Source organism: Ochlerotatus camptorhynchus, unplaced genomic scaffold (genome assembly GCF_037179485.1).
Source record: "Ochlerotatus camptorhynchus isolate MF236.1 unplaced genomic scaffold, CSIRO-AGI_Acam_v1.1 ptg000037l, whole genome shotgun sequence".
Taxonomy (NCBI): domain Eukaryota; kingdom Metazoa; phylum Arthropoda; class Insecta; order Diptera; family Culicidae; genus Ochlerotatus; species Ochlerotatus camptorhynchus.
In genome coordinates, this window is record NW_027040528.1 from 264,890 (window position 1) to 399,168 (window position 134,279).

General features: G+C 41.7%; 8 protein-coding genes across 11 annotated transcripts; 4 read left to right on the forward strand and 4 right to left on the reverse strand.

Moving 5' to 3' along the window:
* Positions 1–6,748: 6,748 nt before the first annotated feature.
* LOC135710635 (tubulin beta chain-like) lies at positions 6,749–8,178 on the reverse strand. Its single transcript, XM_065233272.1, has 2 exons — positions 7,710–8,178; positions 6,749–7,651 (listed from the first exon to the last, which is right to left on the reverse strand). Exons 1-2 carry the CDS (start codon positions 8,143–8,145, stop codon positions 6,750–6,752), a joined length of 1,338 nt encoding a protein of 445 aa, XP_065089344.1. The 5' UTR covers positions 8,146–8,178; the 3' UTR covers position 6,749.
* Positions 8,179–11,100: 2,922 nt separating this feature from the next.
* Positions 11,101–13,122, forward strand: vls (valois). Its single transcript, XM_065233282.1, has 4 exons — positions 11,101–11,223; positions 11,292–11,703; positions 11,775–12,316; positions 12,379–13,122. The coding sequence occupies exons 2-4, from the start codon at positions 11,344–11,346 to the stop codon at positions 12,566–12,568; spliced, it is 1,092 nt and encodes a 363-aa protein (XP_065089354.1). The 5' UTR covers positions 11,101–11,223; positions 11,292–11,343; the 3' UTR covers positions 12,569–13,122.
* Positions 13,123–23,279: 10,157 nt separating this feature from the next.
* On the reverse strand, positions 23,280–25,139 carry LOC135711012 (short/branched chain specific acyl-CoA dehydrogenase, mitochondrial). The gene has a single exon (XM_065233754.1). It carries the CDS (start codon positions 25,009–25,011, stop codon positions 23,743–23,745), a length of 1,269 nt encoding a protein of 422 aa, XP_065089826.1. The 5' UTR covers positions 25,012–25,139; the 3' UTR covers positions 23,280–23,742.
* Positions 25,140–40,568: 15,429 nt separating this feature from the next.
* Positions 40,569–57,726, reverse strand: lok (ovarian-specific serine/threonine-protein kinase loki). Of its 2 annotated transcripts, none has more exons than XM_065233293.1 (5): positions 56,918–57,726; positions 56,619–56,776; positions 42,963–43,328; positions 42,716–42,896; positions 40,569–42,283 (listed from the first exon to the last, which is right to left on the reverse strand). In XM_065233293.1, exons 1-5 carry the CDS (start codon positions 57,126–57,128, stop codon positions 41,709–41,711), a joined length of 1,491 nt encoding a protein of 496 aa, XP_065089365.1. In that variant the 5' UTR covers positions 57,129–57,726; the 3' UTR covers positions 40,569–41,708. The 2 variants fall into 2 exon arrangements, with proteins under 2 accessions (XP_065089365.1, XP_065089370.1); XM_065233298.1 differs by having other exon boundaries at positions 56,969–57,725.
* A 7,018-nt stretch (positions 57,727–64,744) lies between these two features.
* Positions 64,745–66,687, forward strand: LOC135710662 (putative uncharacterized protein DDB_G0291608). Its single transcript, XM_065233306.1, has 3 exons — positions 64,745–65,056; positions 65,364–65,698; positions 65,760–66,687. The coding sequence occupies exons 1-3, from the start codon at positions 64,997–64,999 to the stop codon at positions 66,259–66,261; spliced, it is 897 nt and encodes a 298-aa protein (XP_065089378.1). The 5' UTR covers positions 64,745–64,996; the 3' UTR covers positions 66,262–66,687.
* An 11,440-nt stretch (positions 66,688–78,127) lies between these two features.
* Gart (trifunctional purine biosynthetic protein adenosine-3 Gart) lies at positions 78,128–99,002 on the forward strand. The gene is made up of 7 exons (XM_065233975.1): positions 78,128–78,567; positions 78,802–79,049; positions 94,739–95,133; positions 95,333–95,587; positions 95,652–95,874; positions 96,084–96,231; positions 96,293–99,002. Exons 1-7 carry the CDS (start codon positions 78,388–78,390, stop codon positions 98,963–98,965), a joined length of 4,122 nt encoding a protein of 1,373 aa, XP_065090047.1. The 5' UTR covers positions 78,128–78,387; the 3' UTR covers positions 98,966–99,002.
* Positions 99,003–109,953: 10,951 nt separating this feature from the next.
* On the reverse strand, positions 109,954–116,656 carry Nup214 (nuclear pore complex protein Nup214). The gene is made up of 6 exons (XM_065233767.1): positions 116,469–116,656; positions 116,248–116,383; positions 114,632–116,190; positions 113,263–114,567; positions 110,561–112,410; positions 109,954–110,501 (listed from the first exon to the last, which is right to left on the reverse strand). The coding sequence occupies exons 1-6, from the start codon at positions 116,502–116,504 to the stop codon at positions 110,126–110,128; spliced, it is 5,262 nt and encodes a 1,753-aa protein (XP_065089839.1). The 5' UTR covers positions 116,505–116,656; the 3' UTR covers positions 109,954–110,125.
* A 3,069-nt stretch (positions 116,657–119,725) lies between these two features.
* Positions 119,726–121,195, forward strand: LOC135710671 (dnaJ homolog subfamily C member 28). Of its 3 annotated transcripts, none has more exons than XM_065233331.1 (3): positions 119,726–119,811; positions 119,943–120,106; positions 120,178–121,195. In XM_065233331.1, the coding sequence occupies exons 2-3, from the start codon at positions 120,017–120,019 to the stop codon at positions 121,162–121,164; spliced, it is 1,077 nt and encodes a 358-aa protein (XP_065089403.1). In that variant the 5' UTR covers positions 119,726–119,811; positions 119,943–120,016; the 3' UTR covers positions 121,165–121,195. The 3 variants fall into 3 exon arrangements, with proteins under 3 accessions (XP_065089403.1, XP_065089397.1, XP_065089388.1); XM_065233325.1 differs by having other exon boundaries at positions 119,794–119,811; positions 119,932–120,106; XM_065233316.1 differs by lacking the exon at positions 119,726–119,811 and having other exon boundaries at positions 119,862–120,106.
* The last annotated feature ends 13,084 nt before the right edge of the window (positions 121,196–134,279 follow it).

Genomic DNA, 134,279 nt, shown 5'->3' on the forward strand with positions numbered 1-134,279 from the left:
TGTCTACTTTGGACTCCGGAGGACGCTCCGGTCGAATAAAGTTCGCCGCCGCACGAAGTTGACTATCTACAAGGCGCTGATTAGACCGGTGGTCCTCTACGGCCACGAGACCTGGACTATGCTCGTGGAGGACCAACGCGCTTGGTGTTTTCGAACGGAAGGTGTTGCGTACCATCTACGGTGGAGTGCAGATGGATGACGGAACGTGGAGGAGGCGAATGAACCACGAATTGCACCAGCTGCTGGGAGAACCATCTATCGTCCATATTGCAAAAAATGGGCGATCACGGTGAAAATGGTTCTAGAAAGCGACCCTACAGGAACAACAAGAAGAGGCGCCACCTGCGGACCCTTCGCAGACTACGAGGCTGGCAAAGTGTGGCCATGAATCGAGTAGAGTGGAGATGACTTCTTCGGACAGCAGAGGACAACAAGGCCTTAGCCTGATTGGTAAGGTAAGTAACCGTCCCAATGACGCGTTCCTAGTTGAATAAAATTAAAAAATAGCAGATTTTTAGGTATGGGCCCAATCTTAGATCCATAGGTCAACATTAGAGCCATTTCCCCTATCCAGCATTTTACGAGCGCTTATGGCCGCCACAATCTGGCTGAGTTTTTGGTAGGGAACATATGATTTGACGTTTGGGTTGTGTCGTTTGACGTGTAAACGTTCAAATTTGATCGTTTACACGTCAAACGACACAAGCCAAACTTCAAATCTTATGTTCCCTACCAGAAACTCAGCTAGATTGTGGCGGCCATAAGCGATCGTAAAATACTGGATAGAGATTTTCACGCCCGGTTGTATTGGTGCGATATGTGAAAGCGTGTTAGTGAATATCCGAGGAAAATACATAACAAATCGATGTCAAACTCATTTTGACAGATCTACTTTCATACATCTTTAAGGTTAGCCAGAGGAAAATAGTAAACAACTTTACACGGCGTTGCTCCCCCTAGTGTGCGTGCGTTAAAAGTCACTAATCTCTATTATTGAGTATATTCATTATAAATGAACGTGAATGTTTTACCCAACAGTGCAGTATGAACTGTTTACCTAATATTAAATACTTTTTTCTTACCGTGCATGAAAACTAATTCCGGTGTATACACTGAAACAAGGACCATAGTTAGGAGTACTATTTTGCAGAAAACACTTATTATCAACATAACCACGCTTATTACTGTTAAATCTACTATGAATTCAGTATAGTTGACTATGAATTTTAACAAATTTACTATGATTCTGGCAAAACTACTATACATGCTCAAAATGCATAGTGATTTTGATAGAAATAATAGTAAAATTAAATGATTTTGTTTTCTGCAAAAATCTATTGGTGAGAGTATTTAATTTAAACCAGCAATATAGCATTTTTGCCAATGGATTTGTTTCAGTGTATCATAATAACGCGTCACTTTTCAAAAGTTCCTAGATAACAAACGTAAACAAATCGAGTTAATCGATACAAACTATTGCTTTTCTTTCATTGTATGTGATACAAAAACACCCATCCAAATTCACTTTAATTTATTTAAGATAATCATAGGTTAAACATTGTCCAACGTACAGTTTGAAATGATGGGTACATGATTGTTACTTCGATCGGACTGCCTAACATGATTGGTGCTCATTTTCTAAAGGCGGGGCCAATCTTATACCCTGGACAGACTATGGCTTATATCATGTAATATAGGCTGTCTTGCAATGAGCACTCATACATCTAGTTTTCACTGGAAATCCTATGTATGAGTGCTCATTTCAAGACAGCCTATATTACATGATACAAGCCATAGAGATTAGTGACGTTTAACGCACGCACACTAGCGGGAGCAACACCGTGTAAAGTTGTTTATTATTTTCCTCTGGCCAACCTAAAAAATGTATGAAAGTAGATATGTCAAAATGAGTTTGACATCGTTATGTATTTGTTATGTATTTTCCTCGAATATTCAGTAACACACTCTCACATATCGCACCAATACAACCGGACGTGAAAATCTCTATAGTCTGTATAGGGTATTAAGTTATGTATCCTACTCTGAAATCTGTGAAAGGGAATCTAGTATCATGTAGAACAAAACGTCCAATGTAACACTCATTGATTATGTCATTGAGAAAAATCGTCCAATGTAACATGTCCGATGTACAACTCGACTTGTCAAAACGTCCTATGTGGTTTTTTCTATGTTGTAACATGAAATTCAAAGTAAAATTGTGATTTTACCGTTTCTTCTGAATTTTCAACGTTATTATACACTGACTACATTAGAAATAGTATTGCAAAATGTATTGTTTTTAAACAGTTAAAATAATAATATAATCTGATAATCTAATAATCTGTCTGTGTGTAAAAAAAATAACCATAGAGGTACAATTAAATGCATTGCAACCGTACAGTAGAATTTATTGCATGTACAATAACTAGTATTGTCCACAACGATAAAATAATCATAGAATGTATTGTTTCCAGAATAGAATCTATGGTAAATGGGGAAATCTGTACAATAGAAGGGGATTGTTATGTTTGTTAACCATACGAGAAATCACTTGTTTCCGAACAAACCTGAGCCATTTACCGTTAATTGTATTGTTGTTCTATTGTTTTTTTTATATCTTTATTAAGGAGACTTTCAGCCGAGTTCTATTGTTGAAAATTCTTACTATATGGTACGTATTTGTTTATTTGGTTCTACATCAACAGACTGGGTTTAGCCCTAATGATGGATTAAGCAATAATAGGAAATACAATACAGTCAAGAAGTAACAAGCTGTAAAGGCCGTGAAGTCCAACTTAATTCCTAATTCTTAAAAATATATCACGGAATATCTGACGCAGCGTGCCAAGTGAAAATCAAATAAGGGAGCAACACGATTGAAAACCTTTTGTAGCCCATTGATAGCACCATACGAACTATAGTTTGTGCGACGAAAAGGTATCCTCAGCATTGCGTTGTTGCGGAGTGCTCGTGGTTGAACGTCTGCTACAAACAGGGCCCTTGTCGTATCTCTTCGACTCCACAAAGGATCCAGGTGAATTAACTGGCAGCGAATTTCGTAGGATGGAAGGCGATAAGGATCCCTCCAAGGCAATCGTCGAAAGGCAAACCAGATGAATCGTCGTTGAATAGACTCTACTTTTTGTATACTGTTTAGGTAATTGGGATTCCATACAGGGCAGCAGTATTCTAACAGATCCTTAATGTGATTCACACATTGTACGTCAACGCCTTCTAGGATATAACTGAATGTAATTGGATGTTTCTTCCCCGAGAACGGCGGTTCAGTTGACACCAATTAGCAAAAGCGTTGAGTTGGAGTTGGAGAAGGTGGCAGTCAGCGATGGCTCGGATTCGGAGATAGATTTTCATGTCGTCTGCGAACGACAGTCGTTGACCATATCGAGGTCGAAATTGACGTCGTTGAAATTCACAAGAAATATCAACGGACCGAGGTGGCTACCTTGCGGAATAACCGAAGTGACAGGGAACGAAGGAGAGCGGCAGTCGTCGATTGCAACTTCCAACTGACGATCAAATAGATAAGATGCGAACCATCGTAGGAGACTGCCGTTTATACCGAGCCTATCCAGTTTGGCGATCGCTATATGATGGATCAACTTGTCGAAGGCGGCTGATAGGTCAGTATAGATGACATCTGTTTGCATATGGTCTGTCATACTCTCCGTAATGTACGAGGTTAGACATAGAAGAATGAAAGTAGTCGACCGCCCTGCCATAAAACTATGCTGGTCTTCGCTCAAGTGCTGCTTGAAGTGAGAAACTAATGGTTCCATAACGACCAACCCGAACAGTTTAGATATGGCACACAACGATGTGATGCCGCGATAGTTGTCGATCATCCCTTCTTATGCACTGGAAACATCTCAGCTGATTTCCAGCAGGAAGGAAACAATTCACTGGAGAGGGACATTTAGAACAGAAGGCATAGAGGACCCACCAGGCTATCGATGTGTTGCTTGAGAAAAACGGAAGGAACTCCGCCAGGTCCAGGTTAAAATGAAGACATTAAAGGGTGTCCACGATGAAATTGCCACACTATGAAATTGCTCTAACTTTTTAACCGTTGGGTAGAATTTAATGAAAATTTGGGTGGATTTAGTTCATAGTGCATTATTTACATCCTGCAAGTTTTAAAGTCCTGTGATCAAAACTCGCGGAAATGAAGTCGAAAGAACAGCTCGTGCGTGATAAAATCTTGCGCATTCATCACGAGAACAAGGATCTCTCGCATCGTTCCATCGCTAAAACGTTGGGAATCGCGAATTCCACGGTGTCGCGAGTGATTAAGCGGTTCGAGGAACGGTTGACCACCGATCGGAAGCCCAGAAGTGAAGGAAAAAGTATTCCGTACAACACCAAAAATCACAACCGCGTAGTTGGGGCCTTCAACCGAAATCCGAACGCCTCCGTTAGGGCAACCGGTCCGCACTCGTGTTTATTTCAGTTACCATGGAGACGTAATTTGTGATTAGCCCCGGTCCCTTTCAAATTGTATCATTCTTTATGTACGACCTCAAATTTGAAATGACGTTTCACATTCATCTAGTGATGGCCGATTTTCATTCGAATAATCGATTAATCGATTAACGAACCGAAAATTAAGATATTTGTAATCGGTTATATCATGCTAATATAAGCATTAACCTCACCAGAGGATCATCACCCATCGTTTCAAACTTATGCTGCACTCTCATTTGTGGAAAAATGACAGCACAGCGAACAAAAAATAATCGATTAGATGTTAATCGAATAATTTAAAAAATGGGACACCTCTGATTTTGGTGTGATTGTTTTGATAAAAAAGAGCGCAAAATTTCATCTCTACCGAGGGGGAAGCAAAACCACAAAATTACCTTGCATACGGGGGATATTCATTGGATGAAAGGGACCGTGAAAGAGGACACTAAAATAGAAAGTTTTTCTTCCGACTGTTTCATCTTAGTATTCATCTTTGGTTAGGGATGTGGCTAAGAAGCTGCACCTAAGCCGAAGTTTTGTCCAGAAGGCCAAAACTAAGGCTGGGCTTCGAACGTTCAAGGTACAAAAGGCTCCTAATCGCGACGAGAAGCAGAACAAGTCCGCCAAAACCCGTGCCAGGAAGTTGTACCTCAACATGCTGACGAAAGTTGAATGCTGCATCATGGACGACGAAACAAATGTGAAGGCCGACTTCAAACAGATCCCCGGCAACCTGTTTTTCACGGGCAAGGATAAGTTCAGCGTTCCGGAGCATGTCCGCACTCAGAAGATGTCCAAATTTGCGAAGAAATTCCTGGTTTGGCAAGCCATCTGCACGTGCGGGAAGCGGAGTGCACCTTTCGTGACCCAGGACACGATGAACGGACAGGTGTACATAAAAGAGTACCTCCAGAAGCGGCTGCTTCCTCTCCTGAAGGCCCACAACGTCCCAACAATCTTCTGGCCGGATTTGGCCTCATGCCACTACTCCAAGGACGTGCTGAAGTGGTATGCAGACAATAAGGTCAATTTCGTGCCGAAAATGTTCAACCCTCCCAACACTCCGGAGCTCCGCCCCATCGAGAAGTACTGGGCGATTATGAAGCAGCACCTTCTTAAACGACCTAAGGTAGTGAAGACAGTCGAGGAACTGAAGAAAGTATGGGTTTACATGCAAAAAACGGTTGATTCACAGGTTGTGCAGAATCTTATGGCCGGGGTTAAGGCCAAGGTGCGGGCATTTGCGTATGGACTGTAAATAAAATACGAGTAAAATGGTAAAATGAAGTTTAATAGTTATTTCTCAATCCCTGAAAATTTGATGGCAATCGGATGAAAACTCGAATTTTGCGAATTTTGTGTGTGGCAATTTCATCGTGGACACCCTTTACTGGCTGCTAGAGAAATGTGCTCGTCAGGAAGGTTCTCATCCGAGAATACACTCGCAAACTTGGTTGAGAATAGACGGCAAATGTCCTGAGTGGATGACGCTTCTTCGCCGTTCAATACAATAGTCGATGCACTCCTTTCGTTGCTCATTCACATAATTCCAAAAAGTTTTCGGGTGAGATCGAAGCTTCCGTTGAACATCTCGTCAATAACGCCGATAACATTGGCGACTGGTTCGTTGATACAAATGATTGATGCTTCAAATCACGTGAGAATTGATCTATCACATCACATCATATGAGCACTTTTGTCGGGATTTCAATTAATAAGAAGGCTCAGATCGCTCAGATCTCACCATATAGGGGAAATGGATGTAATGTCGGGCTAAATGCCCCTGATTTGGGCCCATACATAAATTCAGCAATCGACTAAATTTTCAATAGCGACCAAAAATATCCATTAGTACCCGTTAATCTAGATAAAATTGATAAATAGCGGATTTTTAGCGATGGGCCTAACCTTAGATACATTGGCCAACATTAGAGCCATTTCCCCTAGTTAAATCAATTCAAGTTTTTGTATGAACAATACTTTCCGAATGTAGACGAGGGCCCTTATTATGGGTGTCACGTCACGGTGATAACGAAATGAAGTGACGAGTTGTCACTCACGGTGAAGTGATTGCCGTGTAAATCAAATGGGAAACACTTCACCGTGAGTGATAAGTTGTCACTTCACCGTGAAGTGACATCGGTAATAAGGTCCGAGATGCTTGTAAATATTCTGAAGAAATTAATTTGTAAAATAACCAGATTTTATTACAATAAGAACTTGCATCAACTCACAGTATGACTAATTTCAACCGTATCGGTATGTTATTATTCATCGGCACCTTCCTCTTCTTCGTCAAACTCTCCTTCCTCGTCGGCCGTGGCTTCCTGGTACTGCTGATACTCCGACACCAGGTCGTTCATGTTGCTCTCGGCTTCGGTGAACTCCATCTCGTCCATGCCCTCACCGGTGTACCAGTGCAGGAAGGCCTTCCTCCGGAACATGGCCGTGAATTGTTCGGCGATCCGTTTGAAAATTTCCTGAATAGCTGTCGAGTTACCGATGAAGGTTGACGACATCTTCAAGCCACGTGGCGGTATATCGCACACGGCCGTCTTCACGTTACTGGGAATCCATTCCACGAAGTAGCTGCTGTTTTTGTTCTGCACGTTCAACATCTGTTCGTCGACCTCCTTCATGGACATTCGTCCTCGGAAGATGGCCGCGACCGTTAGATATCGACCATGTCGAGGATCGCAGGCAGCCATCATATTTTTAGCGTCGAACATCTGCTGTGTCAGTTCCGGGACGGACAACGCACGATACTGTTGCGATCCTCTAGACGTCAGCGGGGCAAACCCAGTCATGAAGAAGTGTAGCCGTGGGAATGGAACCATATTGACTGCTAATTTGCGGAGATCTGCATTCAACTGACCCGGAAAGCGCAAACACGTAGTAACACCAGACATCGTCGCCGAGACCAGATGATTCAAATCACCGTATGTAGGAGTGGTTAGCTTCAACGTTCGGAAGCAAATATCGTACAGGGCTTCGTTGTCAATGCAGAACGATTCATCGGTGTTTTCAACCAGCTGATGGACACTTAACGTAGCGTTGTATGGCTCTACGACGGTGTCGGACACTTTGGGCGAAGGAACGACAGAGAACGTGTTCATGATACGGTCGGGATATTCTTCGCGAATTTTCGAGATCAGCAGCGTGCCCATGCCTATAAGGAAAAACATGTTTCCTGATGAAGCTCCTAACTTAATATTTTCGAAAATTACCTGAGCCAGTTCCGCCGCCTAGCGAATGTGTGAGCTGAAATCCCTGCAGACAATCGCAGCCCTCGCATTCCTTACGGACTATATCCAGCACGGAATCGACCAGTTCGGCACCCTCGGTGTAGTGTCCTTTGGCCCAGTTGTTACCGGCACCGGATTGCCCAAAAATAAAGTTATCCGGCCGAAACAGTTGACCAAATGGGCCGGCTCGAACGGAATCCATTGTTCCCGGCTCTAGATCGACCAGAACCGCACGAGGGACGTACTTTCCTCCGGTGGCCTCGTTGTAGTACACGTTGATTCGCTCCAGCTGCAGATCGCTGTCCCCGCAGTACGCACCGGTCGCATCGATTCCGTGCTCGTCGGAAATTACCTCCCAGAACTTGGCCCCGATCTGGTTGCCACACTGCCCGGCCTGGATATGCACGATTTCACGCATTCTGCTTCTGTTCTACTGGCGGAAAAGTTTCGATTCTTGATCCGATCCGATTCTTGAAGGCGGAGAGAAATGTTTTAAACTACGTCCGCGGTTCTCGGTGGTGAAACTTGAAGTGAAAATTTTTCTTCCAGTTGCTCACTCAAGGATACGGTTGCTTTGCATGACACACTATGATAAATCCATAGAGTAGTTTTTTTTACTACCGCTCAACATGTGTGCACACGGTGCAAGGATGGGAAAGAGACCAGGGCACGTGCACCGCGAACGACCATATCGTGATTCACTCGCCACATGGGCAGAAGTGAAGAAGATCCCCAGTGAATAGTGGATGAAATGTGCCAAATTATGGAAGAAAATAATTACATATATTGTAGAACAATGGATTTTCAAACATACCGAATTGCGGAATGTAGCATCAAGGTGCTACAGATGAATTAAAATGCATGTTGCATATCGACAAATGCATTACACAAATTTTAGGTCATAGACTGACCTAGACACATGCATTGCATGTTGCATGTTGTATATTCGTCAGGCAGGAATTTAATGGCGTTGGCGCCAGGGTCATCTGATTATAGTAGTATATTATTTAACAGGTACAATAGCAGTTTGATTGAATCAAAAGATTCAGATAGGAAGCATTGATCATACGAAGGAAAGGGTTTTGGATATCTATCAACCATTTTTTTCAAAATTTATAAGTGTCCTAATGTCAATCATAAAATGGCTGGGACAAAAGTTCAACTTCAACAAAAGTACGTTTTGAGATTAAATAAATCACTATGTTTCAACAGTTGGTTCGGAAGTCTTTTACAAACAGGCTTTCAATTACGTATTCAAAAAGTTTATACTAAGATGAAAAATTCGAGCTTTTCAGCTTTTGTAAACTACAGGTACGACAAAACCAAAGATGGATGGAAGATATAATTACGTATTAGGGTGATTCAAAATATTGATTTTGCTTCATCAAGCTCAATCGATTCTTATTTTAGGTCCTGATCATTCTCCCAAAATTTGAGCTCATTTCAAGCTGAACAATGCATTAGGTCCGAAGTAACATTGACAGATTCTCTTCGTCGATTTTCTTTTTGCATCCCTACGGCTATTTTCAGCTATTTTCAACACATAGAGTTCACTATTATCTAGCATCTAATTCGGCAAATACGGCAAGAAACGGTTTTGTATCGCATATTAGCTTATTGTGTGCTCTCCAAGGAATCAAAAATATCTCCAAATGACAAAATAACAAGCGATCAACGAACCGAATAATAACGCTATGTCAGAAGTGGAAAACAATAATGATATCTCGCGTCACTTTTCAAATAGACCAATGTAACAAATGTAAACAAATCGAGTTAAGCGATACAAACTATTGCTCTTCTATCATTGTATATGATACAAAAACATCCATTCAAATTTACTTTCATTTATTTAAGATAATCATTGATCAAAAATTGTCCAATGTACAGTTTAAAATGATGGGTACATGATTGTTACTTCGGTCATTCGGACTGCCTAACATGATTGGTGCTCATTTTCCAAAGGCAGGGCCAATCTAAAGTTAGGTACTATACTCTGAAATCTGTGAAAGGGAATCTAGTATCATGTAGACAAAACGTCCAATGTAACACTCATTGATTATGTCATTGAGAAAAATCGTCCAATGTAACATGTCCGATGTACAACTCGACTTGTCAAAACGTCCTATGTGGTTTTTTCTATGTTGTAACATGAAATTCAAAGTAAAATTGTGATTTTACCGTTTCTTCTGAATTTTCAACGTTATTATACACTGACTACATTAGAAATAGTATTGCAAAATGTATTGTTTTTAAACAGTTAAAATAATAATATAATCTGATAATCTAATAATCTGTCTGTATGTAAAAAAATAACCATAGAGGTACAATTAAATGCATTGCAACCGTACAGTAGAATTTATTGTATTGTCCACAACGATAAAATAATCATAGAATGTATTGTTTCCAGAATTTTTTTTTTTTTTTTTCATTATTATAGTCACTTTAACACTCTTGGGTCATTCGCGACTTGTCCGGGGGTGAGATTTGAACTCGTGACTTTGGCGTGAGAGGTATGGATGTTAACCACTACGCCGGGGTCGCCCCCTATGTTTCCAGAATAGAATCTATGGTAAATGGGGAAATCTGTACAATAGAAGGGGATTGTTATGTTTGTTAACCATACGAGAAATCACTTGTTTCCGAACAAACCTGAGCCATTTACCGTTAATTGTATTGTTGTTCTATTGTTTTTTTTATATCTTTATTAAGGAGACTTTCAGCCGAGTTCTATTGTTGAAAAATTCACCGTATAACACTCATTGATTATGTCATGGAGAAAAATCATCCAATGTTACATGTCCGATGTACAACTTGACTAGTCAAAACGTCCTATGTGTTTTTTTTTCCTTATTGTAGCATGACATTCAAAGTAAAATTGTTGTTTTACCGTTTCTACTGAATTTTCAACGTTATTATTCACTGACTACATTAAAAATAGTATTGCAAAATGTATTGTTTCTAAACAGTTAAAATAATATTCTGTCGAACTTCAGCTTCGATTTTCTCAAAACGGTGGATATGTTACATTGGTCTATTTGAAAAGTGACGCGAGATATGTCGGTGTATTTTGCATATGGGAGTTGGATATATTTAAACGAAACTTGGTTTTAGCGAATTAATTTACATCAGTACTCAGTAGAACCAAACTTGGCTTCATGTCTCTTCCTACTGGTTAGGCAGTACTGTTCTTGCTATTTCATTCATGCCTTTGCCGATAAAGGCAACGGCGAGCTTGATGTCACACGTGCCCTTTTGGTATGCTAAAAAAACGAAAGAGACAACAAATCCGTACTGTTAGGCCTGTCCAAGTAAACTTGACTCACGTCTCACTTGTGCTTGTCATTTTCTTTCATCTGAATATCCTCCGAATCCAAATCCCGCACGCGCCTTGTATTCGATTGTGCACAATTTGCGAATAATAGCGCACGACTAGCACGTTAGATTCCTGTTCACGATTATTTTCTATAACAATCTAGTCTTTGCAAGAAAACATTATGTGCGTGGTGCAAAATATTTACCATTTACCATAGTGTTTGAATAATCAGATTTTTATTGATTGGACAGTGCCAGCGTTAAGGTTCGTTGTTGACAAAGTATTCAGTTAAAACCCACCGCAATGGACTACCAAAAGCGACTCGATATGATGCAGATGTTCCAAGAGCCTGCCGAATACAAACCTCCGAGCACGGTGGAAGAGTTGGCCTGCAGCGTCGATTATCCGAACCTGAACTCGCTGCAGTACCGTTTGACGCGCAGGCAGCCTCCGAATGTATTGCATCCTTGTCTAGAGCATGCTGCACGAAATTGCCATGGCCAGGTCATTGTGGCCGGCAACGATATTATGGGACGGCGCTGGGGATCGAGCTTCTACGGATGGGAAAGCGCCGGGGAGGTTTTGAACGATGCCACAGTTAGTTTCAAACGACAGTGCCGATACTGTGTCACGGCGTTAAAGTTTACGAAAGATCCCAATTTGGTAAGTCCATCTTCAATACTATTATGATAGGTAGGCACCAACAGCATATCTAAAATTAATGCGTTTTCCAGTTTCTCGTGGGAACCGACAAAGGTTCCGTCGAATTGTGGTCCACACGGAACGAGGCTCGCGGTGAAGGTTATTCACTGTACCTGATTGACGGACAGTCGGAGCACATTGAAGGGGTGTCCGCTATGGATGTGCTTGAAGGCGAGGGAAGTAAACTAGTCACCGGATCGAATGATGGATGCTTGAAAATATGGAATTATGCGGCCGATCTCCATTCGGTCACTACAATGACACTGGCACACACGGATGCAATAACCGGACTATCGAATAATCGAGAGGACAGTTCGGTGTTTGTCTCATCCTCTCTGGATCGCTCCGGACTGATGTGGGATTTGAGAAAAACCAGACCAGCATCGGCCTTATTTGAAGGGCATAAGTTTGCCTTTACCGCGGTCTACTGGACAACGCGGCAGGAAGCAAACCAAATTGTCGCCCTCGGAGATGAAGCAGGCAGTGTTCACTTCATCGACATTCGACAGCCGAACATTCCAACGCATTCCGTGAAGGTTTTCAACAGGAAGGTCCATAAGATCTCGTTCAACGGGTAAGTTCACCGATTACAGTTTTATGGTATTTTTGTTTGTAACGATTTTACGTTGCTTCTAGCACGCAATTTGTTGTCCTTGGTAATACGAACCAAGCCAGGTTTTACGATCAAAACCTTACGTTGGTTCACGAGTGTACACCAGCGGAGAATTATCTTCGGGATGTGCTATGGGAGACTGGCAGCTCACATGGGAAGTCAAGCTGCTGGTTGGTCGGCTGGGACTCCTTTTTCCAAACGGTGGAGTTCTGAATACGGACACTGGCAATGTAAATTGACTTAAGCATTATTGTTATCGCCTGTAAAATTTACAATTTCACAAACTTTCACTGCCCCTGATCGCATCGTCCGAAATGAAAGAAAAACTTTACACGAAGAAAATTGCCATTTATGTTTCTAGACGCGTTTCTCATGCAAATTGTTATACTAAAATAAATTGCATGTTTTGAAATACGAAATACGAGAGCTCCAAAAAGTATGTCTGATTTGATGGTCAATATTACAGAATGCGACTGATATGCTATGTATGGTTGGGTTGTGCCACATTCCCCATTTCCACTTCCCCGAATTAGACTCTGCCTTCTTTTGACTGCTGCTCGTTATTTTACATTCGGGCAATGTAATTCGGAGTGATGGCGTTCGGGGTAATGGAGCACAATCCATAATATGAAAGAAGCTGCCAGTCGTTAATGCGTAATAGGTGTTAGTATGCGATTATAGTCAGTTCAGTCTTCTCCTCTTTCTTTTGTACTATGTACCTATTTTATAATTTCTCATATACCTCATAACCAATCAACAACAACGGAACATAAAATAAAATAAATTTATGTAGAATAACTTCCTGAAAAAAGTATATTTGCTGTCAATCTTTTATTTCTATTACTCTACAACCAAGCCTTTTTTCGTTTACTAGGGGTCACATAACGTTGAGCACGTTTCTAATCTTAGAGTAACCTCTATGAGTGTTGATAGTTCCGTTAGAGTACGATGGTGTGAAAATTGTGTATAGAGAGCAGAAAGCGAGCAAAGGTCAATTTTGAGGAAGGCTCGAATCGGGTTGATCATCTCCTTTACCAAACTCCACTGATATCTCCCCCACCACCACTGGCAAAAGAGATTATCGCTGATTTGCTCACGTACCTTCGATGTACGGGAACAGTTCTATCGATTGTTTCACACTCAATCTCTTTTGTCAGTATGAAGACCAAATCGTTGGATGGTCAATACGGACAACCCTTCCAACTTTACGATAGCGGGGCAATTGCTTAAGCAGTGGAGAAAGTCAAAAGTTTCCAATATCTTGTCATCCGGATAGCATCAGATGGCGGGACCAAGAGCGACATGTGTGCACGAATCAAGAAGGCTAGAGCTGCTTTTGCGAGTTTACGAAATGCTAACTAGATAAGTCAACGTACAAATTCGAATTTTTAATTCAACTGCGACGTGATGTGTCCCAGTGGAGAACACTCCAAAGCTGCAAGTCTTCATCAACCGATGCCTGCGGTATATAATAATTTGTGCCTGGTGGCCTCACAAATGAATCTCGAATGTTGAGCTTCATCGTCGATGTCATCAGAAACCGATATCAACAGAATTTCGCGAACGTAAGTGGAGGTGGGTCGGTCACACACTACACTGTATAAAAATTTCATCATCTGATCGAATGAAACCTCAGATCATTCAAATCGAAACATCTAAATCGCTTTTTCGAATGCTATCTACAACCGGATGGCGGTTGTTTTAAAATCCGATGATGTTCGAATACAGGATGAGCATTATTAAGAGAAGTGATCGACCCTTCAGTAGCAATGCGTAATGCTCTCTGCAGAAAGATTGTCACCCTAAATTACACGGTATTGGTTCAGCCCCATAACGCAAATCATTCAAACCGATAATGTAAATAATTATGTTTTACATGCAATTTTCAATTAAAAATCATCCTTTATTTTGATGACAGCCATAAGGATGCTCATCATCTGACGACGAATTCAACCATAAGACAATCATCCGAAATTCGAATGCATATTGTTAAAGGGTTCGAGCAATGTAATAATCATTCGAAGTATCACGGATGTTTTCGTTCAGTGTACGCAGGGGTGGAAACGAAATCTGCAAGCAAGCACTAGATTGGAACCCGACAGGACATCGCAGCAGAGGCAGACCCAGGGGCTCATGGCGTCGGAGCCTCAACAAGGAAATAAAGGAAGTCGACAAGAATCTGGGCCCAGGTCAAGGCAAAAGTGAGCAGCCGAGCCGCTCAGGATGGAAACCTTTTACGTTGGCCCTATGCACCACTACACTATGGGGAAAGTGGTGGCCAAAAATCAAAAAAATTACTTGCTTTGAATGACGTATCTTGTAAACCATTTGATAGCCAGATAGTTCAAACCTAGATGCCCAAAATTTCAGCCCTCTGTGATGAAAACTCATTGCGCCACAGACATCAGACTTAGGAAAATTTTGAAAATTGTAGAAAAAATGCATTTGAAACAAATGCAATTTTCTCAGCGAATAACGGTCTAAACATTGAATTTAATACACCGTTGGAAAGCTAATTGTCTAAACTTTAAGGTCACACGGTTAATTAAAATTGGTTAAAAATGGGCAATTATTGAAAAAAAAATGTTTTTTTGCCTAAGTTGGACTATATCTAACGAGCAGGGCCGAGCAGTCTCAAGAGACCACAACTACGTTTTAGTTTAGGGTCTATACTATCTGCGGAACAAGGATCCAGCTGCGTATGAGCGTCATTTTGGCACAAAGTCGTAAAAATGATTTTTTAAATGTTTTTTTTTTGTTAATTACATATCGATTATACGAGCATTAACCAAAAAAATCGTACAAATTAAACACTGGTTGAAAAGTGGAACTGTTAAATGTCAAATTTGGTCTTAAAAATGTTACACACTTAATTATTATTGTTGTTAAAAATGGGTAAAAACAGACCGAAAATTATCATTACATATAGAAACCGTATCTACCCAACTGGACTAAAAAGTTTTCAATGTTTTCACGATAACATTTTGATATTTTCAATACATAATAACCAACGGAAAAAGAAAGACCACTACCAAAAGGAAATTACCTGTTCGAGTGCCATTTATAATTTCTACCCACTAAACTTAGGTAAAACTTTTATTGATGTTACCTACTTGCATTTAAAAGACGAGGACAATATTTTCAAATCATGAGTTTGTTTTCGGCTTTAACGCTAACAACGTGTGTGTGCTAACAACAATATTGTGCAGTAGTTTAATCGAAAATCTGAAAACAATTGTTTGTGATAATATGGATCATAGGAGCACCACCTCCACCTTTCCTATTTAATCTTATGCACAGCAACCTTATTCTAGTTTTGATTTGCATTTGAACTGTCCCTAAAATTAAAAACAAACTTTCAAGTTTATTGTTCAGGAATAAGTAGCTCATTACTGGGTTTAATACTAGTTACACCTTCCGGATGCGATGAAAATACATAAATATGACTAATTTTATGCTTAACTTACTATAATACCATCAAAAAGTGCGGAAAAACCAATAAAATATTTTTGGCCACCAATTTGTATGGAACCGCCCCATAGTGCACTAGGGGTGTGCAGTAGACTGATGCAAAATTTGAAATTTCTGCTCCACAGTGCTCAAACGGTTCCAAATTGGGCTCTGATTAGCCTCCCAAAATTTGAACTCATTTAGTGAGCAACTGACTTGGCACAAACCATTTGAAGTTTATATGGGAATTACTATGAAGAAACTATAATTTCGGTTCATATCTATCTCAAAATTCACCAGTTCACTCTAATTCAGAAAATGGTAGCTGAGCTTGTTGAAAATGTTCCCAGCTACAACTTTGTTGAAGACCACTTTTCGATCAAATGTAAGGAACAAAAATTATTAATGATTCAAGTCACTGATGTCTTCTGATTATGCTCAATCAACTGTTCAGCAGGCAACATTGGTGTTTATGGCGCGTAGAATAGAGGACAAAAATCATGGCTACTATGTCACACTGCAGAATACAGTGTTGCCCACAATTCAGTTGCTTAATCTTGTCATAAGATTATCAATCTCATAAACAATTAATAACTATTTAATTTGACGTTTTACTGAAAAACCATTTTCTGCAAAGTTGTAGCTGATAAAAATTCCCATAAGAATAACAATAGAATTTGTTAACAGTACAATATGTAAATAGGCTAGAAGACAATGAACAAAAAAAATTGTTTTCCCATAGTAATTTCCATATAAACTCCAAATAGTTTGTGTCAAGTCAGTTTCTTATCAAATGAGTTTAAACTTTCGGAGGCTTATCAGGACCTGATTTGAAACCGTTTGAACACTGTGGAGCGAAAATTTCAAATTTTGCATCAGTATAGTGTGGAGGATACATGAATGAGTGAGTGTATAAAGTGAGCGGCGACCAACGGTTTTACTTTCCCCGAATATTCACCGTGACCTTATTTACTCATTTATGAATTGGCGCTAACCAAATCTTCACTAGTTTGTGGTACAAAATCTAAGCTTTAAACAGACGAAAAATGGATTTTTGTTTCAGGGCCTAATGTATTTTGTTATTGATTCAAACATATTGTATCACTATTTCAACAAAACATGCTTTTGAATCAACAAAATGGTTTTAAGAATCCACAAACAGATTATTGAATCTACAACCGGTTTCTTGATTCAAAAATATTTTTCTTTGAATTAACCGAATATTATATTTAAAACAATATCAAAAATATATTAGGCCCTGAGTCAAAAATATATCCATTTGAACTTAAAAACCATTTCTCTGCGTGGAGTAGTTGAGAGTAATCAAAAATAGGTGACATAACTTTGCAAGGAATGCACATAGCCACATACTGTCTTCAGCAAAAGCATATAGTTTCACTTCGTTTGCATTTATCTAAAATATTATTGGCTCGAAAAATTATCATATCAAATTAATAACTAAATTTAAAAGGGGAACCATAGAAAACGGTCCATATATCCAAAACTATTGGATATAGAAAATTAAAATCTTCAACAAAGTTTCATATTGAGTAGCTCTACAATAGACTGGCCCATAAAAATAAAAGTTCTAATTTTCCACGGGCCAACCTCTAGATTTGTGCCTTTAGGTGACAAAACCATTATCTGAAAGTTTTAGCTCATTTAGTTGTAGAATGAGCTGGCGCTTTCAGTTTGAATTTTGTATGGGGATTATGGATAAAATACATGAAAAAATGACACTCCTACACTCTATCGATCATAAAAAAAGTTTCATTATTCTCGATTTGATTCAGATTTTCAAAACTTGTAGTTCAAACAATCAGTAACAACTTATGAGCATTTTGTTAATGACAATTTCAACCAAATCCCCTACATAAACATTAAATCAAAAGCACCAGTCCGTGTTACGTCAAAACAGCTGAAACATTCAGAGAGTGGTTATCTCACCCAGCGTTGCCAGATATACCGATTTACCGAATTCCAAAATAGATACCGATATACAGATAAGGTTCCTCAGAATACCGATTTTTGAGGCTTTATACCGATTTATACCGATTTTTTTAAATAATCAAAATGATTATTGCCTGCTCGCGCTCGAATTTCAGAGAAAATTATTGTGAGCGACTTGTATCTTTTTGAATATCTAAGAGATAAACTAGCCTATGGCTAAAAATCTCTCAGACAAAGAAATTTTTTTTTTTTTTTTAATATCTCAAATTGTTTGAGCCTTTAATATTCTAAAAAAATTATCTTTAAAAATGTCTTATGGATACTCTTTCGATTAATGTTTCAATGTCCTCACCGTTTTTGGCTACCCATGACTCGATAAACAGTCGATGGCTCTTTCTGGTAATTCCGGGGGAATCGGGAAATACTTTTTAAACATTATTTAACTTCCTGAATTTTCTTCCATCTTTCCCCTGGAATTTTCTTCCACCTTACATCGTAAATTATTTTTCGATTCCACTCGGAAACTTATTTCGACTTCCCTTGGAAGCTTCTTCAGCCTTCGCTCGAATGATTCTTCCATCTTCTCCCGCCAGTTTTTTAACATTCCCGGAATTTCAGGGATGCTTCCAGATTTTGATTGCGGATCCACACTAGCTGCAGGAACTGTTAAGAAGTTCTGAAACTTCAGGAAAGTCCAGACTTTTGATTAATTTTCGATAAATTAAAGAATGTTTCAATAACTTCTGTTAAAATTCTAAAACCCTGAAATTTTAGGAAAGTCCAGCGAACTCCAGTGAGCTTAAGGAAACATCATAAATATTTTGGATACTTCACAAGTCCAAAGAACTTCTGGAAAATTTAATGGTTTTCAGGACAGTTCCATTAGCTTCAGGAGAATTGAGAGAACTTTAAGAAGCTCTGAGAACATCAGGACAGATCAATAAAGTTCAAGGAAATCGCTAAAATTTTAAAGGAGTTCCGAGAAACTCAGGCATTTTCTGAAAACTTCAGCAATGTTCCGAGGAGCTCATGCAAATTTAAGAAACGTAAGGGAAGTTACACGAACATTAGCACATTGTGAGAACATTTTATGGAAAGTTCCGTGCTTATTAATGGCAGTGAAAAATCGGGAAGATCAGAGAACTTCAATGCTGATGTTACATTAAATTCAAGAAAATTGTGCGCTTAAGAAATTTCGTAATCTTCAAGAAAGTCTAGAGACCTTCAAAGTTGATTAGAGATATTTCGTTAGTCTAATTATAATCAGGGAAGTACCAAGTATTGCAGAAATGATCAGAGTGCTCCAAAACAGCCCTTTTAACTTAATGAAATTACAAGAACTTGTAAGGAATTCCGAGGAAATATGGATTATTCCTAAGTACATTTCAGGAATGAAAAACTTCAGCGGCATTGCGGGGTCTTGAGGGATGTTTTATGACCATTTGGAAAAATTTCTGGATCATTAGAACATCCCCCAAGAGCTCTTTCTTCCGGAATTATGTCCTTGTTTCTTTCGACTGTTTCGTAAGCGCTCTGGCATCCGTTTTTTTAGATTTTTTTTTTCCAATCTACCTTAGGAAGTTCTGCCAGTGTCTCCAGGAATTTTTTCCATCTTCTCCAGGAAATTCAATTAAATTTCTCCCAAAAATTTCTTTCGTCTAGTTCTGGAATTTTGTACAGTTGGGTCTTTTTTACTTCTATTGAAAGGTTTTCCAAGCTTCTTCTGGCTTCTCCTGGAAATGGCTACTTCTGGAATTTACTTCCGATTTCCAAAACTTCTCTGCCTTCCTTTGAATGTGAAATCCGATTTTTTTCTGAAAGTTTCTTTAAATTTTCGCCAACATCTTCTTTCTCTGGATGTTGACCTCCAGAATATACTCCAAACATTCCCCGGAGTTTTCTTCCGGAATTTTCCGATCATCAGTCCAAAAGTTAAAATTTTCGCTTTCAAAAACGGCAAAAATATAAAATTAATTAAAATAGGTTTAATACCGATAAATACCGATTTTTCAAAATCTTTAATACCGATAAGCTTTAAAACATTCCGGCAACGCTGATATCACCCCTACTGACACGAGTCTGGACGTTGGCCTGTGGCAAATATGAAGTTTTATTTTCTTAGTGATAATCTAGTTGATAAGTTGCATAAGCCGCCTGAATTTAGTTGCAATAAAGGGTGTCCACGATGAAATTGCCACACTATGAAATTGCTCTAACTTTTTAACCGTGGGGTAGAATTTAATGAAAATTTGGGTGGATTTAGTTCATAGTGCATTATTTACATCCTGCAAGTTTTAAAGTCCTGTGATCAAAACTCGCGGAAATGGAGTCAAAAGAACAGCTCGTGCGTGATAAAATCTTGCGCATTCATCACGAGAACAAGGATCTCTCGCATCGTTCCATCGCTAAAACGTTGGGAATCGCGAATTCCACGGTGTCGCGAGTGATTAAGCGGTTCGAGGAACGGTTGACCACCGATCGGAAGCCCAGAAGTGAAGGAAAAAGTATTCCGTACAACACCAAAAATCACAACCGCGTAGTTGGGGCCTTCAACCGAAATCCGAACGCCTCCGTTAGGGATGTGGCTAAGAAGCTGCACCTAAGCCGAAGTTTTGTCCAGAAGGCCAAAACTAAGGCTGGGCTTCGAACGTTCAAGGTACAAAAGGCCCCTAATCGCGACGAGAAGCAGAACAAGTCCGCCAAAACCCGTGCCAGGAAGTTGTACCTCAACATGCTGTATCATGGACGACGAAACATATGTGAAGGCCGACTTCAAACAGATCCCCGGCAACCTGTTTTTCACGGCCAAGGATAAGTTCAGCGTTCCGGAGCATGTCCGCACTCAGAAGATGTCCAAATTTGCGAAGAAATTCCTGGTTTGGCAAGCCATCTGCACGTGCGGGAAGCGGAGTGCACCTTTCGTGACCCAGGACACGATGAACGGACAGGTGTACATAAAAGAGTGCCTCCAGAAGCGGCTGCTTCCTCTCCTGAAGGCCCACAACGTCCCAACAATCTTCTGGCCGGATTTGGCCTCATGCCACTACACTCCAAGGACGTGCTGAAGTGGTATGCGGACAATAAGGTCAATTTCGTGCCGAAAATGTTCAACCCTCCCAACACTCCGGAGCTCCGCCCCATCGAGAAGTACTGGGCGATTATGAAGCAGCACCTTCTTAAACGACCTAAGGTAGTGAAGACAGTCGAGGAACTGAAGAAAGTATGGGTTTACATGCAAAAAACGGTTGATTCACAGGTTGTGCAGAATCTTATGGCCGGGGTTAAGGCCAAGGTGCGGGCATTTGCGTATGGACTGTAAATAAAATACGAGTAAAATGGTAAAATGAAGTTTAATAGTTATTTCTCAATCCCTGAAAATTTGATGGCAATCGGATGAAAACTCGAATTTTGCGAATCAATTTTGTGTGTGGCAATTTCATCGTGGACACCCTTTATTAGAACAAAATGGACATATAAATTCAAGAATGAATATCTCCATAATACTAACTTGAATCATGATACTGTTTTCAGCAAAATTGTTTCTTATAGAATAAGCTACATGTGCTGAAATTCTGGGCTTAAACAACTTTGCTGAACCAGTTTTATAAACGAATGAGTGAAGGAATGTTATTTCTCCATACATTTCGAAAAAAATCCCCATACAAACTTTAAGCCAAAAGCGCCAGCTCGTGTTACATCCGAATGAGCTGAAATTTTCAGAGAGTGGTTTTCTCACCTAATGGCACAAATCTAGGGGTTGGCCTGTTGAAAAAAATGATAAAAAATCTCAAATAAAAATGCGGGCCAGTCTACAACATTGCTGAAGAAAGTATCCTTCTATTTCTTTAGAGCAAAAAGTTGGGTCTTTCATTTTTTTTCATCATAGAAGGCCATGATAAATTTTTGAAATTGAAGAATTCTAGACTAACATTTGAAAGGGGCGAAAGTGCCAACATGTTAACAAACCATATTTTGCCACATATAGAGAGAACAGTTCACAAACTACTCGATAAACACGAAAAAGTAGAAGAAAATATCATTTCAAATCATCAAAAACGTTTCCTTTTACATGGCGTATTTCCAATTTTCAACTCTATGATGCATCTTGTTGTTACGCCTTGTACTAGAACTACGAATTTTATTGTTTCAATATGCCAAACGTACTGATTCTGTAGTATCTCTTCACGCACGATTCATTTGAAATACGTCCGATTGGTATTTCATGTGTAAACCAAAACCAAAAAAATCTCTGGGCGTAGTTCCACTCTCACAAAATTTGCGATCGAAAAACCGAGGCGGAACAACAAACAAAAAAAACCCAGGGCGTATCATGTTTTATTCTCAATTTCATGACAAAGATAACTTTTTTTAGTGTTTAGTGATATATTACACTGTTAACTATATGTCAAGCTTATAAAATCATCCAGAAAATGGAAAGTCGTGAAATAGGATTAAATCTTAGGTCATCAAAATTCTGAAGCGATTTTCTTGATATGGTCATTTTGGAATTACGCCCTTTTAAAATTTTCGTCTAGAATTGTGAATAATAATTTAAGTCTCGAGTTAAATGAACAATTCCTCTGAAGACACTTTTTTGATTAAGTCAATAGTTTATACACAATTCAATCATAGGGGTAACGCTTGTTGTTTGTTTGTTGTGCTATGGGACGAACTTGCCATGGGCGGCAGTATACTTCATAAGTGTTTCCCTGAATGCATTCGATTAATAATATAACAAAGTTATCAGATTCGAAATCAATTAATAATTAATAATGTGAAAGTAGTCTTCCGCAAAGTTGTAGCTGATAGCAAAAACTTTTCCGTAGATCACTGCAGCGAATGGCTGAACGTTGAGAACAAAAAGTTCACTTTTCCCATTGTAATTCTTATGTAAACTTTAAAGGATCATACTACACTGAGTTCGCACACATTTTGAGAGAATGATCAAAACCTGATTTGTAATCGATTGAGCTTGGTGGATCAAAATCAATATTTTGAACCACCCTAATATAGGTATAGATACATTGATTCGACAGCTAATGCCTTGTTCAGACTACAGAGTTATAACATGTTATAGCGCTATCTTGATGGTGGTTTCTGTGTTGCAATTATTTGACAACCGTTATAACATGTTATAACTGCTCAGTCTGGCCAGCGTTTAATAGTACGTTCAGACTACAGAGTTATAACATGTTATAACGCTATCTTGATGGTGGTTTCTGTGTTGCAATTATTTGACAACCGTTATAACATGTTATAACTATCCAGTCTGGACAGCGTTTAAGTGTGGAAAACGAAAAGCTCGCTTGTTCTAAATTTACTTTTTACTCTGCCCACGTCAGACAATCTCGAAATGCTAGTTAGCGACACGCTCCGCATAGCGCGCTTAAACCAGCTGGCCAAACAACGTCATTTATCACCGCTCAAATCCAGTTCAGGGACCAGCAAACAGGGGAAGGGATTTCTAGTATAGAACCAAACAGCAGCAACAAGAAAGGCTCAAATGAATAGCGCTTACACTTTATTATGTATAAATTTATTTCACCATTATCAAGATCGTTTAACACCTACGTGTTACGATATCATATCATACCTGGCTTGACTTTTTTTTTTTCCTGTGTCGTTATCACTAGACACAATTTCAAAGGATAGTTCTAATTACACAACTAAGATTTAACCTGCGTAGTAGAAAATAAATGCATCATTTCCGGTTTGCACTTGGTGTTTTTAAACTTGGTTTCCAAGTTATCGATACGTATACATTTAACTCGTATGGGAAAAATATGATTTTTCTTTTCTTTTATGTATGTATGTTTTATCAGTTTCCTCCTATCTATCAGTAAACGAGTTGTATGTTTGTGTGTCTATGTGTGTGTGTGTGTTTACTGAGGAGAAGGAGGCTGAGTTACGAAACACACGATTTATATTGTACTGTGTGTTACATAATCAACTGGAAGACGGTTAACATGCGGCGTTATTACGGGGCCTTATCCTTGGTATTCCTTCTTCATGACCTTGGCAATGGTGCTGAGTTGCATATTGCTCGTTCCCTCGTAGATGGCACCAATCTTACAATCGCGGTAGAATTTCTCCTGCGGGAAGTCCTTGGTGAATCCAACGCCACCCATCCAGTCGATGCACTTGATGGTAGTACGCTGAGCAACTTCCGAGGCATACAGTTTTGCCATGGCAGCCTGCTTCAGGAAGGGAACCTTAGCTTCCTGCAGACGGGCAGCATTGTAGACCAGCAAACGGGCGGCTTCGATTTCGGTGGCAATGGTAGCAATCTGGTGCTGCATGCTCTGGAACGAATAGATGTCCGAACCAAACTGCTTGCGCTCCAGTAGATACGGGATGGTGGCATCCATACAACCCTGGGCCAAACCGATCATCTGAGCACCGATACCGATGCGACCTTCGTTCAGGAAACCTGCAGCATATTGGTAGCCCTTGCCGAACTCTCCAAGAATGTTCTCCTCAGGGACACGCACGTTGTCGAAATGAAGCTGGCAAGTTCCCGAAGCACAGATACCGAGCTTATTCTCCTTCTTGCCAACAGTGAAGCCTTCCGTGTCACGATCCACGATGAAGGTGGTGATTCCACGGTAGCCAGCCGATGGGTTAGCATTGGCCATGATCAGGAACATTCCGGATATATCCGAGTTGGAGATCCACATTTTGCTTCCATTTAGAATGTAGTGGTTTCCGTCCTTCTTGGCCGTAGTTTTGAGCGAAAAGGCATCCGATCCAGCCGATGGTTCCGAAAGGGCAAAACTTCCACTGTACTCCGAACACAATTTGGGCAGGTACTTCTTCTTCTGTTCCTCAGTTCCGAGCTTGATCATCAACGAGTTCACCAGCGTGTTGTGGATGTCAACGAAAGCAGCCACGGATGCATCCACCTTGGACAATTCTTCGACGACCAGCATCATGGTCATGAAGTTGCATCCACTACCACCATATTCATCGCCCACTTCCACACCCATCAGGCCATTATCGAACATGGCCTTAACCACACTAGGGTCGAATTGATGATCATCGTCCATCTTCCTGACAAGTGGGGCGATCTGCTCCTGTGCCAACTTGGCAACAGTTTCCTTCATCATCTGCTCATCCTCGGTCAGGTAGGTCAACGGGCTAGTTTGTCCCTGGGTTGTTCCGAACGAGGTGGACGAGAATTTGGCCGCCGGTTGGACCAGATTCTTGCGGCACACAGCGGCAGTACGCAGGGTGGTCTTCAGCAGATTTTGCATCATTTTTTTTATCTTCACCGGGTCTGAGACAGAATCAAAATGGGAAAGCGAAAACGTACGTACACAGGCAGAACGTTGAAGATCTACTGCGAACCGATCGGTACCAGTCTCGTAAATCAACTAAAGTGGAGATCTGGAAGCGACACAGCAGTAAGCCGTTCTGTGTGGGTCCTAAGCATGTATTAATATATTCCGCAGAATAATGGAGGAGGTAAGTTGAACACGTTTGCGCGCCGATTTCGGGTTACTAACCGAATTGACCTATGAGATAGAAAGAGAGAGATACAGACATAAATGCGGAACGGACCGGCCTCCATCAAATGTGTAGGAGAGATAACGAGTTTAGATGGGCGGCGTGTTCAGCGGAGAATGTTTTGAATATTCTCATGAAAACTGTTGGAAATTCTTTGATCTCCGACATTTTTTTTAGTAGTGATTATGAGACCATGTGGCTTTTGAGTTCTTGGTTCAGCTAGGCACAAATTACGTCTACTCACAACAGGTGGACGAAATATGCATATCCATTAAAAAATAAGTAATTGTAAAGTTGCTTAAAGGAAATTACTTAATATTTTTTTCCAGATCCTCTTCATATGGGGGATTCAGTTAAGAAGCTTGATTTAATTACAGGAATTGACCATTAAGAAGCTTGTGTCGGTTTGTCACGAAAGATATAAAATACAAACGTTACATAACGTTCACACCTGGCTACCATCAAATGAATCAATTATATTTGAGAAAAAACACCACATAAGAACACCGTTTGAAATGATTGCGTTTTAGAGATAACGACGACGGAAAAAAATACAGTCACTACAACAATGAAAAACACTAATTCAGTCAATTTCACTGAACCCCATGGAGTGCCTACATTGAGAAAAAAAATCTAACCGAAGAATCCAAACTCCCCGAATATTATGTTTGAATGTATTATTGGAGGCCGGCCCCAGACGTCGACGTGTCGGATGATCGAGTGTTTTGCCTGTACTAGTAACCTGTAGCGTCGACCGGGACGCATTGAATAACCGGTCGGAGTGGAACACGCGTCACACAACACATAAATAAATTCCACACACTCACTGGTGTAGTCTCAAAAGCTTCCTTGTTATTTCGGCATTCGTACTCACTAAACAACAAACTGATAAGATAGGATGGATGGATGGTCGTGAAGCGAAAATTTGGCCTTCAAAAATGATACGGCTGGTGCCAAGGGCCGAGATGATGTGTGTAGTTGTTATCACAAAGTGCGATCGTTTATAATTACGCTATTTCTAAGCTTTGCAATTGATTTCAACGATTGAAGGGCAGTACACCTAACATACCTAAATCTAGCAGTTAAGCCCTTACGATTATGAACGCTAGAAATATACCACTCGTTCTTGTCGATTTAAAAAATCATTTCAATTTACTTTCATGTAGAGAGAACTGTGAGAGTTTTATGTAGACGGAAAATAAGACTCCCATAAGACATTACTGCCGCTCATGGCAAGTCCGTCCCATAGCACAAATCAGCTAGCCGAGAAAAACGGATTTTTAGTTTTCTTCGTTCCATTGCTTCTTATGTGATGGGATAACCAGTTTTTCCAAACTTTTCCAGAACAAAGTTGTTGATGTTCATGCAGTATTATAAAAATATGAGTTGCTAACTACAATTTCCATAGAAAAACTTAGTTTTGACAAAAACGTAAATGGGACCGACTTGCGATGACCGGCAGATTACTTATTATAGAAACAATTATCTGCTTCATCTTGGCTATTACGTCCAAACTGGAACCTACCCTCAAGATACGTGTCCACAGTTGTAAATTGAGTTTACCTGAGTTTTCTAGCCCTCTACTATTTTTGCATTTGTAATTGGATTCACAATTGGATGGCAAGCACAATTACATAACCCAGGAAAATCGAGAAATCATCCAACCTGAAAAAATCCTTGACCCTGCACCGTCGCATCTTTACCGACTACGCTATCGGGCGGCCCCAGCAATTATCATCAATAAAAATTAATTTAATGAAGCTTTAACGCGCTAGTTGGTTATGCATGCAATCGCGGCACATTTGTACCATCGAATGTTGTTTATGCAGCAAAGCATGGCATCGATACATAGGCGATCATATATAAACGACGCAGCATTTAGGGATGTATTGGGGTTTTTTAAACTTGTGACGGGACGTTTTTTTCTTTTAAGGTGATTCCTTGTAGAGTCCACAAATGGCCACCACGTAGGCTATAAATGCATTTCCACCTATAATTTTCAATTACACACATCTCGGAAATTAGAGTTCCATTTCACCTGAAATTGCTACTGCATGTATGCTGCAGCGCAGCAAACGTGGAGTAACAGTTTCATTATAGTACGTGTCGTGGAAGCTGATATTTGTGCACTTAAAGTTTCGAAGTGGTAGCGAGAATAAGGATCTCACAGCGAACCACCTTAACACCAGTCAAGTGTGATCCCTATAGAGAGCAGAGAACGCGACGTGACGAGGCAAAAAATAAATAAATTTGAAACGACGGCAACCAGACACTAACGTTAGATTTCAGTCAAATACCGTCTATTTGCGTTTGTGGAGATTTTGGTTTATTTTTGTTCCATTGTGCGTCAAGTGCAAGGTCAGAGAAATTGAAATAACTATAAGTTATCTACAACAATTGCACGTGTTCCGACTTCCGAGACGGTGGTATCGCATTTCCCAGAATGAACCATTTACTGGAATAGTTTTTCTTTAACTCTTCCCTACTCAGGAGCCCCATGGTTTTTTGACATTTTGAAACATATAGAACTGAAATTACAAACGATTTTCGAAAAAAAAATATTATAACATAGTTGTGGTGTATACCACCCTTAACACTATAAGCTACAGTGGTAGCGGTCGAAGAATAATAATTGTTTATACAATCTCTTCAAAAGCCCGGACTGGCGTAGGCTATTAAAAAATAAACACTGCGAGCTGGACTCGTCCTCTTTACTGCACGAGCTGCAGACCACATAAGTGTTTCGGTTTTTACTCCAGAAATCTAACTAAAAACAATACTTTGTTGGACCATTATAGACACTTTCATTTCATTTCATTTTCATTTTATGTTGTACAAGAGGGTCAGGGGCCATGTCACCGAGTGAGCAACACAGCATCTTTACCCAAGAGGGTTAAAAAAGTTCTGCGAGGTACACTTATGGTGAACCAGCTGCTCAGGGATTGTAGAAAGGAAGAGGGTTGGGTAGGTTTAAAATGCAGAATTAGATGCCGTCACGATTGAAGGCGCATGTTTAAAAAACGTTGATCCAGGTACCTATCGTATAAATTTGCATATCATCTAGTTATGGTTATTGTCAATAATACTTACATTTCGATAAAGATGATGCTACCTATTTTACCTTATATGTGCTACTTATAATCATAGAATCCAACTTTGAATCGTAGACCAGGTCCATTAACAATACACTCGTTCCGAGAAGGGGGTCATGGTACCACTCATTCTGTATAGTCATCTTCTTCTTCTTCTTCAGGTTCGCTCAGTGTGATTAGTAATATCAAATAGTGTTACATGCAAACGAAACAGCAAGGATTAGTTTTTTTTTAAGTAATAGTTTCATCTGAATACCCAACTAACCATATCTCAGTGACATTGTCTCACTCTGAACCTACATTTAAAGTTATTTTGTGATAATATGGTTACTTTGGTACTCACATGAAATGTTGTGCAAGTACCACAAGTTTAACAACGCCCAACTATGGACAGCTCAATGTTAATACCATTTACTCTTTGAATCACCGTTTCCAAGCGAAACGAGTGCCGGCAAATCATCAGGGATGCCAAGAAAAGTAGCTGGGAGGAATTTTTGGAGGGGATCAACTCCAACCAAACGGCGTCCGAGTTGTGGAGCCGGGTCAACGCCCTCAACGGAAAAAGAAAGGCCAGGGGCATGGCCCTCCGCCTCCAAAGCGGCCTCACACGAGACCCGCTCACCATCGCCAACGAATTGGCTGACTATTTCGCCTCACTCTCTGCCATTGACCGCTATGACAGGAACTTCATACAAAAAAAACCAAGCATCCACACAGAGCCTTGGCAACATTGTCATTCCGGAGGACTCTGTACCTACGCCCATCAACGCGCCCTTTCGATTCGATGAACTAACCCTTGCACTATCCCGCAGCAAAGGAAAATCCGCCGGTCCGGATGATATAGGATAACCTATGCTGCAACATCTCCCGTCCAGCACCAAAGTCGAACTGCTAGACCTAATAAATGAATGGTCCCACAGTCTGGTAGTCCCCATCCCAAAGCAGGGGCAACTGGCCTCTACTCCGGAAAACTTCCGTCCGATCTCTCTGACTTGCTGCATTAGTAAAGTCATGGAACGGATGGTCAATCGCCGTCTAATTCGCTTTCTCGAGGACAATGACCATCTCGATCACCGACAGCATGCGTTCAGATCCGGTCACGGTACCGGAACGTACTTTACTGGCCTGGGCGATGTACTTCAAGAGGCGATGGATGAAGAACTCCATGTCGACATAGCGGCCCTGGATTTAGCTAAGGCGTATAACCGCGCCTGGACCCCCCAAGTCATCAAACAGTTGGCTGACTGGGGTCTGGGTGGCCACATTCTACACTTTTTAAAAAATTTCCTCTGCGGCAGAAGCTTTCAGGTGATGATCGGGAACCACCGCTCCTCAACTCGGGCGGAAGAAACTGGAGTCCCACAAGGATCCGTCATAGCGGTCACCATCTTCTTGGTCGCCATGAATGGAGTCTTTGGGATCCTACCAAAAGGAATATACATATTTGTATATGCAGACGACATCGTCCTGCTGGCTTTAGGACGCACCCTCAAGGCTCTGCGAAGGAAATTACAAGCTGCTGTATCAGCCACCACAAGATGGGCCAGTAGGATCGGCTTTGAATTATCCGCAGTTAAAGAGCGTGGTTTCCCACCTATGCCACTTCCGTCATCGCCCGCTACCAACAGCCATCGTTGCGAACAATATTCCAATACCCAACAAGAAGACCATCCAGGTTCTCGGTGTACGCTTGGACCGGGAGCTGAGGTTCGACGCACATTTCAACGAAATCAAAGCCAACTGCCGCACGCGGCTAAACCTCCTCCGGACACTTTCCAAACCACACCGGAGCAGTAACAAAGAGATTCTACTAAAAGTGGCCAAAGCCACTGTAAACAGTAGATTATTCTACGGGATCGAACTGTTCTGCCTTTCCAACGACTCTCTTACCACACGACTAGCCCCAACGTATAACCAGGCAATCAGAATCGTCGCAGGACTTCTGCCTTCAACACCGGCAGAATCGGCATGCGTCGAACTCGGTGTACTACCGTTTCAATATCAAGTCGCCGAAACGCTGAGCTGCAGAACGACCAGCTACCTGGAAAAGACCACCGGGAACCACGAGGTCTTTCTCCTCAGGGAGGGGAACAGAGCTCTCGGAAACTTGGTCCATCAGGAGCTCCCACCCGTGTCCAGGGTACACTGGAACGGAGCCAGAGGATGGACAGAACCAACCATACGCGTTGACCTTTCAATTGCCAAGCGCTTCAAGGCAGGTAACAACTCCCGTGCCATGCAGGCCCACGTAGCGGAGCTGCTGAGAACTAAATACGCAAATTTTCAACACCGTTACACGGACGGCTCTAAGGCCGTGGGGAAGGTTGGTTTCGGAGTAGCGGATGTATCCAATAGCTACTTCTTTCGACTACCCGATCAGTGCTCCGTCTTCTCGGCGGAGGCTGCGGCCATCCACTTCGCCACCACGACACCCGCCAATAAACCCATATGTGTCCTAACAGACTCCGCCAGCGTTTTATACGCCTTGAATTCAGCAACATCCAGACACCCCTGGATACAAGGGATCCAAAAGGCCGCGCCGCCTAACACCTCATTTGTTTGGGTACCCGGCCATTGCGGTATCCGGGGCAACTGTGAAGCAGATCATCTCGCTGCCACAGGTCGCTCTGGCCGGATGGCCACCACAGTTGTACCCAGTCAGGACGTAAAAAAAATGGGTGAAAGCATCCCTCCGAGACGCCTGGGCCCGGGAGTGGTTCGCAAAAAGGGGACCGTTCCTGAGAAAAATAAAGGGCGACACCTCCAAATGGAATGACATTACGAGCCGATGGGAACAACAGGTCTTATCCCGGCTTCGATCCGGACACACCCGAGTGACCCACAACATGGGTGGTGCTGCCTCTTTTCGGAAGTTTTGCGACTCCTGCAACACAATTATGACAGTCGAACACCTGATTGTTAACTGTCCCTGCTTCCATAACATCCGGCTCCTCTATGGAATACCGAACAGCATACGTAACGCCCTCTCTAACGACCCGTCCACGGAAGCAGCCCTAATAGTTTTCCTAAAAGATGCTGGACTGTTCGATAAAATATAATCAATATATACAAAATGACTACACTTCGAACATGGACACCACTGGAGTAAGCCTGGATATCACATGACGATTACCTGACTGCCTTCGACAACGACCACCGCCATTCACACCATGATCCGCCAACCACGCTAAGAACCAAGACAGGAACTATAATGAACTCTGTTTAAAAATACTCTGTACTAAGGGGACTCCCTTTTGGAGCTCCACCAACCTCTAGGAGAACCCCTTCTGGGTTCTCCAAAATCTCAACTGTGTAATTAGGGAAGCCCCCTTCTGGGGCTCCCGGAGATGAACCAGCCTGCGGCTGAAAATCTCCTAAATAGAGATAATAATAATAATAATTGAATCACCGTACACCAACATGATAATCTACTAAGAAACACCTAAGAATGTATAGAGATAAAGCTCAAAATTACAATTTATCTGATGGTACTTTATAAACATCAAACTGTCCTATATTGGACCCTGCCAACACACGGCGCCTGCACGGTAATGTGGGCTGTGAGAATAGTTCATCTGTTGCGAAGTGAAGTGCTTCTCAAACTGAAGCGATACATTTCTCAATTTTTCAACGTTATCCTAACGTAAACTTAATATTATTACACATATGCCCGTCCACGCCCGAAACCCATCCACCACACGAAATCAAATAAAAATGTTTCTGTATGGCAAACACGTCCAGACATAAACGAGAATATGGGTGTATATCTTCAACTACAACTACGGGTAATCATCGAAAAAACTTGCTTTTTACTCAGGCACTTTTGAGCAATCTGCAATCACTCTCTCATACTCGAAATGTCCTACGACCAAATTGGCACAACGACGCCCTATAGGCTCTCTGACCAAAGCGCAGGGTACTTTGTTGGACCACTATAGACACTTAGTTCAAAATATAAAAATAGTCTGTACTAGTTTTTCTATTATCGGAAGAAAATCGAGGCCAATATCCCAACAAATAATTCACAGTCACAAATAAGCATACACATTGAATAAATGCTATATAACAGTGTACAATGCTGAATAAAACAGGATGTCGAATTATGTGCTGAAAAAAGTTCATTGAGATCGATAGATGCGCCTTTATTCCACCGTTTGCTCTGATATGATTAATTTACTTATTAAAAGCTTTATAAACGTTGACTGTCTTCCTGATTCAGAACCAGAAATTTGATCTAATAACAAACTGAATAAGTGTAATTTGCACATACATTGTCGCTTTAATTTGACTGTTTTCAATTGCTTTAATAAAATGCTTTATTAGACGTCTTATAAATTTTTTCTAGCTCCATTATTAGATTTCATTGCGTTGCTTTACAATATTGCTGTCTAAAGGTGAATACAGTCAGCAAAATAGCTCTTATACCACTATGCGTCCATGTTTTAGTTGAATGCTTTGTAAATGCTTTATAAACGACATATTGGATTCATTATTCCACAACACTGCCCAAAAAACAATTCAGAGTTACAAATAAGCATATAGATTGAATAAATGCTTTATAACAGTGTACAATGCTGAATAAAACAGGTTATTGCTCTGATATGATTAATTTACTTATTAAAAGCTTTATAAACGTTGACTATCTTCCTGATTCAACACCAGAAGTTTGATCTAATACCATACTGAATAAGTGTAATTTGCACATACATTGACGCTTTAATCCGACTGTTTCAATTGATTTAATAACATGCTTTATTAAACGTCCAATAATTGTTTTCTAGCTCCATTACTAGATTCCATTGCATTGCTTTACAATATTGTTGAATAAAGGTGAATACAGGCAGCATAATAGCTCTTATACCACTATGCGTCCATGTTTTAATTGCATGCTTTGTAAATGCTTTACAAACGGCGTATTCATTCATTATTCCACAACACTGCTCCAGGCTAACAACAAAACGAAATTGGCAGCATAGTGGTTACCGTTTCCGCTTTCCAAGTAGAAGGTCGCGAGTTCAATCCCAGCCTCAACCCTTTTTTTATTTATTTTCAACGCCTAGTTAATTTAAATCGTAATCATAAATCGTATCACTCAGGACAACCAATTCATAGATCTATCTAAAATAATAGCATCCTTTGCATCGAAATTAGAGAGATGGAGAGATAACGTTGGTCTAATGTTAAACAACTATGAATGAATTAATCATTCTCACATCTCCTTGAATTAGCTAGAGTTACGGCTGGAAGTGCTGATAGGTTTTCAGATGCAAGCTTTTATTGCTTATTTAGCTGCCCATATGATGTAATCTAGGATAGCTCAGATGGCAAGGCAAGCGGCTGGTGATCGGAAGGTCATGGTTCGAATCCCATATAACGACATGTGTGTGTATGTATGTATGTAATAGATTTTCTAGATCTTGTATGGTGGGTGCGCGTGCTTCGACCCGAAATAAATGACACAACAATCACTAACGAGAACACAACCCTGCTCTTCTGTGTCGTTCTTATTTTCGGATTAATTATTCCGTAGTTGAATAATCGTTTAATATTAAATGTATAATGGTGTCTTATTAAACATTATTTCACATGAGAATCAAGCGTCTATATACACCTTTATACCATCGCTGTTTAAGGAAGTAAATGATGTCTAATAAACGCTGAATAATCAAAAATTTGATCGAATAAGCTCTGTTACTACAACTCTTTTTAGTCGAATAAAAGCTTCTCGACATACCTTATTCAACACCAAATATTTCGATGTTGTGGTTGAATAAATTCTCCAGATTTGTGTGAACAAAGCCTGAACAGAAGTTATTATTAAAAATAGTACAATTATTATTAAGCATGAAGTGGAATAAAATCGTCAAGAAGTCGTTTCTTCAATAGGCAATTGTTTGTTGGGTATCTCAAGACACTCCAGAGATAGTGTCGGGTGGGGCGAGAGTGTACGTTCTATATATGCCATTTTTTTGAACTTTATTTTTGAGATTTTTAGCCGTAGGCTAGTTCATCTCGTCCATGAAAGGTGGGGCTCAGAAGGAGGACCCCCAACAGAGTAGTTTTTTTACAGTGTTTACTTCAACCGAAAATTGGTTCCTGGCTCGATCGTACATTTACACAACATATTAGAGACACAACATTAAAATCTGAATAAGACAGAGCTCCACACCGGGGGAACCGGGAGGGCCCCACCAGGCAGAGATGTCCCAACAGCCGAAAGGAATAAAAAAAAACTAAACTTTAAAATACAATGCAGCATCCTTTAAAAAGCGCATTACTGCTGCCTGTGTGGAGGGATCATCACCCAGCATGTCGCGTATGCTATTTGGAAGACCGTGGAATTCTCGCAGGTTCTGATACTGGGGCCATACGCATAGAATGTGCTCGATTGAGGCTGGAGTTCTACAACCGATGCAAGTCCTTTGGAACTGCGTTCCACCGAAATTGTGCAAGATCTTGGTGTGACCGGTCCTCAAACGCGACGCTATCTTCTGATCCCGATGGTTCAACTGTTCTGTCCATTTTCTCGTCGTCCCTCTGATCCGTCTGATGAAGAGGGAGCGGTTTTGGGCCCACTCTGCGTCCCAAGCTTCCCGTACTTTGCTCAGGATCCACCGCTTGACATCGTGTAACGGTACTTCGTTGGTACCATCTGCGAGGGGCAGATGGTCCTGCCCCAGCCATTATGCCAGCTTCAGAGTTGCCTGGTACTCCGCAGTGCCCCGGAACCCAGCAGAATACCGTGGTTGGTGGTGCGGAGTCGGGGCCTCAGATGACAGGGCTTGTATGACGCTGTGCGAATCCGTGAGGACCAGGATCGGTCGGTTGGAGAGCGTTGTAGCAGCGATGAAGATGGCAGCAGCTTCAGCAGAGAAGACAGAACATTGTGTGTGATGTTTCCGGCTAGACCGATACCGACCCCGGCCCGAGAGCGAGATCCATCCGTGTATCGGTGAGTGTGCGTGGGTTATTTTTTCTCCTAACATTTCAGCTACAGTCCTTTTCATGGCCACGAAATTATCTCCGGCTTTGAACCTGTCCTTAATCCGGCTTTCGATTTTCGGCAATAGTATGCGCCAGCATTTGTCTCCATGCCAGTGGACCCTGGCCACTGGGGGGAGATCTTCGTTGGCAGCCGTGCGGAGGAGTCTGTTCCCCTCGTCGAGGAGGAAGATCCCTTGATTTCCGGATTGCAGATTGAAAGCAGTGGCTTTGGTTGCGATAGCTGCGGTTATGCGGAAGCGGAAAGGCAGGATGCCTGCGTCGATGCATGCAGCGTCAGCAGGCGTGAATGGTAGCAGGCAAGAGACAATCCGGTTGGGCTACAAAATGGTGAGTTGACAACCTTGATGGAGCGGAATACCTAGCCTTGGTCCTCACAAGTCCCTACTTCACGCCTTCTCAAGTCATATGATAACAAAAGACTACCAGCGGAAACATGGACACAGCTGGGTGGCGTAGCCTGGGCAATGTTGCCAGTCCGGCAATAGCAAAGTGAAGAGGTGCGACGCAAACACTGCCGCGGTAACCATAGTACGGTGATAGAAGAAATGCTTCACCAAACCCGAGCGTCTGTTCACCATGGAGGTGCGGCTCAAAACGGCGTCTGTTCTCCATGTTAGGAGCGACTGATCACCGTCCTAGTGCCAATGTGGGACAGAGCTGTGCACGATGGTCCCCCGGCGAGACAGGGGGTTGGGACAGGCCCAACAAGCCGCCCTAGAAAAAACAAAGTTGCAAATACCGAAGAAAGAAATACGGATCGGAACAATCGGCACAGACCTACGCGACGAAATAAGGACTACGATTGGAAACTCGGAACATGGAACTGCAAATCGCTCGGCTTCCCGGGTAGCGATAGGTTAATCTATGACGAACTTCAACCACGCAACTTCGAAGTCGTAGCACTGCAGGAACTTGGCTGGACGGGACAAAAGGTATGGAAAAGCGGGCATCGAGCGGCTACTTTCTACCAGAGCTGTGGCACCACCAACGAGCTGGGAACCGGCTTTGTAGTGCTGGGTAAGATACGCCAACGCGTGATTGGTTGGCAGCCGATCAACGCGAGGATGTGCAAGTTGAGGATTAAGGGCCGTTTCTTCAACTACAGTATCATCAACGTGCACTGCCCACACGAAGGGAGACCCGACGACGAGAAAGAAGCGTTCTATGCGCAGCTGGAGCAGGTGTACGACGGCTGTTCGCAACGGGACGTCAAAATCGTCATTGGCGACATGAACGCTCAGGTAGGACGGGAGGTAATGTATAGACCGGCAATCGGGCCAAACAGCCTGCATGCCTATCGAACGACAACGGCCAACGATACGTGAACTTTGCAGCCTCTCGGGGTATGGTAGTCCGAAGTACATTTTTCCCTCGCAAGGATATCCACAAAGTCACATGGAGATCACCTGACCAACACACAGAAAACCAAATCGATCACGTTCTAATCGACGGGAAATTCTTCTCCGACATTATCAACGTCCGCACGTACCGCAGTGCGAACATAGATTCGGACCACTACCTAGTTGCAGTATGCATGCGCTCAAAACTCTTGACGGTGCATAACACACGTCGAAGTCGAACGCCGCGACCCAACATTGAGCAACTACGGGACGCCGGAGTTGCCCAGGACTATGCGCAGCAGCTGGAGGTTGCACTACCCACGGAAGAGCAGCTTGGCGCAGCTTCTCTTGAAGATGGCTGGAGGGACATCCGTTCAGCCATAGGTAGTACTACTGCAGCGGCACTAGGTGCTGCAATCCCGGACCGAAGAAATGACTGGTTTGACGGCGAATGCATACTGTTAGTAGAGGAGAAGAATGCAGCACGGGCGAGAATGCTGCAACACCACACGAGATTGAATGTGGAGCGATACAGACAAGCGCGGAACAGACAAAACTCGGTTTTCCGAAGGAAGAAGCGTCAGCAGGAAGACCGAGATCGCGAGGCGATGGAAAATCTGTACCGCGTAAACGACACACGGAAGTTCTACGAGAAGCTAAATAGTTCACGCAAAGGCTACGTGCCGCAAGCCGATATGTGCAAGGACTTGGACGGTAACCTTCTCACGAACGAGTGTGAGGTGATTGAGAGGTGGAAGCAGTATTATGACGAGCACCTCAACGGTGATGCAGCAGAAAACGAAGGTGGCACGGCAACAGACCTTGGAGCACGCGCAGAAGACGACAGGCTACCGGCCCCTGATCTTCAAGAAGTTGAGGAGGAGATCGGTCGGCTGAAGAACAACAAAGCAACTGGTGTAGATCAACTACCAAGTGAGCTATTAAAATACGGTGGTGAAGCACTGGCTAGAGCGCTGCACTGGGTAATTGCCAAGATTTGGGAGGAGGAGATATTACCGGAGGAGTGGATGGAAGGTGTCGTATGCCCAATCTACAAAAAGGGTGACAAGTTGGATTGCTGCAACTTCCGCGCGATCACACTGCCGAGCGCCGCCTACAAGGTACTCTCCCAAATTCTATGCCGCCGCCTGTCACAATTTGCAAGAGAGTTCATGTGGCAATACCAGGCGGGATTCATGGGTGCCCGCGCTACCACGGACCAAATTTTCGTGATTCGGCAGGTTCTGCAGAAATGCCGCGAATACAACGTGTCCACACATCATTTATTCATCGATTTCAAATCCGCATACGAAACAATCGATCGAGATCAGTTATGGCAGATTATGCACGAGTACGGATTTCCGGATAAACTGACGCGATAGGTCAAGGCGGCGATGGATCGATGGATCGAGTGATGTGCGTAGCAGGGCATCACAATATCAGCTTCAATCGACCAAATCGATGCGACGAAGAGACTGCTGGCTTTCTTTTTCTGTTAAAGTCGAACAGCTTCGCAGCATTCTAGAACCTCAGTCGGCGTGCACAAACAAATGTTCAATCGCTTGTCTCTCTTTCTCCCGTCGCTCCATTGGTCTTCCTTTCAAGCTTCGATGAAACGGATGAGCGAAAGAGCGCTCGACTTTGATAGTTTTCTCTTTCATGAAACACATCAACAGAGGTTTCATGACGTATACGACGGAAAATGAAATAACACATTTAAAGCATTTCTCACGTGAAAACACGTGAAGATTACACGTAATATTTTTAATTTATCTTCCATCCATATATTTATCTAAAAAAAATGATCAAAAACGGGACATAACGCATTTTAAACAAATTGAAAGATCAGTGATAGAGTGTTCGTGAAAGGGGATTGAAAGCCATAATGAGGTTCGTTTAACTAGAAAATCGACGTTAGTTACATTGAAAGCAATGAGCAAAGCAACGACGAGAAGTTCCACAGCCAGCGTTTCCTTCTAAGCGTGCTTCTTTTTCACTATCATTTCTTGCTGATAGTCTAGCTAGGCGTTATAGAAATGAAGCGTCGAACACGTATGTATGAGATAAAAAAAAACGAGTTCATTTTAGAGCTTCGAAAATGTAGAGCCCTGGTGCGTAGTTCGAGTATCGGGAACACTCTCGAGTCCCTTTGAATCTCGATGGGGGTTACGGCAAGGTGATGGACTTTCGTGTCTGCTATTCAACATCGCGTTAGAAGGTGTGATCAGAAGAGCTGGGATAGACACGTACAAGTGAGCTTGTACTTGAGACGATGGCGTAAACGTACATCAGACTGAAGGCTGAAGCTAGGCGAATTGGACTTGCCATCAACGCATTGAAGACAAAATACATGAAAGGAAGAGGTTCTAGGGAAGACAATATTAGCCTTCCATACCGAGTTTAGATTAACGGTGACGAAATCGTGGTGGTTGATGAGTTCGTGTATTTGGACTCCGCCGAAAATGATACCAGCAGATAATCTCAAAGACGCATTATGGCAGGGAATCGTGCCTACTTTGGACTCCGGAGGACGCACCGGTCGAATAAAATTCGCCGCCGCACGAAGTTGACTGTCTACAAAACGCTGATTAGACCGGTGGTCCTCTACGGCCACGAGACCTGGACTATGCTCGTGGAGGACCAACGCGCCCTTGATGTTTTCGAACGGAAGGTGTTGCGTACCATCTACGGTGGAGTGCAGATGGATGACGGAACGTGGAGGAGGCGAATGAACCACGAATTGCACCAGCTGCTGGGAGAACCATCCATCGTCCACATTGCAAAAATTGGACGACTACGGTGGGCTGGGCAGTTTGTAAGAATGCCGCACGACGACCCAGTGAAAATGGTTCTAGAAAGCGACCCAACAGGAACAAGAAGAAGAGGCGCGCAGTGGGCAAGGTGGATTGACCAAGTAGAAGGTGACCTGCGGACCCTTCGCAGACTACGAGGCTGAGGCAGAGGACAACAAGGCCTTAGTCTGATTGGTAAGGTAAGTTGTCTATAAGTTCTCCAACTAAAACAGATTGTCACAACACGTTATCTACACTACAAAAAATATGCAATTTGCGTAGTTCATTTTGTTGTTGATTTAAAAAAAAAATCTCCAATAAAGAGAATATTTTTCAGTGCATATTTTATCTTGAAAGGCGCAATATTTACCCGAAATGTCGCCGAAGACACCATCTTGATCAAATAAACCGTTCTCGAAATATGTATTTTTTAATTGATGCGTATCATTTTTACATAAGCCCATTTTAGAAGTTAGTCGCGTACAAAACTAAGGTACCAAAGGTATAAAAAATTGCATGTTGGGCAATAACAAACAGCTGTGCAAAATTACAAGTATTTCTAAAAACATCGATCCGACACTATTCGCGAGTCTGCGAGTCAACAACAATGCAATCGCCGGTTTAAAAAGTTAACGGATTGTTGTCTCTTGCCCACGAATCTGGCATTCGTGGTGATGATTTTCTGAGTCTCAACAAATTCCTGTCGTAGAAACGGCTTTCCACCCATGTTTCCACCTCGTAGGATCTCATCGGCCAGCGTAAGAAAACTCCCCAAACTATTTTATCGATAAACCGACCGATTTTCGGCAATGATACCTGTACTCATCCCGTAGCGTGTGAGTATAAGATTGGCGGGGGGGGGGAGACTGACTGACTGCTCAAATGCTTTCTGGCACTCCGGATTACAATATAGCTTCGTCTGGCCTTGAGGAACCGCCGTTTCACAATACCAAAATGTTTGAGCTATGTGTGAAAGTGTGCTCATGATTTTATTTAAAATGTAGCTTTATTAAACGAGATGCTAACGTAGTATTATATAAGAATGTAAGCAAGCTCTTTAGGTGAATGAGTTATAGGTAGTTTCGCTTTTGATTGTTTGAGTTCAATTCTATCAGGGCAGTCATCCAAATTCAGCGAACTCTTTGGAACTTCAACAAAATGATTTTGTTTAATCTATTTTTCTTGCAAAAAATGTCTGTAAAACTTTAACAACTATCTTTAGTTTCTCTTATCTAGGTATTTAATACTCAAATCACTAGACCACGCGATGGTTTACATCGAATTACTTGCACTAGAGGTACATATGGCATGGTATTACGTAGTTCGACAATGGATCGTATTTAATTAATAATAGGAATTTTGTACTTATCATAACGTGATCTGTTTCATTCCTAAGCAGACCGCCTTAAGTGGTTTCGTGATGGTAGTGAATTTAGTTTATAGGAGTTTTTTGTATTTCTTGAGTAGTTTGTATTGGTTACAAAAAAAAGTACAGTAAGGTGATTGATGAACGAGGTGTGTACAAAAGAAAAGCAGTTTACGATCAATAGAACACAGTTTTTTAACGGAAATAATCAGACCTTGTAAACATGTTTTCGCTTCTGGCTTAGAATGATTCATTCGTTGTCAGTTTTTGGAAGCAGACGGTTTCAAAAGGCAGTTAGAAGCACTTATTTACATTATTAAAATAGTGTCTACTTTTGCAAACTCAATAAAGGTTAAACATTTTTCCCAAAACATGCAGTAAAATAGTTTTCCCAACGGTGGCCGCTGGAAAATGCATTATAGGCAGCTCTTTTGCAACTCGCATCATAGTCCGAGTCGTGGAGCAAAGTTTAACTTCTACCGGCAACCCTACTCATCGAAACGAAAACATGTTTGAATGTTGTACAAATACATCTAGGTATCAAATATAAACATAGAAGAGAGCACGAACCGATTCCCTTGTAGTCAAGGGTACGCGTAAAAAAAAACTACATTATCAGCTCCATTGCAATATCAATTGAGAAAAAAATACAAGGATCACAATCGCTCAAAGTGGCTCCTTATCGTTTTTTCGCTCTCACTAATTACTTACTGATTTTCTCTCCGTTTATGTTTACCACGCCCGGTTCGCCACCTAACGAAAGCTCAGTTCCAGCTTCACTACTTTTCTAAACTGCACACGAACCGGGCCTCCTCCTCCATCGACCGATGAATCCCTTCCACCGGAACCTAGTCACTTGGTACGCTGCCGCTTCTTAGGAGGTTCGATAAAGATCTTCTCGTTGTTGTTCTCAATATCGGAAGTGGATGGCTTCTTGGTACCGGACAGCCGTACATTCATCAGCTTCTCCGCTTTGCGAATGACTTCTGCATCGCGCAACCAGGTGCTATTGAGAATGTCATCGATCGCCGGTCGGGTGTTCGGATCGACGGTCAATATTTCGAAGATAAGCTTTTTTGCCGGGGCCGAAACCGACTTCCACGAGCGATGTCGGAACGAAAATCTGCCACGCTTGATCTGCTCGGTGGCCGGACTTCCGTATTCGTCCGAGAAGGGCAGTGTTCCACTTAGCATCGTGAATAGCACCACTCCCAAGCTCCAGATGTCTACCTTGCGTGTGTAGGAACCACGCCCACCGGTCAAGAGCACCTCTGGGGCCACGTAGAGCGGAGTTCCGCACAGCGTTCGCATGACGGAGTCTTTCTGGACGAACTTGCTCAAACCAAAGTCGGAAACCTTCAGCAGGGTTTCTTCGTCGTCATTTTCCAGCAGGATATTGTCTGGTTTCAGGTCTCGGTGGGTGATGTCTGCGTGGGAAATATGGGACATGTTATTCTATTTAATTGAAAACTGAGGCTAAACAATCGCAATCATCTAAAATCTCCTTGATGTGCAATTACTAACGGAAAATTGTCTTTCATTTCCGCCAGATGGTACAAAGAATAAAAACAAGAAGAGAATCTAGTCTTAGAATCCGGATGCAAAGGAAACCTTTCGATTACTGCTGTTCGTTCATAGGAAAACAGGTTTGCAAAAACGAAACCGTAAATCATTTAACTTTACAGGTAGGAATATTCTACCTGAGCAGAGGTCTATTTACTTGTAAACAGCTACCTTTCGATGCTAAATTAAAAGCCTACAATTCTACACCATTTTCATGTTGTTGTTTTTTGCGTTTTCTTCCACATTCGTCTAGTGATACAATCAATGCCCATCGATCTAATCCAGAAAAATCTTACCTTTGGCGTGCAGATATTTAACGGCGTGGCATATCTGTAGGAAGAACAGCTTACACGTTCTCTCCGGCAGGTACTTATTCTGGATGATCCGATTGAGCAGATCCCCACCCTTCATAAACTCGAGCACCATGAACACGGAATCCGCCTTGTTCACGATGTCGTGCATTTTTATGACACAAGGCTGCAAATGAAAACAAAGAAAAAACCGTTAGAAGCGCACCTGTCTGTTCGCCAATAGTACACTTACATGTTCAAGGTTCTTCATGATGTTGACCTCGTTCATCACCCGCTGGGGATCGTTGAGAATCTTTGGCTTGCTGCACTCCGCTAGGAGATTTTTGACCACATGCTTCATGGCGTACGGTGTACACGTTTTGGTGTCATACACCAGGTGTACCACACCACAAGCACCGGAACCGAGCTTCTTGCCAAAGTAGTACGTGCTTCGGATTTCCTTCGGAAGGCCTTTGGCTTCACTGGGGGTCATATCTTTGTATACCAGTGCCTTGTAGGTCGGGTGCGACAGGGCTATTACGTCGTCATCCTTCAGGATCATTTTCTTCTCAATTCCAATCAGGTGCCCGTTGACGAATGTACCGTTACGAGATTTGTCCTATTGTCGGTAAATAGAAATGAAACGCAGTTAGAATTACCATACCAATTTCCAGAAATTTTTCAATGTAAAAGTGGCGTGGGCTTCCTAGAGCGGCAATTCAGACATTATTGGGTTTCCTTCCCATTATCATCAGTACACTGAACCAATGATAAACGTAGATTGTATCTGAAAATACAGGTGACTTCATAAAAACAAGAATCTAATAGGATTTACATGCTACACATAAAATTCAACGGCATGGTTATGAAATTTACTGGATTTACTGGTCGAGTCCGTGTGTCATGCTGGTGAAGGCTACGTGAAATTCACGTAAATGTTACATTGTCGTTTGGTGTGTAAATTTTCTTTGCGTAAGTTTGTAAGAACAAGATGGAGACAGAAGAAAGTATGAACATAGACAAACAGACATAACGCTCGCAAGTTGTTCATCGAACAAGCATTTAACGGACAATTTAAAAGTATAGAAGTTGGTAGTACCGCCACCTGTGGCGTGTATAGTCAATTCCCTTGCGTTTGACGTTTCCACACTACCGCCATCTGTTCAGCGTAGTGTCCACCACAGTGTACTCAACAGATGGCGGTAATGTTTTAGCGACGATGTTTTACAGTGAGAAATATTCAATGAGTTATGTCTGTTTGTCTGTGGTATGAGCATTCACCAATGTTGGAAAATTTGGGATGCCAAACAGCCTAGTTTTTATTTTTCATTGGAATTCAAAAAATAATCTTAATTTTTAATAATTGAAAAATGAAATAGCCGATTGCAGGATCATATTATTTGGACTACTCATAGTTTCAATTGGCGGACTATAAGCATGATGGATCATGCGGGTGAAGGCTACGTGAAATTCACGTAAATGTTACATTGTTGTATGGTGTGTAAATTTTCTTTGTGTAAGTTTGTAAGATCAAGATGGAGACAGAAGAAAGTATGAACATAGACAAACAAACATAACACGCACAAGTTGTTCATCGAACAAGCATTTAACGGTCAATTAAAAAGTATCGTAGTTGGCAGTACCGCCACCTGTGGCGCACATAATAAATTCCCTTGCATTTGACGTTTACTCACTACCGCTATCTGTTCAGCGTATTATCCACCACAGTGTACTCAACAGATGGCGGTAATGTTTCAGCGACGATGTTTTACATTGAGAAATATTCAATGTGTTATGTCTGTTTGTCTGTGCTATAAGATTACAATTTTCGGCCTTTTGTGTAACGGCCATCATAAGCACTGTATCGAAAATAAGTTGTAGACAAATTTTTCTTTTCAAATCCATAAAAAAAAACATTTCAATTGAAAAAGTGTTCTTCAATTAAATTATTCATGTCATGTCCTTTAAAAAGTAAACTTCACAAAAATAAGTAAAAATAAATCTTTTAGGTACTTTTATGATCTTAGATTTTGCTCGTCTTCTAAATTGTGGACAGTATGACAAAACAGGTTTTTCGCACTTTTTGTACCCATCGTGCAATATTTGTTTAAACTCTTTCAGGATCTTATTAGCCTTAGCATCCATTGGAATGGTTTTCTAAAAAAAACGCAACATATTAACATAATTTAACATCAATTTTGTACACCATTATGCTGAGAATTTAAATAGAAATTTACATTTTCACCAGAATCGGTACGCCTTCAATCGGATGTATCTCACAATCAGTTTGGCTACATTTTGGCTGCTTTTTTTGCAGTATCTGGCCAGTGAAATAGCATCCTCAGCCATTTTTCCACTCTTCTTCAGTTTAACATTGATAATACCTCAATACATTTCGATTTGGCGGAAATCCGGGCAGTATGGGGGGTTCTCATCCCCTTCTTAATGACGTCTACTCCATTATCGCGATACCACTGTTGCGCATTCTTACTGTAGTGGCAACTGCCGCCATTTTGAACTTGTTTGTTTTGATAGTAACGCTACAGATCGCTACAGCTGCTGATGAGATGATAATCTTTGGCGAATTCAATCTACCGGCAATTTCTTGGCGATCATCTTACGGTGGATTCCTGTATCCGGACCACGACCGTTCTACATTTCACTCTGGAGTTGTAAGCCTTTCAGATCATTACAGTATCGCCACTCTGACGCAAATCAACCACGTGGTTAATGAGAACAATCGTAGCTTAGACCTTTGCTTCGTCAACGCTCAGGATACAGCTCCGCATTTGTCTAGGGCTGTTTCTCCATTGATAAAGATTGTTCCACACCATCCTCCTTTAGTCATTGCACTTGAAGGCAACCAAATTCCTGAGGTCACTCCACCCCCTAGAGGTCTCCTACGATTTCCGAAATGCTGACCACGACAGTATCGAGGAGCTTCTTTCGAATTTGGACTGGCACAGGATACTCGTCCCTGCCGATGTTAATGCAGCTGCCCAAACGCTCTCGCATATTTTGACTTACGTCATTACGCGACACGTTCCGAAAAAAGTTCCTAAACAAGGCAATCATCATCCTTGGCAAACAGGTCAACTCCGTATGTTAAAGTCTTCCAAAAGAGCCGCGCTAAAAAAATACACCAAGCACCACAGCCTACAACTCAAGGACCATTATGCAAGGATCAGTCATGCGTATCAACGAACGAGTCGCCAATGTTATCGGCGTTATGAAAGAGATGTTCAACGGAAGCTTCGACATCACCCGAAAACTTTTTGGAATTATGTGAATGAGCAACGAAAGGAGTCTGGCCTTCCATCGACTATGGCACTGAACGGCGAAGAAGCTTCATCCCCTCAGGACATTTGCCGTCTGTTCTCAACCAAGTTTGCGAGTGTATTCTCGGATGAGAACCTACCTGACGAGAACGTTTCTCTAGCAGCCAGTAATGTTCCAATGTCTGGTGAATCTTTGGCAGCTATCAACATCGACCTCGCTATGATAACTAGGGCGGCTTCGCAACTGAAGTCTTCATTTAAGCCTTTACCTGACGGAGTTCCTTCCGTCTTTCTCAAGCAACACATCGATAGCCTGATGGCTCCTCTCTGTCTTCTGTGCGAAATGTCCCTTTCCAGTGGGGTGTTGTCTTCCTGCTGGAAATCAGCTGAGATGTTTCCAGTGCATAAGAAGGGATGCAAAAGAAACATCGACAACTATCGCGGCATCACATTGTTGTGTGCCATATCTAAACTGTTCGAGTTGGTCGCTATGGAACCATCAGTCTCTCACTTCAAGCAGCACTTGAGCGAAGACCAGCATGGTTTCATGGCAGGGCGGTCGACTACTTCCAACTTTCTGTGTCTCACCTCGTACATCGGAGAGTATGACAGACCATATGCAAACAGATGTCATCTACACTGACCTATCAGCCGCCTTCGACTAGTTGAACCATCCTATAGCGAGCGCCAAACTGGATAGGCTCGGTATAAACGGCAGTCTACTACGATGGTTCGCATCCTATCTATCTGATCTTCAGTTGGAAGTCGCAATCGACGACTGCCGATCTCCTTCGTTCCCTGCCACTTCGGATATTCCGCGGCCCGTTGATAATTCTTGTGTATTTCAATGACGTCAATTTCGTCCTCGACGGTTCACGACTGTCGTTCGCAGACGACATGAAAATTTATCTCCGAATCCGAGCCATAGCTGACTACCATCTTCTCCAACTCCAACTCAACGCTTTTGCTGATTGGTGCCAACTGAACCGCATGGTTGTAAATCCAACAAAATGTTCAGTAATCACGTTCTCACGGAAGAAACATCCAATTACATTCAGTTATATCCTAGAAAACGTTGACGTACATCGTGTGAATCACATTAAGGATCTGGGAGTCATCTTAGATTGTCAACTCACATACAGCCAGCATATCTCGTATGTGATCGACAAGGCATCCAGAACGCTCGGCTTCATTTTCAGGATAGCTAAAAGTTTCACGGACATCTACTTGAAGTCGCTTCACTGCTCCCTCGTCGGGTCGGTGTTAGAATACTGCTGCCCTGAATGGAATCCCAATTACCAAAACAGTGTACAAAGAGTACAACGATGATTCATCTGGTTTGTCCTTCGACGATTGCCTTGGAGGGATCCTCATCGCCTTTCAAGCTACGAAGTCGGTGCCAGTTAATTCACCTGGATCCTTTATGGAGTCGAAGAGATAAGACAAGAGCCCTGTTTGTGGCAGACATTCTACAGGGCAGAATCGATTGTCCTTCTATTCTACAACAAATCGACTTTAACGTTCAACCACGAGCACTCCGTAACAACGCAATGCTGAGGATACCTTTTCGTCGTACAAACTATAGTTCGTAGGGTGCTATCAATAGGCTACAAAGGGGTTTCAATCGTGTTGCTTCCTTATTTGATTTTCACTCAGAGATTCCGTGATATATTTTGAATAATTAGGAATTAAGTTGGACTTCACGGCCTTTGCAGCTTGTTACTTCTTGACTATATTGTATTTCCTAGTATTGCTTAATCCATCATTAGGACTAAACCCAGTCTGTTGATGTAGAACCAAATAAACAAAGACACTTCACTGAAGTTAGTGGAACAAGAGTCACTGGAACTAGCGATACACTCGCTGTCAATGCACCATCAAACCTGTTTTGGGTTTACCTTTCCCGGTTTCACCCCAGTGTTAAAAGGGATGTGGTTGAGAAACTTGTTCGTGATGGACTGCGAACGACTGAACCAGTTAAAGTCGTCTCCTTAGTGAAAAAAAGCACCGATCCACAATCGATGAACTTCATCTCCTACATGGTCGGCGTCCCAATGGAACTAAAAGAAAACGCTTTGAACCCTGAAACTTGGCCACAGGGGATTGTGTACAGAGAATTCGAGGATACTTAGGTGAAATACAATGTATGGCTACCTCCTGATATCCCAGCACTCCCTGCCGTTCCAGAGAATATTCCTGGTGGCTCTCGAACGGGCACACCGTTTGGGAAACCAGCGCCTCTCGATATGCCAGTCCCTTTATCAGGGTGTCTACTCAATCAAAGGAATCAAATTCCCTGAGTTTTCCAGGTTTTTCCAGGTCGGATGAAAAAAATTCCACGTGCATACAAATTATACACATTATTATTTTATCTATTTATCCATCTGGAATCCCTTTTATGTACTTATTGATTTATGTTATTTTCGATTGTTCAAACTTGGGCGTTGGTACTTATAAGTCGGCACAGCAAAAAAGTTATTGCATATTACAGCAGAACAGATGCACATAGGTTGTTTAATATATACACTGCTTGCACATGTCGAAAGAACTGTCAATTTAGATTTCAAAACAAAACTGTATCAGGAATCAAAAGTAAATACTTCCATCATGAATTACCGGAACATTGCTCTAGTTTCGGCAGACGTATTTGCTTTTATTATTTTAAATAAAATTAGAAAGAGAAGGTGAACTTTGTGGAGCAGGAAATGGTTACTCAGGAGGAACACCGGCAGGGATCTGGCTCATCTTGTCCATCAAGAGCTGCGATATGAAGATGAAAATGGATTTCAAAACTTCGCCAGGATGTCGATACCAACTTTAGACAAGCTAGTGGGAAAAGTTCTCACTAGATATACATGATTCCTTGAATTCTGAAAATTTATGTTAACAACTCAATTCTGCAAGGTCTTTCTGACGTCCCTGAAATTTTGTTTCTGTTCTCCGGTAAAACTTCTTTAAAGATCAACAATCTTTCCTGACAATCTGCAAATGTCTCGGTAGTTCTACGGATTTCTTTGAAGTTCTGTGTGTTCTTCAGAAGTTCTGCAAATTTTCCTAAAAATCTACAAAGTTCCTAAATCCCTGACGATTTAAGATCCTTGAAGATCAACAATTATCTCTGATGTTCACAAAATTTCTAATAATCTACAAACTTCTCGAAAGTTCTGTAATTTTCTCTGCAGATTTTTATGATTCAATGAATATCTGCAAATATCTCTGAACATCTATACAATTTTCTAAAGAATTAAAAGATAATCTAGAAATTTTTGAGCTTTCCGGAAGTTTTAGGAAGTATTCTGAAGATTTTCTAATTTTTCTGAAGCTGTGCAAATATCTCTAAAGATCAGCGAACTTACCTGAAGTTCTGTAAATGTCTTTCAAAATCCAAGAACCGCAGTAAAATTCTGAAAATTTATTTAAACATCTGCTAATTTTTGAGTAGATTTACGATCTACCCTCAGAACTTTTCTGAAGTTCCTAAAATTTATTTCAAATTCTGTAATGTTTTCTGAAGTACTGTATTTCTGCTCTTAAGATCTACGAACTGCCTTGAAGTTCAATAAATTTCACAGTAGATCTCCGAACTTTTCTAAAGTTTTTTAAATTTCTTTGTGGATTCTTGATCTAAAGATCGGTGAACTTTCCCGAAAATCTGTGAGTTTTGCTGAAGTTTTGCAATTTTTTTCTAAAAACGTACGAACTTTCTGACGTTCTACAGACTTCTCTTAAGGTCTACGGATTTCTCTTAAGGTCTACGGACTTCTCTGAAGTTCTTTAGATTTATCTATTTCCGACTTCCATGGAGTTCTGCAAAATATTGTACTTTTGTACTTCGCTGCGATTTGTTTTTGGAATTGAGGTGTTTTTCTGACATTTAACGAATTGTTCTGAAGATCTCACATTAGTGTGAAACTTTCTGTCAAATTCCTGCAAATATGTTTAAATTTCTGTAAAGTTGTCTTAATCTCCGTAGCTCTATTCCCAAGACCTACAAAAAAAAATTGAGACTCAATAAATTTCTCAGTACATCTGCAAACTTCTCTGATGTTTTGTAAATTCCTCTCGGGTTACCCTGAAGATTTAAAAATTTCCTTGAAGATTACCTAAAGTTGTCAAAATTTATCTGAAAATATTTAAGCTTCTTTGAAGTTTTAAATGTCTCTCTTAAGATCTACAAATTTTCCTGAAATCGTGTGAATATTTTTTTTTAAATCGCCGAACTTCCATGAAGTTCTGCAATTTTTACTGAAGATTCATTAACATTTCTGAGATTCTTGTGATTTTTTAGAAGTCCTGTAATTTTTTTCAAAGTTCTGTAGCTTTGTTCTGAAGATCTACGAACTTTTCTGATGTTGAATAATGTTTCGAGGATCTCCAAACTTCTGTGAAATACTGTATATTTCACTGTAGATTCTTGGAATTGTCTGAAGCTATGCGAATTTCCCTGAAGATTTGCAAAATTTCGCTTATAGTTTTATAAATTGATTTGAAATTATTTTTGCATGCTTGAAGTTTTGAAAATTTCTTTGAACATTTATCTGAAGATCTACGACCTCTCTTGTGATTTTGTTTTTATGAATTTCTGTTAATAACTTTTAATTTGTTTGTAATTCTGTTCTCAAGATCTACGAACTACCCTGAAGCTCAACAAATTTCTCAGTAGATCTTCGACCCTCTCTGAAGCTCAAAAAAATTCTATGTAGGCTCTCAGACCTACTGTCTGGCATGCTTCCTTTTGACGGTTGCCAGTCTCTCTTTTTCGGCTGTTTCCTTTTTACGACGATTTTGATCCTCCACATACAAATCAGCGAAGAGCGAGCGTGACAAGACTCGCTGAATGAACTTGTCTCGTTCGCACACGTTGTCTTAGCTGTCAGATGCTTGTCAAGTTCAGTGTCCTTAAGAAACGTTTCGAGAAACTGAACGAAAAACTTCTTTTGAATTACGAATGAAGTGATAATTGGAAAATTCCCTGAGTGGAACCAAAATTCCCTGAATATTCCAGGTTTTTCCAGAAAAAAATAAAATTCCCTGTAAATTCCCGGTTTTCCAGGTTTTTTCAGGTAGTAGACACCCTGCTTTATGTACATCCAGTATAACAGTCACCCCTTAATCACCTCATCTGACGAATCAACAATACCCCATAGACGCACCGTAGAAAGCCTGATGGAAGCCCCCTATCGCCCCAACACTATCCCGTCTACCACCGCCTTCGGTCAACATAGTCGTCTCGGCCCTGTAGTTGGTGTTGGAAAGGGGATCTTCCATCATGCTTGCATAGGCAAGTACCTCTGTGATTTAAGTTTATCGTTTAACGTCATCAAGACCAAATCGTTGGATATCAACACGGGCAACCCTTCCAACTTTACGGTAGCGGGGCAAGCAGTGGAGAAGGTCGAAAGTTTCCAATATCTTGGCAGCCAAATAGCGTCGGACGGCGGGACCAAGAGCGACATAGGTGCACGAATCAAGAAGGCTAGGGCTGCCTTTGCGAGTTTACGAAACGTATGGAGATCCAACCAGATAAGTCAACGCACCAAAATCCGAATTTTCAACTCGAACGTGAAATCTGTGTTGTTATACGCCAGCGAGACGTGGTGTGTATCAGCGGAGAACACTCAAAAGCTGCAGGTCTTCATCAACCGATGTCTGCGGTATATAATTCGTGCCTGGTGGCCTCACAACTGGATCTCGAATGCCGAGCTCCATCGTCGATGTCATCAGAAGCCGATAGCAACAGAAATTCGAGAGTGAAAGTGGAGGTGGGTCGGCCACACACTTCGACGGGGCGGAAACGAAATCTGCAACCAAGCGCTGGATTGGAATCCAGCAGGACATCGCAGCAGAGGCAGACCCAGGGGCTCATGGCGGCAGAGCCTCAATAAGGAAATTAAGCAAGTCGATAGAAATCTGACCTGGGCCCAGGTCAAGGCAAAAGCGAGCAGCCGCCCAGGATGAAAGTCTTTCACGTTGGCCCTTTGCACCGCTGGTGGTACACAGGACCCTTAAGTAAGTAAGTAAGTTGCGTGTTGAGTTCTCCCATACTCAGCTTATTCTGACCCCGGTCCTAAGCGAAATTTCGGTGACGCCTTCTGAAAATCTCTTGAGCCAAATTACTTATCTACCAGGACGCACCGTAGAAAGCATTTTGGGAGTCCCCAGTTCCTCTAAATCAGTCACGCCTATTGCAGCCAGCGTTCATCCAAGTCGTCCTGGCCCTGAGTTTAGATGTGGATTGCTATATTAGGCAAGTACATACTTAATAGCGAACTTTCACTGCCTGATGATCATAATTCCAGTGCCTTCAACTTACCTAAAACATCTGCCAGTCGGCAACATGGAGCCATCACATCCCGGGACGCGTTCTCCGGGACGCATTCTTGCCGTCTGCCCTGAGGAAACCCGTATTCCGCTCATCGCAGTCGAGCCCCTCCTGCCAGCGACCAGCAGTGTCCCGGCATGCGTTTGAGATGGGAGAAGGGGTCTTCCACACTAGTATCTTGGTTTCCAGCGGCCCTACTCGAACATCCTTCCTCCGTCAAGTGACATCCATCAGCTCCCAAATGCAACTACACGCTAAACATTCCATTTTTCCCGAAATGGCGGAGGTCGGACATAACGATTTACTATCAGAACGTAGGCGGTATGAACGACCTCGTGGAAGATTATCATCTGGCCGTCGTGGATCACTGTTACGATATTATAGTTTTGACCGAAACATGGCTCAATTATCGAACCACTCCAAACTATGTCTTTGGTGCTGGTTTCGAAATATTCGCTGGGTGGCTATTCAACTTGGTGATCGTCAATTGCTTCTCTGTGCAGTGTACATCGCTACAGATCGAACCCGTGACTTGGTGCTTATTGACGCACATTGTCGATCCCTCTTTATTCGCTTCAGACAAAGCAGGCCCTTCCGACGAAGCTATTGCTCTTGGCGATTTTAACCTACCGGACATTGCATGGACTCCAACCCATAGTGTTTTTTTTTTACCTAATCACGAGCGTTCATCTTTCCACGTTTGTTAGGAAATCAGTTTGGCACGGCATTTGTGACCAGCATACATCTTCCGGTAGTATGAAACAGGTCAAAAACTGTTCAAATCCGCAGATAAAAATTTTTGTTTTGAATTTCTGTATAGCAAAATAGTGAACTTTTCATGAACATTAACGGCAAAGAACTCACCAACACTGGGAGACTGTGAGTTCCTGCCCACCTGTCATTTTCCATCTCGGGTCTGGACCGAGACGGTTTTATGACAGGTGGGCAGGAACTCACAGTCTCCCAGTGTTGGTGAGTTCTTTGCCGTTAATGTTCACGAAAAGTTCACTATTTTGCTATACAGAAATTCAAAACAAAAATTTTATCTGCGGATTTGAACAGTTTTTGACCTGTTTCATACTACCGGAAGGTGTATGCTGGTCACAAATGCCGTGCCAAACTGATTTCCTACTCAATTAATCAATCTTTGATGTGAAATTCGCTAATAAACACGAGGCGCATTTCTTATAGCAAACATGCCATAACAAAATGGGCATGGTTCATTTAAGTAAACAAACTAACACTTCTTCCGACTGTTACACCTATGTATTAGCCGTCTCGGGTCTGGACCAAGATGGGAAATGACAGGTGGGCAGGAACTCACGGTCTCCCAGTGTTGGTGAGTTCTTTGCCGTTAATGTTCACGAAAAGTTCACTATTTTGCCATACAGAAATTCAAAACAAATTTTTTTATCTGCGGATTTGGACTGTTTTTGACCTGTTTCGTACGACCGGAAGGGGTATGCTGGTCACAAATCCCGTGCCAAACTGATTTCCTACTCAATTAATCAATCTTTGATGTGAATTTCGCTCATAAACACGAGGAGCATTTCTTATAGCAAACTTGCCATAACAAAATGGGCATGGTTCATTTAAGTAAACAAACTAACACTTTTTTTCCGACTGTGGCACCTCTGTTACTCGCCTGGAGTCTGGACAGCGTTTAAGACTAGTAGGTCCCGAAGAAACGTGCTCAACTTTTTGGCTCAGCTCTGGTGCTCTCATCGGGCCCAAGCTAATCGATGTATCCCTCGAAACGAAGGAAAATCCACGAACGGGGTACATTAATCGATTTGCTTGGGACCAATAGGCCATTCAAGTAGTGAGCTTATTTGAAATCGTTAGTTTCCACCGGTGGGTAGTAGTCAATAGAAAGCAAATAAAGTAATACGCAATTAATTCATTGCGTCATGTTCTTAAGGCGGAAGAGGACTTTGAATTCTGTGACAAACCATTTCGTATATAGATCGGTTTTAGCCACCCCGACACCTTGGAATACGGTGTTTTTCTAAAGAAATTAAAAAAAAAAAAATCCAAAAGATGTTGTTTGACGTGCAAAAAAATTAGCGTTGTAAGTTGTTTACCTACCCCATATGCTTCGAATAGACAAATCCAATAGAAACAAAGCGATTGCCTCAGCCTCTGGCGGTGAATAGGAGAACCCTCAAAAGCGTGATCTTCTTGTTTTCCTTTATTTAGTGTCGGTCTCTGTTCCGCAATCTAGTGCCAATCACCGACGGACATCGATTGCCATCCATTGACGGCAACCGAAAGTGCAGGAAGGCAGCTTCCACACCTGCGTAGGATATCGCACCTATTCACAACACACATGGGCCGGGACCAACGGCTTTACTTCCTTTCCGAAGGAAAACGTGACCAGAGATTTTTATGCCTCAGAAAAATCCCACCGACCTCGGCTGGGATTGAACCCAGACCCATTGGGGTGTTAGAAAGCAGTCACGCTTACCACTACACCACCAGCGCCGGCGCCCACCTCAAAAGCGTGATGAGGATGGACATTTTCACCGTGAAGCATAGGAAGAGGAAATTATTTCCACCTTTCGTGATTAATTTATCCACCGCAGGGCAGGTGCTTGAAATCATCATCCACGTGGAATATTTTGTTTTCTGTACCGGGTTTGCAGTGACATTTCCTCTCAAAATCGGCTAGCGCACTCTACATTGATGGAGCAAAGAGTCTATTATAGGGTCTCTAGGAGTTTAAACCGTTATTAACCCTACTAAATCGTCCCTTCTTGATTTAATTATTTATCCATATGGGACTTGTAGTGCTACAGATTATGGTAGTCTATAACGTATGTATTATGTAAAACGTCACGAAAAGTTGGAGGGGACTCCGCGTGATAATAATAAAGGGTGATACGGTCAAAATTTGGTCAATATCAACTTGACGTATTTCTTTCAATTTTGCATTTAAAAAACCTGAACACCCCTCATTTTGAAGGTGTGTGTGTGTAGAATGTTGCTCCTATTTTGATTTTGGAATTCACTCTTCAGTTGTCAAAATGCCGTCCAAGCAAGAAGAGCAGCGTATCAAAATTTTGCTCGCGCATCGCGAAAATCCGAGCTACTCGCACGCAAAGTTGGCAAAATCGCTAAAAGTTGCCAAATCAACCGTTACAAATGTAATTAAAGTGTTTGGGGAACGTTTGTCGACAGCCAGGAAGTCTGGATCGGGGGGAAATCGAAAACCGGAAGCCGCTGAGACGACAAAGAGAGTTGCCGGTAGTTTCAAGCGAAACCCTAACCTCTCTCTCCGAGATGCCGCAAATAAGCTGGGTGTATCGTCTACAACCGTGCATCGAGCCAAAAAACGAGCCGGACTATCGACTTACAAGAAGGTAGTGACTCCAAATCGCGATGATAAACAAAATACGACGGCCAAAGCGCGATCCCGGAGGCTGTACACGACGATGCTGACGAAGTTTGACTGCGTGGTAATGGACGACGAAACCTACGTCAAAGCCGACTACAAGCAGCTTCCGGGACAGGAGTTTTATACGGCAAAAGGAAGGGGAAAGGTAGCAGATGTTTTCAAGCACATGAAACTGTCAAAGTTCGCAAAGAAATATCTGGTTTGGCAAGCCATCTGTACCTGTGGCTTGAAAAGCAGCATTTTCATAGCTTCCGGGACTGTCAACCAAGAAATTTACGTGAAAGAGTGTTTGAATAAACGTCTGCTGCCTTTCCTGAAGAAACACGGTTGTTCCGTACTGTTTTGGCCGGATTTGGCATCTTGCCATTACGGTAAAAAGGCCATGGAGTGGTACGCCGCCAACAACGTGCAGGTGGTTCCCAAGGACAAGAACCCTCCCAACACGCCAGAGCTCCGCCCAATTGAGAAATACTGGGCTATTGTCAAGCGGAACCTAAAGAAGACCAAAAAAACTGCTAAGGGCGAGCAGCAGTTCAAGGCAAACTGGCTTTCTGCGGCGAAGAAGGTGGACAAGGTGGCTGTACAAAATCTGATGGCAGGGGTCAAGCGTAAGGCCCGGCAATTCGGATTTGGAAAAGCGGAAGCCTAACTGAATATTTTTCCTGAATTTTATACTAATTGAACTTGAAAAAGAAATTTAATTTGATTTTTTAAATAAACGATTTCACCGATTTACACGCGTTTACCCTTGACCAAATTTTGACCGTATCACCCTTTATATTTTTAATTGATCGGCTCCAACATTAAATTAGGATAGCGTTAGCCCTCCTAAAGTGTATGGCTAGTATTATATAACCGATTAAATTACAAAGCCAAAATTAATTATTTAATATATCAAACGCCATAACTTACCACTATGTAGGTGGGACTCTGCAAATCCTCCGTATCCTTTTGAATTTGAAAATGAACTTTGGAGATTCTGCTCAAAATCTTATCCGGCAAGTGATCCTTGCTGATACACAAATCATTCGTCTCATTCCTGCCAGCCTTGAACTCGTCGGCGGAAAGATCTGTAACGAAAGATGATCACCGATTTTAGATAAGACATTTTATAAAATATTTTTTTTTTTCCTAATTCCAATAGTGCTGTTAGTAAATCGCAAGGTGCATGATTAAATTAGCATATTAACTCAAAGTCTCATATCATGTACCATAACTGGAGGATGCAATTCTGGGAATGAGTGGAAGTGCGTTTTTAGTACCGAGGCTTTTAATTTTGAGATTCTTCGCGTACAGCCGGCCCCAGATGATGTTCTCCACCGGTTGGCTTTCAATCTGACTCCATCCGACGGTATGTTGGGTCTGGGTGGCCGATTGGGTGTCCGGTGCCGTATTGTTGTTGTTGTTGTTGCTACTGGCCATTTCTGCGACTTTTTCACTTTCTTTTCTTCACCAGAAAGGGAACCATCGATCTTCCGTCAGCTCATGAAAAAAGTGATTTTGAATCACTTCGGGTCACTAGATTAGCACGCTTTTCCAGACAACTTTTCACGCACTTTAAGCACAAATTTGCCAATTAACACAAAATTATATAGGTATTTTACCTACAACACTAAATAATGACAATATTTGTTCAACAAACTGGAACTACAGAGGAGTCATTGCGCTTTCCTTGCGGCTGACGTAGTAACTTGAACGTAAATAAACGATGTAGGTAGGATATTTTTTATGCTCTTCTTCACCAACATACGAAAACCCAATTCGATTTAAACAAAACCCGTTTTTATATATAAGCGCAATACAAAAGAAACAAGCTAACGGCGCAATGAAGGAACGCAGAAGGATCTCAGATTTCGACGATGCATCAAAAAGAGAACAGGGAGATGCTGAGCTGGTACACGACACACGAGTTGCTTGCTCTACTGGATCAGCAGATTCGTTGCTCCGTCGAGGAAAGGACCGTTTTGTTTTTACGACACTGCGCTGATACCCACACTCCGAACCGTAACAGAGAAAACTAACCGAACAAAACACGAGATCCTGATGGAGATTCGTGAATGAAAACGGGCGGTCTTTTTGAAACTTTAGCTAGCGGCAAACTTGGTAAAAGGGGAATAGAAGCAACGAGTTCGACTGCATTGTACCGACATTGGCTTTAGTCGGATTTACTAAAGCCCTCTAGTTAAAGTATGGACGACTGTCGCCACAAAACTGAGGCTGTGAACCATTTGCCGAGTTAAATTTAACTCGTGGTGAAAAGTGACATTTCGAAAGATATTTTCTATGTTCGAAAATCCCCGTGCTGTCGATCAACCGGTTTTCAAAATTTAACTTCTTGTTTGTCAGAAATAACCATGCTCGGGTTCATCGATAACTTTCCATCTGTCAAATTTTAACCAAAAGTTAAAATAATCCACCAAATGGTTCAGAGCCTGAAAAAAGCTGTTCCAATCGAGCAAAGCGGTGTATTTTGACGGTTCGATTGGAACAACTTTTGACATACGTCCATACTTCTACTGTACACGGTGTTTCGCGAAAACCCATCAATGGGTATAAAAATACCCATTTCCGCTAAAAGTGCCCCTCCTCATTTAATGGGTAAACTATGGTTTACTCATTAATGGGTGCTGATAAAAATCCTTTTTTCTACACTCAATTTAGCTGAAAATGAAGAAAACCTTAACAGATAGACCAACTACCTACATGAATTTGAATTTTGATATAAACAAATTCCCTTGATCTAGGCAACCTCTGAGTATCAAAAATAACATTTGTTTTTCTTCATTCGTGGCTGGATTCTTATTATCGCCTCTGTTGTTGTAAATATTGATATTCGTTTTCATCTTGGTCGGGATGATATTGAGGATCAAATGATTATTTTCATTTTAAACAAATATAGCGCTGAAGAACGTGGTTTTTGACATAAGTCGACGGCAAATTATTGCTTCAAGCTGAACTGATAATAATATCGATGATTTAGGCAGTGTGGTCAACAATATTCAAAATAATCATTTTGCCCAAAATGTCGTTGATTATTTTGCTTTTGAGGATCACTTCTGATTTTGACAATTTTGGGTTTGATAATCGAGCACTGGTTAATATCAACAAACGCGTATTCGTTGATGTATAATAAACTCATTTGTTCATTTCGCTCGTTTCGTAACTACGAAGATGTTCAAAACAAACGCAATTCATCGACACTGGGTTGAAGCGATACTCCTTGCATGTGATGGTAAATGATAAAAACAGACACTGGACCGGACAATGTAAAATCATGCAATCTGGTAGCCCTAATAAATGTCATTAATTTGAAAAATAAATCTGGTATCACTTGAATTTGTCGAGGAATTTGTTCAAACTTTCAGGGAGCAGCTCAATAAGCCAAGAAAAAGATTTTTGTTTTTGTTTTTCCTTTGCTTTTGTTTTGATTCCATTCGTTTTTCAGTCGTCGTCTCTACCGTGCTCTACCGTACGTTTTTCAGTCGTCGTCGTACATCATCAGCTGGAAAATTGTGAAAGATGAAATAGAGGCTCATACTAATTTGAAATTATACCTACCGCCCGAAAAAAAAATTACAGTGAAATTTTCAGTGGAAACAATGCTCTAACATTAATATTTATTGTCGACAATAAAAATGATTGTTATAATGTTGTACTCTTCCGAAAAGGCAAAACTGCTACCTAGATGTACAATGAATGTACATAATAAAATGTTGTTACAATGATTTTTATCGTATTTTTCATTTATTATATTGTTAACATGATTCGATCATGAACAATAATGAACAACTCTATTACAATAAAAATTGTTGTTACATTAAATATTGGTGTATTTTCATTGTGGGTTACTTCACGAACAATAAAAATAAATCTGATTGAAGCATGCAGACTATGAGAGGGTCAGCAACACTGCCAATGTAATTAAGATAGGCGCTGCTCGTATGGCTCTGGCTTTGACAGTTCGTTTGGCTCAAAACTAGGCCGCTCATATCTTATCCTAGACCCTCTCTAAAGCTTAATGGAGACCTTTTCCGTGCAGTCAATAATCATACAATAATAATAAAAAATTCCACCACTTGAAGATGTCAGGAAGGAACTCTCAGGTGGAAGCATATTTCATGGGCGATTCTCTCCAGTCGAATGCATTAACTTATCAACGACGCTCAACCACCAAGGAGACGTGACCTAGGGATATCGAGCGCAGGGGAGTTGGCCTGCATTTCTCACAAGTTCCGGATCGAATCTCGATCCATAACCATTAAAAAAAGGACCACCCGTAACAGACATACCACCCCCTTCCCTTCCCGGGGCAATGTTTTATTTTTTCTATTTATTTTTAAAGTCGATAAAGTAGATCTGTCAAGCCAACACATACACTCTAAAGTACACTGTTATTTTTTTTAATCAATAAATTCGCCAACCAACAGTAAAATAACAATAATATATAATGTTATTGAAAAAAAAATATATGGGAAAATCACGAAAATTTCATTGTTAAGATACTTAACAACCCCCCTTTTTTATTGTAAATTTTCCATTTACCATGAAATTTATTGTTTTGTACAACATAAATCAAGGTAAATTTATTGTAGACGTAACAATATAAATCATTGTTAATACCCCGTTCACATTACAGTCTATAATATCACGTAATATAGGCTGTCTTGCAATAAGCACTCATACATAGGATTTCCAGTGAAAACTAGATGTATGAGTGCTCATTGCAAGACAGCCTATATCACGTGATATACGCTGTAATGTGAACGGGGTATAAGACAATAATTTTCGTTTTATTGTTACATTGTTTTTTAATGTATTTTTGTTGTTATTTTTTTTCGGGCGTACTGTTGACACTCCCATAAAATGTTTGCTTCTGGAAGATAGACCTCAATTAGCCAGGTGGTTGGGAACGTTTCCCATGGGAATTGAAAAAACAATTCAAGAAACTTATTGATGAATCGAAAGCAGAAACGCAAACCGTAGTGGATGTTGAAATTGTAATCCTGTTTAGAGAGAGGAACCTTTTCACTATCACAAGTCCGGCCGCGTACAAATAATATGTTGGAAAAACTTACATTGAGAGAAACAAAATTTTACTAGGAGTTCGCCTCTTTGTTTATATTTTGTTTTTTTATCAAAACAACTCTAGATCACAATACTTGCTCCTTTGAAGCAAACCAAAGGTTGACAGCCCGTTTGGTTACACTTTTTGACAGTTCGTTTGGCTGCTTAAGACAAACGTTGTCCAGTCTATATACAGTGTCTATAGGGTAAATGGGTGGTCTGCTAGGTGGTCTGTCAATATATGTGTGTTTTTAACCCATTTTCTTAAATTGTGTTTACCGTAAAATGGGTGAAAAAATTCCCATTTTTTCAAATGAATGATGCAAGCGCTTGGTTATCTCTCCTCGTTGATATAAAAACTTTCTAATACATTGAAAATAAATGCAGGTGTTCCGATCAAATTTTGTTACACGAAATATTATAATACCATATTGGATAATTTGTATTTGTATTGATTTGTATCCGTAAGCCTCCGCAATGTTTCAGACTCATAACCTTTTCCGGAGATCGTCTATAAACCACTTCATTCGAGCAGTTAAAATGACGTTTACTACCACTTGAACTTTGAAATAAAACATCAATTTGAGATTTTTTCTTCTAGAACCTCGAGAAAAGTAGCCATCATTTGTGCGTTTCATAAAATAATAGAAATTAGTTGGTCCATTTTTGTGGAATCGCTGGTAGAAAGTCGCGCCAAAACTGCTTGACAAAGTGGTCAATTTTCGCTAAATATGCTGCGGACAGTAAAGGCATAGAGGTAACTCTAAGACCAAAAGGTCCCGAAGAAACGAGCTCAACTTTTTGGCTCAGCTCTGGTACTCTCTTCGGTCCCAAGCTAATCGATTCACCCCTCGAAACATAGGAAAACCCACTAACCCTCATTTTATCTGTCAAACTTTCATAGCGAATCAAAACAAACGTAGTGTAGTACTAGAATTTTGACTAGAATGGGGTACGTCATCGATTGGCTTGGAAACAATAGGCTAGTCAAGTAGTGAGCCAATTTAAAATCGTTAGTTTCGTATTGACCAGTCCACACTCGTGTTTATTTCAGTTACCATGGGGACGTAATTTGTGATGAGCCCCGGTCCCTTTCAAATTGTATCATTATTTATGTACGGCCTTAAATTTGAAATGACTTTTCACATTCATCTAGTGATGGCCGATTTTCATTCGAATAATCAATTAATCGATTAACGAACCGAAAAGTAAAATATTTGTAATCGGTTATATCATGCTGATATAAGCATTAACTTCTCCAGAGAATCATCACCCATCGTTTCAAACATATACTTCACTCTCGAGGGTGGAAAAATGACAGCACAGCGAACAAAAAATAATCGATTAGTTGTTAATCGAATAATTTAAAAAATGGAACATCTCTGATTTTTGTGTGATTGTTTTGATAAAAACGAGTGCAAAATTTCATCTCTGTCGAGGGGGCAGCAAAACCACAAAATTACCTTGCATACAGGGGGTATTCATTGGATGAAAGGGACCGTGCAAGAGGACACTAAAATAGAAAGTTTTTCTTTCGACTGTTTCATCTTAGTATTCTTCTTTGGTGACAATGTCATCAAAAAAATCTAAGAAGTATGGAATCGTATTTCCACAGAAAAAAGCTATTCCCAGGGGGTAAGGCACTCTGCTGGGAAAGAAAAATATTTTGGATTGAAAACCTCCATTCCGAACAAAAGGAAATACAAAACCGGTTGGTATCCACGAAAGCAGAAGCTCAGGAGGAACAAAGGATTAAAAGATAAAAATGTTTTGCAAGAAAACCTAGGTTATCATCAGCAGCAGCCTAATCGTTTCGTTAATCGGTTAATCGATTATTCGAAAAAAAAAAAAAATCAAACACCACTAGATTGTCCCCGAGTATTCAACACTCCATATTGGAAATCAAAAAAGTTGTGACATTTACCGTTTTGTTTTCTGTTTGAAACAAGTTTGTACCACTATAAATAAGCATTTGTGTCGTCCAGTAACGTGGTAACTGTTGCGAATTCCGGGGTAAATTCCAACTAAATACTGTTTTGCAATTGCTGTTACCGAGCAGCTTCAAGCTAGAAATTTATTTGTTAATATGATAGATAAATTAATCATTGGAATTATCATTTAAGCATCCATTGGATAGGTTAGGATTTCAGTTGCCACGCATGGGTTAATCTATTGTTTGAATTTAACATGTTGAATGCTAATGCTTACCTTAAGAATAAAACTAATTTATTTCAATCTAATTAGACACTATCGCAATGAAATTTATTATTATTTCTCGATTACTCTTTCAAAGAGACGTATCAGCTTTTGTAAACAATGCAATTGATCATCGTTTTGGCGTAACTGGTAGCTAACACATGCTAACACCGAAGATGAATACTAAGATGAAACTGTCGGAAGAAAAACTTTCTATTTTAGTGTCCTCTTTCACGGTCCCTTTCATCCAATGAATACCCCCCGTATTCAACGTAATTTTGTGGTTTTGCTTCCCCCTCGGTAGAGATGAAATTTTGCGCTCTTTTTTATCAAAACAATCACAACAAAATCAGAGATGTCCCATTTTTTTAAATTATTCGATTAACATCTAATCGATTATGTTTTGTTCGCTGTGCTGTCATTTTTCCACCAATGAGAGTGCAGTATATGTTTGAAACGATGGGTGATGATCCTCTGAAGAAGTTAATGCTTATATCAGCATTATATAACTGATTACAAATATTTTACTTTTCAGTTCGTTAATCGATTAATCGATTATTCCAGTGAAAATTGGTCATCACTAAATGAATGTTAAACGTCATTTCAAATTTAAGGCCGTACATAAATAATGATACAATTTGAAAGGGACCGGGGCTAATCACAAACTACGTCCGCATGGTAACTGAAATAAACACGAGTGCGGACCGGTTGCTAACACTACCACCATATATGGGAAATTTTCCGTGTGTGAGTTACCAGTTACGCCAAATCCACTATCAAATGCCTTGTTGACATAATCTGATGCGTCCCTTCGAAAAAGTATTCGAGATTTGTAAATTTTAGAATTATTGCTAATTTTTGACGTGTTTTCTCGGTACAAAGGTACAAACATGAGCCAGTTTGATAGTTGCAGCTTTTCCTCTCGTTCGATCGATGGTCGTTCAAGGGAGTGGACGGTAGCTTCACCTCTACTTGTGCCCTGCCCAGTGGGTGCGTCAACAGTAGCAATAATTCAGTATGTTTACTAGAAATACTCAGAGGGAAAGATGTGCGGAGAAAACGAAATACAATTCAGCAGCAGGGATTTGTACCTAAATTATCTTGCAAGCCTTGCTAGAAGTTTGCATTTCACATGACTTACGTTTGATTCGATTTACGTGCAAAATAATAATTGATTGCATCGCAATATTTTGCTCATTTATTGCCCTAATAAAAATTGTATGGTTAATTTGCTTAACGACGTGTTCTGGGTATCATCCAAACCATTTGTGGAATAGTTCAATGATTTGGGTTATCGTTCGTTTATGGTTATTTTTTATTAGGGTGGTGCCATTAATTTGCCAACTAAGATCAATTAATCAATAGAGTTAGAATATTGCTTTTGATTTTAAAAACTAGTTGAATTTGAGAAGCACACGAAACATAAAGGTGATTTAATTTCTGATCGATTGCAATACTCTCAAATTTAATCTAGTAAGAATAAGAAATCGTCGGATATGGGAATGCTCGTTTGGCTCAGATTTTGAGTTAGAGATGAACTAGCCTAAGGCTAAAAATCTCTTTAATAAAGAATTAAAAAAAAAAAAAAGATTTTGACAGTTCATTTGGCTCAAAACATTCTCTCCGCACATCTCTCCCTCTGAGTATTTTTATTGTTTGGGACATTGCATGATCACTATTGATTTGTCGGTTCAAAACCTAAGCGAACTCTACCGGGGAATCCTTTTCCAATCTCAAAATCAAATTTGAACGCACCCCTGACAGTGACAGCTGTCAGCTGCACGAAGATGATCGCAAGTTGACAACTCGCACGGGCACGACTCTCGTTACTGTTGCTGTTGTTCGCTCGTTTTCACTTTTCTCGGTGTGCAAAATTTGGAAATTCCTTCGCGTTGCAATTTTTTGCATATTTCCGCTCGTCAAACATCCCAAAATTTAGTTGCCTTGTGCTAGAAATTGACCAAACTATCCGGATTCGGTAGCGGCAGTCGTGGATTGGGGACGGAACGGTTACACGGAGTGGAACAAACATGTCTAGCAAAGGACAACAGGACCTTGTCGACAGCTGGGAAGAAATCGACGAAGAACGGGTAAGTGGAACGCGAATGTCACCTCGCCTCGCTCGGACAGCGTAATCATTAGTGTTTCGCGGAAACGGAATTTATAATCGGGATTTCATCCGTGGATGAAATTGTCCGGAAAGAGATCCAAGGGATCTGGTTAGTTGACATTGAAAAAAAAAGCATTAGATCACCATTTGCATCCACTTTATTTACCTTTTCGAGGTCACTGTTGGAAAGTGGTTCTGAAGTTTATAGAAAAATCAATTGCTCGTTCCTAGTTCTTTGGGATCGTCTCAGTGAAATCATTCTAAAAAGCACATTGTTTCACTTTCAGTTGACTGATCGGCTGAGTAAGTTGCCTAATTTAGATTCCAATTTGCCAAGTGGTAGTGACGGAAGTAGTCAATCCGGCGGAGGGACAAGTAACAGCAGTTTAACTGCAATGCTGGAAGAAGAACTCCGTCCACGGATGATTCTACAAAGACCACAGATGCAGATTCTCCGCCGGCCCCAGTCCCAAGCCCAGGAGGAAAAGGCAACGGTTGAGAGTAAACCTAAGACTCAAATCAAATCATTGGATCAACGGAAACAAGCATACGCGGAGGCACGACTGCGGATATTGGGATCGGCTCACGACGAAGAGGAACAACAGCAAAAACAAATCGAACAGTGAGTGTAAGCTAACTTTCTTCTCTTATCTTCAAATTGAGACGTCGTCTTTTTTTTTTAGAGCACCGAAAAAAGGCAGTCCCAATATCAATGGGTACCGAATAAACAACAATAATACCACAAATAACAACGGTGGTAACATTCGACTAGATAGGCCGCAAAATTCCTTCCGGCCACCTCCTGGGAACTTTCATATGCAACAGCACCCACCCCAGCATCCTGGACCTGGTCCATTCTATCCTCCTCATCCGTCCGGACGGAATCAGCTGCCACCGGAGGCCACAGCATCAATCAATCATCACTACTATCAGCAGCAGCAACAGCAAGTCGGTCCACACGTTCCCGGTGGTTACCACTTTCAGCATCACCAACATCATCCTCAGCATCCCCATCAGAAACAAATATCGCCTTATGGAATGCCACAATCATCCACTGGCTACCATCATGGTTTGGGGGGACCAATGCCCGCGTACAGTGGCCCACTTGGCCACAATAGCAATAACAATGTTCTGAGAATGCCAGCCGGGCCAGACGGGTCCCACGGGTTCACCATCCGGCGGTAGCTAGCATACTGAACGCAGAAACAACAATTAGGATTCAATCAATGTATGATTTCGCTGCTAAAATGTATTCATTCTGTTTTAATTATTGCTTATACGGTTCCCGGCTGAATACAACAAACAGAATGCTACTCTATTTGGTTAGATAAATTTCTAAATTATGTCAATTCCACTGAAGATCCGTTTCAAAAATAGACCAATCGCCAAGTGTTGCGAAGGAAGACCACCACACCCGCATACTACCGGATGGTTGAATATAGTAGAACATTTATGAACCATGTCAAAGTGCGTACAATTGCTTTCAATAATATCTATTTTTTCACCCTCCAATCAGTTCTTTCAGTCTTTATTGTAAAGGAAATGAATATTTTAATTATTGTCTAAGAAAGGTGCAAAAAATTTAAATAAAGTTTTTAGGACACTGCTATACAGGATGTAAGCGGAGATAGGTTTATGTCAAGTTCTAAATCAATGAAAAAAAACATCCTGTGATAAGGACAGACTTATGTTCACTTGCTTCGAAATTCTTAAGTTTGTAAGATAATGTTTTCGGTTTTTACGGTTGTTCTTACTAAGAAGCAGCTATTCACCAACCGCCAGCGGGCCTGTTTTCCATTATTAGAGAGAATTTCAGCCATAGGCTGGTTCGTCTCATAGAGGCTTTGAAAGCGAACCTTCCTAATAGCAAAGTTAAGAAGAGTGTGATAGAGTTTTAGTTATAATATTTTTTTTTTTATATGCATAGTTCGCGAGTTTCGTGAAGGTTTGTTCTGTCGACACCGGTATTGGTCATTAACCTTTCAACACACACAAACAGACATAACACTCGCAAGTTGTTCATCGAACAAGCATTTAACGGTAAAATTAAAAGTATCGTAGTTGGTAGTAACATAGAGGTAACTCTAAGACCAGAAGGTCCCGAAGAAAGGTGCTCAACTGTTTGGCTCAGCTCTGGTGCTCTCTTCGGTCCCAAGCTAATCGATGCACCCCTCGAAACATAGGAAAATCCACGAACCCCTCATTTTATCTGTCAAATTTTCATAGCTAATTAAAACAAACATAGGCTAGTCAAGTAGTAAGCCAATTTAAAATCGTTAGTTTCCACCGGTTGGTAGTACCGCCATCTGTGGCACGCATAGTCAATTCCCTTGCGTTTGTCGTTTACACACTTCACTACTTGTTCGCTAACTGGGCTAAAAGCGCAGCCAAGTTGGCGAGTTCCACTCGCTAACTAGGCTGGCTTGTCAAACGTCAGAAAACACTGAGGGAAGCTTCAATTGATTGTTTGATCGACGTTAATAAAAATTCATGTGCATTGAATTGATACAGTTTAAAGCGAGGTTTAAAGTTTGTCATTGTTATTTTCACAGCAATCTAGCTAGTTTAGAAAGGCTTAATGCTTTTGCTCATAACGCTTTTAAGTCGTGATTTCAGTGTGAAATGAAAATAATTTCAAATTTATTTACATTATCACTTAATATTCCATTCGAATGCCCCTCACCAATTATGACAACTAAATGTCAAACTAAATGTGACGTCTATTTTTGACGTAGAACTGCTTTCCCAGCAAACCACAAATCGTATAAGGATGTTCGTTTAAAATCGTATAAATATCCAAATCAAGTTGTAGTTGCATAAGATGCAATTCAAAATTGGTTGAATTTGTTTAAGATGAAAAATTATGATTCAATTATAATCCTCATTGCGAGATTATATATGAGTTCGTTTGATGTCAATAAGGAATTATTTAACGCGTTCTATTTTTAAAATGTTGATGATCTTATTATGTGCACATAAGATCGGTTTCAATCATATTGTCATTTCATTTTATGATGTACAAGGGGGTCAGGGGCTGTTTGGGTATTAGCGAACTGTACTTTTGCGGATTTAAAGCTTGGACTGCCCTTCGGAAATCGAAAATATACTTTTTTTTTGCTACGATTTCAAAAACACGTTTATTCTTCTGGACGAATGAAACAAACTAAATTCATTTGACATTTCAAATTGTTTTTCCGGAAATAGAAAATTGGTTCAACCCGAAGGTAAACATAAGTCGGGGGGTGCTTCGAAACTGGAACATCCACCCCGCCTTGAAGCCACAAGTGGCTTCAATCCGACGGCAGCACACATAACTTATGGATCGGTCTTTGGTACACGCAGAAAAAACACTCAGGCGTAAATTAACAAAATATTTTGTTATTTTTAATACGAAATTTATGTTTGATTCAATTCATAAAAATGGTTTAAATAAATGCAGCACTCCATTTAAATCAAAATAATAAAATTGTTTGAACTGCATGTGTCAAACTGTCAGTCTGTGTCGGCATGCATTTCACATCTTTTCAACTATGTTAATATTTCTAATTTATTTCATGTTATTTCTTTAAAAAGAAGATCCAAGAGTTTGTTTCGACAATTCCAAGCATACCGAAAACTACTATTCCGCAATCAATGGCAAACGTGTTTCGACCAGGAGAACCAGGTAGGTGGAAGGCGAACCTTTCAAAATAAGCATTTACGAATCTTCTATTATTTCACATTTCCAGATGTGGATATGCTCAGTGGACACAAACCATAACAACAAGCCGAGTTGTAGCAATCCAGATGTTGACGCCACGTCCTCCAATTCAGCAAGAGAACCTTCAAAAGTAATGTAACATCATCGAAATTTAGGAAAAGCCCAACTTCCTTCAAGCAATAGGAGCTGAGACAAACAACGGCTACCGATGCCGATTAAAATTCCTTCACCTCCTCCTAGTGACCCTCACTATTCCTCCAAAATATGGTTCCCCCAAACTTCCAGGCGCATAATCATCAAATTTCCAACCACAACGTCTGGCTCAGAAGATTTAAGAGAACCATCTCTTGTTGAACCATCATCGTCATCATCAGCCACCATCGCTGCACTTACAGCAGATCCAGCAACACAAATAGTCAACATTAACACCAATAACATCAGAATCAACACCAGAATGGTTCTGGCTCTGGCGAATATGACGAGTATGCCAACTTAATTAAGCGAACGTGACAAACAGTGACTGCTCAATTGTCTCAATCGATCAAAGACTTCTCGTATTTCTTACTACTTTTACATGTTATTTGCAATATTTTTTTCAATAAAGACAACCTGGGCATTGAAAACAACGATTCTTAAATAATTAAAATGATGTTTCAAGCCAACAAAAAACGTACATTGATTCAAAAATTGCTTCAATTTGATCAAAGCAAACATTTTGTTTGAATCAATAATTACCGATGATCAATTTAATAAAGTTATTATAATTATTTCAACTCAATGTTTTTGTTGAATTACTCTATCAATTTTATTGATCCATATTCTATTCAAAATTTTGTTTAAAGTGAAACGAACTTTATTTGATTCACCTATGTTTTTTTTCTGCGTGTACACAGTTGAGCCACGGCGCAAGGTCACCACCCGAACCACTCCTGATGCGTCTGGATGAATCATTTCCACTCTGGCTAATTCCCACTGTGCTGGTGGTGCGTTATCGTTTTTGACTAACACTAATTCACCCACGTTGATGTTTGGTTGAGGAGTACGCCACTTACTACGCAGTTGCAAGCTTGCTAAGTATTCGTCCTTCCGTCTGTTCCAAATATTCACGGATGCCTCTGCACTTCTTGCCACCGATCTAGGCGGTTAGACGGTAGATGCTTCATGTTGGGTTCTGGAACCAGGTTCATAGGCTGCCCGATCAAAAAATGACCAGGTGTTAGCATAGAGGTAACTCTTAGTGCCTCGGCACAGTCAGGGTCACTGGACAAGGGGCACAAAGGCCGCGAGTTGAGGCATGATTCAATCTGGCACAGCACTGTAGACACATCCTCAAACGTAATTGCTCCTTCTCCCAACTCTGCCACTAGATGCTTCTTGACACTGCGTACCGCAGCCTCCCAAATACCGCCCATGTGCGGCGCCGATGGGAGGTTAAAGACCCACTTGATTCCCAAATTAGAAAGATAACGACTGGCATCCTTACTGTTTGACATAATCTGTTCGATGAATTCCTGCAGTTTACGATCGGCGCCAATGAAATTGTTGCCATTGTCCGATCGAATTTCGATAGGGTAACCACGCCGGGATATGAATCTCTTCAGAGACCCAAGGAACGTGTTCGACGAGAGATCGCTGGCTACCTCGAGATGAACTGCTCGAGTTGAGAGGCACACAAACACCACAATGTACCCCTTGGTGATCTTAATTCCTCATAAGCATGTTGCCTTCAGTTTCAAAGGACCAGCATAGTCTATGCCGACATGTGAAAAGGCTCTTGTGGCTAGCACTCTTGCCGGTGGAAGGGTTCCAATGAGTTGACCAGCAGTCTTGCCTTTGAGTCACACACATCGCATACATCCCTGCACTACTTTCCGAACTACCGTCTGGCAACCAACTATCCAATACTGTTGACGGACAATTGCGGTCAGAAGAGACGATCCTGCGTGAAGGTTGCGCAAATGCAGATCGCGCACTAGTAGCTCGATGATTTTGTGGAAGGATTATTGGATGTTTTACTTCGTATGGCTGGGCCGAATTATGTAGACGGCTGCCCACACGCAAGGTTCCCTCTGAATCCAAAAAGGGATGCAATGCCGAAAGGATATGCTTAGGTTGGAGACACTTACCCTTCCGCAGCAAATCTAACTCTTGGCCGTATACCTCGTGCTGCACAGCTTGCAACAGATGTATCTTAGCTTGATATAGCTCGTCCAAAGTCAGCTCTCCAATGTGTCGCTCGTTGGTGCCTTGCTTGAGTACGACGGATTTGAAGTTGTAGATCACACGGTACACGTATGCCAAGGAACGAACCAAAAGTGAAAAGCTGGAACAATTAACGATTAGCTGCTTCTCAACCTCATAGTTGATAATTTTCGTCGTCAGTGTACACAACGATTTGATCGGTTTGTGGTGCTGGGCTTCGCTTCCAATCGGATTCATCTTCTTTCAGCCACGGTGCTCCTTGAAACCATAGCTGATTGTTGGCAAGTTCATCTGGTGATAGTCCACGCGATGCAACGTCTGCAGGGTTATCCTTGCTAGAAACGTGATTCCAGCAGCTTCGAGGCAGGTAATCCAAAATTGCAGATGTCCGGTTTCCTACAAATGTCTTCCACCTTCGGGGATGCGAAGACAGCCATTGCAGAACGATGGTCGAATCTGTCCATGCCCAGTGTTCGATCTGCTGGTGTGGTAAGGCTTCAGTAATACGACGCATCAACTCCGTGAGTAGCAGCGCTCCGTTCAACTCTAGACGAGGTAGTGACACTTGCTTGATTGGCGCCACCCGAGATTTAGCCGCAATGAGTACCACCGAAAAGTTGCCTTGATCATCGACTGTTCTCGCGTACACCACCGCAGCGTATGCCTGTTCGGAGGCGTCCGAAAAACCATGAAGCTGCACACGGTCCCGGCTTGGAAAAATGCACCGTGGAATTCGGATGGACTCGAGTAGATGAAGATTTTGCTTCACTGCTTGCCATTCTTGCTCGACGGCTGACGGCAACGGGTCGTCCCAGGCGATGTCGAAAAGCCAGAGGTGTGTTGATAGAGAATTTTGATTTTGACTATTACAGGAGCCAACCATCCGAACGGGTCGAATAATCTGGACGAATCTGATATCATTTGGCGCTTAGTGTTGACACTGTGCGGGGAAAAACTAACCTTGAATCCATATTCATCTGGAGACGGATACCACAGGATGCCCAGTCCCTTCACTGCCTCGTTGTAATCCGAAAGCTTCATATGTACGGGTTGTGCTTCGTCCGAAGAGTGGTTCGATAAAAGATTCTCACAATTAGACGACCACTTTCTTAGTTCAAACCCGACTGAAGATAAGATTTCGACCCCCTGCTGGTTCAGGCGGATTGCTTGTTCCTCGTCGTCTGCTCCGGACAGGAAGTCGTCGACGTAAAAGTCAAGCTTGATCCGCTCCACCCAGACAACCAGAAGTCGTATAACAATGTGCAGACACTGTCGTAAATTGCTACAGTTTAAGTCAAAATCGCACATAAGAATGGCATGCTTCGCATTATGTTTAAGTTAAATCGTATAGAATACAAATTTCCGACGTAGGGTATACGTCCCTAACCTCGGTCTAATATGCAGCCATAGATTACGTTTTTAATCATAACTCATCAATTAATTTACCTGCAAACGATATTCTACTGCTAAATGGTATGCTTAGATATGCTTATCATGTCGTTTGCTATCAGGAACCGCAAAAAGTTGAAAAACTTACTTTTTTTAAGACAAAAACTCACCAGGGAAATGTATGTAATATCGGTCTATTGTCCCCAAATTGGGTCTATTTATGGATGCAACTTCGTCCTATCCTGTTTGATTCTCAAAAAAAACGCTCTTGGTAACGTTTTCTTATGTATTTTTTTTTATCACTATCACTGTTAACTTAATACTCTTCATTCCTCAAAACATTTCTTAGAGAAAATTTTACGAAAACTACATTAAATCACTCAAGTTAAAAATTAAAAATTAAAAATTTCGCTTATCGTCTTTCGACCGCAGAATATCTAAATCAAAACATTGTGATGTTCATTATACAGATTTGGCAGAAAAAATCTCCCTTCCTGTTCGTTCCTTATCATCCAAATGCAAACCACATTGTTGACGTTACTCTTATTGCTATATGCTGTCAAATGAATTTCATGGGCCAAAGTTAGGAACATAGAAAAGAAATGTGTCCCTAAAGTTGGGTCCATGATTTACTTGTGAAAACGTTGTTAAACAATTAAAATAAACATAAAATATTCAAACAGTAACTGTGAGTTTTACGTCTAGTGTGTATTATCAGGTAATTCCATTCAATAAATGCCATAATCAGGCCATTTGATGATCGTCAGTGCAACCTTCCCATCTTAACCTTAGAAGTCATGGCGGCTAAAAACTCCGAACAGAGTGATATTCTCAACCAGTTTTATTACTTACGAGAGCTGAAAATGTATTGAAATGTTGTGATATAAATTGATTTGTGTGTGGTACACATTTATCAATCATCAGTGATCAATATTTTCCTTATTTTTTGTGTAATATTCCTTAATTAATTATTTATTTGCGTGATAGGCCGAATGAAAGGACTAGACCCACATTACATACCGTAACCCTATATGCGAAGATTCATTTTTCCGTCGTATTGTATCACAAATCAAATCGGATAACATCGTAAGACTTTTCAAAGTGAATTTGTTATTACAGATTAAATCGCATATGATGTTAAATCTACTCGTTTAAAATTAAATTAAAATTTGGACCTATATGGCCTCCACTTTTGTACGTATAACCCATTTCTTTGCATTCTATACGATTTGTTGGTTTGTATATATGTTTGTATATCGTGAAAACAACTTTGAGTATACGTGCATTCTGGTTGTCTGGGCACTGCTTCCGGATAAACGGCTTCGTACGGCTGAGCTGATTCTCTCATGGCCTCGATTGCCAAATACTTGGCTGTTTTCGTTCCGTACGTTATTGTACAAAGGCGATAGTGCTTCAACGGCTGATCGGGTTCTTCACGGAAGACGATACGAAGATAGTCACGGTCCGCTGGATGTACCAGTACATGACGATAGAATTTGGCAACATCCGCACGGAAAGCCACACGATGTGAACGGAACCGCAACGAAACAGTGAAGATATCAGCGTTATTGTTTGGTCCGGCCAACAATCTGTCATTGAGCGAAACTCCAGATGATGACACACAAGACGCGTCAAAAATAACGCAGTTTTGTTGTTGAGCTGTCTTCCTTGATTACGGCGTGGTGCGGCAAATAGTAGCACTCACCGCTAACCTTCTGAACTTCGGCTACCGGAACCTCCTCCATATGTCCGAGCTCCAAATATTCACGCATGAAGTTAGCGTATTGATTCTTGAACTCCGGATCCAGATGAAATCGCCTTTCGATACATGTGAGTCGTTTCTTGGCCACAGCGAAAGAATCGCCAAGCGCTGGCTTCGAATTATCAAAGGGTAGTTTGACAATGAAGCGTCCAGTATCATCTCGTGTCAGGGTTGAACTGAAATAATCAGTAACCAGTTGCTCAGAAGGAGTAAGCGATGGTGGCTTGAACATTTCCTCCTGTTCCCAAAATTGCTGCAAGGTGCGGTTCAAATCTATTTCGACGTGCAGGCTGAGAATTGCGTGGTTGCATTGAATGATAGCTGCAGCGTCGTAGCGGCCTGCTACGATCCATCCGAAAATCGTCCGTTGGGCTCTCGTTTTTGACTTGATCTCCCTCCAAGAGTGCAAGAAAAACGTCTGCTCCCAGAATGATGTATATCACGCCTGGTTGATTGAATTCCGGACCCGTCCAGTTAATTTAGAAGCTTCATGTTATCCACATCGAACGGCTGAGACGGTATTGTGGTAGTCAGTTTGCCAAGAACGTAGGCCTCAATGCTCAAGACTAGGGTGTCCTTGAACCGAGATGCAAGGCGCAATGTCACCACACCGCGTGTCGTTCCGACCTCTTGTTGACCCAGACCGTTGACTACTAGCTTGCCGTTCCGTCGTGGTAGTTGCAATTTCCGGACACAGGATTCTGTCACCAACGACGCTTGAGAACCGGAATCGATGAGAGCTCTCGCTGTCATAAAATCGCCATCCACCTTTTGTACCTTGAAAACAGCCGTTGGCAGCAACGGGATAGATTTTTGCTTGTTCTCCGGAACTTCCGCCGCCAGCGAGACAATGGCACTTTCTTCCTTTGCAGGGGCCACCGCCGAATCTTCTTGCTGTTCTGCTTCCGGTTGTTCAGCCTTCTTCACCACAGGACACAGCAGCGTATGGTGCCGTTGCTTGCAGTCGGAGTTGTGGCACACAGACTTCGACGTACACGACTTCACCGAATGGAATGGCCGTAAGCAATTGAAACACAGTTTGGCCTTTTGCACTAGTTCACGTCTGTCCTTTACACTCATATTTTTGAATTCTTCACACTGATACGTATTGTGCTCATTGGAGCACTTCGCGCACTTTTTGTCCGTTGTTGAAGTATACAGCATCTTCAGCTTCGTCGAGATTGGCATCGATCTTTGTACTTCCTTCTTCGGTTCATTCACTGGTTTCTTAACGAACGCAGAACAAGTTTCGATCACCTCACAGCGCTTTTTGAGAAACAACAGCAGTTCCTCGAATGTTGGGTTCTCAATCTCCACTACTTCTTGAGACCAACTGGCTCGTGTGTCCAGGATGAGATAGAATTAGCCACGGATCTCGGCTTTTGAACTCCTGCCCCAAAGCATCCAGCTGTTGCACAATCTCGTCCGATGTTGTAACTAGTCTGCTCAACGACTGCGGCGATGCTGGAGTTACGGCCGGTTGGGCCATGAATTCGTGAACCAACGAGAACACTGTGAAACGCTTTTTATCGTAGTGGTTGACCAGTGTCTCCCACGCTTTATCGTAATTCACACCCGAGATAGGGAACTTGTTGACTAAACCTTTGGCGTCTCCATCCAGATAGGAAAAGAGGTATTGCATTTTCAGCGCATCTGTAATGTCAGCCCGATTGTGGATTGTTGACACGTAGAGGTCCACTGTTTACGTTCACCATTGAATGGCTGAATCTGGATGGCAGGCAACCGAACATTCAACTGGGGTGCACCATTCGACACCTGTTCTCCGTCGGGAAGTTTGATTGCAGCAATCGGAAACTTCGACAGATTTTCGACGGTTTTTGCTGTCATCGCCTGATCCAACAATAGCTTCCTCTGCGTCTCGATGAGCAGATGAAGTGCCTCCTTCCAATTGGCCGTATTGGCAACAGTTTGCTGACTCACGGAAGATCCAACCTCATCCAGATGGCTTTCGAAAATATCCTCCACTCTGTAGAACATTCCGAAAAACTCCTCCCTGACCGGTGGCTACTGGGTCCTCCTGTTTCTCCTCGATGGAGCTCTGCGTTTCCCGAAAACTAGCAGCAAGCTCGTTTAGCTGATTCAGTCGGTCCCTAACCTCACTTTGGGACGGATTCCGCTCTTTGATGTTGTCCGCGACTGAAAGCTCTACCTTGATTTGAGCCATGAGGACGTTCCTCCGGCTAATCAGCTTTTGTAGGTCCGACATTATCCGGTTAGAAGGACCAATGTTTGGGTAATAGCGAACTGTACTTTTGCGGATTTAAAACTTGGACTGCCCTTCGGAAATCGAAAATAATATACTTATTTTTTTTACTAAAATTTCAAAAACACGTTTATTCTTCTGGACGAATGAAACAAACTAAATTCATTTGACATTTCAAATTGTTTTTCCGGAAATAGAAAATTGGTTCAACCCGAAGGTAAAAATACGGCGCTCGCAAAGTCGGGGGTGCTTCGATACTGGAACAGGGGCCATGTCACCGATGTGAATATTCACACCATCCATAATACACCAGGGAAGGGGAGAGGAGTGCATCACAGCATCTTTACCCATGGGGGTTAAAAAAAGTTCTGCGTGAACCAGCTGCTCAGGGATTGTATAAAAGAAAAGGGTTGGGTAGGTTTAAAATGCAGAATTAGATGCCGTCGCGATTGAATGCGCATGTTTAAACCACGTTGATCCAGGTACCTATCATATAAATTTGCATATCATCTAGTTATGATTATTGATTCTGATTTCGATAAAGATGCTGCTACCTATTTTACTTTTTATGTGATATCCATCATTACAGAATCCAACCTTGACTCGCAGACCAGGTCCACTTACAAAACACTCGTTCCGCGAAAGGGCTTATGGTTATCTTCTTCTTCTTCAGGTGCGCTCACCATCCGGAATGAAGGCTCGGTGCGGTTAGTAATATCAAAGAGTGTTACATGCAAACGATAAAGAGATATAACCAAGATTAGTTTTTGAAGTTTCTTCCCCCGTAGCAGCTTTTAAAAAATGACAAGTATTTTTTTTCGGATAATAAATGCTTTTCAAGATTTCTTTCCTATACCTCAACGTGCAAAATTTTAAGACCGTCATCATTTTTCTATTTTTTCCTATTCGCCACGAGCGCTATCGTTAGATCGCAAATCAAAGTTGGCACTTGTGGAGAATAGAAGAACTATGAGAGTGCACACACATCATGATGATGGTTCCAAAATTGTCTACGGGGAAGTATACGAGTGCAATCTTAAAATGCTTTTATTTTGTGAATGGAGCATTTTATTTAAATCTGGTTAGTGTTACGTTAGTAGAAAACATAAGGACTACTCAATAGACATATAATACAGAAACATAATTTCTTTTCAGATTTTTAGATGTAAACATAGACTTCAGCTTTTCTACCGCTGTAGCAGCAACCAGATTTGAATAAAATGCTCCATTTGCAAAATAAAAGCATTTTAAGATTGCACTCGTATACTTCCCCGTGGAAAATTTTGAAACCATCATCACTTTCATAGTTCTTCTATTCTCCACGAGTGCCAACTTTGATTTGCCAATAAGATATTAGTATGTTCAGCTGTAGAAGGCAACCTACCCGATGTGCGGGATCTCCTATAGATCCGGCACATCGATACCTACCTACCTACCTACCTACACCTAGAACTATCAACAACACATGGAGAACTTGTTTTCATTCCAGCACTATCACACAACACGTTCCCATGTAGGCCATTGCAACCCTAATAAAAAAATCCATAAACGAACGATAACCCCACTGAAAGAAGTATTCCACAAACGGTTTGGATGATACCCCGAACACGACGTTAAGCAAAATAACCCTAACATTTTTATTAGGGAATGGAAGAGCGGAGCAATCCACCAGCGATAACCGCATGTTTGATGGTACTGGTAGAGGATATTCCACACACAGTGTGACATGGAACCTCGTTCGTTCGTAGTAGGTACATCAATCTATTCGCTTCGTTCCACTTATATCAATTCAGATGCTCATAGAGTGCGCACATGGTTGCAGGATTTAAATTGAAGTGTCTTCCTTTCGGTTTCCTCATATTCGATTCCGACGCGTTACTAACAAAGTTAATTCTCTCGAATCAAGTGAATCTTTGTGATCGGATTGTGTGAGCCGCCGTGTTTCGTGTAACAATCATCTTACCTATTGGATGCGAAATAGGTCGGCAATCTCAGCTTCTGTGGTGATCTGCTAATCTGCGAATAGTGACAAACATGAGTGCTACCTTGAAGAATGTCCTTGTGGTAGGAGGCGGAGGTCGTGAACATGCCATTTGCTGGAAGCTAGCTCAGAGCCCAAAAGTGGCCAATGTGTACGCTCTGCCCGGTAGTCCCGGAATCGGACAGTTGGATAAAGTGACCCTCGTCAGCGACATCAGTGTGAAGAATCTCGATGTTAGTATTGGAAACATGAACCACCGGCATCTAACCCTTTAGTTCCGATTGCTGAAAAAATAAATCGTGTATGTTTTTGTAAAACATGCAAAAATTAAAAATCTTGAAAAATATTATTCCTCTTGAAATGACGAGCATACGAACTAAAGGGTCCGGTTGATTACAGGCTTCCGAGTGCGATAATGGAGTGAGTTGTTATTGAGTGCGATCAATACGTTTTGTTTTTGTTGTTAGGCGGTAGTTACTTGGTGCAAAAGCAATTCGATCCATTTGGTTGCGGTGGGACCTGAAGATCCGTTAGCTCATGGCATCGGCGATAAGCTGCAGGCAGCGGGAGTCAAATGCTTCGGACCGAGCATGAAGGGGGCGCAGATTGAAGCGAACAAGAACTGGTCTAAGGATTTCATGCACCGCCACGGAATTCCGACGGCTCGTTACTCGGCCTTCACCAAGGCGGATGATGCAAAGGCATTCATTGGAAGGTTTGTTGGGATTACCTATTAATAGTGGTGCAGGGATGGTATCGAATCAACAGGAGGAATGGTACACAGATTGCATTGAAACCATCTAAATAAAACTGCAGGAATTTTGCTGCCGGATGGTCAGTTAGGCGGACGTGGGGTTGAGATGAGGTACGTCTCTTAACCACACAGATCGACATTTAACTTGATTGAAATATGTGTAGTTCCTTGTTCAGATTACAGAGTTATAACATGTTATAATGACTATTGACAAGAAACATTTCATGTTATAGCAGCTATATACTTAGAAGAGGTAAAATCCAAATGCTTGAAGCAATTCGACTAAGATTTAAATTTTCTATGATTTTTAAAGGTGGGTCACCTCACATTTTTTGCGTTTTTTTTTAATCGTTCACCGAAAATAGTTTTCATGTAGCTTCCATTGAAATCGCAAAAGATTTTCATCCATAAACAAAACTAATGGAATTCATCTGCATTTCACATAACATTTATGCGATCATGTTAATTTTATATGATTTTTCATATGAATTTCATCGGTCTCATAAAATTCATGTGATGGCGAGTGGGTGAAAATGGTAATGACGTTTTGATAGTTTAGTACATAATTATTTTTGTAATTGCGGATCTTAAAACTAGATGTCGCATGAACAGTTTTGGCTTTGCTTTGATTCACCAATAATATACGCCTAAATTTCAGTTTGAACGAAAAAAAGTGCGATTTTATCGTATAAACCAAGCTACAAAACTATGTTATATGTTATGATCTAGCGCAGACTTGCGCAAGGTATAAAGATTTTGAAAAGAAAGATTGAGTTTTTTTATACATGTAGTCAGGGCTCTACTATTTCGAAGCTCTAAAATGAACTCGAGTTTTGTTTTTCTCATACAAATGTGTTCAACGCTTCATTTCTATAACGCCTAGCTTGACTATCAGCAAGAAACGAAAATGAAAAAGAAGCACACTTACAAGGAAAGCGAAGACAACAAATCAAGAAGACTGGCAACTTTGCTAAAATTCAAGCGACATATACAGTAGCGCTGCGCTTGAGTGAAGGTGGAAGCAACGCATAGAAAAATGAGCAAATACACAAACCCTTCTTCTGAGGATGTAATCTTTGCTATCAAATTCGTTCGAAGCATTTACCTTTGAGCGGCAGATGACGCGATTGTACCTGTCTCATAGCGTTCGTATGAGAAAATGAAAGAGTTGCCAGTCTTCTTGATTTGTTGTCTTCGAGGAAAGGCTGGCTGTGGATCTTCTCGTCGTTGCTTTGCTCATCGCTTTCAATGTAAGTAAGGTCGATTTTCTAGCTAAACGAAACCTCATTATGACTTTCAATCCCTTTCACGAACACTCTATCACAGCTGCTAGTAGCATTCGCCATGAAAACAGTTCTATGTCTGTAATTTTTTTTAGCATCAGATCTATATTTTTTGAGCATTAAAACTTTCACTGGCACCTCAACAATCTCCTTTTTATACCTGTGCCATTTTTTAATTAGAGAAAATTTCGATTAAAACTATTTACCCAGAATCTGGGTACATTCTACTCATCAGAACAAAACTAGTTTACCAAGATTTTGACAACTCCTTACCGGATACAAGAATGCGTGCCATCCACCCAGTCACAGGGTGGATTCAGAATTCTTCCTGCATGAACCATTTGTCTTGGTCTTGTCTTTGGGGATTTGTTAATATTCTTCGATTATTTTCAAGCTTGCACTTTGTGGAAATTTGATGTATTATGGATTTAGTTTTAATAAATTTCAGATTATTTATCTTTTTAATCTTTAATTGGGGTATGGTCTAACAACAAGATAGTAGAAAAATGATTCTACCAAAAGAACTGCAAGATGCGGGAAATTTACAAATCATAGGACTAAGACACTTTTGAAGGTATCAAGCTCATTTTATAAGTTCCGAAGTGAATATTTTTTATTTGACAAACCTTCTAGAAATTTGTGAGATAAATAGATAAAGGGAAATATTGAGCACAAGAGAAACTTAAATCAATGCTGACTAATATAAGCTGAAATGATAATCGTAAGACGGACTAAAAACCTATAGATCCCCTGTGCTACCGTGGGAAGGAAAGGCTCATAGAGCTTAAACGTAAAAAATACAGTACTATAGTGTGAAATTAAAAAAAAAACGATGGAAAAGAATTGCAGATTCCCAACGATTTGTTTATATTGTTGATAATTATTATAGCTTCTTCTTCTTCTTCTTCTTCTTCGCATTTCAAGCTTATTGCATATCGCTATTAGCTTATTGCGTGCTCTCAACTTAGTGTTCTTGATGCACTTCCACAGTTATTAATTAAGAGCTTTCGATGCCTGTACCATTTTTGCATTGATATGATTGTGTGGCAAGTCTAGTCATACTTATATGCCCAGGGAAGTCGAGAAAGTTTCCAACCCGAAAAATTCCTAGACCGGACCGGGAATCGAACCCAGCCACCTCCAGCATGGTCTTGCTTTGTAGCTGCGGCTTTACCGACTGAGCTAAGGGAGGCCCCAATTATTATAGCTTATTGTCTACTAATTTTTCTTAATAAAATTCCATGAGTTTTCCAGGTTTTTCCGAATGTTTCTACAATAAAGTACAATAGCTTCATTAACCTATGATCCTAGTTTCACGCATTTTTCAAAAATACAATCCAAATGTATAATGGAAATATTTTAAATTGAGATAGAAACTCTGATAGGTATTATTGACTAGTGTAAATGAAAAAAATGATTTTGAAAAATATCACATCTTTAGAAAACTATTTTAATTCACTTTGCAATGCTCATTACATTATTAATCATTCTTGCTAGGAATTGCGTGAAGAATTCTCCTGAAAATTCACTTGGAGTTCACCTCAGAATTTACTTAATATTATCCTGAAATTCCCATGGAATTATCTTATGAATATTTTTTTAGAACTTCTGCTAGGAAATCCCAAAAATTCTGCTGGGATTCTCCTTTGAATTATCTGAAAATACTCCTTGAAATCCACTTGAAATTTAGCTTAGAATTTTCTACGGATATTCCTAAGAAAAATTTCTCATTGAATATATTTTGCAATTACCGTTGAATATTGCCCCTTTCCTTGGAATTCAACTCACAACTATGAGATTCTCACCTAAACAATAACTTGCAGTTCTTTTTAGATTTCTCCACAAAATTTGTCAGAACCATCTTGGAATTTTTAACCGAATTCATTTGAGGTTCGATAGGAATTATACTCATATTTAATTGTAATCCTCCATAATATACCCTCTATGAATTCTCCGAAAACTCACATGAACATATACTCCGAATTCCTTTTGTCCCAGAATCTTCTTTAAATTATGCTCAGAATGTCCTTATATTTCTCTTTCGTTTTATCTTAAAGTTCTCCTCAGAATGATCATGGTGTAATCCTCCTTCTCGTTCAAGTTTTGTCATAATTCCTTAAGAATTAACGTCAAAAGCTGTTATGAATTTTCATTAAAATTTGTATTGAATCCTTTCCAATGTTGCCTTGGAATTCTACTCAGAATTACCTACAAAATTAGAGTTCTAGGACATTGACGAAAATGATCCAAGGGTTAAATTTTGTGGACATTGACAAGAATAAAAATTTAAACTCATCAGGTACATGGACTTGGTGAAATTTTAGAGATGAGGGTTCAAATTTAACTTAAACCAATCAGTAGATTAACTATATATAAAACCAAAAGCTACTTATTGATGAAGTGTTTGATTTTAGTTACAATAAGGTTCTTATACTTATTGTAACGAAATAAGTATTTTACATTAGAATTTGAGACTATTCAGTTTAGGTAACAATTTAAATTCAAACTTGCCGTATTTAAAGTTCCAGAGAAGCTTTAGAGCTTAACAGGATTATATTTAAGTTCAAGCATTTCTTTCAAAAGAATTTCCCCTTACAGTTCTTAAACAAAATTCTTCTAAAATAAATTCGAGTCTATCTCTGGGAGTGCCTTGAATTTTCTTAATAACAGTGCAGAAATTCTCTGCAGAACACTAAAAAATTATGAAATTCGTCCTTAGATTCTCTTTGAATTATAAACTTGTTTAAAGAATTCATCTCCTTAGAAATTCCCATGCTGTTCACTTCTGAGTTCTCATAATTATTTTTATCTGAATTGTCTTGGAGTTCTCCTCTAAGTTCTACTGAAAATTCACATGGAGTTCTCCTTAATTTTATCTGGAAATGCTTTCCAAGAAGTTCCTAGTCCAAGTTGTACCCAAGAAATTGTTCACATGGCTACTTAAAAAAGACACTGATTTCACACAATTTACTTGGAGCTCTAGTCATAACCCTTCGTATAGTTCATCCCTCATCCCAAAACTCCCTAGAACTTTTTGTCCGAAGTACATTAGTATTACATATCTCTAACTTCTATTCCAATATCTGTTCAAAACTGCTTTGGATAGTTCTTCAAAGTAACTCTATCCTGAAAAACTAGTCTTGAGATTTTTTAAAGAGAGGAAGAAGCACATTTTTTTTTCTTCAATTTGGCATTGAAGTTCACGAGTTTATCCCGGTGACATCGAATTTCCGGCATTTTCCGGTTATCCCGATTTCCCGGTCACCTTTTTCGTTCGTTAGTATAATGAACTTCCAACTAAGAATTAAGCATACTGTAGCACTGTAACAATTTTTTAACGAATTTTACATTGCAATTCAAGCGGGAATGGCGAAAAAGTGACTTTAGTGATTTTTTGTTGAAAATAGGGACTTTTTAGTGATCACCTTCAAAAAAAAAGTGACCCGCTATCAGCCCTGCACGTGACGATTGATTCCACATTTTTTGAAGATTTCTTCGATGCTCATCAGCGAGATTTTGTTATCCTACTTCACCAACAACTCGTGGGTGACGCGTCTACGCTACGGATCTGGTGGCTCGGCACTTTTCTTTTTAGTTTCATGCTTTGGGTTCACACTACTGGATCAGCTGCATGATGCCTTTCGCGTCTGCATGAGCACTGAAACTCATGTAATTGACCTGCCGATTCTCGAACTCCACATTTTTCGCTCCACCACGAATCTTGTGTTCGACCGTTCCCTGGACGCAATAATATTGATATTAGGCACCCATTTCATTTTTCTCCTGCAGTGAGAGGGCCTCTGAGTAATCTTGAAGTTCCGCTTAACGATTGCAGATTTTTTTTTCTATTGAGTGCAGCTCCGGCGAGTTTGGAGGGTTTTTGTTCCTGAGCCATTTTCCCGCAGTGACAGAAAGCGAGGTCTGGCCAAAACAACACGGAACAACCAACCGGTTAAAACTAACGATTTTAAATTGGCTCACTAGCAATTCGATTAACGTACCCCATTCTAGTCGAAATTCTAGTACTACACTGTGTTTGTTTGATTCGCTATTGACTTTTCGACATAAGATCTCACTAACACAACTTTGCTAGTGTATTCGTGTAAAATCGATTTGTTTATTATTTTCAACCACGAAATCAGCTGTCAAAGTGTTCGACTTGACAGCGGTTTGTTTTTAATTTTCAACCAGTAAAACGCATGTATTAGAGAAACTGCTCACTAATAGAGCTTTTTGACTTTTAACCGGCGCACACTAATGCACCATTTAAATTCAAGGAGTGCGAGCAAGAGGGAAACAGATTTGTGGGAAAACAAACCATCCATTCATCTCTGTGTGCTAGATAGAGAAAGACGATTAAACGTCAAAAAGGTCCATACTAACGGTGGTAGAGAACTCTATGCAAGTTTGACAGATAAAATGAGGGGTTCGTAGGTTTTCCTATGTTTCGAGGGGGTGCATCGATTAGCTTGGGACCGAAGAGAGTGCCAGAGCTGGGCCAAAAAGTTGAGCACATTTCTTGGGGACCTTCTGGTCTTAGAGTAACCTATATGAAACAACTGCGTTTCTTCAAAAAAGGCAACAATCGTTTTTGAAAACATTTGTTTTGATAAATATCTTGGTTGACAATGCAATGTGCAAACCGCCTGCCCAACCAATTATTTTTTCGGGAGCTTTGATAACTGTTTCAGCTTAAACTTATCTTGAACCTTTCCTTTTCCGGTAGCCGTGTAAACTTTTGACCATCGTTCATTATAACGCAATCAAATTTCAGACCCATTTAATCGGCGTGGGAATTATTTGGATTTTACTTATAGTACGTTCAGACTACAGAGTTATAACATGTTATAGCGATATCTTTATGATGGTTTCTGTGTTGCAATTAGTTGACAACCGTTATAACATGTTATAACTCTCCAGTCTGGACAGCGTTTAAGACTAGAAGGTCCCGACATAACGTGCTCAATCTTTTGGCTCAGCTCTGGTACTCTCTTCGGTCCCAAGCTAATCGATTCACCCCTCGAAACATAGGAAAAACCAATAACCCCTCATTTTATCTGTCAAACTTTCATAGCGAATAAAAACAAACATTGTGTAGTAGTAGAATTTCGACTAGAATGGGATACGTTAATCGTTTGCTTGGAACCAATAGGCTAGTCAAGTAGTGAGCCAATTTAAAATCGTTAGTTTCGTATTGACTGTTGTTATAACTCTCCAGTCTGGACAGCGTTTTATGCGCGAGCAAAATTTGGATACGCTCCCTAATAAAAATAACCATAAAAGAGAGCTTAACGACGTGTTCGGGGTGTGTGTGTGTGTGTGTGTACAATCTAACTCCCACTGTCCGGCAGTGTTATTATGGAAGAAAACTGCTTTTTATTACCCTTAAATTAAAGCAGGTTTAGTCCGGGAGTTAGAAGGTGTTGGCTCTATTGCAGCTCCAGTGACCCATTTCAGAATGCCTGGTAATTCACGACCACTCCGAGGTCAGTTTTACTTACAATAAGCCCCGCATGTTCACTCTACCTTTATCAAATGGATAATGGTATCATAAACACACTTCCAGAGTAAAAAAATATTATTTCCAAATCTGGCACGTATATAGTTTTGAAATTTGTTCAACTGTATTAAATCGATTTGAATGGACATTTCTTACCAATTTTGTTTCGAATACCTAATTCATCTGCTGGCAGCACTTACTGGCCCTTACCGGCGATCAACTCGCTTGATTCACTCTATCTTGATGACCTTCTGTTTGCCTATCAGTCTCTTCCAATTTTCGTCCTTCAGATACAAATCCGGAATAAGATCTTTTTTTTACACATTCAATTTTAGAGTTAGAGCAAATTTGATAAAATCCATAAAAACACAGAGACTTTTTTTTAGCAAAATCAAAACACGTCATTTCAATCGCGCGGCCTACTTCCTTCTCCATTGGTAAATTTTGCTTCTATGAGCCTCTATTTTAAATCAGCACACAGACGTTCCTAGGCTATGGCGCCCATTTGATCACTGTTGTTTTTGTGTTGATCCAAGTAGTTTTGATAATATATTTGCTCATTCCCGTTGTTATGATAAAAATAGTCATATCCATGATAATGATCCTTCCCAAAAGTTCACTTATTCGTACGCACCTGATGGAAGATATGACTTTCACTTTAGCCACATTGCCTGTAATTAACAAATATACTAAAGATTTATTCTACTACTGTAAAGGCTACGGTAGATCTTACACCGTAACGCACCTTCGAGAGGTGATCTACCCGCGTTACGGGGAAGCTTAACGACGTGTTCGGGGTATCATCAAAATCATTCGTGGGATAGTTTACCCATCCGGGATACAGTTCGTTTATGGCATTTTTTTATTAGGGCTGTTCCTCTTGCTTCGACGCCATTTCAACAGCTGAATGAACAATCGAAAAAACAAAATAGAGGCAACATTCCATACGCACATACCTACAAAATGAGGGGTGTTCAAGTTTTTTAAATGCACGATTAAAAAAAAAATCGCCAAATTTGAGTCGATCAATTTTTGACCGTTCCACCCTATCATTACAAAACGGCATCAAAATCCAATTTTCTAAAAATATTTGAGTAGGTATATGAAAAATCAAAAACTTGGTAGGTTATTTTATACATGGTCTTCTACTTCTTCTATTTTGCATATCAAGCATATTGCTTATCGCATATTAGCTTATTGCGTGCTCTCAGCTTAGTGTTCTAAATGCACTTCCACAGTTATTGATTGAGAGCTTTCGATGCCAATACCAATGCATAAATTTGTATATTGTGTGGCATGCACAATGATACTTCTATGCCCAAGGAAGTCGAGAAAATTTCCAACCCGAAAGATTCCCTCGACCGGACCGGGAATCGAACCCGCCACCTCCATCTTGGTAATACCGTGCCTTTACTGACTAGGCTATGATGCCCCATTTTATACATGGTACATAAGTTAAAATCACAAACCTCCAAAACAATAATGAATTTAATTTTATTTGCCAGAAGTTACAGAGATCTCACTGGAGGAACGTGTGGTGAAAAGAATCGCCGTCAGATCCGTCGTCTGGTCGCATGTTGCTGATGAAGCGCGTTGCAGTTTGTTTGGTTTGTTGCTATTCTGCTCAGTTTATTTCGATGATTTTCTGACTATGAACATGATTATTGTGACTGCTGATGCTAGTTGATGTTGATGAAAGGTTTTGATTTTGATCCTTGTGTATGAAATTCGGAACACTGCGTTCTTAACTCAGATCCCCCGTGTAAAAAAAAAGGACCTGAGTGTATACAACCTATACAGTAGACTGATGCAAAATTTGAAATGTTCGCTCCACAGTACTCAAACGGTTCCAAATCGGGCCCTGATTAGCCTGCCAAAATTAAAACTCATTTGGTAAGAAACTGACTTGGCACAAACCAATTTAAGTTTATATGGAAATTACTTTGGGAAACCCAAACTTTTTGTTCACTGTCATTTAGCCTTTTTCCATATTGCACTGGTATCAATTTCTAACACTGTTTTTATGAGAAATTTTCTCAACTACAACTTTACAGAAGATCGTTTTTAAACCAAGCTTCAAACTAAATATTTATTAATTGATTAAGAGATTGATAATCTTATGACATACAGTGTTGCCCACAATACAGCTGCTTAATAGCTGAATTGTGGGCAACACTGCATTCTGCAGCAAGACATAGTGAAACACCAATGTTGCCTACTGAACAGTTGATTGAGCATAATCATAAGACATAAGTGACTGGAATCATTAATAACATATGTTCCTTACATTTAATCGAAAAGTGGTCTTGAACAAAGTTTTAGCTGAGAAAAGCTATTATTTTCTTAAGCAGAGTGAACTGGTGAATTTTGAGATAGATATGAACCAAAATTTTGGTTTTCCCATAGTAATTTCTATATAAACTTCAAATGGTTTGTGTCAAGTCATTTTCTTACCAAATGATTTTAAATTTTGGAAGGCTTATCAGGACCCGACTTGGAACCGTTTGAGCACTGTGGAGCGAAAATGTCAAATTTTGCATCAGTCTACTATACAGTCTACACACTAAGATTATTTTACCGAAATCTGTGGAATTTTACCGAAATCTTAACAGCTGAACGTTCGGTAAACAGTTCGGTGATTTTTCACAGATATTCGTTGAAAAATTAAACGAAAACTGTGAAAAATCACCGAACTGTTTACAGAACGTTCAGCTATTGAGATTTCGGTAAAATAATCTTAGTGTGTACAGAATATTATTTGTCCCCTTGATAAAAACATGATTGGAATGAAAAACAATATTGCTTGATTTTACGCAAAAACTGTCATAACTCTTCTCGTGCTCTTATAGTCTTTCAAACGTAGTTCTTTTTTTTCCAGAAAGGTAGTTCTTAAAAGATCGAAATAAACAAGTTAGAGCAAAAAATAAACTTTTATTTCAGAACCACCCTAACTAAATTTCGAAAAATGTTCATAGAAGGATATGTTGAAGAGATAGAATTTTGATTTCTTCAACAATGTTTGACATCTTTGTGAGAGTTTGTTCACAAGAAAATATGTTCCTTTTAGCGTAGGTGGTGACTCCTTATTTTTCTGGTTTTATTTAATTTCAAGCAACTTTGTAGTATACATCAAAATTCTATCTCATCAACCTATCATTCTAAGGCTGTGTTCCATTTGGAAATTTTTCACTTCGAAAATAAATTAAGATGTTCGAAAATCCCTCTGTTGTTAATCGGCCGATTTTCGAAAAAGCGTCTGTCAAAGTTGATTCCTTGTCTGTCAGAAATAAGTCTGCTGGAATAGCAGGTTTATTTGAAAATTTTCCATCTGTCAAATTTAATGGAACACAGCCTAAGAAATTTTTTCGATATTCAATTAGAGCGGTTCTGAAAAAAAAAACGTTTTGGAAAAACAGGACCACCTACGCCAAAAGAAAGACCTTAACTTAGACAAACTCTCTACAAGATGTCAAACCTCTAGGGTGCATGATTTTCGAGATATCGATTTTAGGTCGTAAAATTTTGGGTTTTCGACCATAGCGCGAAGCGGGAATCGAATTCAGCCGCCTCCAGCATGGTCTGAGCTAAGGGAGGCCATCAAAATGATCTAAAATAGCGCTAAAATAAAACTAGAGAACATCGCCAGAAATTTCATTTTCATTTTGCAGCGTTTGGTGGAGCAATGGGAGCGCAAGTCAATCCAAAGCCGAGGATAAAGGAAGGATAATGGCTGAATAGTCTATGCGGACCACTTGAACGCCATGGGAAAAGGAAGGGATTGAAGAGGCCGGTTATTGGGGGGTTTTGAGGAAATGACACATAGTGATGCTAAATGTAAAGAAATTAACGGTGCCGGTGGTGTAGTGGTAAGCGTGATTACCCCTCACCCCAGCAGGCCTGGGCTCAATCCCAGTCGGCGCCGCCGGGATGCTCTGAGGCATAACATCTCTGATCACGCCTTCCCTCGGAAGGGAAGCAAAGCCGCTGGTCCCCGGTTCATGAGTTGATGGGTCGATAGGTGGTAGGGTCCAGGTGTGGGAGCCGCCCTCCTGGCGTCGGCAGCACTGGTGCTCAGCACGGAAAACAAGATCGACGGAAAACAAATCCAAGAAAAAAAAAATATTAAGGGTTGTGTCCTAGACACGACCGCAGTATGACGTAGAACTACGCAAAGTTGGTGTATGTCGTGCATTTTTGACTATTATACTTTATCTTAATTTTTTCAAGTATTACAATGTTTCGGTTATGGTTCAACGTACGTGTATCTCTTAGAGGAAGTTAATATTCACTGTAATTATTTTTGAGAGGCATTGCGTACCACCGCAAACTACTTTATCAGAAATAATCTCAGTGATTATTCACTTTCGTTAAGAGACACATCTACCTTGAAAAGCAACCGTTTCGTGATGGGTGTGTGAGTGAAGACCACGATTTGCGTCCATTTTTACAGTGGACGCGCAATGCCCCCCTTCGGAAATGTTGCCATACCTTGAAACCACTGGAAGTGAAACGAGGAAGCTTTTTGGATAGCTATAGTTTTAAGATGTATTGTATAGTGAACTAGAAATCGCGGCACTGTAAAGTTTATTCGATTGTGCCTAGTAAAATAAAGTAATTAAAAATAAAATTGTACAATGTTCTCATAATATGATTTTATTGAACGTTTTTATTCAGCAATGAATTTGAATCATGGTTGGACCAAAAAATGCATGATGGCCTATTATATAAAGTACCATTTGTATGCTTAAGAGCCCGCAAGGCCGAGTGTAATAAACCAAACAACAGTCGCTAAATGAAAGGTATTATGATCACATAGAGCACATATTTTTTGGAATCGGTCAACCGGTTCCGGAAATATGAGCGGAACATGCTGCCAAACCATGAGGCTAATTGCGACCTCAAACGAATAAAACTAATCATGTGACACCTAAAATCACATTAGAATGAAAAAAAAAACTAGTTCAATGGTAGTCATTTTGGGACCCTGTGACACATTTGCCATGTTTTTAATCCTCCGGACAAGTGGCCAGTTTCTAAATATGGTCAGAAACCATTGAATCATTAAAATTCAACAACCAGGCAGTTATTAGGAATAGCCAGGATCCAATTTCCGGAAACCCTTAAGAAAGTAGCCAGTTTTAGGCTTGGATTTGTATAAATGAACCCAAGTCTCCTTCGACGTCATCGTTGGTTTTCAAGGTGATCACACCGTAGTCCACTTCGCTAGTGTACTTGTTAGCTAGCACATGCCCTGCTTACATTATGCTGGCTACTTTTTGCACAGTGCTATGCTAGTACACTAGCGCTACACACTTAGAAAAAATCATGTAAATTTAGGTGCTCTGAGACTGACATATACGACATAAAATTGAATCATAACAGACGCGAAATTCAACTCAATCAAATTTAGTTTTCGTCGAGAAAATAACTTTTCAGTCTCGGAGCACTTAATTTTACATGAAATATTTGTTTACGTCTGATCCTTTATGTCAAAGAAGGATTCCGTCACGTGTAAAATTAGTTATTTCTAAGTGTGTAGCAAATCCGCATAGATGTAAACCACATTAACTACTAACTCGCTCCTGCCTGAGCAGAGGCAGGAGAGCAACGCTGTTTTATATCTTTTCAGGTTCAAGCAGAATGATGTGCAACCAAGTGGTACTCGATTATGACGGCTGGGTTTGGGGAAAACATTTATTTCATGACAATATTTATAAAATTATCATTTGTAAATTTTTCCAAAGTTTTTTAAGGAAAATTGGAAAAGCATTTATTTCAGAAGATGCGTAAAGTAATATCCTATCGATTGGCGTATTTGGATTTTTATTTCATCTATAAATGACAAAGTTATAAGCGTTCAAAACCTAACACTACTTCACCACACATATTTTTTGATTTGCACCCCAATATAGTCGACAAAGACGTAGTTCTACGTCAAAAAATGTAAAGAAACCGAAAATCCATCTCCCACTGATTCATCCTTTCACATATATATTAAATTGATATTTTAAAGCAATAATCAAAATAAACAGACAATACATGAAAAGGCTAGTTGCCAGTTGCTAAAAAGTCTCATTTTTAAGGCCAAGTCACTAAAGTCACTTTTTCTTGTAGTAAGTCACTATTTTCAACTTTTTATCGTGAATTTCTTTTAAGATTGATTATTCTTGCGTTGTGACGCTTAATCGTCTTTCTCTATATACAGGATGTCTACTCATTTTTCTGTATAAAATTACCTGAGTTTTCCAAGTAAGTAAGTCCAAGATCTAAAAATAATCAATGCCTTAAAGTTTCGTATTCCATGTACATGTTCAAGATATTGAAAATATTCAAAGTGCCAGAATTAGGTAAAAAAATAAATGATTTATTTCAAGTTCGTAATTAACTTTATGAAAGATTAGAGATCTTCAATGCAGTTCCATTAACTTTACAACAACTGTAGAAGTTCTGAGGAATGAAAGGAAATGTTTAGACAAACTGCAGAAACTTCAAAGCCGTTCTTTTAGCATCCGAGACTTTTCAGGAACTTTTATGAAGTTCCTAAAGTTTCAGAGAACTTCACAGGTATCAAGCGAACTTGAGAAAGAAAACTTGAGGGGTATTGTGCAAATTTTTAAGAAGTTCTAAGCACCTCAGAAAAGCTAGATAGATTAAAAATCTATAATCGTAAATTTAGATAAATTCAAGATAGTTCCATGATGTGCTGAAAAACAAATCGAGAACCCTTAAGATGTTCCGCGAATTTCAGGGAAGTACAGAGACCTTCAGAGAATTTATGAAAACTTCAGAAACTTCACAGAAGTCCAGAGAATTTCAGAGAAATTTAAGGTGGCTACGGGAATTCTATTTATTTCCGAGCAGAACCGAGATCTTCAATAGAATTAAGAGCTCTATGGAAGCTTCGAGAACATCAAGACAGGTCAGAGAATCAAAGGGCAGTTTAAATAATTTCAAGGAAATATTAGAAACTTTAAAGAAGTTTCGTGAAACTCAGTGAATTTCCGAAAACTTCAGCAAAGCTCCGAGAGAATTCCTGGAAATTTTATGAACATCCGGAAAACGTGAGAGTATTTTATAGGTGTTAAATCATGGAGATTTCAATAAATTAAAAAAAATACGAAAATTTAGCTAAGTTGATCATCATCAACTTACATCATGATAAGAGTAAGTACATCAACGAAGTTCCATTAATAAAAATGCGAGAACTTTTAGCAAACAGCGATATCTTCAAGAAATTCCAGAGAACTAAATTTAGATATTTTTAGATAGTTTAATGATATTCAACGAAGTTCCGAGTACTTCGAGAACGATCAGATAGCTTCAGAATAATCCCATTAACTTAAGCAAATTTGCAGCGACTTACAAGGAGTTCCGTGGAATTGGAGGGTATTCCAAAAATTCTATGATTGATCCTAAAACGTCGGAAGCGTCAGGGAATAAGAATGTATATCAGAAAATTTGCTGGATTATTAAACAAATTTAGAGAACTTCAGGCAAGCATAAATAAGTTCAGGGAAAAGCGAGTGTTAATAATGGTTATAATACTTAAGGAACATTTTCGAAACTTCAAGGCAAATCGACTGATTTTAGTAAAGTTGCGGGTTCTTAAAAAAATACTGATAAATTCAGGGCAGTCGAGAAAACTTTAAAGAAATTCAGTAATCGTTTAGGCACCAGGAAAGTCTAGACTATTGATGAAGTTTTATATTAGTGTCGATAATTTAAGGGAAGTTTTATGAACTTCAGAAGAATCTTGAGAACTTCAGTGAAAATCATAAAACTATGTTAATTATTTTGTTCTAATTCCATGAAAATTGCGGAAGTACAAAAGTTCAATAAATTTAGAAAAAAAGGTCAGACACTTCACAGAAGGACAGTGATCTTCAGGAACTAAAAAAAATGTTAATTTTTTAAACCTCTTTATTTTTTAAAATTTATTTCTTACTGGAGATTAATGCACTGTGAATCTTTAAAGTGAATGAAAATAACTAGATATATTAAATGGTTGTATTTAAAATTCATTTTTTTTTTTATTTAAAATATGCTTAGTAAGAATTCTTTGAGACTTCCAGGTATTTTAAGGAAACAAAAATTTTCCTGAGGATTCCCGGTTTTACAGATTTTTGAAGTTAGACACCGTGGCTAATACCGTGGGTTTGGTTAAAAACTTTCTATTGCATCTTTCGCTTTAAATGTTCATATCGTACATAAGTGTTTTTAAGTGAGATTATAATTGAATAAGTCTAAAACAGTAAACATTTATTTGATACTCTTTCTCTTAGGTCATATTTTAGTCACTATTTTTACAACTATAAGTCACTATTTGGTCACTTATTTATTCAACATGGTAACTAAAATCACTATTTCTGGGGTTGGTTGGAAATGCTAACATGAAGCTTCAGTGTGATGATTTATTAGCTAGAGAATGATCTTTAGAAGAGGGTAGGTGGATAGTTCCGTTAGAGTACGGCAGTATGAAAAATTGAATAGAAGTTGAAAATGAGCGAAGGGCCATTAATGCGACAGTTTTCAAGATGGACGCACATTTTTGCCTAACCCGTACGATGTACGCGGGGACTTGAAGTATGTCTCCAAGTCCACAGGCAAAAATGTGCGTCCCTCTATTTTTGACAGCAGTGATCGCTACCAGCCCTGACATATGGAAAAGTAATTACTCAACCCATTTCAAAAACTAATGAAGGATTGCGTTACAAGTTTGTAATTTAAACCGAAATTTGAACTCCTTCGACCCACCGATCAGTCGAGAACCTATAGATTGAGAAACGCTGTATCCCTCAAGATTCCAGCTGATGCAAGAGCTGATGCTCGAGTTTGCCTACTAATTGAAATCATAAAATCCATTTCAGCGCCTCGTTCGATGCCCTGGTAGTGAAAGCCAGTGGTCTGGCAGCGGGAAAAGGTGTAATCGTAGCGGAAAACAAGGACCAAGCATGTGCCGCTGTGGACGAAATCCTTGGCGACAAGAAATTCGGTTCAGCCGGCGACGTGGTAGTGGTCGAGGAAAAACTAAACGGCGAAGAAGTTTCGGTCCTTGCCTTTGTGGATTCCAATACCGTTCGCGTCATGCTGCCTGCTCAGGATCACAAACGGCTGAAGAATGACGATTGTGGACCGAACACCGGAGGAATGGGAGCTTACTGCCCCTGTCCGATCATCACGCCGGAAGAGCTGAAGATCGTCACGAGAGAAGTGCTGCAGCGTGCCGTCGATGGCCTACGCAAGGAAGGCATCAAATACAACGGTCAGTAACTATGATATTTCTTTGTACACATCCATCTACTACACAGTTGATACGTACGTATTATAGCGATAAGGATTGTTGTTATTTTTGAGTCGATCACTTGGGCCGGGTCAAGTACTAGGTTGTAAACAAGGGTTGCTGTTGCCAATACAACTCACTTTCTTTGATAATCACATTTCGCTACGTCACGTGATTGCAGGCGTTTTGTATGCCGGAATGATGCTTACCCCCAGCGGGCCGAAAACGTTGGAGTTTAACTGCCGCTTCGGAGATCCGGAAACCCAAGTCATTTTGCCATTGCTGGAAAGTGACCTGTTTGAGGTTATGGAAGCCTGTAGCGAGGATCGGCTGGAGGGGATTGAGTTGAAGTTCCGACAACATGTCCATGCCGTCGGAGTTGTCATGGCCAGCAAGGGCTACCCGGAGACATCCACCAAGGGTTGTGTTATAAAAGGTAATTTACAGACGATCTTTGTACTGGCGAACCACTGAATTCCATTCGTGTTTTTTTTTCGCAGGCCTTGAGGCGGTTGACAAGCGCCCAGATCATATGGTATTTCACAGTGGAGTAGGCAAAAACGCTGACGGCGAATTCGTTACGAACGGCGGTCGAGTGCTGATCAACGTAGTACTGCAATCGAATCTTCGCTCAGCAGCCGCCCTGGCAACGGCAGCATGTTTCGATGTTAAGTTTGACGGATCGCAGTACCGGACTGACATTGCCCAGAAGGCACTGAAATAGTAATACCAATTGCATTACATATTCTCCATTCGCCATATATTCATGAATCGATCGGCTCTATCTTCACTGTAGTATAGTATAGTTAAAGATTCAATAAACATTCGATGACCTTTGGTCCATAAACACAGAAAATATCCCATTAGTTGTTCATTTTAGCGGGTTTAAGACGGTAAGAAAGCCACCTTTTCAATTTTTCTTTTGTCAACAGTGCGCAACTTACGTACAAGGGGAGTGGAGTCGACCGAGACGCAGAAAGTGACCTCCTAAAGCGAATCAAGCCGTTGGCCATGGGTACGGATCGACCGGGAATTCTGAGAACCTTCAAAGGATTCGGAGGCCTTCTTAGACTGAACGAGGTTAGTTGATGAACTTCTATCGGACATTCCGAATCCAACTGATCATATGAACTGCTTTTAGGTAACTTATGACGATAACTCCGGTAAGCAAGTTCCCTACAAAGATCCGGTGCTGGTACAGGGAACGGACGGTGTTGGTACCAAGCTGAAGATTGCCGAAACTATGAACTACTGGGATAGTATCGGCATTGACCTGGTGGCAATGTGTGTGAACGATGTTCTATGTGCAGGTGCTGAACCGTTGGCTTTCCTAGACTACATCGCATGCGGTAAACTGGATGTTCCAACGGCTGCGCTAATTGTCAAGGGCATCACAGAAGGTTGTCGCGAAACGAACTGCGCCCTGTTAGGAGGAGAAACCGCCGAAATGCCATCTATGTACAAACCGGGCAAGTATGACCTGGGAGGGTATTGCGTAGGAGTTGTAGAACATGACGCGATCTTGCCACGGGTTGCCGATATCAAGAACGGCGACCTCCTGATTGGACTACCATCCAGCGGAGTTCACAGCAACGGATTCAGCTTGGTCAACAAAATCTTGGACGCCAACGGCTACAAACTCACAGACATTGCTCCGTTCAGTAAACATAAGCTATCGTTCGGACTTGAATTGTTGAAACCTACCACCCTCTACATCAAGTCAGTGCTGCCTGTTTTACGAAAAGGTCATGTCAAGGCCTTGGCTCACATTACCGGTGGCGGTTTGGTTGAAAATATTCCGAGAGTGCTTTCTGCTAACTTGGCAGTGGAAATCGATGCCAATGACTTCAAGATCCTGCCAGTCTTTGGTTGGTTGGCAGCCAACGGTAATGTTCCTGATTCCGAAATGCTGAGAACCTTCAACTGCGGTGTTGGTATGGTTCTTGTGGTTCCCGCCGATGACAAGTCATGGGAGTCGCTGAAAGCGTACGGAGGAGCCGTCATCGGTAAGATTTGCGATCGTAAATCAACGACCACTCCTCAAGTTGTCGTCAAAAACTTCAGCCAAGCGATTGCCAAAGCTTCCGAACCGTTCAACAAAACTACCCGATCCAACGTGACCATAACGTACAAGGACAGCGGCGTCGATATCACTGCTGGGGATGACCTTGTAACGAAGATTAAACCTTTCGCGAAAGCCACCATCAGAAAGGGATGTATCGGAGGATTGGGCGGCTTTGGCGGTCTCTTCCGATTGAAGGAAGCTGGAACATTCAAGGATCCTGTGCTAGTTCTGACGACCGACGGCGTGGGAACAAAGCTGAAAATTGCCCAACAGACTAACGCTCACGGTACGATCGGAATCGATCTGGTTGCTATGGGCGTCAACGATGGTCTATGCAGTGGAGCGGATCCGATGAATTTCCTAGATTACTACGCCTGTGGTCATTTGGAGGTTGACGTTGCCGCGCAGGTGATTTCAGGAATCGCCAAGGGCTGTACAGATAGCGGAGCTGCCCTACTTGGAGGTGAAACCGCCGAAATGCCAGGCATGTACGAGAAAGGAAGCTACGATCTGGCTGGGTTCGTTTTGGGTATCACAGAATATGATCAGCTACTACCAAGAACCGATTCGATAACCGATGGTGATCTGATCATTGCACTACCCTCTTCTGGACTTCATAGCAACGGTTTCAGCCTGGTCCATAAGGTAATGGACTATGCAGGACTAACCTACAGCGACATAGCACCGTTCAGCGCTACAAACAAATCATTCGGAGAAGAACTACTCACACCAACCAAAATATACGCGAAGGAAGTTCATCCTCTGTTGAAATTGAATCTCGTAAAAGCCTTGGCTCACGTGAAAACTGGCGGTCTCGTCGAGAACATCACCAAGATCCTTCCTCAGGGCTTCCAGGTTGAAGTTGATGCTAAGCAATTCCACATTCCTCCCGTTTTTGGATGGTTGTGCAAAGCTGGTCACCTAGCTGAACAAGAAATGCTCCGAACCTTCAACTGCGGAGTTGGAATGACCCTGATTGTCGGCAAGGAGCATGCTCAAACTGTGCTGGACGAACTTCAAAGCTTACGAGCGACTTCAATTGGACGTGTGCAACAATCCAACACGAGTGGACCCAAAGTCAGTGTTGTCAACTTTGCTGAATGCCTCAAAATATCCCAACTGACGTGCTGCTTGCCAAAGAAACGAATTGCCGTTCTGATTTCTGGTTCAGGTAGCAACCTGCAAGCCCTTATTGATGCTTCAAGAGACACAAACTTCGGGATTCGTGGAGAAATTGTGTTTGTCATTTCGAACAAAAGCGACGTCTACGGACTGGAACGTGCAGCGAGAGCCGGTGTTCCATCGAAGGTTATCCTGCACAAGCAATTCCCTACAAGAGAGCAATTCGACGCAGCCGTGTCCGAGGAATTGGACCGGCAGAAGATTGACCTCGTTTGCCTGGCTGGCTTCATGCGAATCCTGTCCGAGGAATTTGTGAAAAAGTGGAAGGGACGATTGATCAATATCCACCCAGCTCTGCTGCCGAAGCACAAGGGAATTCATGTTCAACGGCGAGCACTCGAAGCCGGTGATTCCGAGTCCGGCTGTACGGTGCACTATGTGGACGAAGGAGTGGACACCGGGGCCATCATTTTGCAGAACAGGGTGCCAGTGCTGAAGAACGATACGGAAGAAACGCTTACGGAAAGAATTCACCGTGCGGAACATGTTGCATTCCCGAACGCACTACGGCTGGTAGCCAATGGGTTGGTGAGTTTGGGCAAAGATGGTAAGGTGCAGTGGCACTGAATCGTTGGATATAGCAGAAAGTTCGTACGACTATTACTAAAAATGTAAGCATTAAGATGTGAAATAAAGTTTATTAAATAATCCCCAAAGCTGTGCGCAGTAAACTTTTCACACGATAGTAGAGAATTGCCATCCGCTTCATGGTCCAAAAGTCTACGGAAATGCTTTAAGCTTTTAAGCTTCGTTTGGAACATCCCTTTGAGCTACCTTCAGAAATGGTTGTGGTCAGAGGTGGCAACAGTACATTTTTTGAAAAACCATCGTCCAGAGCGAAACAAAACAGCCAGCACACGGGCGGCCGTTTATAACTACATTCCAAGCGAACAGCGGAGATAGAGAATAAATAAAATCTCGCAGCCTGATTTTTCCAAACAGTTTATTGTAATGAAATTTTAGCTGCAGGCTTGCGTGTGACAGTAAATTACCAACTCCCTTATTTACGCATAATTTTAACTTCAATGCTTATGAGTGGTCAGTCTTCATTATTATCTTTTACTTCCATGCAATAAACATCAAATACATGCAGTAATTAGCCAGAAATCAGCAAAATTCTACACGACATAAATTTATGTCGCGCGTGCCGCCGGTCTTGTCTGCTTCTTTGTACGAAAATGTTCTGTCGCTGGCAGAAAACAGTTTAGAAATGTCATGACATTTTTGCCGCTTGCCAGTTTGCTTTTGTGTGTCGTCACAATGGTTATCGCAAAAAGTATCAAATGTTAAGGAAAAAATGTTAAACTCCAGGACTCGTGCCACCACTGGTTGTGGTACATTACCGCGAGTGTCGGGGGCGACCCCGGCGTAGTGGTTAACATCTTTACCTCTCACGCCAAAGTCACGAGTTCAAATCTCACCCCCGGACAAGTCACGAATGACCCAAGAGTGTTAAAGTGACTATAATAAAAAAAAAAAAAAAAAAAAAAAACGCAAATGTCACTTGAATGAGATACTGCCTTCTTTTGATTGCAACTCGTTCTTCTCACATGCGGGGTAATGGATATCGTGGTGATGGTGTTTGGGAAAATGCCATTCGGGGTAACGGAACGGCATTCGGATTATGCAGCACAATTTAGAACTGCCCCCTTGGAAACGGACTTGTTCCGCTTGATGATGTTAGTAACCCGTGCGAGTTGGTGGATGGTACAGTGGCCTTTCCGAAACCCGAATTGCTCTTTGAGAAAGATGTTATTGTCATTTGAAAACACCAGCAGACGGCAGAGTATCAACTTTTCGAATAGCTCCGATATGGAAGAAAAGAAGCTGTTGGGGCGATAACTTTTGGCACTGGTAGGGTCTTTGCCAGACTTGTGGATTGGAATGACTTTGGCTAACTTCCATCATGCAGAGAAGTAGCCAAGCACTAAAAACTTACTGAAGACCGCTGTACGGTGCTCGAAGAAGTCAACATTCAAGTTTGTCAACTCGAGGTTTACAACTTCATCGACACCAGTGGCCTTCATGTTCTTGGTTGATTTAATCGCTGCTATCACCTCATCAGCCGATATTCTATTTTCTTCAGGAACAACTACGGGGTATAGACTGTCTAGTTATAGACATGCGGATGCCAGTTTGACGTATACAAAAGAACTGTCAGAGCGTGTATCCAAACGAGCAGAAAAATGTCACCCGTTTTTGTTGGGGGAAGTATTGTAATTTTGGATATTAAAGATTTATTAAATTATTTGAAATATTATGTTTCGAAAGTAAAACGTATTATTTAGTTAAATTTGAAATTGATAAAAGCTTACGCAGTGAGTGAGAACAATTTACCTCGATTTTCCAGAGAAAAGTGTTCGAATAAGAAAATTTTTTGAAACGGTTTGGATGAAGCTTGGTCCTAAAGTAGATTTAAGAACCAACATTCAAACTAAGGTGTATTTGACGAATTAAGTTTCATCAGATTTGTTCTTTATACTAAAGATTAAATAAAACTACAAACTACTGTGAATTTTTACAGAATAATTTATTCAGTTAATTGCTTCAACATTCTTCAGACTGCCATTGAACGACTGTCGCATCGTTTTTCTCTTGTAAGTTTCACGCGGTTCACCTTTAGCCTAAACTGGATGTATCTGTTAATCAACTTATTTTTCAATCCATGACAGTCGACAATGTGAGATGCTGGAATTCTATTCATTTTGTTCCACAAAAGTTTTTCCAGATTCTCATTTTTAGTCATCAAGATCTCTTTTTGTTGCTTAAACGTTTCTTCTAGTTCCACAAAAAAATTGAACGTTGCCTCATTAACGGTTGTTAAAGCGTCCCTTGTATAGTCGTATGCTGTAGAACCGGAAATAAATCTGGTCCTGAATCCTTCAGTTACGCTGTCGTCTGACCATTTGGCAATTTTCTTCAACCCGGTCATTAAGGAGTATTGGTCATCGTTCACGACGCTTTTAATTTTTGACAAATGGTTCTCATAGTCTTCTAGTTTTCTTTTTAGGTCCTGGTTTTCGTTTTTGTACCGGTCAATCTGACTGAAAAAAATCAATAAATCAAAATAAAACCCCACAAAAATTAATAATTAAAAACTTACTCAACAGCGTTAAAACATTCATAGCACGACGAAGCCTTTTCCTATGTTGGCGGATTTGAATTTTCGGCATCCGATCCGTTTAGGTCAACAGCAGCTTCACAAAATTCTTCACGTTGCATGGACAGATTTGAATTCGCTTGATCCGTGTTAAGAGCATCGACCGAGTCGAAATTCCAGAAGCTTTCATCCAGGTATTCCACCTCGCCATAATCTGAAGCTTCTGTATCAGTGCATAGCGTTTTCGGTTCTGGAACTGAACTTAACTGAGGGACGGCTCGAAACCACGGAACAGCACCATTGATCTTCCGGATCTTTCCAGCTGTGTCTCTATACAAATCATCCTCTTTAAAATGCAGCTGAAAGGGATTTTTTTTATAAATATACCACTCAATCTTTGAAATTAAATTAAAAAAAAAACTTACACTACACAAACGGTGACTATCAGAGAGTCTGAAAGCAGCAGTCAACCCGCAGAATCCAAGCCACAACTCGAGATCAGATTTTTTCACCGGAAATCGAAAAATTGCCACGTTTTGGAGCTCGCTTCGGGACTCATTTTCACAATGTGGAAAAAAAGCACTTCATTTTTGGGACATTAGCCGACGGAAACAGGTGAAAAACGAATGAGGAAGTAAAAATCAACAAACAAGCTGCTGCCGAAATCGGTTTGTTTTGATTTTTGCTTTGAGTCATGAGGCGATTGAACTTTTTCCAGTGCTGGCAAATTTATGGTGGTATATTTTCAGTTGCCAGATCTACGGATTTTGCATCCGCATGTCTATAACTAGACAGTCTATACTACGGGGGTGGCAGCGACTCTAGACATTGCCTCCGATACTGCAGGCTCGTCGGGACTCACCATGGCTTGGCCAAGGTTATGTGAATTCACAAACTGTCGACCAAGAGCATTCACCTTTTCAACTAGGGTTCTGAGTAAGGATGGATCCAAATTCTAATTAGGAGAAGAAAGGGATGGGACTCGGCTTATTTTTTAAAATCTTTGCTATTTTCCAGAATGGTTTAGCACAATCTGGGAGAGAGCAAAAGGCTTGGATGATTTTGTTCAAACGGTTGCAATTGGTCTTCAGGTTACGAATCGTGTTGCGGAGTTTAATGAGGTCTTTAGTGGGCCTGACAAGGTTCAGAGTATTACTCCCTGGCCCGTGAAATCGCTTCATCGATGGAGCGCAGACACCGGTCGATGTCGTCGGTCGTTTCCGGGTGGACGTCATAGTCGATACTGGTGTCAACGAAGTGTTGGAACTGCAACCAATCTACCCCATGGTAATTTCACCGCAATGCTTGGAATTTGTTGACTGAGGAACCCACTTCAGCCACCACCGGATAGTGGTCCGAGCTGAGTTTCTGATACACGACAGATTGTTAGATGTTGTTGCCCATGTTGCTGATGTAGATATCGATGGTGGCGTGAGCACCGGACCTACTCAACCGGGTGGGAGTGTCCGGACTCAAAATAGTGCCGTTATGATTGCCCCGACTGTTGCCCCCCAAGCTTGATGTTTGGTGTTCAGGTCGCTAGCGATGATGTATTTTCGCCACCGCCGAGTCAGCTTGATGATATCTCATCGAAGGACCCGCTGCCGACCCATCCCTGTTGGTGACTTGTCTGGGGCAGTAAGGTGATTGGACCAAGCGATGTGCCGACTTCAACCCCGATGGCTTCCATAATTTTTAGTTGGAAGCTCGGCAGCAGGTGGCAGTTGATGTTAAGCCTCACAGCAAGGGCTACTCCCCCTCCTCTTGCACTGGATTCTGTCGAGTCTCAAGAGCCGAAAGTCCGATAGATAGATGTTGAGTTCCGGCTTTAGATAGGTGTCGGTGATGATCGCAATGTCGATCTCCTTGGCGTTAAGGAAATACACAGTTCGATATGCTATTAATGTAAAGGGTGATACGGTCAAAATTTGGTCAATATCAACTTGACGTATTTCTTTCAATTTTGCATTTAAAAAACCTGAACACCCCTCATTTTGAAGGTGTGTGTGTGTAGAATGTTGCTCCTATTTTGATTTTGGAATTCACTCTTCAGTTGTCAAAGTGCCGTCCAAGCAAGAAGAGCAGCGTATCAAAATTTTGCTCGCGCATCGCGAAAATCCGAGCTACTCGCACGCAAAGTTGGCAAAATCGCTAAAAGTTGCCAAATCAACCGTTACAAATGTAATTAAAGTGTTTGGGGAACGTTTGTCGACAGCCAGGAAGTCTGGATCGGGGGGAAATCGAAAACCGGAAGCCGCTGAGACGACAAGAGAGTTGCCGGTAGTTTCAAGCGAAACCCTAACCTCTCTCTCCGAGATGCCGCAAATAAGCTGGGTGTATCGTCTACAACCGTGCATCGAGCCAAAAAACGAGCCGGACTATCGACTTACAAGAAGGTAGTGACTCCAAATCGCGATGATAAACAAAATACGACGGCCAAAGCGCGATCCCGGAGGCTGTACACGACTATGCTGACGAAGTTTGACTGCGTGGTAATGGACGACGAAACCTACGTCAAAGCCGACTACAAGCAGCTTCCGGGACAGGAGTTTTATACGGCAAAAGGAAGCAGATGTTTTCAAGCACATGAAACTGTCAAAGTTCGCAAAGAAATATCTGGTTTGGCAAGCCATCTGTACCTGTGGCTTGAAAAGCAGCATTTTCATAGCTTCCGGGACTGTCAACCAAGAAATTTACCTGAAAGAGTGTTTGAATAAACGTCTGCTGCCTTTCCTGAAGAAACACGGTTGTTCCGTACTGTTTTGGCCGGATTTGGCATCTTGCCATTACGGTAAAAAGGCCATGGAGTGGTACGCCGCCAACAACGTGCAGGTGGTTCCCAAGGACAAGAACCCTCCCAACACGCCAGAGCTCCGCCCAATTGAAAAATACTGGGCTATTGTCAAGCGGAACCTAAAGAAGACCAAAAAAACTGCTAAGGGCGAGCAGCAGTTCAAGGCAAACTGGCTTTCTGCGGCGAAGAAGGTGGACAAGGTGGCTGTACAAAATCTGATGGCAGGGGTCAAGCGTAAGGCCCGGCAATTCGGATTTGGAAAAGCGGAAGCCTAACTGAATATTTTTCCTGAATTTTATACTAATTGAACTTGAAAAAGAAATTTAATTTGATTTTTTAAATAAACGATTTCACCGATTTACACGCGTTTTCCCTTGACTAAATTTTGACCAAATCACCCTTTATATATCGGGAATTGGTAATCATTAATTTATAGGCAACCTTTTTTTTAGACTTTATTTTTGAGATGTTTAGCCGTAGGCTAGTTCATCTCATCCATGAAAGGATAAAAGGAGAAGGAGGACCCCCAACAGAGTAGTTTTTTACAGTGTTTACTTCAACCGAAAATTGGTTCCTGGTTCGATCGTACATTAAAATCTGAATAAGACAGAGCTCCACACCGGGGGAACCAGGAGGGAGATGTCTCAACAGCCGAAAGGAATTAAAAAAGATTAAACTTTAAAATACAATGCAGCATCCTTTAAAAAGCGCATTACTGCTGCCATTGTGGAGGGATCATCAGACCCAGCATGTCGTGTATGCTATTTGGAAGACCGTGGAATTCCCGCAGGTTCTGATACTGAGGGCATACGCATAGAATGTGCTCGATTGAGGCTGGAGCTCTACAACCGACGCAAGTCCTTTGAAACTGCGTTCCACCGAAATTGTGCGAGATCTTGGTGTGACCGGTCTTCAAACGCGACGCTATCTTTTGATCCCGCTGGTTCAACTGTTCTGTCCATTTCTTCATCGTCCCTTTGATCCGTCTGATGAAGAGGGAGCGGTTTTGAGCCCACTCTGCGTCCCAAGCTTCCCGTACTTTGCTCACGATCCAGCACTTGACATCGTGTAACGGTACTTCGTTGGTATAGCGAGGGGCAGATGGTCCTGCCCCAGCCAGAAGGTCAGCTTCAGAGTTGCCTGGTATTCCGCAGGGCCACGGAACCCAGCAGAACACCGTGTTTGGTGGTGCGGACTTCATCGTCGCCTGTACCCAGGGATGAGTCGGGGCCTCAGATGCCAGGGCTTGTATGCCGCTGTGCGAATCCGTGAGGACCAGGATCGGTCGGTCGGAGAGCGTTGTAGCAGCGATGAAGATGGCAGCAGCTTCAGCAGAGAAGACAGAATATTGCGGTGGTAATCTGCAGCTGGTTGGTGTGATGTTTCCGGCTAGACCGATACCGACTCCGACCCGAGAGCGAGATCCGTCAGTGTATCGGTGAGTGTGCGTGGGATATTTTTCTCCTAACATTTCAGCTACAGTCCTTTTCATCAGTGTTCACTCGGCTGTCGACAAAAGCAGGCCACTCTCGATGTGTGCTACGCGATCGTCTGTTTTCTCGGCAGCAACCATCGTGTGGTCCTCCTCATTGTTCGTCATCAGCAGTTCTTTCGGTCGATGCGTCGTCGACTTTGGAAATCAACCGTTTCGTGATGAGTGTGTGAGTGCTGACCACGTTTTGCGTCCATTGCTGCAATGGACGCTCTCTGACCCTCGTTGGCGTACAACAATTTGCCATACAATGAAACTACTAGAAGCGGCTCCAGTTCTGATGGAGGAGGCTTTTTGGATAGCGGAAGATAAAGTGTTTATTGTGTTGTACCTTTTGACTATAGTTTTAAGATGTATTGTATAGTGACCAAGAATCCTCGGCTCTGTAAAGTTAATTCGGTTGAGCCTTATCAAATAAATTAATAAACAAAAAAAAAAAAAGTCCTTTTCATGGCCACGGAATTGTCTCCGGTTTTGAACCTGTCCTTAATCCAGCTTTCGATTTTCGGTAATAGTGTTTGCCAGCTATGTGCCACTGGGGGGAGATCTTCGTGGGTAGCCGTGCGGAGGAGTCTGTTCCCCTCGTCGAGGAGGAAGATCTCTTGATTTCCGGGTGTCTTTGAGATGAAAGCAGCGGCTTTGGTTGCGATAGCTGCGGTTATACGGAAGCGGAAAGGCAGGATGCCTGCGTCGATGCATACAGCGTCAGCGGGCGTGAGTGGCAGCAGGCCAGAGACAATCCGGACGTAGGTCTTGTAGACAGGTGCTAACGTAGCTAAAAGCTTATCCGTTGCGATGCAGGTAATCTCCAACCCGTATAGAAGGCGACTGTCGATAATTGCACTCGCCACGTGAAAACGGATGCTGCGGTTGTTCGATCTATTCGGTCGGGAAATGGTCCGGATGAGATTCACTCGGCTGCGACAATTTTTCTTGACTGCATTGAAATGCTGTTCAAAGTTGAGGAATCGGTCAACGAGAACTCCCAGAACTCGGACGGTCTTCTTCAGCGGTATGGACTGGTCGTCGATTTTGATCGGTGGTTCGCTAATTCTGTGTCGAGAAGGGCTGATGCTTTTAGAGACTGATAATTCAAAGCCTACCTGGCAACGGCGGAGACTGCCGCTTGGGCTCTCATCTTTGTACGTACTGGCGTGGGTTCGGTGGTAATGATGATGATGTCGTCGGCGTAGACTAACACATATATGTTGTTCGGTAGTTGACGGAAGACTCCGCTCATCGCCACGAGGAACAGGGTAACGACGATAACCGATCCTTGTGGGACACCCGTTTCCTCGGGGAAAGCCGGGATTTGGTGTTGCCGACTGCGACTCGGAATGAGCGGTTGGACAAAAAGTTCGGGATGAAGTGAACGATGGGTCCGTTAAGACCCCAGTCGATTAATTGCTTAAGGACGAGGGGCGTCCACGTTCTGTTGAAGGCCTTCGATAAGTCGAGCAATACTATCTCGGTGTGCAGACCACTGTCGTAGGCGTTCTTGAGAACTTCCCCTTCTTCTTCTTCTTCTTTGTATTTCAAGCTTATTGCTTAGTACATGTTAGCTTATTGCGTGTTCTCAACTAGTGTTCTAAATGCACTTCCTCAGTTATTAATTGAGAGCTTTTCGATGCCAATTACCAATGCATGAATTTGTATATTGTGTGGCAAGCACAATGATACTCTATGCCCAGGGAAGTCGAGTAAATTTCCTACCCGAAAGATTCCCTCGACCGGACCGGGAATCGAACCCGCCGCCTCCGGCTTGGTAATACCGTGCCTTTACTGACTAGGCTATGAGGCCCCTAGAACTTCCCCTAGGGTTGCGAAATAGGTGGACGTTCCGAAACCTTGTCGGAAAGCGTGCTGTTGGTGATCAAGGAAATTTCCAGCTTCGAGGTGTTGCTTCAGTCTTCGATCTAGGACTTTGGTCATGCAACATGAGAGCGCTATTGGACGGAACTTGCTGTCTTAACCGGTGGCTACCCCGGCTTTCGGGATGGGAACTACCAAGCTTTCCTTCCATACTGCTGGGTACCCGTTAGTGAGCCAGAGCTTGTTGAAGGGGTCTAGCATCCGTAGCTGTCATGGTACCGGTAGCCTCTTGAGTAGAGGATATCCGATTTCGTCGGGTCCCGCCGACTTCCCGTTGCTGCAGCGAAGGGCATGCTGCAGTTCCTGCCAAGAGAAAGCTTGGTTTATAACGGTACTGGTGGTGTCGGAGGGTACTACGAAGTCTGCGACGGATGCGGTTGATGGCTTGATATTCTGCTTGAACTAGTTGTCATACTTGTCAATGGTTGCGAGCTCGGCGAAGTAGGTACCGAGTTCATCAGCTACCGTTTCCGGATCGGAAACCGTGGAATTATGTACCTGAACGTGAAGTGGTGTCGTGCGTCGTTGCGTCGTCATTATAGGCAATCAAATCACATAAAAAAACTAATATGCATGGACGAAGTCTCTCTAATAAAGGAAAAAAAAAATGGATTTACTTGATAATATGATATTACAAGCGCACTTTTGGTCCACATCATCACTGATCTGGGAACGTTAGTGTGCATCTTTCCAATGAGGTAAAGCTCCAGATCAACCCTGGGACCTGCAACCTAGTAGCCTAATCAAACTACCACAAGGTTTTGCCAATCAGTTGCCCTACAGCTGTCTACAGCAGCAGTCGATTTTTTATTTCGTTGTGAACCACACGATAGCCTGTTTTCGAGACTCGCTATTATATAGTTGCTCTTTGTTCGTTGCTAGCAGTTCAGTGCCTTTTGTTGCTACGGTGCAAGATGTGTGAAGTAAAAAACACCATCAAGTTTAGCTTCAGCCATTGTGATGCCAAACCAAACATCGGAGAGATAGTAAATTTCGCCAAAGCACTCGACGCGGATCCGGCTGAAATGGAAGCTGTTTATCGCATTGGTGAGGAAAGGGGAGTCTTCATGAAGTTCAAATCAGAGGAAGCGATGCTCCATGCTCTGACATTCAATTCGGAGGATTTAATCTTCCATTATGCGAATGGAACGACGGCAAAGGTACGCATGTCGCATGCTGGTGAATTCATTCAATATGTGCGTGTGTATGACTTGCCACCAGAGGTACCCGACAACGAGCTGGATAAAGTGCTGGGGAAATATGGGAAAATTAAACGCATCATCCGGGAGAAATTTCCAACTGATCTGTGTTTTGAGGTGTATACAGGGATACGCGGTGTATATATGGATGTGAAGAAGGAAATCCCCACGTCATTACATTTCTTCAATCGCAAAGGAAACATTTTTTATGATGGCAACAAAGACAAATGTTTTCTGTGCAAGGCGGACGGACACCGGAAGCTTTCCTGTCCCAAGCGGAAGGCTCGGAAGGAACCGGAGAAGCAACTGAAGGAAAAAGGAAAGCAAAGTGAAAGAAAACAACACAGCAGCAGTACGTATGCTGGTGTAGTGGTGGAAGGTGCGTCGTTTGTCATTAGCGATCAGGAAACGGATACGGGGTTGGAGATGTTGAATGCAGATAACGAAATGGACGTGACTACCCCGACGACCGACGAGAGTAGCGGAGAGCATGCAACGGGAAACGATGTCCAGAAACAGCAGCAGCGATCACGATTCGGGTTCAATGAAAATGAGGAACAAATTCGGGAAAGAAAGAAGTTGCGTGCACGGGAGAAGATCGCTTTGTCGCCGCTTCGATCGCCACCCAGAAAAATGATATGATAAAATATATTTGTACATATTTTTCTTTTGTATTTTGAGTACCATAATTGGTATTCTATGTTACTCGGCTCCGCTAAGTTATTTTTATAACATTTGAGCCTGCCAAATAAACGAAATGAAAAAAAAAAAAAAGGTTTTGCCAATGCCCAAGGATGAAGAAAATCGATCAAGCAGATAGCAACTTTTAACGTCAGACATCGATTTTTAGCTTCTACATGTCAAGCATATGTCAAACATATCCATATATCTCGATGAACATATATACGGGTATGTTTGACGTCCAAAATTACGGCGGACATCGATTTGCAACCTCTACATATTGTCCCCGTTTCGAAGATATGCATATCGAAGGGTATTCGATACGTTTTTCGAAATCGGAACTGTCATAATATTAGATTCCAAAACGACAACGGACATCCAGTTTTTACCTTTACACGTCGTCCCGTTATGTTGGCTATCTGACGATTATCACTGGAGAAAAAAAAACCACCGACGAAAGAATAACAATTTTAAAACGAGGAAATTTCTCACACAATCATCGAACGCAGATGGATCCAATCAGAAAAAGGTGTACATAATTTTATAATCTTAACACGTAAACAGCATTACATTTTATACTTACTCTACCTTAACGCCAGCTGGAAAACGATGACCCTCCGAATTGCGGTGGTTTATCGGCCTGCTGCTGGGCAAGGTTACCGAAGGAAACCCCCGACGAAGACGATCCCAGTTGCTCGAACAAATTGTTCGATTGACTCGACGGACTCAGCGGCGCTTGACCGAAACCGAAAGCTGTGTTCCCGAAGCTCGGTGAACTACCGAACACAGGACTTCCTCCGAACGCTGGTGCACCTCCGAATGCTGGAGTTGCTCCGAACGCCGGTGTCCCACCGAATGCCGGTTTATTGAACGCTGATGAGTTCAGAGATCCGAAGCCGCTCTGAGCTACACTGCCAGCTGTGGGTGAACTGAAGGCTCCACCGCTGGGTGCCGGTGATCCAAAGCTGTGGAACAAATTCAGCACGTTAAAAGGTCCAAAGGGCAATTCAAGGCAAATAATTACCTGCTACTTCCAAAGCCGGGAGTGCTACCAACTGCACCTCCGAAAATAGACTGTCCCGATTGCGGTGGCGAGCTAGGTTGTCCGAAAGCCGAAGAACCAAATCCAGTGGCTGCAGCACCAGGGGTGGCACCTCCGAAAATGTTGCCAGTGCTTGTATTTGCAGCAGCACTACTACCGAAAGCTGAAGTACCTCCAAAGATCGATCCCCCAGCAGCCGATGGACTAGTTTGCACTGATCCAAAAAGTCCTCCGCTTGTGCTGCTGGTACCTCCGAATATGCTGGAGGCCGTGGTTGCTGGGGCCGTAGCAGTACCTGCGGCGCCAAACGGACTTGTAGGTTGCTGAGTGGCTGCTGAGGTACCTCCAAAGATCGAACCGGTACTGGCAGCCGGACTAGCTATCGATCCAAACAGATTCCCAGTTGAGGTACTTCCGGTAGTGGCACTGAACGGCGAACTTGTACTAGAAGCAGTAACCGTTCCGAAGAGACCAGTTCCAGCCGTCATAGGGATAGCTGCAGCTGCAGCAGTTGTACCGAAGATTGAAGTTGGCTTCGACGCATCCGTTGTGACGGCACCGAACGCAGAGCTAGGAACGAACATTGTTTCCGATTTTGGAGTCGAAAAGGAACTGCATCCGAAGATGTTGCCTGAAGCTGCTGGGGAAGCCGCAGCAGCCGATGGAGAGCAAATGTTGAATGATCCAAACAAATTGGATGTTGCGTCGTAGGTCGATGTTGGAGAAGAGGCGGAGGTCACTGCAGGAGCGGAAGACGCCGGCGTTGGCGACGGAGTAACGACGGAACCAAATGAGAAATCGGACGGTGTAGTTGCGGTTGTGGTCGTAGTTACAACCGTAGAAGATGTGACTGCTGGCGTGGTAGATGCAGTCGTTACCGTTGACGAAACTGGAGTTGCTGTAGTAGAAGTTACCGTACCGAAAATAGGCGTCGCTTCGACGGTTGAAGTGTCTGATTTAACGGATAAATCTGTTGCTTTGGTAGCGGTTCCGAAATTAAAGCCACCACTTCCACCGAAGGCGAATCCAGAACTTGTAGTTGTCGTCGTAGCAGGTTTAACGGATCCAAATAGAGTTGAAGTCGTCGAAGTGGTTACTGCAGCAGTTGAAGAACTAGCTTCCGTAGTAACTGCAACAGCTGAATCAGCCGTCGATGTTGCTGCAGAGTCTGCTCCACCAACATTGAAAGCGGATAACAAGCCACTGCTGCTGGAAGAGGTCGTTGTTGTTGCTGCAGGTTTAATTGTGCCGAAAATTCCAGTACCAGGCGCAATGATTGCCGTGGAAGTTCCAAATATATTGGAAGCAGTAGTTGCCTTCGCAGAGGAACCAAATGGACTCTGCGTTTTAGGAGCTTCCGCAGCGGTTGTATCCACCTTTTGAAGCAAATTTGTCAGAGCGGGGAAGGCCGTTTTGGCATCCTCATCGCTAGAACCAGTAGTTCCGAAACTGGGTGGTAAGGGTTCATCCTTTTTCACCTCGGGTTCCTTTTCTTTCAACACGGGACCCGGTTGCGGTGCCCCGAACGCTGTGCTTCCTCCGATAGCAGATCCGAACGAAAACGCTGGCTTACTGTTCGCAGCAGCGCTGAATGTCAGCACGGGTTTGCTGGGCTCCGAATTGCCATTGGTTGAACTGTCTGCTTTCGATATCGCCTGGATGGTAGTGCTGCCGAAGCCAAATACCGTCGTTTTCGGAGTGGGTTCCTGGTTCTCCTTGTCCTTCGAAGAGATGGTCGAGGTAACCTGAACGGGTTTTATGGTTGTGCTACCGAAAAGCGTGGTCTCCTTTGTAATGGGAACGTCTTGCGGAGCGGATGTTTGACCAAATGGCTGAAATGAGACGGAATCAGTTTAGTACGGAGGTTTGCAACACGTTACTGTACTGTCATTTTTCGTGATACAGCACAAGTAATTTCAGTTGATTTGCATTGGATCTTTAGTACACTGAGGCAAATAAACTTAAGAATTTCATAAGGCTCGACTTATGAACGACACATAAGGTCAGGTGGGAGCAAGAGTGCCACCCCCAATATTTTTGAAAATAAACATATTTTCAATGCTAACTCACCCATGAATCTATGAATGGTGTTCCTATGCAGCATTATAGAAAGTTCTGTCCAAAATGAAGTCTTTCAAATTGTAAAAAATAATTTTGTGCTGATAATCGAAATTATTTATAATAATTAGACATCATAATATAAAGACTTTAGAATTTCCAAATATTGTTTCCTACAATTCCTGCTAATCACTAATAATGATTAATTGAACCATCTATAACAAAGAATAGGTAAGATTGCCTATAATTGGTCAAAAATCATCTAGTTTGTTATGTATTGAATAATATTGTAAAATTAAATAGTTAAATTAAGTAAACAGTAACATCTGTTGCTAGCATAATCAAAATTCTATATTTATAAACATGTTCACTCAATTTAAGACGTATGGTCTTTTTATCCCATTAGGGTTGGCACTCTTGCCCCAATGCAGTTTCAAAAAAAGATTTGAGATGACATTTTGAAAAAATTGCAAACAACATTGCTGATGATGTATGAAGGCAATAATTTGAACTTGCAATACGGTGTAGAAACTCCTACAAATATCCACTATTTGGCATATATATCCTGTATATATCACCCCCACCAGATCCTAACACACGAAGGAAGAATAAAGAAAGCTACTCACCTTCGTCGGTTGTTTGAAGTTAAATACCGATGTTGCTGCACTGCTAGTTCCGCCAGCACCGAAAATCACAGCCGCTGCCGGTTTAGTAGTTGCAGCAGGGGATGGCGCTTGCATTGGTGTTGAACCAAACCCGAAACTCGGAGCTGCAGCAGAAGCTTGTTGCGCTACTGTTGCAACGGCAGCAGCAGCAGGTTTCGATCCAAAATTGGGTAAACCCGCTGCCTTAGGAAGCTCAAACGGCTTCGCTGGTTCCGCAGCAACGGGTTTCACAGTAGCAGCAGCACCAGCTGCCATGGAAACCGACTGTGAAGGGTACTTTGGTTGCGCTCTGTGCTTTTCCTCCGCTCTCCTGATCGGCGCGGCGTTGGGTAGTATCGAAACTGATGGTTTGGCAACCACTTCCGATTTGACCTTTTCCTTTTCAAGATTCAATCGACGAACTTCGTTACGTCGCTGCAGAACGACCTCCGAATTCAATCCAATCCGGTCTGGTCGACTGGGTTTGACGGTGACAACTTTTCTATTCTTCAACATGTCTCGCAGTGAGCTCATTTTGGCTTCGCTCAACCGCCGAGCGTCCTCCCGAACCTGATCGGCGATCGTCAATGAAATGATTGAATCCGTGAGAGAATCTACATTGTCCACGACCAGATCCTTTTTTCTGCCTTTTTCCAACCCTCGAATGCTTTCGCGCATGCCAAGTTTCGCCTTGATGTAGCTTAGCTTTTCACGTTGCCTGTTAAGAATCTCCTGCTGTTTGGAAAGCGTCTGGTACAGTACTTCCAGGCTTGGTACGTGCATCCGCCGTTTGGAGTTGATCCGACTCGCTTCCTGAATGCCAGACCATTGGGCATCGATTTGTTTGTTTACAATCTGCAGTTGATTTTCGTTTATGGCGAACATATTCTGCAGGCTAGCGAGCTGACGGCGACTCGATTGAGACATGGCATGCGTTTCCTGGAACTGGTTCGGACTGGGATGTTTATAGATGGCGTCCTTGCTGTTGGCTTCCGCTACCATGGCGAACGCTTCGTTCAGACCCAGCCGGAGGGCTTGAACGTCTGAGGTCAGAGATTCGGTGCTTTCCGCCGCTTGGACGCTCAGGTCTTGCAGTTCCTTCAAGCTTTTGATGATAGTAGTCGATTGTTCCTTGGACCCGATGGTGGTGTTTAGGTTCTTGCAACGCTTTTGAAGGTCGGTGAGTTCTCGCTCGAATTTTCGAATCTCTTCGGTGATCATCGTTCGAATAACCGAGTTCGTGTCGTCGGTTGACTCTTGCTTCTTTTGAACCTGCTTCGGAGGTTGCTGGGGGAGGGAAATAGGGCTGGGGGTTAGATTATGAAATTGAGATTCAGATATGTTCGCTTACCTTCGAAAGGTTGTCCGACGAACTAGAACGGCTCACATCGGCCGGAGGCGGAGGAGTGTAGGTTGGCGGAATTGTTACTAGCGGTTTGGAAGCTTCAGATGGCGGTTTTTGCTGTTGCTGAGGCGGTTGAGCGATGGTTGTTTTGAGTAACGAAGGTTGAGATTGCTGAGGTGGAGCAAAGGGTTTGCTTGGACCAACAAAAGACGGCACAGCACCGCTTCCGAAAGGCGTGGTTTTAGGTTGTTCAGCACTTGCGGCAAGTTGCGGCACCGAGGCAAAAGTAATCGGCTTACCAAATGTAGGAGCTATCGCTGGAGCCACTGATGCTGGAGCTGCGGCTCCGCTGGTTGGCAATCCGAAGAGATTTGCAGGAGATTTGCTTTCATTTGGACTGAAAAATGACTTTGCCTTGGTTACAGCTGGAGTTGATGTCGCTCCGGCTGGAACTGTGAAGGTTATATCAACTGGTGCCGGTGCTGATTGCCTACTGACATCTACTTTTTCGAATTTTCCAGATGTATCTGCTGTAGGCCTCGGTGGACAGCAAATGTTCGGAGCGTTCGGCATAAGGTTCAGCACGTTGAAGGACACCAACATCCCATAGGTGGATAGAAGATGAATCATTGGCATCACTGGGTATATCTGCTCTGCGATGGTAACCTGATGAGTGCAACCAGTTTCAAGAGCCAACCCTATCGGTAACGTTTCTTGTTTATCCAACGACAATGGAAGCTCCGCTCTTGCCTCGTCCGTAGTCGTCCACTGAAGCCAAGTCGGTGCCTCTCCTGTTTCTGTCGTTCCTAGAATCCCCACTTCCATGCTGTTTGCTGATGCCATCAATAGCAGATTCCATTGCAAGATGTGAACCAGAAACACCTGACCTTTCCTTGGTCCGCTCTGGCTGTAACAAATATCGTCATAGTTTATAAAAGTTGGGTTTCCGACTTTCGGTGCATTCACTATGAACAATGATGGAACGCTATCCTCTCCATGCGGCAAATAAACTGCTGCAAACTGATAGGTAGACAACCATTGCACGGCTATCACATCAAAACTTCCTTCCATTACTCCCGGAGGACAGACGATCGTTCTTGCAGGTTTGAGGTCCGGCTTGTACTGCATCAACTTTCCATTGGCGAATCCAACCACCAGTTGCTTTCCCTTAGGACTCCAGCAAGCACAAATCGCTCCTTCACTCTTATCCAACGAATGAAACTCAATTCCGCTGGGTTCCTTCAGTGTGTACACAGAAAGGGCACCATTTTCCGTCCGAACGGAAAACATATTGTGTATGACGGGGTTCCATAGGATTTGAGTGCTCCTAACTCCTCCTTCCGCAGACGTTCGAATTTCATTCAACTTTACAATAGACGGCGTGAGGAATGAGGGAACCGAATACACCTGGATGATCGGAACTCCACTCACGACGACGTCCACTGCGAGGAATCCATGATCGGAGCTGACTGCCATCTGGAAGGGTTCACTCGGAAGCGGAACCGTTCGCAACGGGATAATCTCATCGATTACTTTATCGGGGGTTATGTCCTTCAGTTGTAAAACTGCAATGTAAACAAAATTAAACCTTTGGTTTCCGCTGCCAACCCCGAGGCACTTACCCTTCAACTGCGGTCCTGTTGTACCGACGAAAATCAACCCGTGAACGCTGGCTGCCGCAAGCAAATTGCATCCGTCCCTTGCGTTCCCATCTCCCTTGTAAATCGGAACTTTGCCTTGGAGCATAAATTTCAGCTCCTGTTCCCGAAAAAACATAACCTCATAAAATATGCTTTCCGTTTTCCAAACATAAAATAATTTCATCGCAAAAAACAACCCTTACCGTCACGTCTGTTCCTGTTGGCGCCGGGGTAGCCATCGTGAGTGATCCTTTTCACTGTTGATGTTTGCTTCAAATTGATTTTTTTCTTCGAATATCACGGTTTCTCACGTAAATGCACAGTAATTGCGACTGGACTGATGCCGAACGAAGGAAAGAATGCAATCAAAACAACATTCGATAGCCGCGGCGGTGGCGGCGTTCGGTTTGTGACAGCTGAACGAGTGTTGCCATCAAGGCATCACTCGATGGTGTCGGCTTCCGGGAAAATGAATAAATAAATAAAAATAAAAATTAACCTTCCTCCTACGGATGGGCCGTTTGCGACACGTAAATTAATTATTTTATTCATGTGCTTAGTTAGAATTTCACTCATTTTTATTACCGAATTTCCATGTAAAATTCCAAATAAACAGAATTCACTCAGGGGTACACATGAAATTTATGTGTCAAATGTATAATAGTATCATAGAGGTAACTCCATAACAACAAAAAAAATGTAATATCGATCAATGTAATTCAAGCTGATGTATGAAATAATGATGTAATAGCAAAAAGCAGATACAATATTACATCAATGGATGTAATTTTGTTCGCAAAATCGATGTAAAGGGTGATACGGTCAAAATTTGGTCAAGGGAAAACGCGTGTAAATCGGTGAAATCGTTTATTTAAAAAATCAAATTAAATTTCTTTTTCAAGTTCAATTAGTATAAAATTCAGGAAAAATATTCAGTTAGGCTTCCGCTTTTCCAAATCCGAATTGCCGGGCCTTACGCTTGACCCCTGCCATCAGATTTTGTACAGCCACCTTGTCCACCTTCTTCGCCGCAGAAAGCCAGTTTGCCTTGAACTGCTGCTCGCCCTTAGCAGTTTTTTTGGTCTTCTTTAGGTTCCGCTTGACAATAGCCCAGTATTTCTCAATTGGGCGGAGCTCTGGCGTGTTGGGAGGGTTCTTGTCCTTGGGAACCACCTGCACGTTGTTGGCGGCGTACCACTCCATGGCAAGATGCCAAATCCGGCCAAAACAGTACGGAACAACCGTGTTTCTTCAGGAAAGGCAGCAGACGTTTATTCAAACACTCTTTCACGTAAATTTCTTGGTTGACAGTCCCGGAAGCTATGAAAATGCTGCTTTTCAAGCCACAGGTACAGATGGCTTGCCAAACCAGATATTTTTTTGCGAACTTTGACAGTTTCATGTGCTTGAAAACATCTGCTACCTTTCCCCTTCCTTTTGCCGTATAAAACTCCTGTCCCGGAAGCTGCTTGTAGTCGGCTTTGACGTAGGTTTCGTCGTCCATTACCACGCAGTCAAACTTCGTCAGCATCGTCGTGTACAGCCTCCGGGATCACGCTTTGGCCGTCGTATTTTGTTTATCATCGCGATTTGGAGTCACTACCTTCTTGTAAGTCGATAGTCCGGCTCGTTTTTTGGCTCGATGCACGGTTGTAGACGATACACCCAGCTTATTTGCGGCATCTCGGAGAGAGAGGTTAGGGTTTCGCTTGAAACTACCGGCAACTCTCTTTGTCGTCTCAGCGGCTTCCGGTTTTCGATTTCCCCCCGATCCAGACTTCCTGGCTGTCGACAAACGTTCCCCAAACACTTTAATTACATTTGTAACGGTTGATTTGGCAACTTTTAGCGATTTTGTCAACTTTGCGTGCGAGTAGCGATGCGCGAGCAAAATTTTGATACGCTGCTCTTCTTGCTTGGACGGCATTTTGACAACTGAAGAGTGAATTCCAAAATCAAAATAGGAGCAACATTCTACACACACACACCTTTAAAATGAGGGGTGTTCAGGTTTTTTAAATGCAAAATTGAAAGAAATACGTCAAGTTGATATTGACCAAATTTTGACCGTATCACCCTTTACATCGTACAACGTTATATTACACAACCGATGGATTGACCTGGTTGCAGCAGTTTGGATGTAATATTCAACAACTTTTTTTTCTGTGTAAGACCAGAAGGTCCCGAAGAAACGAGCTCAACTTTTTGGCTCAGCTCTGGTACTTTCTTCGGTTCTAAGCTAATCGATTCACCCCTGGAAACATAGGAAAATCCACTAATCCCTCATTTTATCTGTCAAACTTTCATAGCTAATCAAAACAAACATAGTGTAGTACTGGAAGTTATACAAGAATGGGGTACGTTAGTCGATTTGCTTGGGACCAATAGGCTAGTCAAGTAGTGAGCCAATTTATAATCGTTAGTTTTGTGTTGATTGTTGGTAGTATGGTCACACATGGCTATTATGTGTACACTAAAGAGACTGAATTGGGTAAAGAGGCGACATCTTATCTATTTGACAGGTCTTTTGCTCGACTGGAATAACTTTTCCTATGACTTTGACAGATAATCCATTGTTCCAATTTTGACGTGTTGTCTCTTTATAAATTCAGACTCCTAGTTTTCATCAAGTGTACACATATTAAGTATGTGTTCGACACATAGGTATCATTTGTTGATCACATTGCAAAAATGCATGTGTGGGACCTAGATCCTTGCTCTATTTTCGTCAGCCCGGTGGCAGGCTCGTAGGCAACATTGTATACGGTGACAGCGGGCCCAGTACAGCAAAACAAACGATTTGGGCCCCGGACATGCTGCCTACTGTCAAACATAGCTGTTAGTATAGGCCTTGTCACCGGCCTGATTTTCGTCAACACGACACACTCAAAAAAATCCCTTCAATTACGTTTTTCCACGAAAATCTCAAGTAATTACCTAGAGGTGAACTAGCCTAAGGCTAAAAATCTCTTTAATAAAGCTTAAAAAAAAATCCCTGGCTTTGTATCATTTTTATTTTTAGCTTTATTATATGAATAAACTTCATCGCAGATGTTTTTTTTTATTAAAAATACTGCCCTCATACTTTTAATCCGAAGTTGCGAGTGAGTTGCGATGCAAAATTACGTTTGCAAAGGAAGTTTAAAGTGCTGCCAACCAAAACATTGCATTGGTTTTCAGTCGAATAGGAAATAGAATGGATAAGAGATAATCAAATCTTTCACATCGCTTTCTGGTTTATAAACATTTCAGACAGAGGGCTTTTTCAAATGTTGATGTAGAATTTCAATGATTATTTTCCCGGGATAAGCTCTCCTTGCTTGGCCGATGGGGCAGTCCTCATCGCACCTCGGTTGTTTTAAAATTAACGAACGACCAGGTCACAACAAACAGCATTAAAAAATAGTAACGGTACACCCACAACACCCACTGGCGCGGCGGTGGCAGAACTTTCGTGTGTAACGGAGTTTTACAGCTGTTTTCTGCTTTGTTGTGCTTTTCGTGTCCGCGTTCGAAAAGTAGAGAAATTTAAATATTCTTCACCAGGTGCGTGTTTATTGCCATCCTTGTAGTAATCCTGACAATTTAATGGATAATATTGTTGAATGATTCATGACAAAGAAAATAGTAACTGTTGTTTACTTACTCCACGATCATAACTCAAAGTGTACTTCTAGCTCTCTTCATTGTTAAGCTCTGTTGTACCTATTGCTTACGTTTCTGTGCTTGTGATAGCTTTTCAAGCGCAGTAATGTTATTTCGACGATTGTTTTCACCAAGAGGAGCCCAATTCCGCATAATTACTCGGAGTAACTATACCAGCAGAGGAGAGTTATATAATGTAAGTTTCTCGAGTTTGATGCGTAGTTAAACCTTATGTTAGATTCTTCACATCTTTAATTGCTGCTTTAGAAATGCTACCGCACACTCGGAGTAACTGATCAGTCCGATCAGAACACAGTCCGTCAAGCCTACATTGCCATGGTGAAGAAAGTTCATCCGGACAGTGGTCACCCGGAGGCAAATGTGGAGAAATTCCAAGAGGTAGATGCTGCCTTTCGGATTCTTCAGCAAAAGTTTGCCAAATCACGTCGGGGAATCGTCGAAGATATGCAGGATAAGGTTAAGGTGTTCGACATTCGCCATACGGCTCCTCAGCACCGGCAATATCTGAACTTTGATGGGGTGGGCGTCGGGACACCCGCACAACGCCAGAAACAGTATCAAGCGTTTCGTGCTCAGCGGGCACAGGAACGAGTGTTGGAACACCGTATGTCCAAAGCTCAAGCGTCGGAAATGGCGCTGATGAAGAAGGGCGACTACTTTAAGAAGCACGAGATCAAGACAAAATATGGGTACGACAGAGTGGTGGAAGATTTAATACAGGAAGCAATGTCTCGAGGGGATTTCAGTAATCTGTCCGGATTTGGAAAACCGCTGCCGGATCTGCAGAGCCAGAATCCGTATGTGGATTTTACAACGCATAAAATAAACAAGATTATGCTGGACAATGGCTTCACACCGGAGTGGATCACGTTGCACAAGGAAATTCGCGAAGAGAGCGAGTCTTTAAAACGAAGTTTAGCAAAGGAGAGAGGTAAACTGGGTACGATTCCGTTGACTGCTCAAGATGAGCACAAGTGGGAGAAGGCACTAGAGGCACATGAACGACTTGCTGGTAGTGTCAATAAGAAGATAGATAAATTCAACCTGATTGTACCGGTGTTGAATAAGCAGATGTTAAGGCTGGACTTGAGGCAAATGGCAAGTAAAGTTTTGGAAACCGAAAAGCATAAAGAACAAATTCGAAGAGAAGAGGAGCTGCTGTCGCCGATTAATGATCCGAAGGAAGCGAACAAAGCGAACATTTTCAGTTTTCTCGGGTCTCTGTTGAAGTAGCGGAGTGGGGAGAGGTAAGTGCTCTTGGAGGTTGTACATAGAGTTGTGTATACTATTCAGAGCAGTATATTTTATTTGGATGACAGCTCCCGACTATGTTGTTGAATGTTGGAAGTTCATGGGTCTCTTCTTTTTTTTTCTACTGAGAACCAATTGCTCCCGAAGGCGTGATCAGAAATTTTATGCCTAAGAAAATCCCGGCGGCGCCGACTGGGATTGAACCCAGGCCCTTTGGGGAGAGAGGCAATCACGCTTACCACTACAACACCGGCGCCGCTTATGGGTCACTTCTTGTGGATGTTACTATTACTTCTCGGGAAAGATGAAAGTCTTTCAAGCTGGCCATTTGCACCACTGAAGGAGCACTGGATAAGTAAGTGTAGATTTTGACTTCATATTCAAAGCGCCTCTAAATGTTTATTATGAACAAGGGTGTAATCAGGTTTCAAAATAGGTTGGGGATTGGGATAAACTCTCGAATGAAGTGATAATATTGCAAAGGAAAAGAAATCTGCTTCAAAAAATCATTTAATAGGAATGTTGAAAACAATTTCTTCAAGTCTGCAATTTTTAATCGGAATATCGCAAATTGATGTTTCATAACTCAAAAATTATGATGAAGTATTGAAAGTGGGTTGTTAGCGGAATGCTTAAATAAAACAGCAAAAAAGGTTATCTTCCATTTAATTCCACCAAATTAATTTTGGTATCCATGACGGATACGTATTTCGACTACATGTACGTTGTAATGGATACCAAAATTAATTAAGTGGAGTTAAATGGAAGATAACCTTTTTTTATCAAAAAATATGCTTTTCATTATTTTATCTTGAAATCTTTTCTATGCATGAGTATTCAAAAGTTTTCTCCGAAGTCTTAGAATTATTTTCAAATATGAATCTTGATTTTTTAATTCTGTGTGTGGGATCATCAATTTTTGGTTTATCTTGGAACTTTTCTCCGATCTTTTTCAAGGATATCTTTAAAATCATCTGAGAAGTCCATCTTGGTATGCGTAATTATCTTGGTCCATCTTTGTATGGTTGTTATCTTCAAAATACTCAAGGGTTTTTTTACATACAACTCTTTAAATTAATTCTGCAATTTGCATTGAATTTTCACATTCTTGAAACTTTCCTCATAATTTTAAAAGTATTTGCATAAAACTTCAAAGGAACATAAAATGTTATTCAGAATTCTAGTTTGAGTTTTCATGAAATTCTCCTAGGAGTTTCATTAGAAGACATATTCCATATTGTATTTAATTTCACGAAACCGAGATACTTGTAAACAATGTTGTTTGCAACATTATGCTTTTGTATACAATATTTGATACATTGCATGAAATGTCTCAGAACTTTATATGATTTTTTTTTTTTGTTAATTACTTTATTTGTACAGGCTCATTCGAATAAACTTTACAGAGCCAAGTTATCATTTTCTTTATACATTATAAATGTCTTAAATCTAAAATTAAAGGATTGGAACCGATTACTCGCGGTCTTCTCGAGGTTAGTGGATGACAATTGTTTGGATCGGGAGAGGGAAAAGGAGATTTGGAATATGATTTATGATTAAAAAATTACACTATTTCTAAAACAAATACTTAATCCTATCGACGTTATATCAACTCTGTAATTATACAATTATTACAGAAACAAATCTACAAAAAAAATACACACACACATACAAAACACAAACTAAACACAAGGTTAATCAAACTTACAATCTATGGTTAATATTCTTCAAGAAAACATATATGAGTTGCATAAACTCCAGATCGCGTCTAGCCAAAATATCCCGAACTGGAACATTAGGTTGTCTACCTCGAGCCCGAAGGGAATCATACAACTCGGATCTGACTCCACGGTGCTCAGCACATGACCAAATAATGTGATCTGCGTCCTGGTAACCTTGTCCACATTCACAGAGATTACTGTCGCCCAGCTCAACACGGAACAAGTGAGCGTTTAACGAGTAGTGATTGGACATGAGGCGAGACATCACACGAATGAAGTCTCGACCCACCTCCAAACCTTTGAACCAAGGACACTTCGACACCTTAGGGATGATTGAATATAACCATCGTCCCAAACTCCCTTCACTCCATTTATTTTGCCAGCTGGCGAGGGACTGTTGACGATAAATGAAGAAAAATTCGTCGTAGGCGATTTGTCGATCGTAAATATCGCCTTCCATAGCGCCCACCTTTGCAAGCGAGTCCGCCTTCTCATTGCCCGGAATCGAGCAATGAGATGGGACCCATGCAAAGGTGATGACAAAAGATCTTAAAGATAAAGCACTTAGAAGCTCTCGTATTTTCATGAGAAAATACGAGGAGTGCTTTACCGGCCTCATAGAGCGAATAGCCTCGACAGAACTGAGACTATCCGTAAAAATAAAATAATGATCTGGTGCAAGTGAGGCGATCATTTCTAGCGTATAGTATATTGCCGCCAGTTCAGCAACATATACGGAACAAGGAGCTTGAAGCATTCGAGAGGCGCGAACTTTATATGATATATAATGTAAACTTATATGATATGTGACGCTCCATTTATGTGCATCATACTGAACAGAAATTTAAACTACTTAATTTTCTTCAGTTTTCTCTTGGAATTTTTCTCAGGACTACCTTTCATTAGTCCTTAGAATTCAATTGAAGCTCTCCTCGTTGAATTTCTCCTCAGAACTACCCTGGAACTCTTTCTAAAACTCCCTTGGAATGCTCTTGAGCATTAACCAGGAATCAAAAGGTCATCTGAATTACCTTGGAAGCACTCGTTAGATTTTGCTTGACCTGCTTAAGTTAAAAAATCTTTAACAATTTCCAAGATTAATTTTGGTCTTTGTCTTCTAGATGGCTAGTTATCTTTATGTGAGAAATTTTCAGTCGTGGGTTGTTTGGTCCCTCTAAGGTTATGGAGATCCTTCATAGTCCGAAATCGTCTTGGATCTTATTTAATTCATTTTCAAAGTCCAATCCTGTTCCTTACAAAATGTCTATGAAATTTAAAACATCAGTGGCTTTGAAAAGCTTTCAACATCTTAGGTTTAGAACAAATTGAGAATTCACTTGGATAGTTTGTTGTGAATCACAACTTGTGATCTTAGAATTAAATGTTTGGAAATTCATCAAATCACAAAATTACCAAAACTCTAAAAATTATTCACTAACAGTAGTAAGAGGGCGCATTTCCCCTCAATGCATCCCTCTGGCTATGCAAGCTCTAGCACTGATCATTGATGCCAACTTAACCAAGTCGCAATACTTGAAAATCCAAGTAGACGCAAAAATTAGAACTGTGATCCTTTATCCGTATTTGTTTATTTGTTTATTTGTTATGGTTGCATCAACAGACTAGAAATAGTCCCAATGATGTGTTGTAAAAAAAGTACAGATTATACAGACGACATACATATACTACAGTTACTACAGTTACAAACGAAAATAACTTGGAAAGCATTGTCAAGTTACTAAAAATTAAATTTTACACTTAGCTGTTGGGTATCAAGCGCCTTCGGTCAGCAAAAAAGGCAGAGAATCTTCGGCGAAGCATATTCCGTGTCAAGTGGAAATCGAACATCGACGCTACTCGGTTGAACACTAGCTGCAAGCCGTAAATAGCGCTCCCTATGCTATAATTAGTTCGAAGAAGTGGAAGTCTCAGCATAAGACTGTTGCGTAGTGATCGAGGTTGAACATTAATGTTCACTTGTTGCAGAATTGCTTCGCAGTCGATTCTTCCTTGCAGAGTATCGGCGACGGTTAAGGCTCTGAAAACATCTCTTCGGATACGTAAGGGCTCGATATTGATCAATTGGCAGCGATTCTCGTAGCTTGGAAGACGAAGTGGGTGTCTCCAAGGCAGCTTACGGAGCGCGAAGCGAAGAAAACGTCGTTGAACAGATTCAATTCGCTCGGCCCCATTATTGTAGTTCGGGCTCCAGACAGCAGAGCAGTATTCCAACGTAGATCGTACGAGAGAGCAATAGAGCGATTTCAAGCAGTAAATGTCCGTGAAGTTCTTAGTAATCTTGAAGACAAAGCCAAGCGTTCTGGACGCTTTGTCGACGACATACGATATATGGTGTGAGTATGTCAGCTTTGAGTCTAGAAAAACGCCTAAGTCTTTCACGCAGTGCACCCGTTCGATAGTCGTGCCTAGTAGTTTGTAGTTGAAAATAATCGGTTGTTTCTTGCGTGAGAAAGTAATAACTGTACACTTAGCTGGGTTGACCACCAGTCGGTTTAGACTACACCAGTCAGCAAAGATGTCAATCTGATTTTGGAGAGAACGGCAGTCGGCGAGTGAGCGGATGCGCAGAAAAACTTTCAGATCGTCTGCAAACGATAATCGTGGCTCTGTGATAACATGGTGAACGTCGTCGAAGTAGAGGAGAAATACCAATGGTCCCAGATGGCTGCCCTGAGGTATACCGGACTTTGCGCAGAAGCTAGCTGAGCGACAAGTACCCAAAGTTACTGTCAATTGGCGCTCCGTGAGGTATGAACGAAACCATCTCAAAAGATTTCCACCGATCCCTAGCCTATCAAGCTTAGCGATCGCAATTTCGTGGTTCAGCTTATCGAAGGCTGCCGTAAGATCTGTGTAGATAACGTCCGTTTGGGTCCGAGCAATCAAACTGTCTGTGATGTAGGACGTTAGGCACAGCAGGTTCGTAGTTGTGGAACGCCCAGTTATGAATCCGTGTTGATCTGTACTTAGATATTGCCTGCAATGCGCATTTAGGGACTCTATGACAACCAATTCAAAAAGTTTTGATACAGCACTCAGCGACGTGATTCCCCGGTAGTTGTTTACGTCGCGTTTGCTTCCCTTTTTATGAACAGGAAACATATCCGCAGTCTTCCAGCAAGACGGAAAGATGCCGCTGGAAAGAGAGAGCTGGAATATGCGGCGCAGTGGATCTAAAAGACAAATGATGTTCTTTTTAAGAATAATCGACGGAACACCATCGGGTCCAGCCTTAGTTGAAGTCTTAAGTTTAGATGCTGCTCTAGAAATCGTATCTGTAGTGGCTTCGACCATGCTGAGCGTTTGGTTGATCAAAGGAACATTACTGGCCGCGGAAGTAATGATATTAGCGGAGAGTTGCTCGGCTTCAAACACACTAGCAAATTTGGCTGAGAACAGGTTGCAAATGTCTTGTTGATTTCCAGCAGTTTCACCATTAAAAATCATGGAAGAGGGTAAGCCGACTTCCCTGCGTTGCTCATTTACGAAGTTCCAGAAGGATTTCGGGTGTGATTTTAGCCGCCGTTGAATCCTCCTTTGATAGCGTTGAAAACAGAGACGACTTAACCGCTTATACTCGTGGTTGAGTTTGACATAGTAGTATTTCAGCGGCAGTGGGCGAAATTTAGTAAATCTTCTGAGAGCAGCCTTCTTAGTTCTTTTCAACGAGCGAAGATCTTTCGTCATCCACGGGACGCGAGAGTCCGTGGAAACGTGTCTGTCAATGACATATGCCAAGACGTGAGAAAAGGTTTGTGCAGCAATGTTGACGTCTACAGGATCCAGAATATGCTCCCAATCTAGATTAGACAGCACATGGACGATACTGCAATGGTCAGCTCTACGGAAGTCATATGACACAGCGTTTGGAGTGCTGGTGAAATCATGGACAATATTATTTTCGATCACGATAACTAAAGCAGAGTGATGATGCACTACCTTGACTTAAGGTTCGGGTGCCGTGGAGAGGAAAGGAGCTGTATCACGAGCACTCACAAAGCAGAGATCCAGGGTGCGGTTGTTTTCATTCAACAGGCCATTGATTTGTGACAGAATTGCGGTACTATAACTGTCCAGGAGCTGGATGGTTCCTACGTGGAAAGATGAACGCTCGTGATCAGGACAAAAGAAACCACTATGGGTTGGAGTCCATGCAATGTCCGGTAGGTTAAAATCGCCAAGAACAATAACTTCGTCGGAAGGGCCTGCTTTGTCTGAAGCGGCCAAGACGGATCGACAATGTGCGTCAATAAGCTCCAAGTCACGGGTTCGATCTGGAGGAATGTACACTGCACAGAGAAGCAATTGACGATCACCAAGTTGAATAGCCACCCACATTTGTTCAACCCTGTTCCAGGAATCGTCCTCGATAACTTCTGCTTTCAGCTTGGAATTAACTGCGATAAGGACGCCTCCCCCAATAGTTTCCCTACTATTATTCGTGTTTCGATCGCAGCGAAATATTTCGTAGCCAGCACCAAAGACATAGTTTGAAATGGTTCGATAATTGAGCCATGTTTCGGTCAAAACTAAAATGTCGTAGCAGTGATCCATGACGGCCAGATGATAATCTTCCACGAGGCCGGTCATACCACCAACGTTCTGATAGTAAATCGTTATGTCCGACCTCCGCTGTTCGGGAACAACGGAAGGTTCAGCGTGTAGTTGCATTTGGGAGCTGGTAAATGTCACTTGACGGAGGAAGGATGTTCGAGTAGGGCCGTTGCCAATAACAGGAATGTGGAAGATCCCTTCTCCCATCTCAAACGCAGGGCCGGGACGACTGCTGGTTGCTGGCAGGAGGGGCTCGACTGCGATGAGTGGAATAGGGGCTTCCTCAGGGCGGACGGCAAGAATGCGTCCCGGAGTGCAGTTGACTGTGGTGGCTCCATGTTGCCGACTGGCAGATGTTTGAGGTGAGTTGAAGGCACTGGAATTATGATCATCATCAGGCAGTGAAAGTTCGCTAGTAATTGTGTACTTGCCTAATATAGCAGGCTGGGAGACCCTCAATCCACATCTAAACTCAGGGCCAGGACGACTTGGATGAACGCTGGCTGCAATAGGCGCGACTGATTTAGAGGAACTGGGGACTCCCAAAATGCTTTCTACGTTGCGTCCTGGTTGAGAAGTAATTTGCCTCAATAGATTTTCAGAGGGCATCACCGAAAATTCGCTTTGGACCGGGGTCAGAATAACCTGAGTATGGGAGAACTCATCACGCAACGATAAACTTAAATCACAGAGGTACTTGCCTATGCAAGCATGGTGGAAGACCCCCTTTCCACCACCAATTACAGGGCCGAGACGACTATGTTGAACGAAGGCGGCGGTAGGCGGGACTGTGTTGGGGCGATCGGGGGCTTCCATCAGACTTTCTACGGTGCGTCTCGGGGGCATTGTTGATTCGTCAGATCAGGGGATTAAGGGGTGACTGTTATACTGGGTGTACCTAAAGGGGCTGGCATATCGAGAGGTGCTGGTGTCCCAAACGGTGTGCCCGTTGGAGAGCCACCCGGAATAGTCTCTGGAACAGCAGGGAGTGCTGGGATATCAGGAGGTAGCCACACATTGTTTTTCGCCTGAGTATCCTCGAATTCTCTGTATACAATCCCCTGTGGCCAAGTTTCAGGGTTCAAAGCGTTCTCTTTTAGTTTCATTGGAATGCCGACCTTGTAGGAGATGAAGTTCATCGATAGTGGGTCGGTGCCTTTTTTCACTAAAGAGACGACTTTAACTGGTTCAGTCGTTCGCAGTCCATCACGAACAAGTTTCTCAACCACATCTCTCTTAACACTGGGGTGAAACCGGGAAAGGTAAACCCAAAACAGGCTTGATGGAGCATTGACAGCGAGCGTATCGCTAGTTCCAATGACTCTTGTTCCAGTAGTCGGTTTAGTCGGTGTTTCCGTATCACCTCGACGGCGTTTTGAGGGGCGATCATGATTCGGTCTAGCAGATGTACCTGGGGTAGCAGCATTAACTACGTGAGTGAGTTGAGCGACCTGATTGTTGTTTTAGGCCATTTCGGTTTTCAGCTCGGATAAGCCGGTCAGCTGACTACCTATCACCGTCGAAATTACGTTACCGAGGGATGAAACAGTGTTTCTGAATCGGTCGTACTTCATCAACTTGCTACATTCATCACACATCCAGAACAAATTGATTTTCTCGCGAAGAATCCTGACGAACGGCAAGTTCAAATTAATGCATCTCACATGATACACTTGGTCGCAGAACCCCATACATTCGATGTGGTCTTCGTCCGGTTTCACTGTTTTGGCACAGCGGTCGCACGCACTTGTACTGGTCATTTCGTTGAACGGAATTAATACCCTATACGCGTAAAATGCCCAATAAGCAGATTACTAAATCCAGATGTAGGTGGCGCGTCGAATGTTAGACGAACGATCGAAAGGTGGTTTTTGCAACACCACTAGCACAACAAACAGAAAATTCTATGGATGACTGGCAATTTCACAACACCAAATATACGGTAAAACTAAATAAAGTCAACACGAATCAACTGATTTCCACTTTCCACGTAAATTCACAAAACTAGAGTTTACAGAGGTACACGAATTACTTCAGTGAAGTGACTTTGAATGGACTAAAACAATCAGAAACCGGCTGCGAATGAGCAGTGTTACTATCAAAACAAACTTCAACTTTACCATTTGAATGAAGCAACAAAATTGTAATTGCCAAAAAAGTGTGCTATCCGGAGGATCAGTTCATCGTGGTCGATGAAAAAAGCCGACGTAAATCTTCAAAAACTTTTGGACCATACCACCAGTAGGATTGTTTCAGTGAACAAAGAGCGTCTTGCTGACTTCTCAGATGATGAGCTTAAGAAGGTTGTACTTTTTTTTTACGTTGAAGCGACTTTAAACAAAAGATTTATCTTCTTCAGGTTGAACTTTTGATAAAATGGGAATTTGATGGTAGCAGTGGACAACCGGAGCACAAACAAAAATTTGAAAACGATGACGGAGAATCCAGTGATTCTAATATGTTTATAACTGCCTTAGTTCCAATTATGGCAGAAGCAAATGGAAAACTTCTGTTCCCAAATCCGAGACCATCATCAACACGAATCTGTAGGCCTGTGAGGATTCAGTTTGTCAGTGAAACGACGGAAGTTTCGATAAACGAGAAGAAATATATAGAGAATCAAATTGACTAGGTCACTCCAACAGAGATCACGGTAGATGACAGAACCATTATTGTATGTTGGTTGTTATTGTATGGTTTTGACGATGGTAGATGGAAAAGTTTGCAATTCTGTCTCAGGTCATAAATCATCACAGACCTGCTACATTTGCAAGGCAACACCGCAGAAATGAACGATCGTGATTCTGTGAAACAACGCTAGGAGAACAGTGAAACTTTTCAGTTTGAACTTTCTACATTGCATGCCTGGATTCGGTAAGATTTGTTAGACTTAAGTGCATTAGGGTTTAATCTAATTCAAATTTTCATAAGTTTTATGGAATACTTTTTCCACGTGTCATACCGTCTTGACGTTAAAAAAATGGCACATAAGAGGAAATGATGCTGAAGACATGAAGATTCGAAAGAAGCTAAATCAAAAACGGTTTAAGATCGAAATCGGGCTGATTGATGACACGCCAAAGCCGGGAGGGTCTGGATCATCGAATGATGGGAATACTGCACGTCGTTTCTTTTCTAATACTAATAAAACATCTGTAATAATAGGGCTGGATGTAACAGCACTAGAACGATGTGGTGCAATATTGCAGGTAATAATATGGGATTATGATGTCAAGCCTAATTAATTAATTTAATTATTAATATGTTCTTAGGTCTTAGCATGTGGATCAAAAATAAAAACAGAAAGATTTTCCGCTGAAACAGCGAGGTATGTCAAAATAGAAACCAACATGAATCACCAGTGGAAGAATGGGGTGCTAAGCTAAAATAGCTACCTAGATGGAGCTTTATTATAGGGATAGAGATAGCGCCTCCCGTGGCGGTGCTCTACAATGAACATTTTGTAAGTTTTAAAGATATCATTGAGTCCCTAGTAATCACCATAACACGGATTACTAAAACGGATGGGTGTTTTTGTATCACATACAATGATATAAGAATAATTTATGACCTACTTCAACAACCCTACAGCTAATTCTTATTAGTTACTATAATGCTAGAGCTACCTCAAAACTTTGGGAAGTCGTATTTTAGATTTTCTGTTAGTCAGATTCACTGGTGATTTTTTCAACCCTGGATTTTAGATTCCCTTTCACCGATTTCACAGTAGAGTCGCTAACTTTAGATTTGCCCGCCTTTAAAAAATGAGCACCAATCATGTTAGGCAGTCCAAATGACCGATCATGTACCCATCATTAAATGAAATATTTCAGCCATAGTGAACTTTGATGAATTTTAGTGATTTTTCCAGCCCTGCAGTATCATCATAGAGGTAACTTTAAGACTAGAAGGTCCCGAAATAACGTGCTCAACTTTTTGGCTCACCTCTGGTACTCTCTTCGGTCAAAAGCTAATCGATTCACCCCTCGAAACATAGGAAAAACCAATAACCCCTCATTTTATCTGTCAAACTTTCATAGCGAATCAATACAAACATTGCGTTGTACTAGAATTTCGACTAGAATAGGGTACGTTAATCGTTTGCTTGGGACCAATAGGCTACTAAAGTGGTGAGCCAATTTGAAATCGTTAGTTTCGTATTGATTGTTGTTATCATGTAGAACAAAACGTCCAATATAACACTAATTGATTATGTCATGGAGAAAAATCGTCCAATGTACAACATGACTAGTCAAAAGTCTTTTGTAGTTTTTTTTGGTAAAATGGATTTTACAGTTTCAACTGAATTTTCAACGTTATTATTCACTGACTAATAACTTAAAAATAGAGTATTGCAAAATGTATTGTTCCTAAACAGTTAAAATGATAATCTGTCGAACTTCAGATTTGATTTTTCTCAAAATGGCGGATATGTTACATTGATCTATTCGACAAGTGACGCGAGAATTGTTTTCAAAATTGAAGTCTTTCACATTGGAAATCGATTTGTGGCCCTAAAAAGGGCCGATTGGTTGTGTGGGTGATGCTAATTTACTTAGAGCTGGTGTACTTGGTGACGGCCTTGGTTCCTTCGGAGACGGCGTGCTTAGCCAACTCACCCGGCAGCAGCAACCGGACAGCGGTTTGGATTTCGCGGGAGGTGATTGTCGAACGTTTGTTGTAGTGAGCCAGACGGGACGACTCATTGGCAATACGTTCGAAGAAGATTGACGAAGCTGTTCATGATGCTCATGGCCTTCGACGAGACTCCAGTGTCCGGGAGGACCTGCTTCAATACCTTGTAGATGTAGATGGCATAACTTTCCTTCCTACGCGACTTCAGTATACAGTACAGTTCGGTCTTCGCTCGCTCTGTCGAGTTGTTCGATTAACCTATAGTTTGTTACAAACGTTCGCAGATATACTGCACGTCACGTCGTCAGTAGTGTCGGTCGCATCGCGTGATGCGAAGACAGCGCTCCCGGAGCAGACTTCGTGACCAAGTGGAGAAGAAAAACAGTGGTGAGGGTAGCTCAGTACCTACCTCAAATAGGTACGCTACTCTTCCCACCGATGTTGGGGATACCAACCCAGTCCCGGTGAAGCGGACGAAAAAGAGGAAGAAGAATCAAGGACAGTCCGATGGTACGAGCGGACGCGACGATGTTACCGCGACGAACGCCAGCGACATCGGTGATTTCGGCGACGCCGTCGAAACCGAGAATTCTGCCGACCCGAGTGCGGTGAAAATCAAGCTTCCTCCACTGGTGGTGAAGCAAGTACCACTCAACACGCTGAGTTTAAGCTCGGCAAGATCGGCACCAAGGTGATGCTGCGAACAAAAGCGGAGTACGAAGTGGCCGTGAGATATCTGAAGGATTCCAAGGCGGAATTCTTCACACACGACATCCCCGGTGAGAAGCCCTTCAAGGTAGTCATCAGGGGTCTACCAAACTTCGACCCCAAGATGGTCGAAGCTGAAATCAACCGGTACAAGCTAGCCCCAATCGCTGTATTCCGAATGACAAGGAGAGACGAAAACGTGAAGACGTACCCGGATTGCCTCTTCCTGGTGCACTTCCAGAAAGGGACGGTGACTCTCAATGCGCTGCAAGCCATCCGATCGATCTACTCCATCATCGTACGATGGGAGCCATACCGTGGCGGCCATCGTGACGTACCGCAGTGCCAGCGGTGCCTCAATTTTGGACACGGTACCCGCAACTGCAACATCAAGCCACGCTGCAGCAACTGCGCTCAAGAACACGCCACTTCCAACTGCCCTGCGGATGGAGCCGTGGCGTTAAAATGTGCCAACTGTGGTGGTGCACATCAAGGTTCCGACAGACAGTGCTCCAAACGCGAGGACTTCAAACGCATCCGAAAACAGGTGGCAACTAACAACCAACCAGGACGCAAGAAGGACAAAGTCCCGGCATTTCGGACGGAGGATTTCCCGCCTCTTCGTGCTCCCCAGCAAAGGCAAGCGAATTCGCGGGTGCATCCCGCTCAAGCAACTTCCGGTGATTCTGCTGGCCAAAGTTCTCCATCCCCCCTGCATTCTGGAGACAACCAACAGCACAAAACAACTACCCCGATCTGTTCTCAGCGGATGAACTGATGGAAATTTTCGTCAACATGACTGGTGCTCTACGTAAGTGCCGGCAATAAGCCCGAACAGATCCAAGTGCTCGGTAAGTTCATCATCCAGTATGGTGTCTAAACCGCTAACCATCGCTACCTGGAACGCTGGAGCAAAACAGATTGAGCTTGCCGACTTCCTCCGCAAGCATAGCATCGACGTGGTTCTTCTAACCGAGACCCACCTAAAGTCCGGTAACAGCTTCTGGTTGGCCTGACCACAACATTATCCGGCTTGATCACACCAGCTCCAGGGGGGTGGTGTAGCGGTCATCGTTAGAAAAAATACAAAAAATACAAAGTTTAGAGTGGGACGCCCCTAGCATGTATCCATTGAGCTTTCTGACGTTTATAACACGCAAACTTGCGTAATCCTGTTTTCAAGTGAGAAGTTTGTTGTCTACACTTTCGCTCCAGCCAAAAATGTTGGTTTGTTATTTTTGTCCTCACTTTCAGATCATCAATACTCGTGCATATAGAATGGACTACATCCAATTTGCTCTCTCTGCATCGTTAACTAAGTACTACAGCGGCTACTTCCTTTGCATGATACAGATTCACTTGAATAAATTTGATTTTCGTGTTTTAAATAACGCTGAATTGATTTGTAGTACTCAGGGGGAACGACACTTCAGGATTATCCCATTTTTACCCAAACCT

Bases quoted from the DNA above. Each gene is read 5' to 3' on its own strand.
- LOC135710671 (XM_065233331.1), top strand. From the start codon at position 120,017: ATGTTATTTCGACGATTGTTTTCACCAAGAGGAGCCCAATTCCGCATA. The intron at 120,107-120,177 runs GTAAGTTTCTCG...TTGCTGCTTTAG, and splicing joins GCAGAGGAGAGTTATATAAT to AAATGCTACCGCACACTCGG.
- LOC135710662 (XM_065233306.1), top strand. From the start codon at position 64,997: ATGTCTAGCAAAGGACAACAGGACCTTGTCGACAGCTGGGAAGAAATC. The intron at 65,057-65,363 runs GTAAGTGGAACG...TTTCACTTTCAG, and splicing joins AAGAAATCGACGAAGAACGG to TTGACTGATCGGCTGAGTAA. The intron at 65,699-65,759 runs GTGAGTGTAAGC...TTTTTTTTTTAG, and splicing joins CAGCAAAAACAAATCGAACA to AGCACCGAAAAAAGGCAGTC.
- Gart (XM_065233975.1), top strand. From the start codon at position 78,388: ATGAGTGCTACCTTGAAGAATGTCCTTGTGGTAGGAGGCGGAGGTCGT. The intron at 95,588-95,651 runs GTAATTTACAGA...TTTTTTTCGCAG, and splicing joins CAAGGGTTGTGTTATAAAAG to GCCTTGAGGCGGTTGACAAG. The intron at 96,232-96,292 runs GTTAGTTGATGA...AACTGCTTTTAG, and splicing joins GCCTTCTTAGACTGAACGAG to GTAACTTATGACGATAACTC.
- Nup214 (XM_065233767.1), bottom strand. From the start codon at position 116,504: ATGGCTACCCCGGCGCCAACAGGAACAGACGTGACG. The intron at 116,191-116,247 runs GTAAGTGCCTCG...TTTACATTGCAG, and splicing joins AACAGGACCGCAGTTGAAGG to TTTTACAACTGAAGGACATA. The intron at 112,411-113,262 runs GTGAGTAGCTTT...GTCTCATTTCAG, and splicing joins ACTTCAAACAACCGACGAAG to CCATTTGGTCAAACATCCGC.
- vls (XM_065233282.1), top strand. From the start codon at position 11,344: ATGGACTACCAAAAGCGACTCGATATGATGCAGATGTTCCAAGAGCCT. The intron at 11,704-11,774 runs GTAAGTCCATCT...TGCGTTTTCCAG, and splicing joins TTACGAAAGATCCCAATTTG to TTTCTCGTGGGAACCGACAA. The intron at 12,317-12,378 runs GTAAGTTCACCG...CGTTGCTTCTAG, and splicing joins CATAAGATCTCGTTCAACGG to CACGCAATTTGTTGTCCTTG.
- LOC135710635 (XM_065233272.1), bottom strand. From the start codon at position 8,145: ATGCGTGAAATCGTGCATATCCAGGCCGGGCAGTGTGGCAACCAGATC. The intron at 7,652-7,709 runs GTAATTTTCGAA...TTTTCCTTATAG, and splicing joins AGGCGGCGGAACTGGCTCAG to GCATGGGCACGCTGCTGATC.
- lok (XM_065233293.1), bottom strand. From the start codon at position 57,128: ATGGCCAGTAGCAACAACAACAACAACAATACGGCACCGGACACCCAA. The intron at 43,329-56,618 runs GTAAGTTATGGC...TACCGACAATAG, and splicing joins AGAGTCCCACCTACATAGTG to GACAAATCTCGTAACGGTAC. The intron at 42,284-42,715 runs GTAAGATTTTTC...TTTCCCACGCAG, and splicing joins TAAATATCTGCACGCCAAAG to ACATCACCCACCGAGACCTG.
- LOC135711012 (XM_065233754.1), bottom strand. From the start codon at position 25,011: ATGATGCAAAATCTGCTGAAGACCACCCTGCGTACTGCCGCTGTGTGC.